Here is a 122,625-nt window from a genome sequence, read left to right as displayed (position 1 = left end):
TGTTACTGTGTTTTTTGCTTTGTGTTTTGAAAAACGAATTTCTCAATCAAGGTATTCACGAAGTATTTTCATTCAGGGCTTAAAAGTTTGCGAAAACTCTCTTTAAACAATTCACTCCCCCTCTAGTTTAAAGCCATATATTCTGACAATTGCTATCAGAGCTTGGTTCTTGAAAGTTATTCAAGTTGATCGAAAAATCTTTTTTCTATGGCTCGAAAACTATCTTTTGAGGAAGGTGCTTCAATATACAAACCACCTTTATTCTGTGGATTGAATTACTAATATTGGGAAGCCATAATGAAAATCTTTCTGGAATCTATTGATCAAGGAATTTGGGATAAAATTGAGAATGGTCCTTACATTCCAAAGCTTAAAAAGAATGGTTCTTTAATTGCAAAACATAGGTCTCAACGGACCAATGATGAATGTAAAATGGTCAGGCTTGATTGTACTGCTCAAAACATAATAGCTTCTGCACTAGATACTAATGAGTTTTTCAGGATATCAAAATGCAAAACTGCTAAAGATATGTGGGACACACTCAAGGCTGCTCATGGAAACAATGAACAAAAGGAGGCAATGTCAAAGAGTCAAGCAAGAAGGAAAAGAAGGCAAAACAAGAAGAGCCTCAACCTTTGCTTCATGGCCAGAAAGGAGGATGACTCAAGTAGTGTAAGTTCATCAAACTCCTCAAACTCTGAAAATTATGGTCAATTGCTTCAAGCCTTTCAAGAAACGCATGAAGAAGCCAACCGATTGGCCCTCTTGAACAATCGGTTAAAGGAAAAGAATAGATGGCTTGAAAACAAAGTAAAGACACTAGAAGAGGAATTAGAAAATTCAAAAACAGATTTTGAAAACCTTGAAATCATCTACAAAAAGTCCTCTTGCAAGTGTGATACTCTAGTTTGTGAAAATTGCGAAAATCTTGAAAACAAGATCCACTATCTTGTTAAAACTGTGGATAAGCTTTCTAAAGGCCAATCCAACTTTGAGAGTGTTCTAGCATCTCAAAACTGTGTTTTTGGAAAAGCAGGATTAGGTTTTAATCCACAAAACAAACAAGATAGATTTTCAAAATCATTTTCGAAAATGCCAGAAAAACAATCGATTGGACCATCAAAACAATCGATTGTTACATGCTTCTATTGCATGAAAAGAGGCCATTCTGTGAGGTTCTGTAAAATCAGAAGATATGTTGTTCCTAAGGGTTTTATGAAGTGGATTCCTAAGTGTAATAAAGATTTAATTGATGAATGTAAACCAAAAGGACCCACATTCATAAGGGGACCAAATCTTTGTACTTGAAAATCTTTTTTGTAGGAAATCTTGAAGGAGAGCAAGCAACTGTGGTACTTGGACAGTGGATGCTCAAAGCACATGACAGGAGATAAAACAAAGTTCCTGAGCATCTCCTTTAAGCAAGAAGGGCATGTGACATATGGAGAAAACAATAAAGGAAGGATTCTTGGGAGAGGATCCATAGGAGACAAAGACATCTTGGTCATCCATGATGTGCTCTATGTAGAAGGCCTAAAGCATAATCTGCTGAGCATTAGCCAACTATGTGACAAAGGATATCAAGTGATGTTCAAGTCAAACACATGTGAAATTTGTCTACCCAACACCAAAGAGGTAATGTTGGTAGGTAAGAGAGTTAATAATGTGTATCTTCTAGATATCTCTTCACCATGTTCAATTGGATGTCTTCTATCCAAGCAAGATGAATCTTGGCTTTGGCATAGAAGAATTGCTCATATTCACATGAATCACTTGAACAAGCTAATTTCAAGGGATCTTGTGATTGGGCTGCCAAAACTCAAGTTTAAGAGGGATCACATTTGTGAAGCATGCCAAAAAGGGAAACAAGTGAAAAGTTCTTTTAAAATTAAAAATGTTGTTTCATCTTTGAAACCTCTTGAACTTCTTCACATGGATCTCTTTGGACCCTCAAGAACTGAGTCTTGGTGGAAATTATTATGCTCTTGTTATTGTTGATGACTTTTCTAGGTACACTTAGACTCTTTTCTTGGAATCAAAGAGTGATGCCTTTTTTGCATTCAAGAAGCTAGCAAGAAGGTTGCAAAATACAAAGAACAACAACATAGGCTCTATTAGAAGTGATCATGGAGGAGAATTTCAAAATGAGAAGTTCAGCAAATTCTGTTAGAAGATGGGGATTCTACACAACTTTTCTGCTCCAAGAACACCACAACAGAATGGAGTGGTAGAGAGGAAGAATAGGTCTCTTGAAGAGCTAGCAAGGACAATGCTTAGTGAATCATCTCTTCCTAAGTACTTTTGGATAGATGCAGTGAACACCTCATGTTATGTGATGAATAGGGTGCTTATTAGGCCCATTTTGAAGAAAACTCCATATGAACTTTTCAATGGAAGGAAGCCTAACATCAACCATCTCAGAGTTTTTGGCTGCAGTTTTTTTGTTCTCAACAATGGAAAGGAAAACTTGGGAAAGTTTGATGAGAAAGCGGATCTTGGCATCTTCATAGGGTATTCTCTCACAAGTCATGCATATAGGATCTACAACAAAAGGTTGATGACTGTAGAAGAATCAGTTCACGTTGTCTTTGATGAGGTAGATCGCAGAAACAATCAAATCCCAAAGACCAGTGTTGAAGAAGATGAATAGAGCACCAGTTTGGAGAAGCTAGAAATTTGTGCAGAAAAACAACAGGTTGATTCGCAGAAACAACTGATTGAAATTCTGCAACAGAGTGAGCTGCCCAAGGAGTGGAGGATTCCTAGAGATCTGTCAGTGGATAATATCATAGGGCAGATAAAGGAAGGTGTTTCCACACGTAGCTCCATCTCAAACTTCTGCAGGCACACAGCTTTTGTCTCCCTAATTGAACCAAAGTCAATTGAGGAAGCTCTCAAGGATGAGAAGTGGGTTGAAGCTATGCATGAAGAGTTGAATCAGTTTGCAAGGAATGAGGTATGGTTTCTTGTCCCTAAAACTGATGAAATGAATATTATTGGTTCGAAATGGGTTTTCAGGAACAAGCTAGATGAAGATGGTGTGATCACAAGGAACAAAGCAAGGCTAGTTGCCAAGGGCTACAATCAAGAGAAGGGTATAGACTATGGTGAAACTTTTGCTCCTGTTGCTAGATTGGAGGCTGTGAGGCTGTTGCTGGCTTTTGCTTGTATGAGTGGTTTCAAACTCTTCCAAATGGATGTCAAGAGTGCCTTCTTGAATGGCTACATCAATGAGGAAGTTTATGTAGATCAACCACCGGGCTTTGAAGATCATAAGTATCCCAACCATGTCTTCAAGTTGAAGAAAGCTTTGTATGGACTGAATCAAGCTCCAAGACAGTGGTATGAGAGGCTTAGCAACTTTCTGCTATCTCATGGTTATGAAAGGGGAATGGTAGACAAGACTCTCTTCATCAAAAAGTCAAATGCAGAAATAATTCTTGTGCAAATCTATGTTGATGACATCATCTTTGGTGCTACACAAGATAGTTTGTGTGAAGAGTTTGTGGCTGCAATGAAAGGTGAGTTTGAAATGTCTATGATGGGAGAACTGTCTTTCTTTCTTGGATTGCAGGTTAAGCAAACAAAGGATGGAATCTTTCTATGTCAATCAAAGTATTGCAAAGAGATTCTCAAGAAATTTGAAATTGAGAGTTGCAAAGAAGCAAGCACTCCAATGTCATCAAGTTGTTACATGGATGCTGATGCTGCTGGAAAGAATGTAGATTAAACAAAATACAGAGGATTGATTGGCTCTTTGCTTTATCTAACAGCTAGTAGGTCGGACATCTTGTTTGCAGTGTGTCTATGTGCAAGATATCAAGCAAATCCTAAAAAGTCACACTTTAAAGCTGCAAAAACAATTCTGAAATATCACAAAGGAACATCATATGTGGGTTTATGGTATCCTTCTCACTCTCCAATTCATTTAATTGGTTATTCATATTCTGACTTTGCAAGTTGCAAGCTAGATAGAAAGAGCACAAGTGACACTTGCCACCTTCTTGGCTCAAGCCTAATCTCATGCCATAGCAAGAAGCAAGCATGTGTTGATATCTCTACTGATGAGGCTGAATATATTGCTGCTGAAAGTTGTTGTTCACAGATTATGTGGATCAAACAACAACTTGCAGACTTTGGATTACAAATCAGCAAGGTTCCTTTGATGTGTGATAACACAAGTGCCATGAATCTTACCAAAAATCAGATTCAACACTCAAGGACCAAACATATTGAGATAAGACATCATTTCATCAGGGATCATGTAAACAATGGGAACTATGAAGTGAAGTTTGTGGAGACCAAACTGCAGTTAGCTGACATCTTCACGAAACCATTACCAAAAGAGAGGTTTTTCTTCCTAAGAAATGAGCTAGGTATTCTTGATCTTAATAATCTCTCCTAAATCTGTTTTGATACATGCTAAAAGTCTATTTGTGAAGACAAATAAGGGGAGAATTAATTGGTTCTTGTATATCCTTATCTGAAACTGTATAAACTGTTAAAATCTCTTATTTAAAGTTGTTTTCTGTTGCTGCTGATAGAAACAACTGATTGTTTCGTGTAAACAACCGATTGTTTATAATGTTTTATGCTTTGAATGTATAAAAATCTAACCTGTTGCTGTAAGAAGCATTAGATAGTATAAATGCTATTTTTGCAGGTACTGCTTCAGATTCAATCAGATCAAACACAAGCACCAGGGATTTGCCTTCATCAAATAGGGAGAGATTATTGAACCAAGTGGTGTTCAAGCTTTGAAGAATCCAAACCCTTTGAAGGATGTTGAAGGCTTGGCTGTGCTTGTTGTTGCTGAGCTGTTTTAGTTAGGATCTGGGGTAGTTTGAGTATTGTAATACACTCCTTGATTGAATCCAAAGCATAGGCATTCTTAATCTTTTTGAAAGAAAAATGTTTTTCAAACTAAGTTAAAAACAACCGATTGCTTTGTCGAAACAACCGATTGTTTATACTTAGATGCTTTTAGAAAAGATTGAAAACTGTGTTTCAAATGGTTGAACTGTTAGAACCAAAACAACCGATTGATTCGAGGAAACAACCGATTGTTTGTTTTGGTACCATAACAGAAAAACTGTTTTATCTTTGACTGAGCTTTAAATGATTTAACTGCTTACGCTCCAGTCTTTAAATTCTTTGACCAATCCTTAAATGCAATTAAGAGTTTGTTAAGATTTTATAACAAACAACATCTTTGAATATATTCAGAAAAATAGATTTGAGTAATAAGATTTTGAACACAAGTTTTTCAGTTTTTCAAAGAGTTGAGATTGCTTAGTGTTTGTGATTGATCAAAGTGTGTGGAATAGGATTTTTGCTTGTATTGATTTCAGATTATCTTCAGTAACAAGTGTAATCCTTGTACTCTGTTGAACAAGTTTCGTTTGTGTGTTTGCTGAGATTTGTTGTGTGTTCTTGAGGGGATCAAGATCAACAATCTTAGTGTTGGTGTGTTGGCCAAGAGAAGTGTGTGTCTTGAGGGGATCAAGGTCACTTTCTTGGTTGTGGTGTAAGTGATCAAGGTGTGATTGCTTAGTGGATTTCCTCAGAGGTTTCTGAGAAGACTGGATGTAGCTCTGGGTTTGGAGTGAACGAGTATAAACATTTGTGTGCATTCTCTCTATCCCTAACTCTTTAAATTCAGTTGTGATATTTGTTAACTGGTATAAACAACCGATTGTTTCTGCGAAACAACCGATTGTTTTACTGTTACAGTGGTTTTTGCTTTGTGTTTTGGAAAACTAATTTCTCAATCAAGGTATTCGCGAAGTATTTTCATTCAGGGCTTAAAAGTTTGCGAAAACTCTCTTTAAACAATTCACCCCCCCCCCCTCTAGTTTAAAGCCATATATTCTAACATTTACATTTGCTTTAAGAATGTCTTAGGTATAGTTTAGAGGTTGTTTAGAATAGGCTTTTTGCTAGGTAACTCACTTCTTAACCCCTGACCATGTGATAAGAGCAAGAACAAGTTTTCTGAAATTGTTTTTCACATGCTTTGCAAAAATACCCTTACTGCATAAAAAATGAATCTGTTCTTTTCTAAATTAATAGATTCTTTTTTAAACTGATGCATTGACTAAGTCTTTTGAAAATCATGGTTTGTGCTTCAAGTATTTTAACTAAATCCTCATTCCATCAAAACAACTGTGTTTTACTTGTTAAGAATTTTCTGTTATCGTTTTGAAAAATAAATCTGTTAATCTGTAAATGAATAGATTCTTTTTAGTCTAGTGTTATGTTTACCTTAAAAGGTTTTTTTCGTTTTATCCTTGCACCAGAGTGTTTGACTATGTTTTCTTCACATAACAAATTCCCTAACTGCTTTTGAAAATAAATCTGTTCATTTTCTTTTCAATCTGTTCTTTTTATAACAGCTTTAACGGTTTTTCGAAAATATGTTATAAGTTGTTCTTCTATAAAAAGAGAGCTTGTTCCTACGTTCAAAGGTGAATCATACAATTCAGAAAACAAGTTTAACAACAGAGAATTAGCATGTGTTCTTGAAAGATTTTACAACTCAAAAGTGTGCTTGTTCTTGGTTGGCTCTAAGGCTTGGTTAGAGGTGCTACTACTGTGTGAGCAATCTGTTCTACTGGTCTAAGAAAGATTTCTGCATCCTCTATCAGGTGTATTCGTTTCATATTTCATTTCTTGTAAAAGTGTGGTTGTAAACTCTTCTTGATAGGGTTTCTTGAAGAGTTGTGTGTGCTGGAATAGTTTTTTTCAGCAAGGTTTGTCATGTTCTTGTAGGGTTCAAGAACTATGGTGTTTTGTAATTGTTTGAATTGTGTTTTAGTGAATTTCACCTTGGATTAGGTGAAGACTGGATGTAGCTCATTGGAGTGAACCAGTATAATGCTTTGTGTTCATTCTCTCATAATCCATTCACTCAATAACTGCTGAATAAACTAAACAGTCAAGAAATAAATTTGTTCAATTGTAATTGAATCTGTTCTTTCTTGGCACGTATATACTGTTCTTGTTTTTCTAAAGAACTTCTGCATAAATCCATATGTGGTGAAACATCAGTGAATTTCATGCTCTGTGAAAGATAATACAATCTGACAAGTGTTTTTAAATAACAAGTATTGGCTCTATATTTAAAGATTGTGATTAACTGCTGAAGCTCACTGTTTTAATTCTGCACAAATTAATTTGAACCTTTCCTGTGTATTGTGACAATATCTAATTCTGTGCGAAACTTTTAAAAGGTCAATTCACCCCCCCCCCTCTCCTCTTTGAACTTTGACACTATTGAACCGCTTTTTGCTGAGGGATCTTCTGTCAATAGACCACCTATGTTTAATGGAATGAATTATGCTTTTTGGAAAATTATAATGAAGATTTTCATGGAATCTATTGACGCGTTAATTTGGTAGGCTATGGTCCATGGACCCTATGTGCCAATGTAGGTTGTCAAGGATGAAGAAGTGGCAAAGCCAAGATCTGAATGGAATGAGATTGAAAGGAAGAAGGCTCAATATGATCTTGTGGCCAAGAACATCATAACCTCCTCATTAACAATGGATGGGTTCTTCAAGATATCCCAATGCAGTTTAGCTAAGGAGATATGGGAGGTCTTGGAAGTCACTCATGAGGGTACTGAAGATGTGAAGAGATCAAGAAAACATTCTTTCATCCAAGAATATGAATTGTTTAGAATGCAACCCGAGGAGAGCATTGCTGATGTGCAGAAAAGGTTCACTCATATTGTGAATCACCTTACTGGTTTGGGAAAGGAATTTGACAGAGAGGAACTCAACATAAAAGTGTTGAAGTGCCTCAACAGAAGCTGGCAACCCAAGGTGACTGTCATATCAGAAAGTTGTGATCTGTCAAAGTTGTCAACTGCTACACTCTTTGAGAAATTAATGGAGCATGAGCTGGAGCTCAAAAGACTCAAAGAGCAGGAAAACCCAAAGGACTTGCACTGAAAGCAAGTGAACAAAATGAGATCAATGAGGAAAAAGAACATGCTGAACATGATGAAACAATCAGCCTACTTACAAAGAGGTTCAGCAAATTCCTCTAACTACACTTGCTTTGGCTGTGGCAAAACAGGGCACATCAAAATGGATTGTCCAAACAATCAATCAAAGGACAAATCTGCCAGCAAGAAGGTTGAAAGGAGCAAGGGGAGAAGAGCTTACATTTCATTGGAAGAAAATGAAGTACCTTCAACCAGTAGCTCTTCAACTGAGAGTGAGGAAAACAATTTGTTCTTCATGGTGAAGGATGAATGGTCAATCTCTGATTCAGTAAGTGAATTCTCTATGGAATCTTATAACTATGATCAATTGCTTGTTGCTTTCAAAGAAACACATGATGAAGCAAATAGGCTAGCTGTAATATGCCGTAAGTTGCAAAAGGTAAATAATGTGTTTGGACCTAAAGTAAAAACCATTTAGGAAGAACTGCATAAGGCCAAAACAGATACGGTAAGCCTTGAACTAACATGCTTGCATGTCTCTATTAAAACCTGTGAAAACTGCAAAAAATTGGAAAAACAAGTAGAGTATTTGCTAAAAACCCTTTCCAATTTCACCAAGGGAAGAGAGAACCTTGAGTCTCTCCTTGGATCACAGAATGTTGTTTTCAACAAGAATGGTATTGCTTATAACCCTGGAAATGTAACCAATGACAAAAAGCTTTCAAGTTTTTTTGTTCCAGCAAAATCAGGTTTCTCAACTTTTAACAGTGGCAAAAAGGCATCTCATGTAACCTGTTTTTACTGCATGAAATCTGGTCATATATCTAGGTCATGCATTGGTAGAAAACATCTTGTTCCTAAGAACTTAGGAAAATGGTTACCAAAGGGAAGGTTTTAATATGTGCTGGACCCTATACTGAAAAGGGTACCATTTGTATCATCTTTGCTCTGTTTTGCAGAAAGGCAGCAAGAGAAATCAATGGTACTTGGACAGTGGTTGTTCCAAACATATGACTGGAGATCTTACAAAAGTCACTGTTGAACCAAGTGCTGTTCAAGTTTCGAAGAATCCAAACCCTTTGAAGGATGTTGAAGCCTTGGTTGTGATTGGTGTTGTTGTGCTTGTTTAGCTTAGTTCTGGGTAGTTTATATGTTGTAATCCACCCTTTGATTAAATCTAAACTATTAGCATTCTCAATCTTTGTGAAAGTAAAATGTTTTCAAACTAAGTTAAAACAACCGATTGTTTATACTTAGGTGTTTTGAGAAAAAGATTGAAAACTGTTTTTAAAATGGTTGAACTGTTAAGTACTAAAATAACCGATTGATTCGAGGAAACAACCGATTGTTTGTTTTGGGACCATAACAGAAAAACTATTTTCTGTTTGACTGAGCTTTAAGTGATTTAACTGCTTACGCTCCAGTCATTAAATGCTTTGACCAATCTTTTAATGCAATTTAAGAGTTTGTTAAGATTTGATAACAAACTACATCTTTGAATATATTAAGAAAAACATGTTTGAGAATTAAGAATCTTTGACAAGTTTTTCCTAAGAGTTTTGAGTTTTTCAAAGAACTGAGATTGCTAAGAGTTTGTGATTGATCAAAGTGTATGGAATAGGATTTTGCTTGTATTGATTTCAGATTATCTTCTGTAACAAGTGTAATCCTTGTACTCTGTTGAACAAGTATTTGTTTCTGTGTTTTGCTGAGATTGGTTGTGTGTTCTTGAGGGGATCAAGATCAGCAATCTTAGTGTTGGTGTGTTGACCAAGGAGAGTGTGTTTCTTGAGGTGTTCAAGGTCATTCTCTTGGTTGTTGTGTAAGTGATCAAGGTGTGATTACTTAGTGGATTTCCTCAGGGTTCTGGGACCTAAAGTAAAAACACTTGAGGAAGAACTGCATAAGGCCAAAACAGATATGGTAAGCCTTGAACTAACATGTTTGCATGTCTCTATTAAAACCTGTGAAAACTGTAAAAAATTGGAAAAACAAGTAGAGTATTTGCTAAAAACCCTTTCCAATTTCACCAAGGGAAGAGAGAACCTTGAGTCTCTCCTTGGATCACAAAATGTTGTTTTTCAACAAGAATGGTATTGGTTATAACCCTGGAAATGTAACCAATGACAAAAAGCTTTCAAGTTTTTTTGTTCCAGCAAAATCAGGTTTCTCAGCTTTTAGCAGTGGCAAAAAGGCATCTCATGTAACCTGTTTTTACTGCATGAAATTTGGTCATATCTCTAGGTCATGCATTGGTAGAAAGCATCTTGTTCCTAAGAACTTAGCAAAATGGTTACCAAAGGGAAGGTTTTAATCAGTGTTGGACCCTATACTGAAAAGGGTACCATTTGTATCATCTTTGCTCTGTTTTGCAGAAAGGAAGCAAGAGAAATCAATGGTACTTGGACAGTGGTTGTTCCAAACATATGACTGGAGATCTTACAAAAGTCACTATCTTGAAGCTCAAGGCAGAGGGACATGTAACCTATGGTGATAATAACCGAGGAAGAATTCTGCACAGAGGCACTGTTGGAACAGGGAATTCAACCACTATTGAGAATGTGCTTTATGTAGAAGGACTCAAGCATAGGCTTCTTAGTATCATTCAACTTTGTGATAAAGGATACAAGGTGAACTTCAAGTCAAAGGGCTGCACAATCTCATGGAAACTAACTCTTCAAATGAGTGTTTACTGTCTAGAAGTGATGAGTCTTGGCTTTGGCACAGGAGGTTAGCTCACACACACACTAATCACTTAAATAAATTGAAATCTAAAGATCTTGTTTTTGGTTTACCTAACATTAAATTTCAGGACAACAGGCTCTGTGATGGTTGTGTGAAAGGTAAACAAATCAGATCCTCTTTCAATTCAAAAGACATTGTTTCTACAAAAAATCCATTGGATGTATTGCATATGGACTTGTTTGGACCCTCTAGAGTTGCTAGCTTGGCTAGAAATTTGTATGTTTTAGTTGTTGTGGATGACTACTCTAGATTTACATGGACTTTGTTTCTTGCACATAAAATGATGCTTACAATGCCTTTAAGAAATTAGCAAAGGTTTTACAGAATGAAAATGGTTGCTGCATAAAATCAATTCGAAGTGATCATGGGGGAGAGTTTCAGAATGCTAGTTTTGAGAGGTTCTGTGAGAAACATGGGATATCACATAGCTTTTCAACCCCTAGGACACCCCAACAAAACGGTGTAGTTGAAAGGAAAAACAGATCATTAGAGGAACTAGCTAGAACCATGTTAAATGAATCTAAGCTTCCTAAGTATTTTTAGGCAGATGCAGTCCATATTGCAGCTTATGTGTTAAACAAAACCGTAATTAGACCCATTCTTAAGAAAACTTAATATGAATTGTATAAGGGCAAGAAACCTAGTGTGAGTCACCTTAGAGTGTTTGGGTGTAAATGCTTTGTATTGAATAATGACAAACAAAATTTAGGTAAGTTTGATGCTAAATCTGATGAAGGTGTGCACATTGGTTATGCTTTGAATGGTCATGCATATAGAGTCTTTAATAAAAGATTGCTCATAGTAGAAGAATCAATGCATGTTGTATTTGATGAAGCTGATCATAGCATATCTAAAAATGCTACAGATGACCTTGACTGTGATGAATTTAAATCTGTTTTAAATCAAAATGAATCGATTCATATTGATACTGCTGACTCACATGGTATCCAAGAGCCTACTGTGTCTGCAGGTTTGCCAAAAGAATGGAAAACCCCTAGAGACCTAACCCTTGATAATGTCATTGGGAACATTGAGAAATTGAGAAGGGAGTTTCAACTAGGAAATCCCTGAATAACTTCTGTGAAACAATGGCCTTTGTATCTCAAGTGGAACCCAAAAATCTGAATGAAGCCCTCAAGGACAGTAACTGGATTCTGGCCATGCAAGAGGAACTGAATCAATTTGCTCTGAATGAGGTCTGGACTCTTGTTCCTAGAATACTTGAAATGAATATCATTGGAACAAAATGGGTATTCAGAAACAAGATGGATGAGCATGGGGTGATTACCAGAAATAAGGCTAGAAGCTGTTAGATTACTACTTGCCTTCTCCTGCATCAAAGGGTTCGAGCTATTCCAAATGGATGTGAAGAGTGTCTTCTTGAATGGTTATATAAATGAAGAGGTATTTGTTTTACAGCCACCAGGTTTTGAAGACCATCAGCATCCAAGACACGTGTTCAAACTCAAAAAGGCTCTCTATGGGCTCAAGCAAGCTCTTAGGCAACGGTATGAGAAGCTAAGTGATTTCCTCACCTCACAATGCTATGACAAAGGCACATCAGATAAGACCTTGTTCATTAAGAAGAAAGGAGATGACACAATTCTAGTACAAGTATATGTGGATGACGTCATTTTTGGATCAAATAATGGAGAATTGTGTGAAACTTTTGTGGAAATCATGAAGAGTGAGTTTGAAATGTCAATGATGGGTGAGTTGACTATTTTCTAGGCTTGTAGGTCAAACAACTCAAGGAAAGGCATATTCTAGAATCAAGCCAAGTATTGCAAGGATCTGCTGAGAAAATTTGAAATGGACAAGTGCAAACCAATCAGCACACCCTTCTCAACTAGTTGTCACTTGGATCATGATGAAGCTGGAATTCCTGTTGATGAAACTAAATACAGAGGACTCATAGGATCTCTACTGTATTTCACTGCCAGCAGGCCTGACATAATGTTTGCAGTGTGCATGTGTGCTCGGTTTCAATCTACTCCTAAAGAATCACACTTCAATGCTGCCAAAAGGATTTTGAAATATTTGCAAGGAACTAAAGAAGTTGGCTCGTGGTATCCAGGTAACATTTCCTTATGTTTGACTGGCTATTCTGATTCAGACTTTGCAGGTTGCAGAATTTATAGGAAGAGCACCAGTGGTACCTGTCACTTGCTTGGATCAAGTTTGATCTCATGGCAATGCAAAAAACAGGCATGTGTTGCTCTCTCCACTGCTGAAGCAGAGTACATTGCAGCAGGGAGTTGTTGTGCTCAAACCATATGGCTAAGACAACAATTGAATGACTTTGGTATCTTACTTAACCATATACCTTTGTTGTGTGACAACACAAGTGCCATCAACATAACCAAAAATCCTGTCCTGCATTCAAGAACCAAACACATTGAAATTAGGCATCACTTTCTAAGGGAACACATATCAAATGGAACATGTGAGATTAAGTTCATTGGTACAGATTTACTGCTTGCAGATTTGTTTACAAAACCATTGGCTAAAGATAGGTTTAATTTTCTGCTCAATGAATTGGGAATTATAAATGTTAATTGTGCCTCGTAGTGAAAAATTAAATATGTTTATTCGCAATTAAATGTGTTTATTGTTGGTACTCAATGAATCTTTTGTTTTGCCTCCGCATGGAAGGCTAAACCTTTTTGATTGATTCTTTTGTAATTCCCCATTGAGTTCTGAGGTTTTGTTCAATAAAAGTTTCGATTTTTAATTCTCTATAACAGTTGTTTTTATTGTCTAATCTCCTGGAAAACTGGTTTTTGTGAGAGGTTGTACTTGAACGCATGATTGAGAGTCTTCCTTATCTTAAACTTTGGTTTCTTAGTTAGTTTGCATTGTTCTAATTAATTTCTTGGGCGCATGATTCAAGGGAGAGGAGGTAAGCATTGCCGTGGAGTATATGCATGGAACAAAGTGGGTATTGATTAAACTAGTAGACGCATGCTTTACTGGTGAGTTTCAGTTGAATCAAATCGGCGCATGTTCAATCTGGTTTAGCTCTGTTGGAGGATTGAGAAAAGATTAATCTTTAGAGAACCTGTGAAGAATTCAATGGTGGAAGAACTTGGGATCAACCGCTTTTTATTTGCTATTTTAATCTCTTTTATATTTTTTGCACAACTATCTGAAACCCCCTTTTCATCTTTATTGTTATTGCTAACTTTTATTGCTTGCAGATAGATTTTAAACCCTGATCAACTGATTTTAGTATTGGATTCGTTGGGAGACGACTTGGGGACATTTGTCCACAGTTATACTATCATCTCTCTAGTGTTAGACAAGTCTACGCTAGAATCATATTAATTTGACAGCAAAATGACAGTTATCAAATTTGGCGTCGTTGCCGGGGATTCCAATTTGATTTTGGTTATCAGGTTTTTCTGCATATTTAACCTTTGTTTTCTTCCTTTTAGTTTTTATTTATTTATTAAAACAATAAAAAAAATATAATAATAATAATAAAAAAATAAAAAAATAAAAAAATATAATATTTAGGATATCTCTTACCTTTATTTTATTTTGATTTGTTTTTATTTTCTTTCTATATATCTTTTATCTTTATTTTGTTTTGATTTGTTTTATTTTCTTTCTTTATATCTTTTATCTTTATTTTTTGTTTTGATTTGTTTTTATTTTATTCCTTTATATCTTTTATCTTTATCTTATTTTGCCTTTATTTTATATCTATTATGTTTTTAGTTATTTCTTTTATTTTGTTTTGTCATCTTTATTTATTTCTTTTTTTTTTGTTTACTGTTTTTATTTTCTATATTTTATTTATTTTAACATAATTTTTTTTTCTCTAACTTTTTTTTTTAAGCATTAAGTGTAGCATTTGCATTAGTTTTTGTTTTTATAGGATCTTGCATTTAGGGTAGACACTTCAGTTGCTACTCTTTGATTTTTTAATATTGAAAGCAATTCAGGGAAGACTCTGGCTAGGAAAGACTTGGTTTCTAAGTTTGTCCACTTGTGACTCACCTAAAAAAAGAGCTCTAAGGCATCTAATAGGTGTTGGTGTCCATAATATGCATCCCCTGTTTTCAATTCTAATATGGAACGGAAATTACCTGAAGAAATTTACAATTATGATATTCATTATGAGCCATGTTTGCAGCAACCTTCACAATTTTATGAGGAGCCTCTACATTGTGAACCATATTTACAACAACCTCGATATTTTAATCCATATTATCAGCCGTCATATAAGCAACCTCAACAGCAACCATATTATCAACAATACTATTTTGATGAAAGGCAAACACCTTTTCAACCATTTTTGCAAACTGATAATATTCCTCATAATCTTGAAGAGCCATCTTTAGAGGAGCTGGTGAGACAATTAATGATAAATACAATGAAATCTCAACAAAGCATAGATGCTAGTCTATTAAAATTAGAAGAGAAAGCTAGTTAATTGGCTAGACAAGTTGAAGATATTGCTAAGAACTTTGATGATACTTGTGCAACATGTGTTGAGATGAACAAATGCATATCGTCTGATGATATGATTTGCACTGCAGACGCTGATATTACTACACCAACATTGTCTAATGAGTCAGAGTGCATAGATGCAACCATACCAATTGTTTTTTATGTTGACCCAGTTGATTTGCAGGTTGTTAGGATCTCTGAACCATTACCAACTAATTTCCAACCTCCACTGATGGAGGAAAAATCATTGCTTAATCAAGAGGCATTAGACTCTATGACACCTGCTGATAAAAATCATTTTGTGCATCATATAAACACTGAGAATGAAAATGTGCTTGAGCTTCTAGGAGATTTTAACTTCTCCAATCCAGTTGAATGTACAAAGGATGAGATAGATGAGTTCTTAGAATGCACTAACCCTTGTGATGCATGTCTTGATACAGAAGTTGTTGATGTTGTTATACTTGCTGAATCTACTGAAAAAGATAGCGCACTAGCAGATGGCTCTAACAGGGTTTTGGAGGTAATACAAGAAGAGGAAGAGCAGACATTACCCATCTTTCAAGTAAACACGGCTAGTGGAGAAGAAGATGACATTATTCTTCCATCCTTAAAGCTTCAAAGAGTACAACCTCCACTATTTAAGGTGAAGCCCATATCACTCATTCCATCATCTCCACTGGCTACACTTTCTATCATAATTGGACGTTTGAAAGCAGCCTTTACCAGCCACCACCACCTCCTAACTTACATTTCATTCCATCTCCCACCCCAACTAGACCGTCTACCCTAGCTAGATTGTCTAGCCTTAGACCACCACCCTTAGACGATCCCCAAACAGTTAACCATATTAGATCGTCTATATTGAATAAATTTACATCTTCCATATATACTCTGGAAAATACCATCATCCATCCATGGAAGAAACTGTACCATTTCACACGTCCTCCAGACCTACCCCAGTTCCATCCACTATTTCAAGGCTTCTTCATCATAATATGTTTGTTACATACAACTATGCTCCAACAATCAAGTGATGACATGATCGTTCAAACACTGGTGAAATAAGATGTTGTGTTGTTGAAACTTGTTGGAAGAGACACAACAATTACACCACTCAAGCGTTGTGAGAACCCTTAAACATTGTGAGAGCATTCAAGCATTAAGTGGGTATTTGAACAAAGAAGAGACATAATTAATTCTACTATTTTGGAGTTGTCTCGTTCAAACAATATGAAACTACTCAAGCAAAAAAGTTTTCTTCAATTGTAAGAATCAAGATTACTTAACTAAAAGAAACTCGTTCAAGTGACAAATAGTTATATAATAGCAACATAATATGATATTAATTGTATAAATTTATATATTTAATTAATGTGTGATATGTATTAGATAGAATAATAGGTGAATCATTGATATATATATATATATATATATAATTTTATTTAAATTTTAAATCATAAATTCTTAACCAAATTATTATCTTTAAATTTAAATTTAAAACAAGTTTTAAATGAAATAATATTCTAAATTATCAATGAATTTTAATTAATTTTTATCTAATTTACAAATAAAAGCAATGGGTTTATTAAGATAGGAAAGATATTTTAAAAAGTAACATATTTATTGATATTTTTAATTTAGCTAAAGAATATTAAAATAATTATGAAATAAAAGTAGTGCTAATATAGTAAATAGTATTGTGTTTCTCATTCATTACCTTACGAGTAGTTTTCTTATTCTAATGAGATGAGATAGTCACTGCAAATCTTTTTATCTTTTTTTTTCTATTCATCTTTTATTTAAAAAAAAGTTACAAAAAATCTCACTATTAAGGAAAAAACGCAATTTTACCCAACATTTATAACTTGAAAATTGGATTCTATGAAACATATCTATTAATTAATGCATTCATCAATAAAAACACAACAGTTTTGAATCCAATAAAAATATATAATAAATGCATTCATCACACAAACACACACAAAAATGCATAAAAAATTAAATAAAATGAATGAATAAATAATAAACATGGTGATAGTTTCATAAAAAACATTAATTAGTAAACCTAGAAAAACCTTTATAAAAGGAGATTGAACCAAAACTAAACACATTATCATAAACCATGAAGTCTACACTATCCCTCACTCTCTCTTTCTTCCTTCTCTTCACTTCCAACTTTCTTCCATTAGCCTTCTGTAGGGTTCCTAAACAAGTTCTGGACTCAAATGGTTTACTCATTTCTCCTTCTGTTCAATACGATATTTCAGAACTCAATTGTCAAGGTCCACAAGGTGGTGGAGTAGAGTTAGATTTTGATGGGAACTCAAGATGCCCCAAGTTGTTGTTATACTGAATTATGATCAGTTTTTCCCTGGGGAGGGTCTGAGATTCAGCACAGAAGGAAGAAGCTCAGGTGCCATACTGACAGAGACACCATTAGAGATTAGATTTGATTATCATCCTTATTGTGCTTCATCCTCCAAGTGGGTGGTAGTTGGTGATGATTTTCCTACAAAATGGGTTGGTATTGGTGATGGTACAGACCATGCAGGGAAGGAAATCTTAAGTGGAACGTTTATGATTAAGAAATATGGTGAGGGCTATAAGTTTGTATTTTGCAGCAATAACACTAATCACAACACTTGTTTTAGTATTGGGAGAATTGATGATCATAAGCGAAGGCGTCTTGTTTTGATGGATGATTCTCATCTTAATACTCCCTTTAATTTTGCACTTATTAATATTGGCTGAAGAACCTTCACAAGGTTTAATAAAATGTTCCTACTAGATATATGTGAGTGTTGTGGTAAAACTATTTTAGAGTTATATTTTTATATATCTAAATTCGTTTATTAAGAAATGTACTTTTAAGTTTGATTCAATTTTCTAAAGTTTGGTTCGGTACGATAAGTTTTGAATGACTCTGATATATATTAAGAAGCATATTTTAAATTTAATTCAAATTAAAAAATTAGTTTTTAAAATTAAAAAATTATTTTCTAATAGTATATTGATTATGTAAACTCAAGTTTCTTACCATGAATAAATTTTGAATGTATAAAAATCTCTCTTAATTTTAAAAATTCATCATAAAAACCTAAAGAAAATTTTAACCAAGGGTTTGAGCTCTTTCATTTCTTTCGAAAGTGATGATATCTCTATTGTTTTTTATTATTTATGCATATCCTTTAATTATTAAATGGTTAATTAAAGGATGAAACACTACTTTGATATGATATTGGGTATTTTTTAATGATTTTTTTATCGAATATGTTTCTTATTATTTAGATAACTTTTTCATATGGATATGTATTTTTTTGTATTAAAAGTTTTTTAGGAATATTTCAATAAAGTTTAAGTTATTGACATGTAGAAGAAGTTGTTTTCATATACCATTGATCATATAATAAAAAAAGAATTTGTAAGTAAAATACTTGAGGATTTCTGTGTAGGTAACTTCATGTGATTTTATTCGCATATATAATTGTTTACATATAATATCATAATATAATTACCTAGATATAAATTCATATATTATTACATGTGGATGGATCTATATAGGTAACTACATATAAGGTTTCTAAAATAAAAGTGACGTTATATAGGTTCTTTTTTAAAATTACACATCAACTAGAGATAATGACATTTTATAGTATATAAGTGAGTGCAAACTTCACTTTATAAACTGATTTTATAAGGTTGAGTTAGATTTAAAGTGTATTTCTTAATAGTTCATTGAAGTTGTATAGAATATGCTAAAGTGGTCCTATGTAGGTCTAATACTCTTTGAAGGAAGATTGTGGTTCATGGAAGCATCTTCCATTAAAAAAATTTAAATGTGTTACTAAAGAATAAAGGAAAGTCACTAAATATTTTGAGAGATGAAATCTAGTTTGCCACAAATACTAAAACGCTAATGAAAACAAAAGAAAAATAATTCCACCTAAGTCTAGAGTAATGCCTCTTGGACTTTACAAATTCCTCCCCATATCCACTGCCCTTTGGACTATGTGCTTGGTCTCCCAAGGATCCAAATAAGTTATGACTCAAATAACCTATGACTATATCTTATAGTAGTGGACCATTTTCATATTCTACATTCCATAAGAGAGGATAGTCTTTTTCGTAATCACTTCTTCATTTTTCATCATTTTAGTCATTAATTTTATTAGTGAATTCTCCTATATGGTTCTCCATTAATAGTTTTATGTGGTCTACCACTATTTGAGAAGATTGTAGTGCTCCTCTTGTTTTCTTTGTTTCAAAGTTTTGCATTTTACTCCTATTGATTAAGACTACCATTAATACATGTGAATTGGTGATATGTATAGACTATATGCAAATGTATTTGATGATTCTAACCAATTGATAAAGACATATATATAGGGAAGGAATGAGAATTTTGAGTGAAAAGATATTTTGTCACAAGATTTAAGGGGTGAAAATTCAAGTCAAGAATGGTTGTTGTGCGATTAAATCATGTGTTTTATACTTAATTTTTTGTGTAAGTTCCTTTTGTGCCTTGATTTGATCATATGTCAAGTTAGGAAGCTTTTTGAACACGTATTGGGCATTTTGTGATTTCAAGTATGTTATGATAAAATATTTTGTTTTGTTGGAAAAACTTTTAAAAAAATGATCATGTTCTAAAACTTTATATCTCTCATTTAAAAATCAAATTGTTTCAAATCAATTGCATTATTTTTAAATTAATTTACTTGTTAAGAGGGCCTGAGACTCGAATAAGACATTGTTTTTTATTCATCTTATTGTTTGAAGTTTTTTTTATCATTACCTTGCCACAACAAGAACATTTGGAGTAATCACCCAAGTATGTAGTTGTTTTATTGTATTTTATTTTTCTCTAGGTGATTGTATTTTGTATTGATTTGTTTTCTAATAAAGTTGTGAAATTGGACAAGATTTCCAAGTTGTTCTTACAATATTTTTCATCTCAACTTTTAGGATTGACTTTTAGACTTATTTGTGAAATTAGCAAAGAAGGAAGGTACTAGGATGTTTTGATACATCTTGGAATTTAAATCCAGGTGGAATAACTACTTTTTTATATGTAAAACTAGTTTTGGTTGGAGATTTTGTATAAGAATTGAAACATCTCTAAAATGTTTCATTTTATTTAATTAATTTATTATTATTAAAAAAATATCAACTAATAAGATGTCATAAGAGACTCAAATCTTGTAAGACAATAATTTTTGGATCTTTTTTTATTGTTTGTAAAATGTAAAAGTAATAGTAAATAAAATTAACTAAAGTAATTGAAAAATACAATATGTATCCTTGGTGTTCTTCTTCCTCTCAATCTTCTTTACTCTATATATTGTTAATTGTTGTTAATATATTTAATTTTCTATTTTAAATTATTGGGCTTTGTTTGTTTGACCCAACTTTCCTTTTCTGTTTCAGCTAGGTCTTAATCTTTTTCTTATATATACACCATGTATTTTACTCTCTAATATACAAGTGAATAAAAGTTTCTTTTATATTTATTTTTCTCTACAATTAGGGTTCATTAAAACCTCTCTTTCTTCATTACGATTACGTGCGATTACGTACGCTACATTAAAGCATCACATCAGACAAGGAATATTCATCTTCATTTACTGTAATAATTGTCTTGTTATTTTGAATTTATTTTTCTCTCCACGTATAACGTGATTTATTGATATCTTCAATTGTTTTCTCTTATTCTAAATGGTGTCTTAATCATTTGACTTGCATGTATCAGATTTTGAGGTATTCTTGAGTTTTGTTTTCTTTGGTTAGGTGTAGGTGGTTGTGCTCTCCACAGTCGTTAGGATGTAATATTATGTATAAGGGTTGGATCACCTCTGAAGTGGTTCAAATTTATTTATTCTTTCCTACCGATAAAAAAAATGTTCTAAAACTTTATATCTCTCATTTAAAAATCAAATTGTTCGAAATCACTAGCATTATTTTTAAATTAGTTTACCTTTTAAGAGAGAATGAGACTCGGATAAAACATTTATTTTTGGATTCATCTTATTGTTTGAACTTTTTTTATCATTATCTTGTCACAACAAGAACATTTTGAGTAATCACCTAAGTATGTAGTTGTTTAATTGTATTTGATTTTTTTTTTATGGGTGATTACATTTTTGTAAATCATTCTATTTGCATTAAATTGTCAAATTGAAAAAATTAATTTGAATATTCAATTAACACAAAAATTGTTTAGAATTGAAAAACATTGCAGTAAGTAATTCACATATAAAAAAAACTACTCCAACTATTGAAGCATCATAACTCATTAAAATAAAAAATAAATCTATAATAGATTATAATAATTATAAAGAAAATATTTATATAAACTGTTCTCGAACTAGTTTGGGGACTGGGAGAACTATTGTCTTCAGATGTTACTCGGTCGGTCGTGTCTCACGTTCCTCCTTCTATCTTCCTCGCCGAACGGCTCCTCAGACTGGTGGGGTACCTGCAGATGGCACTCCAACGCTCAAGTCAGTGGGGTATCGTATTCGGCTGGTTAGAATACTGTAGATAATGACGTACCTTCTTCCTTGGAATGCGTGATATTTATATTACCTTGATGGACCCTTGCTGTTGGGCCGGATTAGGGGGTTGTTTAGCGATTAGGGTTGGATTAGGTCGTTTCCTAACCATGGGTTGACCTTTGCTAATCGGGTCAACCTTTGACTTGAGCATCTTATCTCGGTCGGCCACATATGACACGTGGTCGACCTTGTACCTTAAAGTAGGGTCTTGACGCATGGGTTGACCAGGTCCATAGACCGGTCGGTCATCCCAGTACAGTTGCCTCCCAAGCTCGAGAGATGGTACAGCCGAAGAGTCTGAGGAATGGGCCTCGGGCGGATTGTGTAATGATGGGTGAAGTGATGTTTTGGGGGCGCCTAAGCGATTGATGTGACGCACATTTATGCGGGGTTTTTCTGGGCGCCAAGTGATGCGAACCGTTGGATCAAGCGAATCCAACGGTTGAGGTTTTTGCGACGTTTGGAATTTCAAGGTCCTCCCGGGCTATAAATAGGGGCTGGGAACAGTAGTGTTTCACGCGTTATCTTTGTTTGAGCTCCGACACTTCGAATCAATTCGACCGATCTCAGTTGCCTTCTTCGTTCGTCCAAAGGTTAGTCATGTCTGCTCCTTCTGAGTCTCCCCCCCCCCCCCCCCGCTTCTTCTTCTTCTTCTTCTTCTTTTTCTTCTTCTTCTTCTTCTTCTTCTTCTTCTTCTTCTTCTACTTCTTCTTCTTCTTCTTTGGAGGATCGTGTGTACAGGGAGCGGTCATCTACTGAGCCTCCCTTTTTCTTTATGTATGGTTGTCTTTTTGCGGACCTGCATGTGTCCCTTCCCTTTGATGCCTTCACGGCCGGGGTCCTGAAGGAGCTGAATGTGGCTCCGACCCAGCTTCACCCCAACTCGTGGGCGTCTATGCAAGTGTTTCGCATCGTTTGACGGACGTTTGGGTTGCGTCCTCTCCCTTCTTGTTTTCTCCATTTCTATTCGTCATACCCGGCCAAGCTTGTTAGTTGGCAATCGCTGGTCAGCCGGGCGGGTAACGTGTTGTTCAAACCCTTCACGGCCTCTTATAAGAACTTTAAAGAGAAGTTCTTTAAAGTGTATGTGGAGCCGGCGGGGACACGTTACTTTTTTGACGAGGTCGGTCAGCCTTGTTTCCCGTTGTTTTGGTCGAAGAGTCCAATAAAGATAACGGATTGGCCGAGGCCGGCATATCCGAGCGAGCATGAGCGTCTTATTTTTTCTTTGTTCGATGTCCTTCCAAGGAAGCTCCCCGCTCGGCCACTCATGTCGCTGTACAATGCGACCGACCGTGAGGAGGCTTTTGAGGGTATGCCTTTCAACACTTGTCATCTTATTAGTTGCGTTTTGTTCTGACCGATCTTTTCTTTGTTTTGCTTGCAGAAATTGCAAAGAAGGAGATACCTCAAGCGGTCGGCATGCTGCATTCGTTCAAGAATAAGCTGAACGAGAAGAGGGGGCCGTTGGCGCCAAGCCCCGGACGGAAGAGGGCTCCCGGGGGGGACCTTCCAAGAAGCGTGGCCGCGAGGGCGGCAATATTGCTCGCACCGTGCGGGCAGTGGGACAGATGCCCACCTCCAGCTCGGTCGGCTAGACCATCTTCTCCGCCTACCGATGAATTCAACCGTCCTATTCCGACCGGGGTGGCGGTACCCTTGGCTTCTTCGGGCGGATCAACGCTTGCGTTGGTGGGGGGCGATCGGTCCTTCTCACGGGTCGCGCCTCGAGCACGAGCTTCAGGAGGCCGGGAAAAACATGAAGCAGGCCGTGGAGGCCAACACAACTTACGAAAAGAAGTTGTATGCGCAAGCGGCCGAACTGGAGCTGCACTAGAACAGTTTGGCCGAGCTGGAGAAGGCCAATGCCGACAAAGCCGCGGAGGTTATTCTCCTTCGCAAGGCATTGGAGGCGGCCGACCATCGGGCTACCCTGATGGAGGAGGAAGCTGCGGCCGAGCGCGAGGCGAAGAGGGCGGCCGAGGCTGAAGTTCTGAAGACCATGGAGGACACCATGGTTCTTATCGGTCAGAGTTTCGACCTTGCCGTCCGCCAGGCCGAAGTGCTCTACGGCGGCCCACCCCCTTCTGGTCGATTTGACCAAGACATGGAAGTTGTCGATGGCCGTTTGGTTCCTGCGGCGGCCGGCCCTCCTGCTGATGAAGCTGAAGCTGATCCCTCTAATGATGTATTGAATATTGTGGATTAGGCGGTTGGCTTTAATTTTGAACCCTTGGGGCCGGGGTGTGGCCCCCTCCTCTTTTGTTTTAATGGAATGTAGTTTTTTTCGTTTAATTGTTTTTATGCTTTTTCTGGACGAACGGGCCTTTACGAGCCGAGTGGGTTCGAATAATTTAATCTTAAACCGGGGTAAAATTAACTGAGTAAAAAGAACTAAGTAATCGGTCGGTAGATGAAATCAACTGAGTGACTCGTGATAATTAAAATCAACCAAGTGATTGTAACGGACTTCGATCAGTCGGTCGTTCTTTAGCGAATTCGATTTAGACGAATTTTATTGGATGTCTAGGTGAACCGGGGTTCTTGTCGAACGTTATGTGTGCATCGGGAGGGTATGCCGGTTATGGCTACGTCCTGGCCGAGCTAGATACGGGTTTCGGGAGGGTATGCCGGTTAAGGCTACATCCTGACCGAACCGTGTGGGTTACAGGAGGGTATGTCGGTTAAGGCTACATCCTGGTCGTGCCGTGTGGATTACGGGAGGGTATGCCGGTTAAGGCTACATCCTGGCCGAACCGTGTGTGTCATTCGTTATATACACCATGTATGAAACGCCTCGTTAAAACCTCTCCGACCGATGGATCGGTCGAGCGAGGAAAGAGTGCGTGTATTTTATTCATGCTTAGCTGAAATAAAACTTTAGGTGCGTGGCATTCCATGTCCTAGGTACAATTTTTCCCGATAGATGCTCTAAGTGATAAGCCCCCCCCCCCCCTCTCCTACTTCTCGGATTCGGAATGGTCCGTCCCAGTTTGATGAGAATTTGTCGTCCGACTTCCTAGCGTTGCTGCGCATTCTCCAGACGAGGTCGCCTTGGTGGATGTTTCTGGGCTGGACTTTCGAGTTGTACCTTCTTGACGCTCGGAGCTTGCATGCTGCCTCTCGTATCTTGCTTTTGTCTCGAAGCTCGTTCAAGAGGTCGAGGCCGACCGCCAGACTTTCCTTGTTGAGGGATACGTCGAAGAGTTGGCGTCGGATGGATGGCTCCCCGACCTCCACCGGTATCATGGCCTCGGTGCCGTATGTGAGGCTGTAGGGGGTTTCTTGTGTGGTGGATTGCGGGGTGCAACGGTATGCCCATAGGACCTCGGGCAGCTCCTCCGTCCATCTTCCCTTTGCAGTGCCGAGCCTCTTTCTTAGTTCGTTCAATAAGACCTTGTTGGCTGCTTCGGCTTGTCCGTTCGTTTGCGGGTGCTCGACGGAGCTTGTGAGGGATTTGATGCCGAGGTCGTTGTAGAAAGTCATGAGGCCTTGGTCGATGAACTGCCGGCCGTTGTCGGAGACTATCGAGTGTGGTATGCCGAATCTGCACACTATGTTCTTCCACACGAAATTTTGGACATTTCGAGCAGTGATGGTGGCTAGGGGTTCGGCCTCTATCCACTTGGTGAAGTAGTCTACCGCGACTAGCAAGTGCTTCGTTTGGCCTTTTCCTGGTGAGAACGGGCCGATGATGTTCATCCCCCACATGGCGAACAGCCAGGGTGATGTCATGCTATGCAGTTCTTCTGGTTTTTGATGGTGGAGGGGGCCAAACTCTTGGCATTTTTGGCATTTCTTGACATAGTCAGCGCTATCTCCATGAACGGTCTGCCAGTAGTATCCCGCACGGATGACTCTGGCCGCCATCGTTCGGGCCCCGGAGTGGCTCCCGCACGCTCCCTCGTGGATTTCTTGTAGCACGTATTGGGATTGTTCTTTGGTGAGACACTTTAGGAGTGGTGTTGAGTACCCCCTACGGTATAGGTCTTGGCCGATCATGGTGTATCGTGCGCACTTCCGTCTGATGCTTTTTTCTTCCGCCGGTTGGCATGTTCCGTGTTCTAAGTACTGGGTGATCGGGGTCATCCATGTGTGGGTCTCGGTGACCATCATGCATTTGGCGTCACCTACGCTCGGTTATGCTAGTCGCACTTGGACGACCGATCGGTGATGACTTTGTTTTTTAGAGGATGCCAGTCGTGAGAGTGCATCAGCACACTCGTTTACCTGTCGTGGTATGTGTTCGACCATGACCGCGTCGAACTTGGCTATGACGTTGCGAACCGTGTGATAGTATCGCTGGAGGAGGGGCTCCTTGACTTCAAATTCTCCTTTGATTTGGCCGACGACCAGTTGGGAGTCGCTCTTGCATGTGACCTCCCGGGCGCCTAGGTCGTTTGCTAAGTTGAGGCCGGCCAGTATGGCCTCGTACTCTGCTTGATTGTTCGTTGCTTTGAAGGAGAACTGGAGGGCTTGCTCGATCAATAAGTCCCCAGGCCCCTCGAGGACGACCCCGACGCCACAAGCCGTTTTGTTGGATGAGCCGTCCACATAGAGGACCCACTTGGCCGAGGTTTCTGGGTTTTTGGGGAGCTCGGCGGCAAAATCTGCCAAGCATTGGGATTTGATGGCACCCCTTGGTTCGTACCTGATGTCGAACTCTGAAAGTTTGACCGACCACCCTATCATCCGTCCTACAAGGTCGGGTTTAGATAAAATTTTGTATATAGGATAGTTGGTCCTTACCCTGATTTCATGGTTCTGGAAGTATGGGCGCATCCTCCTTGCGGTCAGCACCAGGGCTAGTGCCACTTTCTCTATCATTTGGTACCTGGTTTCGGCTGCGTGGAGCGTCCAGCTGACGAAGTATACCGGGTATTCTTCGTGGTCCACTTCTTGGACAAGGGCGGCGCTGACCGCTTCTTCTGATACGGCCAGGTAGACTACGATGGGTAGGTCCAGACGGGGCTTTTTGATGACGGTCGGCGACGACAGGAATGTTTTGAGCTGGCCGAAGATTTGTTCGCATTCCTCGTTCCAACTGCATTTCGAAGTTTTGTGGAGCATTGTGGCTATCGGCCTGATCCGCTCAGCGAGGCGGGGGACGAATCTAGAAAGTGTTGTTAGCCGGCCGAGTAGCTGCTGAATTTCTTTCAAGTTTTTCGAGCTTCTCATTTCCGTTATGGCCTTGCATTTGTCAGGGTTCGCTTCGATCCCTCTGTGGGTGAGCATGAAGCCAAGGAATTTGCCACCCTCTACGCCGAACGCACACTTCTCAAGGTTGAGGCGCATGTTGACCCTTCTCAGAGCGTCGAAAACTTCTTGTAGGTCTTTTATGTGTTGGCCGCACGAGTCGGATTTCACCACGATGTCGTCCACGTACACCTCCACGCTTCTGCCGATCATCCCTTTGAAAATCTTGTCCATGAGCCTCTGGTAGGTGGCTCCAGCGTTCTTTAGGCCGAACGACATTACCTTGTAGAAGTAGTTGGCGCCGTCCTTCGTAAAAGCCGTTTTGCCTCTATCGCTATGGTGCATGCTTATCTGGTTGTAGCCGGAGTAGGCGTCCAGAAAGCTCAGTATCTTGTGACCGGCCGCTCCATCCACCAGCCGGTCGATGTTGGGAAGGGGGTTTGAATCTTTGGGGCACGCTTTATTGAGGTCTTTATAATCTACACACATCCACCATTTTCCGCTTGACTTTTTGACCATCACCACGTTGGCCAGCCAAGTGGAATATCGTGCTTCGGCGATAAAGCCAGCTTTGAGGAGCTTCTCGGCCTCGCTTCTGGCCGCCAGCCGCTTGTCCTCTCCGTAGTTTCTTTTCTTTTGTGCTACCGGGCGCGCTTCTTTATACACTGAAAGGCGATGGGTGATGATGTCCGGATGGACGCCTGATACGTCGGCAGTTGTCCAGGCAAAGAGATCTACGTTTCTCTTGAGGGTTTGGTGAACGAAATCCGCATCAGCGGCAGCCATTGCCGTGCCGATGCTCGTATATCGGTCCTCCCCATCAAGTTCGACCCGGCGCAGCTCGTCCTTGGCTTTGAGTCTTGGCTCGACTTCTCTTGGATCCAGATCTGCCATGGTGATGGCTTTCTTTGGTTGTGGTGAGTACCGGTGGGGGCTTCTCCCACGGCCGGCAATCTTTCGTCTTGGTGAGCGGCTACTGTTGGACCTCTGTCGTGTAGGTTCAACTCGTAGGCTTTCAGCGTAGCATTCTCGGGCGACCTTTTGGTCTATGTGGATCGTTAAGATGTCGCCTGAGAGGGAAGGGAATTTCATTGTTAAGTGGGACGTGGAGACGATCGCTTCGAGCTTGTTGAGGGACGACCTGCCGAGGAGGATGTTGTAGGACGTGTTGGCATTTATGACCAAGTATCTGATCTTAAGGGTTTTGCTAGCCCCTTCAAGGCCGAACGTTGTGTATAGCTCTATGTAACCCTTCGTTCCTACGCGTTCCCCAGAAAAGCCGACCACGTGGTCGTTGTAGGGCATCATTTCCTCCTTCGGGATTCTCATGGCTTTGAAGGTCTTCCAGTATAATATGTCGACCGAACTTCCCTGGTCCACGAGGGTTTTCTTGATCGTGAAGTTGTCTATATCGACCGATATCACCATTGGGTCGTCCTGTGCTGGGTCTATCCCCTTGAAATCTTCGTCTATGAACGTGATCGGTGGCATCCTCGGCCGGGCGGAGACGAGGTTTACTTGGTGGACGGCCCGTAGATGTTTCTTGCGTGCGCTGTTGGAACTACCTCCGCCAGCGAACCCTCCGGCTATGGTGTTGATTACCTCTCGGCCCCTACGAGTGTCGGCTTGTGGGGGGTCGTCCCTTCGTCCCCGCCGGTCTCCGCGCCTATCGCCCTCTCGTGGCCCTGGGGTGGTTCGGTCTCTTCTCCTAGGCGTTTGCTCTTTGCATGGGGAGCGACGCGTTTCCCGGGTCCCACGCACAAAGCGTTTGAGGTGCTCGGCCTGGATGAGTTCTTCTATTTTGTCCTTCAGGGCTTGGCATTCTTCGGTGGAGTGGCTGGTATTCTTGTGGTACCGGCACCTTTTGCTGCGGTCGGCGTTTTCTGGGCTCATAGCCCTCCGGGGCGGTGGTATCAACTCGGCATTTAGGGCCTCTTGCAAAATTTTGCTCCTATCCGCGTTCAGAGGCGTGTAGCGGGAGAAGAGGGGCCCTCGGTTGTCCCTTTTTTGGTCTCGGTCAGTTCGTGACCTTCCTTGTTGCTCCCTGTCCTCCTTCTTTTCTCCGCTTGCCTCGGCCCGGGCGTTGTTCCTGAATTCACGAAGTTCCTCTAGCTGCATGAATTTCGCCGCTCGGCGTCTAAGGTCATCGAGGTTGGTAGCAGGCTGCATACACAGGCTATCGGCAAACGGACCGGGTCTAAGGGCGGTCAGCATGTGGTGCATCGCCACCTCGGGGCTGAGGTTGCGAATGCTCATAGCGGTCTTGCTGAACCGATCGATGAACGTTCTGAGGGACTCTCCCTTCTCTTGGCGAATGCCGACCAGCGCTATGGATGTTAGATGGTGGGGGCGGCTTGTTGCGAATTGGACATCGAATTTCGCTATCAGGGTCTCGAAACAATCTATCGAGTTTGCAGGGAGTTTGGTGAACCAGCTCAGAGCGCCTCCCTTTAGGGAGGTGGGGAAGACTCGGCAAAAGACCGCATCGTCCGTGGTGTACAGGCTCATATGTGTTGTGTATGCGTCCACGTGCTCATCGGGGTCGGTCGTTCCATCGTACCGATCCCTGTTGAAGCCTTTCCATTTGTCCGGCAGGGGGGTCCATGACGCGGTCAGTAAAGGGATGACGCTGATCTGGGCCCGTCATGGCGGTAGTGTTGGCTGTTTTGCTGGGGTGGGACTCCCCATCCATTTCCAGAGTGAAGTCGTTTTTCGTGTCTTTTTCGGCCTGGAGGCCGGCACCGGTGGCGTAGGACTTGCCGGCCTGGTTGGTCATGGTGAGGGACGGCACCCCCTCGACCAGCTTCTTCATTCGTTTGTTTTCTTCTTGGAGGCTTTTGATTTCCTCTTCTTTCTTCTTAGCGGCCTCCTCGTGTGCCTTCTTCATCTCTGCTAACTCCTTCTGGAGTGCCATCATCATTGCCGTTTGGTCTGCCTCGGTCATGCTTGCCATGCTACGGGTTGATACCATCTACTACTATGGTTTCTTCTGGCTCTCCTCGGCCCCACAGTGGGCGCCAATTGTTCTCGAACTAGTTTGGGGACTGGGAGAACTATTGTCTTCAGATGTTACTCGGTCGGTCGTGTCTCACGTTCCTCCTTCTATCTTCCTCGCCGAACGGCTCCTCAGACTGGTGGGGTACCTGCAGATGGCACTCCAACGCTCAAGTCAGTGGGGTATCGTATTCGGCTGGTTAGAATACTGTAGATAATGACGTACCTTCTTCCTTGGAATGCGTGATATTTATATTACCTTGATGGGCCCTTGCTGTTGTGCCGGATTAGGGGGTTGTTTAGCGATTAGGGTTGGATTAGGTCGTTTCCTAACCATGGGTTGACCTTTGCTAATCAGATCAACCTTTGACTTGAGCATCTTATCTCGGTCGGCTACATATAACACGTGGTCGACCTTGTACCTTAAAGTAGGGTCTTGACGCATGGGTTGACCGGGTCCATAGACCGGTCGGTCATCCCAGTACATAAACATAACAACCTACGTAAATATAAATAAAACAACAGAAATTTTTATAAATATTAAACATATACCAGAAAGTTATAAAAAAAATCAATATTAGTAACATAAATACAAACATAATATTTTCGTTTGTTATAATTCTTCACAGTAATGGAAAATAAAAAAATATTACTGTTAAAAGAAATTATAATAACGGATTATAATCTTTGCGGTAATTAAAATTCCTATATAAATTTATAATAAACTAAATCATGTATAAAAAAACTAATTTATAACATATTATAATAAACTAAAAACCAAAAAAAAAAATCGAATTACAATAAAAAGAAAATATCGATTGTGAATTCTATTTACACATAACAAAATCAATTTACCAAAAAGAAAAAAACAAAAATCAAGTGTGAACTCTATTCATATATATATATATATATATATAACAAAATCGATTTAAAGAAAAAATTACAAAATCAATTTTTGCAATCTTATTATGATACACATTTTCCACTACATAAACCCAAAAAAAACTGACCATCACATAAAATAACGACAAATACTAGAAACCAAATATAATTAATTGTTATGGTGACTAAATTAGAAACTATTTTAGAAACTAAAAAAACTTTTAGTTTTTAAATTAGTTTCTATTATTGTTAAATGGTTTCTAAATTGGTAACTAATTAGTTACCAAGGTTTTTGCAACCAAATTTAGAATCTAAATAATTAGTAGTTAAAATTTGGTAGTTAATTACGTACCAATTTAGAAACTATTTAACAATAATAAAAACTAATTTATAAACCAAATTTTTTTAGTTTCTAAAATGATTTCTAATTTAGTCACTATAGTAACTAATAATTTTTTATTTCTAAAATTAGTTTATATTTTATAATTTTCTTGTAATGAAAAAAAAAATTACTTCATGTGTACTATCTATCTTCACACTCATATAAAACCTCCAAAACATCTCATCTCATATTGGTCAATAGTATTTTCTAAATTATAAAAAAGTATATTATAAAAAAATATTACAAGAAATTAAAAGAAGAAAAACTAAACACATGAAACAAGGAGGTAACTTCAAAAGACAATTTTTCAATCTTTCTTATATAGTCATTAGGATCAACGTTCACTTTATATATAAATATATTTTATTAAAATAATTAAACTCTTTTGATAGATTTAAAGTTGTGCTGAAAGACTTTAAAAAAAACAAATCATGGTTACAGTGACAATTTCTAAAAAAATATATATATTTAAAGTTGTGTTTTTAAGTACAACTCTATTAAAAATAATTAAATAAAAAATATATAACGTGTTTTGAAGGATGATTTTAGGTTTGAAATTGCACAAAATGAAAATTTTGAAAACATAATTTCTTAATTTTAAAGTTGTACTTCAAAATATAATTTATCTATTTTTATAATTTTTTTAAAATTTATCTATTTCAATAAATCTTTACAAAATTACACCGTATTGATAAATTAACCCCTCTTTTACTCTACACACCGTTATTCCTTTTAAAAATTGTTTCCGCCAAGTGCCATCTAAATATATTTCTAATCTAATATCATACTATTTATAATAATTTAATAAATACGCATGATCGGTTAAACCATAGCATGCAAAAATTACTCACTACCTTTTATTTATTTTAGAAGCCAAATAATAAAAATAAATTAAAAATTTATAATTGAATTTATTAAACCTATTAAAAGTATTTAAACATAAAATTAAGAACATATTCTATGTTAATCAAATAAAATTTATAACTAAAAATATATAGTTATTTTTAAAATTATATAAACAAATTATTTACATATCACATAAGTTATACAAATATCGGTTTCATATCAAGTAATTTTTCTTTCTACCATATCAAATAATTTTATTATTAAATTTTAACCTTTGAATTTAGTTTTATTATGACTAATTTTTTTTTGAATAAACTAAAGGATTATACTAAAAATTAATTTATTGAAAATAATAAAATATCAAAATTAAATAACGACCATGCATTTATTGATATGCCATAAAACTTTTTTATAACAATTTCGAAGACCTTATAGCTATAAAACAATACAAAAAATAGGATATATATTCATATGTGTGTCACCATATGTAAAGCTATTTTTATATCAGCTATTGAAATTGTTTATTAAAAGAATGATTATGTTTTATCATCGATTTAAGTATTTCATCAAGAAAATTATATAAATGCAAAATTAATATTGATACTACACTACAAGAAAATCATGAAATAGAAACCAATTTGTAGAAACCAAAATAATTAGTTGCAATAGTAACTAAATTAGAGACCATTTTAGAAACTAAAAAGAAATTTGGTTTCTAAATTAGTTTCTATTATTGTTAAATAGTTTCTAAATTGGTATCTAATTAGCAACCAAGTTTTTGCTACCAAATTTAGAAACTAAATATTTGGTACTTAAAACCTTAGTTGCTAATTAGATACCAATTTAGAAACTATTTAACAATAATAAAAAATAATAAAAACTAATTTAGAAACCAAATTTTCATTTAGTTTCTAAAATGGTATCTATTTTAGTTACTATTGTAACTAATTATTTTGGTTTCTAAAAATTGGTTTCTATTTCAAGATTTTCTTGTACTGCTATACACGCTGCATTATTATAATAATTTTTTAACATATATAATAATATAATGTATATTAAAGAAAAAAAAATTATTAACCATTCATCAACAATCCAAGACAAACATACAACAACCAAAGATTTTGTTGGTTCTCTGCATAATTGATTCAATCCTGGGGCTGTTGACACAGAACACTAATTTCGGTGATTTTAGCTAACAATTTGAAACTGACTCCTTGCATGCTTCAATGGTGGATTTTGTTTGCACTTGATGTTGAAAACTGAATAATAAGACAAAATTTCTGCAACTTCTCTTGATCTTACGATGCGTGATGGGAAGGGAAGGCAAGCTCGCCATTCGCAAAGATACGATGGGATTAGCTCAGGTCAAAAACATAAGGGAAGGGAAGCTCGCCATTTGCAAAGGCAAGTCGGGGTCCGCGCAGGTCAGAAACACAAGTATGACTTCACCACCTTCTTCTTTTCTAATTTTCCAAATGGGTTTGGAGAGATGGATATGCACAAGGTCTTCCAAAGATGGGCAAGAGTAAAAGAAGTGTTTATTTCTCGAAAGCTGAACAAGTGGGGCAGGAGATTCGGTTTTGTCCGTTTTTTTGAGGTGAGACATGTGGGGAAATTAGAGAAGGAGTTGGATCAAATATATATAAGTAACATGAAGCTTCACGTGAACGTACCGAGGTATCGAAGACTTGAGTCAGAACCCAGAAGGGAACAGAGAAAGGGCGAAAAGACACCTTTTTTAGAGTCACAAGGAGGACCTAGGAGGTGGGGCCAGGCTGATGGCCCAGTAGGAAAAGGAAGGGCGATCAGGAAGGAGATCTGGGTGGAAAAAAGAGGGAAGAAATCTTACGCAGAGATAGTCAAAGGAGACAATCAGCAGAAGTGGAAGGATCCAGCTATTGCAACTCATAAACAGATTCTACCGTGGATGGAGAATAGTGTCATTGGCCAGTTCAGTGAAGATCTAGACTTTGAACAGCTGGAGGATGAGGTTCTGAAGGGGGGCATGAGCATGATAAACGTACGCTACTTGGGTGATAATCTAGCCATGCTGACGCCAAGAGAAGGGGAGAGTATGGAGAACTTGATAAATCTCAATAAGGATTGGTTTGAGAGTGTCTTTGACAGCATCAAGCCGTGGTCGGAGAATCACGTAGCGGGTCATAAAATTGTGTGGGTAAGGTGCTATGGGATACCCATCTCTCTCTGGACCAAGGATTGCTTCTCCAAAGTAGTAGGTGAAATGGCATCGTTAGTGTCAATTGATAAATCTACTCTCCTATGGGAAAACCTCGAGTATGCTAGATTACAAGTCCGGCTACTGATAAATCAGAATGCAAGGCTGGAGAAAAGTATGTGGATCAATGACCATCTTTTCAACATACGTGTAGAGGAGGAAATACCTTGAGAAAACAGAGGTCCGTGTAAATGCAGCTATGAAGGCTTTGCTTCCTCTGATAGCATCTCCTCGTCGGAGACCTATGTAGAGGAAACTGCGTGCTCTATCAATAGTTGTGAAGAGGAGGTCGGGAGGAGGGACCGAGAGGCACGGTGGTCGAAGGAGGAGGTGAACGGAGGAGAGGTGGGGGGAGAAGGAGAGAGAAAAGCAGAAACGACAAATTGTTTAGTATTGGAGGAAGATATGCTGCAGGGGGTACAATGTCAGAGTAAAAGTAATAAAGGTTTCACATATGAGGTAAGGGGGGCCCAGAGGTTGTCAGGAGAGGCTGCGGACCTGAAGTCTTTTAATCAAAAGGTTGTATCTTCCCAATACAGCCCTCTCAAACAGGATGACATGGCCAAGTTAGTGGTCGACGTGGAGTTTGGTTATGCTATGACTGAATCCTTCATGGGTTTGGGCCAAGTGGGTGCAAGGGTGGACCAGAATGGTCAAGGGCAGATTAAAATTTTAGCCCAAGAGGAAGAAGGAACTAGAGAGCGCATACATGCGGGATGTGGGTCAAATGTGAGGAGATAAATTCTAGTACAAACCAGCTCAACCCAAAGGCGGTACAGGAATTAGAGCAAAGTCACGAAGAAGGAAATATGTTGAAAGGTCTACAAGATGGTGGTGGAGCAGGGGATAGTGAGTGTCAGTCCCCACCACGTAGAAGTAGGATGAAAGGTTTGTGGGAAGTGGGGGAACCAAGTACACACCCACGACGATCAGCTAGAATAAGTGCAAGGTATAACCAGGTGAGAAATACTCCCCTTCCTTAAAGCTGGTACCTTCTCTGCTTCTGTCTCTGACGGGGAGATTGCTAAATGCAATTCTCGGTTTCGGGATCCAGAAATTAGGATGGAACCAGTAAAGTTGTGGGACTTAGGTAAGCATCTGGGAATTGCTTGTAGAGGGGTTGAGGAAGAGGCTGTTCAGGAAATGCAGTGTATGGAATTGAGAGACGAGGAGTTTATGCAGAGGTTCGAGGAGGGTGTAAAAAAAGGTTTTTTATGCTGATAGTTAATCTGAATATAAGAGGTTTGGGGGGAGGAACGAAGACCAGATATTTGAGACAATTAATTGCTTGGGAGGGAGCAGAATTTGTAACTTTACAAGAAACGAAAACAACAAATTTCACAGAAAGCAGATGTTTTGCCCTATGGGGGGATAATCGAATTGGATGGGTTCACAATGAAGGTGAAAATGGAGGAGGGAGCTTACTATCCATGTGGCACAAAGAAGCCTTCTGCTTTGAGAGCCATATGATGGGGAAGGGTTTTGTTGTTATTGTTGGCCAACACTTAAGTTCTAAAAGAAGATGTGTTATAGCAAACATCTATTCTGCTTGTACATTAAGAGATAAAAAGATACTTTGGGAGGAGCTCACCAATATCAAAGCGGCCTCTCAGGAGTCGGTTTGGTGTTTCTGTGGGGATTTTAATGCTGTAAGAAGTAGAAGGGAAAGAAAAGGTTCTAGTGGTAGAGGGGATCAATCTGGTAACCACACAAGCGAGATCAATGGTTTTAATAGGTTCATAGATTCCAATTTGTTATTGGATCTACCTATAGTTGGCAAGAAATACACGTGGTTTAAATCAAATGGTTCAGCTAAGAGCAGGCTTGATAGAATTCTTGTTTCTGAAGAATGGATGAATATTTGGCCAATGTGTAAGCAGTATGTCCAGCATAGGGAAGTTTCAGATCACTGTGCTTTGGTGGTGAAGTCCATGGAGAAGGATTGGGGTCCTAAACCGTTCCGAACCATTGATGCATGGCATATGGAGGGAGACTTTAATGGGATGGTGAAGGAAAAGTGGCAGTCTTATTCTGTACAGGGGAATGAAATCTTGAAAATCAAGGAAAAGTTGAAACTGCTAAAGGGGGATCTGAAAATCTGGAATAGGGATGTGTATGGTAATCTGCATACTGCAAAGAGGAACATTCTGAGAGAAATGGAGGCTCTTGACAATCAGGACTTTGAGGGAGATGCGGTAGGAAGCGTGAGCTTGGTAAGGATGGATCTAACAAGTCGGTTAAGGGATGTAGATAGAAAGATAGACTCACTGATCTGCCAAAAAGCAAGGTCAAATTGGTTCAAGTATGGGGACTCTTGTACCAAATTCTATCACTCATCTTTGAGATGGAGAAGACTTAGAAATGAAGTGAAGGGAGTAGAAGTTGGGGGTCAGTGGTGCGAGGAGCCATGCACGGTCCGAGTTGAAGCGAAGAATCTGTTTGAGAAGAGGTTCAAGGCTACAAGAGATTTTGGCGTAAGGCTTGATGGTGTACAGTTTAAGGCTCTATCCTCAGAAGAAAACCTGACCCTCATATCTACTTTTAGGGAGGAGGAAATCAAGGAAGCGATGTGGCAATGTGATGGGTCAAAGAGCCCTGGTCCTGATGGGTTCAACTTTAAATTTATCAAGGAAAGTTGGGCGTACATAAAAGATGAGCTTATTAAAGCCTTGGCCTTCTTTCATGAGTCTAGTACCATACCCAAGGGGTGCAATCCATCCTTCATAGCCCTGGTTCCAAAAGTTAAGGAACCCTCTAAGCTAGAGGAGTATAGACCTATCTCTCTAGTGGGGGCCATTTATAAAATTATATCGAAGGTGTTGGCTGGCAGAATAAAGAAAGTGTTAAACTCAGTCATCGATGAAAGGCAGTCTGCGTTCCTAAAAGGTAGAGGGATGTTAGATAGTGTGGTCATGGCTAATGAAGTGGTGGAGGACCTTAGAAGGAGCGGGAGGAGAGGTTTATGCTTGAAGGTTGACTTTGAAAAGGCCTATGACTCGGTGAGATGGGAGTTTCTATACGACATGCTACATAAATTGGGGTTTCATAATAAGTGGATTATGTGGATGCGAGGGTGTCTGGAATCGGCCACAATCTCAGTGCTAGTTAATGGAAGTCCGACAGAGGAATTCAAACCAACAAGAGGCTTGAGACAAGGTGACCCGCTTGCCCCCTTTCTCTTTTTAGTGGTAGCTGAAGGGCTAGCTGGGTTAGTAAGGCAAGCAAATATGATTAATATGCTGTCAGGAGTTAAGTTTGGTAGAGAGAAGATAGAACTAAGTATCCTGCAATTCGCAGATGATACTTTATTCTTATGTGAAGAATCACACAGTAATGTGGTAACCATGAAGGTGATCTTAAGGGGCTTTGAGTTAGCCTCAGGCTTAAAAATTAATTTTCATAAGTCCAAGATTGCAGGAGTGAATGTTGAAAGTAATGCCTTGCTAAGCTATGCAAAGACTCTAAATTGTGCTCAGATGGGAATACCGTTTAAATATCTGGGTGTAGAAGTGGGAGGAAACCCAAGGAAGACTAAATTCTGGGAGCCCGTACTAACAAAGTTAAAAGCTCGACTCAGTGTGTGGAAAGGAAGATTTCTATCCTTGGCAGGGAGAATTTGTCTAATTAAATCAGTCATCTCCGCGGTTCCTCTTTTTTACCTCTCCATCTTTAAAGCACCAAACTCCATCTACCAAAGTATAATCAGAATTCAGCGGAGGTTTCTATGGGGGTGGGGGAAGGAAAAGAGACCGATCTCATGGGTCAGCTGGGAAGACGTATGTAAAACAAAAGAGGAGGGAGGCTTGGGAATTAGAGATATCCAGAAGTTCAATTATGCTCTCCTAGCTAAATGGAGATGGCGTCTTGTGTCGGAAGAAAAAGGGATGTGGAAGGACCTCTTGATCTCAAAATATGGGCAGGATCAGGATAACCAACAAACTCCAATGAAACTGCAAACATGGTGGTGGAAAGACTTGCAGAAAGTATGTAAAGAAGGAGAAGGAGCAGGTTGGTTTCAGCAGCAGCTTAGATGGAGACTAGGAGGGGGCGAAAAAGTGAAATTTTGGGAGGATGTGTGGATTGGAAGCAGTAGTCTTAAATCTTTGTATCCCAGGTTGTTCTCACTATCGTTAAATCAAGGTCAAAGGGTGAATGAGGTTGGGGAGTGGGAAGATTCAGCTTGGCAGTGGAAAATAAGGTAGAGGAGGGCCAGATTTGAGTGGGAAGTTCCTTTGGAAGCTGATCTTACTCACCAAATATCCCAGGTAAGCTTGTCTAGGGAAAGGAAAGACGTTCAGATGTGGGGGGGTGAAGATACAAGAGTCTTCTCTGTCAATTCAGCGTATAGGTACCTAACCAAGCAGACCAGGAATTCTCAACAAGAGGTCTTTATATCTCTTTGGAAGACCAAAGCACTACCCAATGTCATAACCACAGCTTGGAGGGCCCTCCTAGGTAGACTTCCAACAAGAGTGAACCTGAGGAGGAGGGGGGTGTTGCTAAGCTCGACTTTATGTGTATTCTGTCATACTAAGGAGGAAACCTGCCAGCATATCTTCCTTGAATGCGAATTTGCCCAAAAGGTGTGGACCCTGTGCTTTAAATGGATAGGCGTACAGTTTGTACAACACAATGACCTGATGTTTCACTTTGAGAATTTCTCTCTGTCACAGTTGAACTGTAAACAAAATCTTCTGTGGAAAGGAGTATGGGCAACTATTGTGAGGTGTATTTGGGAACATAGAAATTCCAATGTGTTCAAACAAGGAGTTGTAGATGTGGAAGAGATATTCCAGATGGCTCAACTCAAGATGTGGCAATGGTTAAAACACAGGAGTCAATCCTTTAATTATTCCTTTTCAGACTGGATTCTAAATCCACTGATCTGCTGCAGAAGCTTTAAGTAACAAGATGGCGGTGGGAGAGTAATTGCGAAATCAGAGCTGGAAGGATGTATTATCTATATGAGGGTGAGGTTAATGCTGAAGTACTCCTAAGGGGTGAAAGGTGTGGTTTGTATGAGGCAAATTCCGCCATGATCGCCGAAGTTATACAAGGTCGATGAACCGGCGATCTCCACGCGGGCGTAGTCGGTGGTCGTCGAAGGTCTGCAAGGGTCAACATGAAACGCCGATCTCCATGTGTGCGGAGTCGGTGGTCATCGAAAAAGGCGATCTCCATGCGTGCGTAGTCGGTGGTCGCCGAAGGTATGCAAAGGCCAACATGATCGCCGGTTAATGAAGCGGCGTTCTGTCAACATGATCGTCGATCGAAGAAGCGGCGTTCTCCATATGTGTGTAGTCGAAGGGTGCTGAAGTTTTACAAGGACAACATGATCGCCGGTCGATCAACCGGCGATCTCCATCAACATGATCGTCGGTCGATCAACGGGCGATCTCCATGTGCGTGGTCGGTGGTCGCCGGAGGTATGCAAAGATCAACATGATCGCCGGTTGATGAAGCGGCGATCTCCTTAGGTCAACATGACTGCCGATCGATGAAGCGACGTCCACTATATGTGTAATCGGTGGTCGCCGGTGTTGGTTATTTTTTGCTGCTGAGGTGCCAAAGCTGGGTTCAGTAATTGTTGGTTTGAACCTTGGTTCTATCGTGAAAAGTGAGCTTGTACGTGGACCTGATTTCAATTCTTGTGTGCTACTTAAAGCTGTGAAATCTTAAGAGGTAAGTGTCGAAGCAGGGAAGTCTTGAAGGAGTGAATTGGAAAGGAGAGAATTGTATTGAAGTTTGGAGCTATACCAAACCAGCAGTGCAGCAGCTGGTCCTTGATGGTTTGAAGGTGGTGGTTTGGTGTGATGTCCGGGGTAGGATGAGACTATCTCATGAAATACGGGATGGTTCAAGGTGCCAAGGTATGAGAAGAGTCGACCCCGTATGGTGGTTGTGGAGAAGTGGGATTGTATTCCATGCTGTTGTGGTGAGAAAGTGGGCATATGTTTCTGCTCTTTAATACGTGTTGTGTCCCCCTTTTTTTTCACATAGAAGTTTATGCTTGGGTAGTTGTTTTATAGGGTCTTATGTGTTTTTTCTCTACCCTGCTTTTCTAAAGTTTTTGTAGGCTAGATTTGGTGGTTTGTATAAGGGTTGGGATACCCCTGAAGTATCCCCTTTAATTTATTTAATTCTTTGCTGATCAAAAAAAAAAAAAAAAAAATACAACAACCAAAGATATTTCACATGAGCTTATTGAAATACTTGTATTGAGTATGTCCTACTAAAGACTAACATTTGAGTCATTCCAATATTAAATTTACAAGCGAACTCAAGAATCATAGATCATGGTAAGTTCATTATAACCTAGGTTCGGACATCTATACATATCACGGTATGTAAAAACCCCCACCACCTGATATCTTAATTATGTAATTTAGATCATCAGTAAAGTAAGATTATATTTGTTACCACATAAGTATCAATACTTACAAAAATCATCAAACAATAGTTCACATATCCCATATATGTGATGACAAATCATGCAAATTTCATCAATCTTAGTAAGCATTGTCATACAATATAACTTATTTAAACAAAAACAAAAAATTAATTAAATATAAAATTCATTTAAATATACAATTCATTTCACTTTTAAAATAAATATTCATATACAATCCAATCCATTACCAAGATAAGAAGAAAAGAGAACAAAAAGAGAAAAGAAAAAAAAAGTTTTTTTTAGCTTGAGCAAAAATTTGACAAAAGAAAATTGATTTTCAATGTTGTTTTTGCTTGAGAGAAAATATTTTTTCTTCGGTGAAAACAAGTCTGAAAGAGGATGAGTTATATGGTTATTTTCATTTGAGCAAAAATAGCAAGAAATCAACCTAGTGCAAAACAACACATGTTTTTATCTAAGATTAATTTAACATATACGTTATTTAACCAACAACAAATTCCATTTAATCAAACTATACAGATCACATCTCAAATATTACAAACATGATCAACAACACAGAACTCCAGATAAAACTCAAATAATGTGACCACGTCACCTTTTCATCCAGATTATTTGTTCTAAGTTTTTACAAAAAACATTAATAGCTTTACTTACCTGTAATGTCTATCTTTAAAGTAAATTTCCAAATTCAAATAGTAAAACTAGTCAAGATCTTAGATTCTAGAACATAGACTATCCAAAAGTTTTAGTATATGCTTAACGAAGTTGAGAACATCACTTTTTTCAAGTGATTCCACCAGATTGATGACAACAATAAGAAATGGAAGAATATTTTTTTTTTATAGTAAGTACACATTTATTTTGTTTTAAAAACTAAAATAGTAAGTACAAACATTAATTTGTTTTAAGTACAAATGTAACATTCAAATGTAATAAATATTTTTTAATTAAATCTCATACTATTTATAATAAAAAACCAAACTATACTATTAAATTCCTCAAATATATAACGTTAAAAGTATTCAAATGTAACATTAAAAATATAATTTATGTCATTTATTACAATAATAACTATATAAAAGGATATATTTTAGAGTATGCATCTCATATTTCTATTTTATCTTTAATAATATAAAAATAGTTTATTTTTAGTACACATATCATATTGCTATCAATTATATTTTAATTTTTTTTTCAAATACTAGAAGTAGTGTCTAACATATTACAACTCATTTATAACCAAACACTACTTTTTATTTAACTATCATTATTAATATTATTTTTTTAACATTAAAAAAAATGTAAAGTGTGTCTTTCCCCCCTCAGTTCAAATAAAAATAATAACTAGGAAATAGAATTATTTCTAAAATCATATAAAAAAATATTTACACATTACATAAGTAAATACGTACATATAAATGTATTAGTGAAAATAAAATTACTTTTTTAAAACAACTAATTAAACCATCTTTATTCTATAATAATAAAATAACATTTTTATTTAAAATAATCACCACCTATATTTTTTAATGTTATTCTTAAAAATTATATACATAACTATTTTAATATAATAAAAAATTGAATATATATATATATATATATAATATGGATCTCATTTTTAAGTAAGCTGATATCATGCTGATACTTTTCTTCCCGAGAGTTACACATTTACTTCAGTAATTTAGTCACTTTAAAAACACATTTATTTCAATTTGAATTCAAAGAAGAAAAAAAACTAAATTCAATAAAAGTATTCATTAACATTGATGATCAAACAAAACTTAAGAAAGAAATAGAACAAAATCATATGATAATTAGGGTAAAAACCAATCATGAAAGCTTTGAGTAACAGCATGAGAGAAACAAAACGTTCACACATGCAACCCTAAGAAACCTCTATATATATGAAACAAGATCGAAGCAACAAGAACACAAACACAGAAACCATGAAGTCATCATCATCATCACTACCACTCACTCTCCCTTTCCTCCTCTTTGCCATCTCTACCACCTTTGCATCTGCCTTCATGGATCCTCCTGTGATGATCCTTGACCAGAACGGTGTCCCCGTTTCTGCATCTGCAGAATACTACGTGGCGCAACTCAACGGTGGTCCAACAGGTGGTGGATTGACAACAGGCCTAGGTACCAACATAACATGTCCTCTCATTGTTCTGCAAGTTTATTACGAGGCTGTCCGTGGGCAGAAAGTGAAGTTCACCACACGAGGAACAACAAAGTCCGATGATAAGATCAGGACAGGGACACCATTGGATATTGAGTTTGTGGATAAACCTTCGTGCGCTTCATCTTCCAAGTGGGTGGTTGTTTATGACAGCAAGTACCCTGGACAATGGCTGGGAATCGGTGATGCTGCAGACCTTCCAGGGAAGAAGATCGTAGATGGAGTTTTCAAGATTGAGAAATACTCGTTTCTTGAGGGTTACAAGTTCATGTTCTGTCCCACTGCCAGAAACGTTTGTTTGAACTTTGCCAGACTTGAAGATGCAAATGGAAGGCGTCTCATCTTGGTGAATGAGACAAGCTCTCCTTACATCTTAGAAGCTGGATTTGATAAAGCTACCACCTCATCAAAACCCTTGTTCTAGATGTATAATCAACATTTACTTGTGTTAGACATTAGAGTATGATATGGGAGTTGCTTAAACCACTTTTTTTTAATTAATAAAAATATGCTTTTTGTTATTTGGATCTATAGATTGGTTCTTTCAAAGTGGAAAAACCTGTTTATGTAAGTCTTTTTTTTCTTCTTAAAAACTAATACTTATACTAATTTTTTACTAATGAATAATTTCTCATTAAATATCATTAATTCTTTTTTATGTTTTTTAAAAATAGTAATCAATAGTCAGTGTAGTATTCAGTATTCAGCACTCGGTTGTCAGTGTACCTTTCTCATTGACCGGATTAGGAAACTTGGATAGTGTTTACATTACTTATTATTGACCGTTGATTAGCTCACTAACTCTATTCCAATACTCGAACTCCATGCTATAATGTCTCATCCAATCAACCAATAATTTGATTTAAATTGTACAACAATAATTTGATTTAAATTGTTATATTTATCATTATAATGGAACTAATTAATATCTCAAATATTTGAATTCAACTACTATAAATATAAAAAAAAGTAAGGAAACATAAACTAATTTAGAGATAAAAAAAATAATTAACTATTATATTAATTAAGTTAGATACTATTTTATAAATTAAAAAATTATTAATATATAATTATAATAAAAAAATTATAAAGTAGTTTATAAATTGGTATGTAATATTACTTATTAAATTTTAAATACTAATTATTTTATATTATAAAATAATTTTTAATTATATTATTGACAAATTTAAAATAGAATTAGTAGTTAAAATCTTTTATTTAATATTATATATCAATTTATAAATTATTTATAAATTTGTATTTACAATAGAAACTACTTTAGATATTAATATTTTTTAATTTATAAAATAATTTTTAATTTAATTAATATAATAATTAAGTATTTTTTTCTAAATTAATTGATATTTAATAAAAAATATTATTTAGTCAAAGAAAAATATTTTTTTTCTATCTTTAGATTCGTGCTGTTTAAGGTTTTGTATAAATCAATAATACGAAAATTATATTGTCTTTCAATTTTATTTTATTTACTGAAATAACCTTTATCTTAATTAATAAGTATATTACTTGTATTAAAATTAAAAGAATGGCTACTTTAGGAATAAAAGACGAAAAAAAATATCACAATGCGAATATTAATTAGTCAATTTAAATATTTTCTTAACCAATTTTTTTAATCAGAAAAAAAATCAATAAATTGGGAATACTAAAATACTCGAACCCTTTAAAAAAATTAATTTTAAAAAATAAAATGTAATCGATATAAAGTAATGCATAAGAAATATTATTTATTAATGCATTTATTAATTGAACTAACGTCTTAAAAATTTGAATTAAGGGAAACGTATTTATTAATGCATTTATTAATATAATTAGTAATGAATACGTTTTTTCAAAATTTATTAATAACAAAAATAAATTTTATCTACAGTATCATTTTTAAAAATTTAAATAAAATAAACTGAATCAGTTATTTTTACCGATATATATTATTAAATTAAAAGTGATACAATAAGCAATAACTCATCAATTTGTATTCTCAAACAAATTCATTAAGGCACCTACCAAACAATTTTAGTATATATTAGACAAATAAATAAAGTAAAAAATTAAGTATAAAGTTTTTAAATTTTGGTATTATTTATCTCCTTTATCATTAAAATACACTTACACAAAAATTATTAAATAAAAAATAATAATTAATTATTATATTAATTAAGTTAGATACTATTTTAATAAATTATTGATATGTATACTAATCTCTATTTTAATAAAAAAAATTAATTTTTAAATTAATATTCAATATTAATTACAAAATTTTTAACCAATTATTAAGCTTCCTCATTCTAGCCGCGGTTCTATTTTACTTGTTTCTCACTTGCTTGCACGAAGGCTAGTGATTAATTTATAATCTATACCTATATATAAAAGGGATTTTCCTCTTAACTGTTCTTAATTTTTTTTCCTATTTTATCCTTATATTAATATTTAATTTTATTATTATATTATGGTCATTGTGTCATTTCTTATTTTCCTCTTAACTGCTCTTAATTTGTTTTTCTATTTTATCTTTACTTAATAATTTATTGTATTAATTTATTTTGGTTATTTGGACATTTTATAATTTCAAAAATTAATAAAATATTTTTTTAATTTTAAAATTTATTTTATTTATTATTATTATTATTTGACTGGAGAGTGGAGATAATGGAGAGAGTGGAGAGATTGATTAGTTACTTTTATGTTTTAAAAATCTTCTTCCCTATTAAATAAAAAAATTAATTACTCTTTACCTTCTCATTTTAATGTTATTAAGAGAAATGGTAAAGAAATAAAAAATGCGGATACACAGGTTAGTAGGAGAGTGGAGATTTGATACGTTACTTTTCTAATTTAAACTGATATTTTTTTATTAAAATTGATTTAAGAAACAGATTTTATGATTCTCCACTACACATAATCCACATGTCCTACTTTCTACTTTCTCTCTCCTATATAAGTACCTACTCCCCACTTTCTCTCTCCACTACTCTTTAACTAATTATTTTTGAAAAATAAAAAAATACTAAAGAAATAAAAAATGCAGATACACATACACGTTGTTCTCGCTAGTATAAAATAATTAATATTACTAACTGACTAAAATTTTTGTAGATAATATTAATTTATAAATTTTTATTAATAATAGAAATTATTTAATATACTAGTACTTTTTAATTTAAAAAAATGACATCCAATTTAGTGATACAGATGATAGAAAAAAAAACTTAATTAATATAATATAGTAATTAATTATTATTATTTTATTAAAATTAATTTTTATTTAATTTTTTTAATGTGATTTTAATATGTATTTATTTTTTTTTATATTTTAAAATATCAAAATTAATATATTTTAAAAATTAAAGATAAGACCAAAATCTTTTTAAAAATCCAAATTCCAAAATAGTTAGATAAACATTTCCATAACAATACAATTAATGCCATAAATAGTTTCCATAAAACCGCTATAAAAGAAGATTGAACCAACAAAACACAAACACATTCCTGACATAACCATGGAGTCTGCACTATCATCACTGAGCCTCTGCTTCCTCCTCTTAGCCTTCACCACCAACTTCCCATCAGCCTTCTCAGGTGCTCCAGAAAAAGTGACAGACACACAAGGAAGACCCATTTCCGGTGCAGGAAAATACTACATCTCACAAGTTAATGGTGGTGCAACAGGTGGTGGTGGACTATTTCTTGCTCAAACTGGCAACTCAAAATGCCAAGTTACAATTCTACAAGATTACTACGACGGCCACCGCGGTCTGGCAGTGAAACTCGGCGCCCAAGGAGCAGGGTCAGGTGGCGTCTTCACAGGAACACCATTAGATGTTGCACTTGATTTGAAGCCTTCGTGTGCTTCGTCCTCTAAGTGGGTGGTGGTGGCTGATGGTTTCAGTCAGAAATGGGTAGGTATTGGTGGTGGCAGCGACCATCCAGGAGCGGCGATCGTAACTGGAACGTTGAAGATTGAGAAGTACAATGAGGGTTATAAGTTTGTGTTCTGTGTGAGCGCCACCACTTGTTCTGACATTGGGACACTTGATGATGGTGAGACCGGAAAACGTCTCGTCTTAACCAATAACGCTCCCTTCAAAATTGCATTTGTTAGTGCTACCTGATATCGCAAACTGTTCAAACACTAGCATTGAACTCAATTTATATAATCAGATTCAGTGGTGATTTAGGTATTATTATTAATAGAAACAATAACATTAATAATATTATTATCATGATTGCTTTTATTATTAATAATATTCACAATAATATTAATACTAAAAATATTAATATTATTATAATTATCTACAAATTTAAATACATAAATAATTACCTACTAGTTTAAATCTGTACGTAACACCTGTGAATTTAATTTTGTATATAAACGGATAGATTCATAGATAATATTTGTTGATGAATATTTGTAGATAATATTTGTAGGTAAAATTAAAAAATATTAATTTTAAACTTACTTTTTATAAATTGAAAATAATGATTTTTTAAAAAAAATTTAATATATTTAAATAATTAATTGCAAATCACATTAGTATGAAAATAAGGAGTGAAGGTTAAATTGTATGAAAATTTAATATGTATAATTATAATATATTTGATCTTTATCACATTATATTACTTTTTATTTTTATCACCTAAACAATTTGTTTTTTTATATAGTTTATTTGGTATTTTCTTAAAGTATGAAAAACTATCAAGGATGATTAAAATTAAGAATTTTTTAAATCAATTTTAATTAAATTGCATTCATATAATTTTATTTAAATATATCTCTGCCTCGTTGACAATAATGGAGCGATTCGCTTATTTAAAACTAGTATATTTTAATATTAATGTGTGGATCGACAAAATAAATAAAAATTAAATGGAGTGGATAGGGTGCATAGTCCATCATGCACTCAATTCTTTGTGGAATTATTCCAAACATTTATTTGAAATCAAAGTCCATAAATTGATATTCTTCAAATTTCAATTTCATTGATAGAATCGCAAATTAATTGGTAATTATTGGTTCTTTGTGACATAAAGTTGCTTGAAATTATTGCTTGAATGCACTATGCATGTAAAATTGAAATGTCAAATACTGAGACAAATTGCAACATTCAAATATCTCTATGTGCATTTGTAGTCAAAAGTAAGGGAAAAGCTGTGAAAAGATCTTTACCACCTCTCTTTCTTCTAATTTCATAACACTATTTTATAGGAAAAAATTTTCTTTAATACCCAAAAATGAAATACATACACTTGACAAACTATTATAATTAACTCAGTGAAATTTGACTTACCTAAAAAATCTACGGACATGTTTTCTTTAATAATGTTTGTTTTGAAATTAAAGGATATTAGTAACTACCAAAGTGAAATTATTGTGATAAATACATGTATTATGTACGTAGTAATTAATAAGGTACTAGATATAGATATTTGAGAGTCGCACGATCAGTTTCAGCTTTATCAATGGATCGATTAATCTCATGTCTCGACTCCATTAGGTCGACCAATGCCATGTTTCGGCTCCATCAGCAGGTCGACCGATATAATGTCTCGACTCCATCAATAGGTCAACCGACACCACAAATTCAATTACGCTTAAATCAACAATCAAGAGTTAGATACTACACTTCTAAACACGATCCAAACTCTCTAATCTAACCCAATAAGAAAGACCCACTAAAATAATATAAATAACACATATTTCAAGAACCATGTACGTCATCATACACTCAGATTATCGAGTGTCAAATACTAAAATTGACTTGAACGTCAGAGTGTCTTCTGCAGGTACCATCCGAGTTTGAGTTACAAGAAGACTGAAAGGTGAAACGAGTAAAGGAGAGGAAGGAGCTTCCAAGAGGAATTGAAGTGCAATCCGACTGGCCAACCAAAAGAGTAGAAAAACAATTTCAAAAATCTTTACGCCCAACCGGTCGAGAACAAATGTGTTTTTAATTAGTTTATCAAAAGTCATCAACAGCAAACAACCATCCATTGATCTGCAAAATATGCTCTGAATTTGCCCATAACAAGTTTAAGTCAGCCCAATAAACTTTCAATTTCCCATGTTCTTATTCTCTTGCAAAAATCAGATTCATGCATTTTTATCTTCTTTGACTTTAACCTTCTATAAATCATATAGTATAACCAAAGTCTATTTTAAGAAATTATGCTTTATTGTCCACAACTTGTCCTGCATTGCACATTTGAATAGTTCCTGCACCCAATAGCATCCTTCTGTTTGTACAAATAAAGGTGCAAAAAATTATAAGTATAACTTGACTGTTATTTTTTTGAAGAGATTAAATACTTAGTGTACCTACCTGATTGGAGATCGGGCATGACGTTAGTTCGAGATGAGTATCCAAATTCGTACCCGAGTCTTTATTCATTACAATTAAGAAAAAACGGTCTAATCAATGAAGCTTAAAAAAAAAATATTGTTCTAGGAATAAATAGCGGTTACAGAACCTGTCTACCTAAAACCCCATTTGATCCACTATAGATTCATTATCTCATACTCTTAAACTCATAAAAAGAAAAAAATATTATCTTTTTGCTCCTACCTCAAAAAAATTTTTGCAAGTGAATCTGCCCTTGTCCCTGAGAACCAACTAAAGGCTTGACCCCGAAAAACACGCAATCCTCACCGATCTCGGAACTTGTTTTGGGTAAGAACACTGAGTAATAGGGAGAATGATGATGACACAGTAATATATAAGTATAACCTACAATGAGTAATTAATTGTTTGTGCAGAGAGTGGCAGTATCCAAAGTACGTAGTTTTTGTTTGTGAAATAATCAGCGGGCCAGTAATTGAGTACAACTTATGGTCATGAAAGGAATACGACGTCCCACATAGACTAGTTTAATATAAAATTCATTCTTTATAAACAGCTAATCCACTAATGAATTTGCCGAGCTCAGTAGCGCTAGCTTGTAACTCATGTGAGGGCAAACGGTGATGGAACAAGGCACTATGTTTGTTTGGCCTGCCCACTCCTATGCCAGGAGTCTGATCTTTGATCCTAAACTGGAGGTTGAGGTGTGTGAAGCCGCCTGTTTTAAGCATATATAAGGCTGCCTCTGCAATTATGATGGAATTTGAGCAAAATGGCTTAAGATTAAGATTCCATTGATCCAGAATGGAGGGTGCTTACGCTGCCCGCCCTTATATGGAATTTGAGCAAAAAGGCTTAGGTTCCATTTCCATTGGTCTAAGATAGAATGGAAGTGGCCATTGGTTTAAGACAGAATGGAAGGGGTAAAATGGAATTTGAGCCTCGCTTAGGTTCTCCATTGTTCAGACTGGAGCCCTGAGGCTGGTTTACACAGCAATAACCTCCGGCTCTTGACAGTGGAGGGTTAACAGGCTGGCTACATATGAACCATCACTTTTTATTTTTTTTTAGGTGCTGCACCCAATGCCATCCTTCTGTTTGTACAAAGAAAGGTGCAAAGAATAAGTACAATTTAACTGATATTTTTTCAGAGATTAAATACTAAGTAATAGGGAGAATGATGATGACACACTAATATAAGTATAATCCTACATTAACAATAAAAAGTCTGCATAAGTAGTACCTTTTTCATGCTCACTGCTTGCATAACTATTCTACATTTATAAACTTGTTAATTGCTTTGCTACATACAATTCATTCGTCTTTGTAATCCTTAACTAGATCACAGTTTTATGCCTCATTGCTGCTATTATGGTTTTATCCAGAAGACTGGTACTTAATTCCCTTCATGAAAATTTCATCCATGGTTGGATATATATGCTTAATGGTTATTGGGAAACTAATAATATTTTTAATTAAAAAATAAATTAAATATAATGTTGGTGGTGTTAACCTATCACTTTCTTTTCTAATATTTTCATTTAAATAAGTATAAGCAAATTGCCACTCTTCAATTTTGATTAACACACTCAGAAAACATAGCCTTAAGGATCATTAATGTCTTTTATTAAATATATTTTGAAAGTCAAATATCAATCAGTTACTTCTAATATAGTCAAATAAATCCACGTATGAAATTTAAATTTAAAAAAAGATATTCTCAATTTACCAATTAATTAGTTCGTAATACAACATATCTACAGTATCACATTACAATTATCATCCTTTAAATGTTATTTTAATTCAATTTATTCTTTAAGGATAAAAAAAAACATTACATTTAACAAGTTGAATTTCACGATAGACAATTTATTAATAAAACTCAACCGATAAAACATCTTAAACTCAATGAAACATAACAGTAATAACACCACAAAAGTGGTTACTTATTAAAGGTAATAACAAAACAAAATAGGTGCAAATGAGGCAAAAATTACATGAAACTTTGACTAATAATAGTAATATTGTAAGTTATCAAAAGATACATTAAGACTCACTAATTACATGAATAAGGTGAAATCTACATCTACATTAATACAAGATGATATAATTTGGAAACACCTTTGAAAAGCTATGAATCAAAAGTAACAGACCTTATGTGGATCCTTGAACCAACAGATTTGAAAAAAAATATGCTTCATATGCAACCCTAAGAGAATCTTTATAAAAGGAGGTTGAACCAGCAACACAAACATAAACCTAAACCAGCAAAACATAAACATCATTTTACATAAACCTAAACCAGGAAAACATAAACATCATGAAGGTTGCAGTATCACTCACCCTTTCCTTCTTCCTCTTTGCCTTCACCACCAACCTCCCATTAGCCTTCTCAGATGTTTCTGCAAAAGTGGTAGACTCACAAGGAAGGCCCGTTTCTTCTGCTGCCAAATACTACATTTTGCCATTTTTTTCTGGTCCAACAGGTGGTGGAGTAGCAGTAGGTAAAGCTGGCAACTCAACATGCGATGCTACTGTTCTACAAACGACTGATGAGTCTGATCGAGGGCAGGCAGTGAAATTCAGCACACGAGGAACAAGCTCAGATGCCATCTTCACAGGCCAACCTTTAGATATTGCATTTGCAGATGAGCCTCTGTGTGCTTCATCCTCCAAGTGGGTGGTGGTTTCTGATGATTTCCCTGAGGCATGGGTGGGTATTGGTGGTGCTGAAGACCATCCAGGGAAGAAGATAATGAGTGGAACGTTTAAGATTGAGAAATTTGATGAGGGTTACAAGCTTGTGTTCTGTGCCACCACCACCACCACCACTTGTTATAACATTGGGAGGCATGATGATGTTAAAGGAAGGCGTCTCGTCTTAACCAATAAACCCTTTCAGGTTTCGTTTAATCATATATGATAGTTAATGCAGCTGAGGGATTCCACAAATTGTATTAAACCTTCATAATATAACAATAGAGTAAATTATAATATAATGGTGTATGAAACTATTATTAATAATACTAAAGGAAAATATTTATTTGACATCCAAAAAATAAACAATATACCCATTCTAATAATATAATAATATTTTTAATTAAAAATTATTAAAATATTAATTTATTGGGTTGTTAAATATATATTTTTCACTATTTTCAGATCATCACTCTAATATTAATCCGATAACATTTTTTATTGTTTTACTTTTTTAGCAATGTAGATGACACTACATTCATTTCACCAACAAATATATAATTATTTTATTTTAAAATTTTGTTTATATTAATTTTTATTAAGAAAATATAATATTTATTATTTAAAGGGATTGTAAAATGCGAGTGAGAGAAATCCATTTTTTTATGCTCCTGTACTATTTTTTAGCAATTAAACGGATACTCTTGCATTATATTACCAGATTTGTTATCACATGACAATGAATGTTAATCGGGAGATGTATAGGGATATTATGTATGTTTATGTAATATAAACTGAGTGATTTGATTTTGATTATAATATTTTTATTTTTATAATAAAGAAACACATAATAAAAAAATAATGATATCTTTTATATCAATCTCATTTACTTGATATTTAAAAAAAAATTATTTTATTATAATATAATATTTTATTTTAAAAAAATGTTGTAAAATATTTTTTTAAGTATTAAAGTGTTACAGTAAACTTTATTCAAACAAAAAAGTGTTGTTACTACTTAGTTCTTCATAGGGAAGAAAGGCAGATGTTATTTCAGATTGGAGGTTGTGTTAGTAATAATATCAAGGTGTTTCACCTTCTATTGCATGTTTCTGTCTTGGTTGGTGTTATGTTTGTTTCGGTGTAATGGAGTTGGTGCTACTAACATTACATGCATGTTAATATGGAGTCTTGTTGTCTTATGCAAGGCTAAAGAAGGCTTAGGAAAGAACTATATTTATGGTGAATAAAGACATTTAACATGTTATGGAGTGCCCCTTCTTGTTTTCTCATAGTTCTTTCTCATACCTTGTGTCTTATGGAGTAGATTAAACATGGGTATTTGATTTTGGAAAATGTTGCCAGGAACATATTATATGTAGAGTGTGGTAAAGTTTGTGTTTGGCAAAGACACTCATGTCATTAGATTGTTGGAAAGTGTTATTCTTTAGGCTTTGGAGCTGTGTTATAACAATTTATATTATGTGATTGATTTATTCCTTTGTATAAGGTATGATATCGATCTTGTTCCTTTTTGTATAAGAGTTGAGATACCTATATTTTATTTTTTCATTGTTGAAAAAAAAACTCATACTTAGTTATCATTGGATTACGCATCCACCTCTTATTCCTTGTATCACAAATATTCTTGATCATAAGATTGTTAGTAAAATCCCAAATGACAATCTTATTGTTTGCTTGAGGTATCACATCTAAATTTCGTGTTTAAACCTATGTCTAAACCCTTTACTAAAGCTTATCACTACAAAAAAAAAGTTTTATTATCGTGGGCCAAAAACGGAGGTTAAGTATGAAAAACCTACACAAAATGATGATTATCGCCGGCGTTAATAAGAATTTTGAAGCTAATATACTCGACCTAAAGATATATTGGCGGGTGTGGGCGACACATGGCGAGTGTTTTTTGCGTAGGTGAAGCGTGGGCTTAGCCTACAAGGAGTTTAGAAATTTATAAAAAATTGTGAGTTTAACTCACGCTAAGCCCACACAAAATTATATTAGCATGGGTCAAACCTTCAAAATGTCCAAGTAGTTATAAAAAATTGTGAGTTTGACCCACGCTAAGCCCACACAAAATTATATTAGCGTGGACCAAGCCTTCAAAATGTCCAAGTAGAGTCAGTTTAGCTACGAGGGGCACACAATAAGCGTAGGCTAAACCTTCATGTTGGCCACAAATTAGCGTAGGCTTAACCTTCAAAATATTCAAAATATTTTTTATATTTTTTATTTGAAAAAGTGTAGGCTTAGCCTACAAGCACACAAAGAATTTCAGTTTGAAATATATTTTTATTGAAATAAATCAATTTTAAAAAGAAAACTATTTTTTATTAAAATAAATCAATTTTAAATTACTCTACTTCTCTTTTTCTTATTGCATTTATCCTATTTTTTACCTATTTCATTTTTTTTTCAATATAATTATTCAAGATAAAATTATTTTAGGAAGCAATCTAATATGAAGAAATGTTTTTCTTACTAAAAAAATTTATTTATAACTTTTTCTTTATATTTTTTACTTGTCTTGAAAATTGAATATTGTTTTTAAAATGAGCAAGAAAAAATATATTTTTAATAGGAACAAGGAAAAGAACAAGAAAAATTATTTTCTAATACAAGGTCCACGATAATAAACTTGAAATTGTGTACAAAAATACAATGGTAGAAACGTGATATCTGTGGTTTTTTATTGAAGATATTTTGATTGAAATTGAACTAAAGTTACTTTAATTAACTAAGGTTGAGCTAGTAGATACCAAGACAAGTTTACCTTCACACTCTTCAAAATACCAAGAAAAACAGAAAACACGCTTTAAAAAATAGTAACTTGATGACAAACAGAAGTTGAGCTATATAAGGTTCCAAGAAACTTCTACTTTCTGATCATGTCAACCTAGAGAAGTTAAATCTTAAACAGTTTGAAACCTTTCTTGTTTTAACATAACAAGAAAGAGCCTAAAACTAAAGAGATAATCTACATAATAGATGACTACAAACATTCCCAAAGAACAAGGACACACACTCAAACAAACTATGCTTAACACCCTACTACTAAACCTAAAAAAAACAGTGCCTGGGCTCCAAAAAGAACATCAAAAGCACTTTAACTGCAACAAAAACAACATCAAAACAACACCAAACCAGCACCAAAACTGCTGTATAAACCAGCATTTATACAGCATAAAATCAGCTAAAAATAGTACCAAAACTGCAGCAGAAAACTAGCATTTGCACATCATAAAACCAGCACCAAAATTGCAGCAGAAAACCAACATTTATACAACATAAAACCAGCAAAAAATAGTACCAAAACTATGCTTCCACTACTAGAAAACTAAGGACCATCCTACTAAAATCCACTTAAAGGACTATCCTGCTAAAATCCAACCTCACAAAGCTAAGATATTCACAGTCCTCTATCAATGACCTACAAGGAACTTAGCATCAAAATCATTCGAGAACTTAGCATCCTCTTAAATCAACATGTAAGAAGAAAAATCATCCTAGGGTTACACAAATCAACATCATAATTGTAAGAAAAAGCAAGTATATGGGAAACCTACATCAAGAACCTAGGGTTCCTCATTAACGGTCGTCAAAGAAGAAGAAGGAATGGAGGAAGAAATGTGAAACTCACCGTTCACGGTCGCACGTTCACAGTCTAAGCACGGTCACCGTCACAGAGTTTTGTGGAGTGGAGAAAGAAGAAGAAGAAGAAGGAGTGGATGAAGAAATGTTCGCTCAACAATTTTGTGGGCTCTCTGGCTCATTCGAGTTCAACACCTTTCAACAACTAGAAGTTTTGAAATAAATTAATTATAATTTTATTATTTTTAATTTTAAAATCATAGCGTGGGTTGAACCTTCAAAACGTTTAAGTAGCGGGGACTTAGCTTCAAAAGCATAGCATGGGCTAAACCTTCAAAAATTTAAAAATTTATTATTATAATTTTTTTTTTAAGTTTGCATTCGTTTTGCGTGGGTTTGGTCGACGAAAAATGCGTCCATATTTGGCCCCCACAAATATGTGGAAACTAATTACTTTTTTTCTTGTAGTGTGAGGATTTTTCTTGTGTTTGACGGACACTATTTTTTTTTATTTTTTTTCTTCTTCATTTTGTGTAGGCTTAACCTATGCAAATAGTGTGACACACGCTTTCTATTGCAGCTAAATCTTATTATTCTTGTAGTGTATAGTGCCATATGATGAGTACTCAATTTACTTTATCTGTTCTAATTCTTTTTATAGGTTTTTTTCATTCAAATTTCAAGATGTTTGCGGTTGTCATATGTATGTTCTAGTACTTTAATTTTTTCTTAAGTTTCAAATATGATTTTTTTATTCATATTAGATTATCTATTTTGGAGTTGTTATAACTAAAATTAAATTTCCATTATAACTAAAATTAAATTTCCACTTAATTTGTGTCAGCTTTTAAGTCCACACTAAAATTTAGCATCAAGGGTACACTATTACAGAAGAATCCTTTAACAATGGTTAAAAAGATCATATAAAGACGATTATGGAATCGTCGACATTATGGGTGTCATTATATGTCATTCTAATAATTCATCTATCCTAAAGTATTATACATGGTTACCTTAAGGTATATCCAAATTCATCGTTATTTGTGTCCAAATTTCATTATTAACGACAATTCAGTGTAACAACCATCGTTATTTGTGCTCAGATTCATTTTTAACGACAATTATAGCGATAACCGTCGTTATTTCTCACCGAAAACTCAAAAAAATTACACAAATGTCACCACGCTTTCTGGTACGATGATTTTTTTAAATGTCATTATTCTTAGTTGTTTTTTAGCCTTTTCGTACTAGTGATAATAAATGTCATATGTTGTGCGATGCTGGATTGACAATAATATAGATTTCGCATCAGCTTTTAATTATTTGAGTTCCTCTATCACCCACTCTCTTTGTCATTTTTCTTGTAGCGTAGAGTTGGCTTAGTCAACTTTAAAATAAAAATATTAGCGTGGGTCAAGTCAACACTAAATAGATTTTAAAATAAAAAGACATTAGATTTGATGGAGATCAAGCTCAAGAGAACCTGGAGGCCACTCATCAAGCTCAAGAAGAGGTGGAGGCACAAATGGAGGACGCCCATGGAGGTCAAAGTCCACCTCAAAGGATTACAAGAAGCATGTTCAAAGCTTTGGGAGCTAGAGGACATTTATTTTCTCTTTTTGTAGTTTCTTTAGTTAAAGGTGCTTAGAGGGAAACTTTAGAAACCTCTTTTGTTATAGCATCTTTTAGGCTTTAGTTAGGAGCTTTAGGGGGGTGTATTAGTAGATAGGTGTAGGAGTAGAATAGGGGGTGCCAAAGTGAAGGAAAGGATCACACCTTCCTTGCTTTGCAAATAAGCGCCGGTTCTAGATTGTTTTGGGAGGGAATTTTGAATTGTTTTAGCTTTCATTTTCAGCACCTTAGGCTATAAATAGAGGTGCCTTCCTTGTAAAATTCAGATTTGAATTTATCTAAAGAAACTATACTCAAAATTGGAGTGAGCATTTGGAGAGCTTTTGAGCCTTCTACTCTAGTCTTATCTTGAAGGACCATGGTTTCCTCAAGTGGCGGCTTGCACACTCATCTAGGAGCATCCATACTTCTAGTGGCGTGATCATCCAACCATTCTTCCATCTTCATGAGCATTCTCTTCTCCTTCCTTTCTTCTTTTTCAATTGTTCATGTTGCCTTGTGTTCTTGATTTGTTTTTGGTTCGGCTATTCCATTTTCCAGCACCTATGTTCTGTTTTTGTTTTTAATTTCTATTATGTTCGGTTCATATGTTTTCTTGCCTAATTCTGTTCGGTCAATCCATTTTATAATTCCTTTGTTGATTCAATTTGACAATATTTGGTTCATCCAAATGAGTTTGGGATTTGGTACTTGTTATTGGTGAGTTCTTGACTTAGAACCATGATCCAACTCTAAGAAAAGTGCCTCTATATTTTCCAGCTCAAGGTGATTCCTAAAAATGTCAAGAATCTTGTTATATGTGGCTATTGGAATCACATCAAGATTGGGTCAAACTGACACAAAATTAAATAAATTTTAAAATAAAAAAACATTAGCATGGACTAAATTGACGTTAACTAAAACGAATATTAAAAATAAATAAAGTTATCATCAGTCTAACGTTTGTTAATTTTATTTGTTTATAATGTTTCTATTTATTTTACTCTCCGGCTAAACTGACGCTAACTTTTATGCTATGAATTTGTGCGCTTTCGTGACAACAAACATGAATCATAGATTTGTTTTAATCTAAAAGTCAAGATTTAAAGATGATAAATCTTCTCACCAACATTTTTTCTCTCTCACTTTCTATATAAATCTTCTCATACTTATTTCCTTTATTCATGCTAAAATCTCTTTTCATCAAAATTCATCTCCTTCATCCACAATCATCTCCTTCAGTCACACTTATCCATCACCTTCATCACTCTTCTTCTAATTCTTTCATTCACATTCATCTACTTTATTTCACAATTATTTCCTTCATCAACACTCATCATTCATTTACTAAAAAAAAAATCTTTTTTTTTTATATTTTATTTAATTTGTTAAAAATGAATAGTTTCATAAGAATTTTTTTTTAAATTACTTTCATTAACATCGGCTAAACCAATATAATTTAAAATTTATTTGACGCTAGCTTAAATAAATATAAATATTAAAAATAGTGTAAATACATTTAAAGGAGTAGAAAGTGTTTCTAATATATGTCCTTGAATCTTTTCTCGATTCACATTATATAAATTTTCCCTTGCTATATTTAATTATGTCATCGTGTAAAAAACCTAACATTTATTAAAAAATCACATTTCATTTTATTTTCAAATAAAAAATTTACTAATATTTATTAAATGTTGTAAAATATTTACATTAGTAATACTTTTACAATATTTCCTCTATTAAAAAAAATATTTTTATTAGCATTTTAATGGTTACTTTTTTTTATGAAAAAGAGAATATTACTAATCATTTTCATAATGTTGCTTTTTATTGAAAAATAATTTAGTAAAGTTTTTTAGTAACAATAATTTTTTATTATATTATTGAAAAAATAACAATAATTTTAAAATATCACCTTTCCCATTAACGAAAATGTCTAAAAAAATTTAATATCATTTTATAAATGTTATCATTAATAGATAAAAGTTTTATTGATAGTCATTAATTAATAATATAAAAAAATTATTACTTTGATAACTGAGAAATAAAGGAAAGGTTTCATATTACAACTGTTTAACACATTGCAAATTCAAAATTGCTCAATCTTTTTGTATGGACTCTGCAGCACAAACAAACAAATACTTTTGTTTCTTATTGTAATATGCTACATGGTTGTGAAACATATATAAAGTAAGACTAAATCATATTGTACATATTTTCCTATATTTTAATAACTTTTTAAATCTTACTACACATCAAGCATCAAGTGGTGATAGAGGAAGGAACATCTCATGAAGGTTGAATGATCAAAACTAAAATCATCTATGCCTTCAATATCTTATGCTAACCTTCTCTCTAATGGAGTTCAAGCATAACTTCTGTTTGTTATTCATTGACTAGGCAAGCTGAATGATGACTTGGATCGTTTTCGAGAAAAAGAATTAGTGAGCCTTTTGAACCTGCTAGGTTTAAAATTCTCTTCCTGCTTATATATCTGAACTTCTCCATCTTTCTCCATGATTTTGAACCCAAGTTTCAGAACCAGTTCTCCTCCTTTTGCCTTTCCTGATAAGCCAAAGCTTTTGTTCCACTGCCTCACACGCGTGCCTTGCTGCCTTTTCTCAATGGATTCTTGAACCAACTGGCTCAAATCCACACTGTTTCTTCCAAAACCAAGCTCTTCTGCATCAACTGCAACAAGGTATATCCAAAACGGTTTTGGCTCAAACCTAAGCTGCTTTCCACTACCATGGTTCCAATAAACGTGGCACCTTATGAAGAAGATCTCTTCAAAATCTGCAGCACCTTGATCAACCCTTGATGGCATTGTCTGCACACTCCCGTCTTTGGTCTCTTTCTTTCTAACACAAACAGAAAGCCTTAGTCCATTCATGGATGAAGGAAGGCCTTGAGCAGTCACCACTTTAACAGAAAACAAACAGCTTAGTTTATGCATTCCAATATGAGAAATTGCCCTCAAAGGCTTCCACTTCCAAATGCTTTTCTTGTCACTTGAATTTGCCGTGTCATCAAAGTTATTGGTATCTGGCTGAATGAGAGTTGCCTTGGCATCTTCAGGCTTTGGCCTTGATCTCAATGGAGACAAGGACATGCCGCGAGACCTATTTTTGTTGCTTTGTTTGTGTTTAACTTTAGCTGTGTCATTGTGATCTTCAACAGATGAGAGAAAAGGAGGTGAAGCTTTTGGTGGTAGAGCTAATGAAGCTGCTGTTCTGGTTCTGTTTGAGGTGTGTGATTGGTAAAGGGTTTCACTAAGGGCCTCTAGTTCTTGTAGGATCTGAAAAATGGAGTTTTTCTCGGTAGAGTTACCTTCTGCCATCATTAGTATGAAGAAGTTGTTGCTACCAAAAAGGAAGAGAAAAAGAGACAGTTTTGGGACTAGTAAGAAGAAAATGTGATGCTCACATCAGAAAGGTTGGTTAGTTAACATAGGTGTAAGGACTGTGCATTGGTGGTGGAAACAGTGAAGGTGCTGGATCTTTCTGAACCAAGAATGTGATGGTAGATTTGTGGTGGATAGAACATGAACGATATTGCATCTCTTGGTGACCAAGACAAGTTTCAAAATTAATTGGCAAAGGGTCCAATCGAATTTAATGTTGAATATGTTATCAAGAGAATTTTAGTTGACATGTCTAAGTCCAAATATTAAATTTTAGTATTTTTTTATCAGCAAAGTCACACATGCTAACACTGCATAGGTATTTTTATTTGATTAGTTTGTTGAGCATTTATTTTTTGTTGTTGGAAGCTCTAGTTCTTCTGGATGATCATTACTTTCTAATTTTTTTTTGAAGGACAATATTTTCTTGAGAGACAATTCATGAAGTTGCATCAGATAATGTTGACTTTAGGGATATTTTTTTTAATCTCTCTTTTTCTGAACATTCAAAGTATTGTAGATCTCACATCGACTAGAAATAAGAACATTTCATAATATATAAGTGATGCAAATCTCAACTTATAAGTCGATTTTATAAGATTGAGTTAAACTTAAAGTTCACTTCTTAATATGGTATCATAGTTAGAGTTTATTCTAGCGAAAGTTTGTTGAGTTTATCAGGTCACCCGATACTTATCAAGTTACCTGTTATTGGGTCTCTATCGAACCACCCGTAAATATTCTCACACACAAGTTGTAGGGTCTCGACGTGAGGATGGTGTATTAGAGATCCCACATCGACTAGATATAAGGACATTTCATGGAAGGAGATTCTTTATTCTAAATACGGAGGTTAGAAGCTTGAAAGATGGTAGGTTTTATAATAAGGATTCTCTTTGGTGGAGAAATCTGAAAGAGATTTGAAGGATGGAGGAGTGGGGAAGGAATTTTGAGGAGTGTGTTGAGTGGGATGTCGGAAATGGGAAGAAAGTCTTGTTCTGGGACGATGTATATGGGCGGGCAATGAAGAGTTGAAGAGCAGGTCCTCGAGATTGTTTTCTTTGAGTATTAGCAAGGACACCTTTGTAGACTCCTTTGGGAAATGGGCTAATGGTTCTTGGAGGTGGGACCTTGTTTGGAGAAGGGGCTTGTTTGACAAAGAGAAGTCTCAAGAACTTCAGCTTTTTCAGGAGCTACAAGGCTTGTGTCTCGTCTTGGAGGAAGATTGTTGGGTGTGGAAGGACGACGTGTCCAATGTACTCAGTCAGTTCGGCTTAAAATATTTTAAGGGTTTCATGTGAAAATGAATGTTCGTCTTTGTTTGATTCTTTTTGGAAGATCAAGGTTTTGCCTTCAACTCACTTTACAGTTTGGAGAAGCTTTGAGGGTGTTTGAAAATACGATTTCCTCGAAGGCTAACTTGGTTAGACAAGGGATTGTAGTTGATAGTATTTCATGTTGTAGGTGTGGGGAGGAAGAGAAGATAACAAGACACTTGTTTTTTGACTTTTCTTGACTTGTTTGGACCCAGTCTTATGCTTGGCTTGGGGTATTGTCAGTATATCATATTGACTTTATTTCACATTTCTTGCATTTTAAATTATGCAATGTCCCGACCTATGTAAATGTCGTTTGAGAAAGTGTTTGAGTTGCAATTATTAGTGAGATTTGGAGGCATAGGGACAAACACATCTTTAAAGGATGAGTGATTGATCATTCTAAAAAATTTTCTTTGGTTCAACTAAAGGTTTGGTCCTGGATTACATCTAAATTTTCTTATGCTTGTTTTTTTTTCTGATTGGTGTATTGATCTGGTGACTTGTTTATTTTTTATCAAGAACTTTTGTTATCAAGATTACTTAACTAAAAGAAGCTCGTTCAAGTGACAAATAGTTATATAACAACAATGTAATATGATATTAATTGTATAAATTTATATATTTAATTAATGTGCGATATGTATTAGATAGAATAATAGGTGAATCATATATATATATATATATAAAATTTTATTTAAATCATAAATTCTTAACAAATTATTCTCTTTAAATTTAAATTTAAAACAAATTTTAAATGAAATAATATTCTAAATTATCAATGAATTTTAATTAATTTTTATCTAATTTACAAATAAAAGCAATGGGTTTATTAAGATAGGAAAGATATTTTAACAAGTAACATATTTATTGATATTTTTAATTTAGCTAAAGAATATTAAAATAATTATGAAATAAAAGTAGTGCTAATATAGTAAATAGTACTGTGTTTCTCATTCGTTACCTTACGAGTAGTTTTCTTATTTTAATGAGATAGTCACTGCAAATCTTTTTATCTTTTTTTTCTATTCATCTTTTATTTAAAAAAAAGTTTAAAAAATCTCACTATTAAGGAAAAAAGCGTAATTTTACCCAACATTTATAACTTGAAAATTGGATTCTATGAAACATATCTATTAATTAATGCATTCATGAATAAAAACACAACAGTTTTGAATCCAATAAAAATATATAATAAATGCATTCATCACACAAACACACACAAAAACGCGTAAAAAAAATTAAATAAAATGAATGAATAAATAATAAGCATGGTGATAGTTTCATAAAAAACATTAATGAGTAAACCTAGAAAAACCTTTATAAAAGGAGATTCAACCAAAACTAAACACATTATCATAAACCATGAAGTCTACACTATTCCTCACTCTCTCTTTCTTTCTTCTCTTCACTTCCAACTTTCTTCCATTAGTCTTATGTAGGGTTCCTGAACAAGTTGTGGACTCAAATGGTTTACCCATTTCTCCTTTTGTTCAATACGATCTTTCACAACTTAATTTTCAAGGTCCACAAGGTGGTGGAGTAGAGTTAGATTTTGATGGGAACTCAAGATGCCAAGTTGTTGTTATACAAAATTATGATCAGTTTTTCCGTGGGGAGGGTCTGAGATTCAGCACAGAAGGAAGAAGCTCAGGTGCCATACTGACAGAGACACCATTAGAGATTAGATTTGATTATCATCCTTATTGTGCTTCATCCTCCAAGTGGGTGGTAGTTGGTGATGATTTTCCTGCAAAATGGGTTGGTATTGGTGATGGTGCAGACCATGCAGGGAAGGAGATCTTAAGTGGAACGTTTATGATTAAGAAATATGGTGAGGGTTATAAGTTTGCATTTTGCAGCAACAACACTAACCACAACACTTGTTTTAGTATTGGGAGAATTGATGATCATAAGGGAAGGCGTCTTGTTTTGATGGATGATTCTCACCTTAATACTCCCTTTAATTTTGTACTTATTAATATTGGCTAAAGAACCTTCACAAGGTTTAATAAAATGTTCTACTAGATATATGTGAGTGTTGTGGTAAAACTATTTTAGAGTTATATTTTTATATATATAAATTCATTTCTTAAGAAATCTACTTTTAAGTTTGATTCAATTTTCTAAAGTTTGGTTCAGTACGATAAGTTTTGAATGACTCTAATATATATTAAGAAGTATATTTTAAATTTAGTTCAAATTAAAAAATTATTTTCTAATAGTATATTGATTATGTAAACTCAAGTTTCTTACCATGAATAAATTTTGAATGTATAAAAATCTCTCTTAATTTTAAAAATTCATCATAAAAACCTAAAGAAAATTTTAACCACGGGTTTGAGCTTTGATATGATATTGGGTATTCTTTAATTATTTTTCACATATTCCTTTAGTGACTAGGGTAAATTTCACCAGTACAACAGTCAACTTCTTTTGTATTATTATGATTTTTATTATACTTATTATTAATAACAATACTAATAATACTAATAATATTAATAATACTAATAATATTAATAATACTAATAATACTAATAATATTAATAATACTAAAAATATTTTATAATACTAATAATATTAATAATAATATGTATAAATTATATTAATAGTAATAAATATAAATTATATTAATAATATGTATAAATTATATTAATAATAATATGTATAAATTATATTAATAATAATAAGTATAAATTATATTAATAATAATAAGTATAAATTATATTAATAATAATAAGTATAAATTATATTAATAATAATATGTATAAGTTATATTAATAATGATAATAATAAGTATAAATTATATTAATAATAATATGTATAAATTATATTTATAATAATATGTATAAATTATATTTATAATAATATGTATAAATTGTATTAATAATAATATGTATAAATTGTATTAATGATAATAAGTATAATAAAAATGGTAATATGACCAAAGAACTTGTTTGGTCTAGTGGTTGATGTTTCCTTGGTCTCTGAAGGGTCTTGGGTTTGATTTTGGGCCTTACATACGGATTTTGGCTGTATGTAATTCCAATTTTTCTTGTAGTGAAAGTTTTTTAGGAATAGATTTGAAGGATGGAGGAGTGGGGAAGGAATTTTGAGGAGTGTGTTGAGTGGGATGTCGGAAATGGGAAGAAAGTCTTGTTCTGGGACGATGTATATGGGCGGGCAATGAAGAGTTGAAGAGTAGGTCCTCGAGATTGTTTTCTTTGAGTATTAGCAAGGACACCTTTGTGGACTCCTTTGGGAAATGGGCTAATGGTTCTTGGAGGTGGGACCTTGTTTGGAGAAGGGGCTTGTTTGATAAAGAGAAGTCTCAAGAACTTTAGCTTTTTCAGGAGCTACAAGGCTTGTGTCTCGTCTTGGAGGAAGATTGTTGGGTGTGGAAGGACAACGTGTCCACTGGGTACTCAGTTAGTTCGGCTTACAATATTTTAAGGGTTTCCTGTGAAAATGAATGTTCGTCTTTGTTTGATTCTTTTTGGAAGATCAAGGTTTTGCCTTCAACTCACTTTACAGTTTGGAGAAGCTTTGAGGGTGTTTGAAAATACGATTTCCTCTAAGGCTAACTTGGTTAGACAAGGGGTTGTAGTTGATAGTATTTCATGTTGTAGGTGTGGGGAGGAAGAAAAGATAACAAGACACTTGTTTGGACCCAGTCTTATGCTTGGCTTGGGGTATTGTCAGTATATCATATTGACTTTATTTCACATTTCTTGCATTTCAAATTATGCAATGTCCCGACCTATGTAAATGTCGTTTGAGAAAGTGTTTGAGTTGCAATTATTAGTGAGATTTGGAGGCATAGGGACAAACACATCTTTAAAGGATGAGTGATTGATCATTCTGAAAATTTTTCTTTGGTTCAACTAAAGGTTTGGTCCTGGATTACATCTAAATTTTCTTATGCTGGTTTTTTTTCTGATTGGTGTATTGATCTGGTGACTTCTTTGTTTTTTATCAAGAGCTTTTGTTAGTTTGACTATGTTGGTTTTGTGGTGTTTCTCTTTTAGTTGCCCTGATGATTTGAGTTGGCAGCTTTTGGTATGCTTGTAGGGTCTCTTTCTTGAAAAGAGAATTGTTAAAATATTATTTTGTATTTTGTTACTATTTTCCTTTTATTCTGTCAATGTTGTTATTGTACTTTAGTTTTTCTTTTTTTGGTCTTTTTTAGTCTTTGGGTTGCATATATACTTTTGCTTTTTGTAACATCACCATATTTTACTTTCATTAAATTCTGATTAATGAAATTCTTTCACTCATCTCTTCTCTTTCAAAGCTTCTTCTTCCCTTTCTCCCTAAACTTCTTTGCAATCACGTTGTCTTTGAACTTTCAACATTAGGGTTCGCAAGCGATTACTTTTGAAGTGTTTGTAAAAGGGTTGGATCACCCCTGAAATGTTTCCATATTAGAATCAAACCAGTTGTCTTCCCACAACTTGACTTTTTCATCAGACCCAACCGCCCATTCCATATTAGAATCAAACCAATTGGTGCCCTGCCCATCCTGACAAGCTTTGTTTAAATCGCACCACCATCTAGAAGCATGCTTTGAAATTCTATATTCAGATAAATTTCTCCAAGAACCATATTTAGAAGCAAGAATATCTTTCCATAAACCATTCTCAAGAGACCCAAGTCTTTATTTCCATTTGCTAAGTAAAGCTTTGTTGAAAATGTCTATCTGCATGCCTAACCCACCTTTTGCTTTAGGTTTACATAAATTATCCCATTTAATCCAAACAATTTTTCTTCCCTCAGTATCCTAATCCCACAAGAACTTACGTTGTAACTTGGTAAACTTTTTGCATATAGATGATGGAACTTTGAAGAAAGAGAGATAATACAGGGGGATTGCATTCAACACATAACGAATTAAGCACACACGACTAGCAAATGATAGATTTTTACCTTTCCACATAGATAGCCTCTTCTTAACCTTTGTAAGCATCGGGTCGCAAAAAGAAACCTTCGTAGAATTTTCCCCAAAGGAATATTCATTAATGCTGCAATGGAGAACCGCAGAGAAAAATTCTAACACATTTATAACCACTCCTACAACTCCAATTTTGCTCTTAAAGAAGTTTATTCTAAACCTAGAGCAAATTTTAAAACATCTAAGAATCATTTGAATAGCACTAATATTTTGGATATTAAATTTACACATCATCAAAGTTTCATCAGCGAACGGAAGTAATTTCACTTGCACAATTTTTGCACCGACTTTCAATTCAGAAAATTACATGATACTTTTATTTTTAATTTAAATTATAATATGCTTAATATATTTCTAATGCTCCTATTTTTAGTTACTGCAAAATAGTGTTATTCCTTCTCACTTCCCCAATGGTATTGTTTCATCGAACTTTTATAATGTTACTGTAGTTTATAATTGTGGTGTGGTACAGTGAAAGTCCAAAATTATTCCATCTTTTCTCAAAAATTTACATCTCAACAAAAAGTTATTTCTGTTTCTAGTACCAGATTCTCATCATATATTCCAACATCAATTATATAAGTCAGGTCAGAAATCTTATACATACTACATGCACAAAATTTTCTCACAATCAAGCAGAGAAGAGACAAAAGCGTGTTATCAATTGTTATCAATGGTGTGTGGATATAACATTTCTTAAGTACCAGGTTTTGATTGGTTCTACAAAAACCAACCAACTAACTATGACCGTGAGTAACGATTTGACACAATTATTTATCTATAAACTTCAAGAACTAACAAGAATATTCTCCTAAATTTTTATGGAGCCCCCACATGAAACATGATTGCAAGATTGTGCAGTTGTATATTTCATAACCTGCTAAAACTACCTGCATAATTAACAGCACAGTGGATATGCTTATTCCTTCATAAACAAATCAACATCTGGATTTCTCATGGTTTTCAGCCACATGTCAGCCACTATACTTGATGAAATGCTCCACAGAAGGCCTTGCTCATTTACCAATGCATTCTTGCCTTTCTTCTTTGCCTTTCCCAACCCATACTCAATCAACCAGTGCATTGCAGTTAGTCTTTGCTTCTCACTGTCCCATCCATTGCTATTCTGTGTAGCACTCCTCACCTTCAACCCTCCCACATGCATGCTTGTTACCTTGAACCTTTTCTCTTCATCATCTTGGTGGTAATCACTCCCCCTTGTGTCTTCACTGGATGCATGAATGAGCACCATCACAGGACCTCCAACTGCTTCAAATCGTCTTATTGGATCCCTTAGTTGGACAACAAATATGAGTGTGATATTTGATGGCTCACCATCAGAACCTCTACTACTGTTAGTGTAGCTTTGGTCTCTGATCCAATCCTCAAGTGAAACAGCAGAACCTAATAGATCCTTGTCTTTGTTTCCTTCCATTGTCCAGAGTGGTGAAACATCACAGGGAGCTTCTTTCTCTGTCATACCAGCTTGGATTTTCAACCCTTCAACCACCATGAACTCAATCTTCTGCATTGTGAAGGCTAGAATTTCCTCTGCTGTAAGTGGAGTTTCATCCACATTCCAGAGTCCTGTTGAAATCCGCTCTTGTCTTCCTGAACTCATTGCATTTGACATGCCCTTGAGGGCAGAAATTATACGTGCGGCACTTGAACTGGCTCCTTCTTTGTTTCTTCCTTGTATGATGCCTGAAGCAATGCCTTCGAAAGCAATCAGTTCTGCAGTTTTACCTATCAGTTCATCCAAGGGCATCTTGGAGAAAATTTGAGAGCTAAGTTCATCAAGACCAAGGCCAGCCAATTTCTGAAACAACTCTAACCCATTTAGGGACTGGTTTGATGCTAACACATAAGGCTTTGACATCTGCATTGCTAGCTTTGGAGTCTCATTTCTAGCTACAACTTTATCCGAAGGATTCATAGATGTTAAGTAGCCTCCATCCCTTGTTTGAACTACACACCCCAACCCCTTGCCAAGATCTGGGAGATACACTTCAGATTCTACCTCTGTAACTTCTAATGTAGATGTTTGAGATTGGTTGGTTTCGAAACCTCTGGTCTTTTCATCCTCAAGCATATGAAGAAATTCCTTTGTCACAGTTTCTTCATCAGAATCCAATCTTAGTGACTCAGTTTCATCACCTTTTCTGAAATTATTGTTATCTTCTCCCATCATGGACTCAAGATCCTTTATCTGCTTGGCAATTGAATCAAGCTCAGTTAGTCTACTCTGGCGCAACTGATCAAGCACTATTTCCTTGACAACTTCACTCGTACCTGTTTTCACTTTAATGGATTTCTCAGATCCTTCTCCTCCATATTTTTTCTTCTCTTGAACCTCAACCCCTTTATCAACAACCTCAAAATCTGGCAGATCAAAATCTTCCACCTCTTTGCCAGTATCAGGTTTCTGTATAGAGGGAGGGGCGTCACGAAATATGTGTGGATCATCAAGATTGAAATCATCTATACCTTGAATATCTTCTGCTAACCTTCTCTGTGAAGGAGTCCAAGCATCACTTCTGCTTGTTATTCTTGGACTAGGCAAGCTGAATGATGACTTAGATTGTTTGCGAGCAAAAGAGGTTAGATTTTTGAACCTGCTAGACTTAAAATTCTCTTCCTGGTTATATATCTGAACTCCTCCATCTTTCTCCATGATTTGGAACCCAAGTTTCAGAACCAGTTCTCCTCCTTTTGCCTTCCCTGATAAGCCAAAGCTAGTGTCCCACTGCCTGACACGCGTCCCCTGCTGGCTTTTCTCAATGGATTCTTGAATCAACTGGCTCAAGTCCACACAGTTTTTTCCAAAAACAAGCTCTTTGGCATCAACTGCAACAAGGTATATCCAAAATGGCCTTGGCTCAAACTTAAGCTGCTTTCCACTACCATGGTTGCAATAAACATGGCACCTTATGAAAAGGGTCTCTTCAAAATCTGCAGCACCTTGATCAACCCTTGAAGGCATTGCCTGAACACTCCCGTCTTTGGTCTCTTTCTTTCTAACACAAACAGAAAGCCTTAGTCCATTCATGGATGAAGGAAGGCCTTGAGCAGTGACAACTTCCACAGAAAACAAACAGCTTAGTTTATGCATTCCAATATGGGAAATGGCCCTCATAGGCTTCCAGCTCCAAATTCCTTTCTTGTCACCTGAATTTTCCGTGTCATTCAACTTTTTGGCGTCTGGCTGAGTAAGAGTTGCCTTGGCATCTTCAGGCTTTGGCCTTGATCGCCATATAGACAAGGACATGCGGCGAGACCAAGTTTTGTTGCTTTGTCTGTTGTCAATTTTAGCAGTGTCATTGTCATCTTCAGCAGAAGAGACAAGAGGAGGTGAGGCTCTTGGTAGAGCTAATGAAGCTGTTCTTCTAGTTGTGTTTGAGGTGTGTGATTGGTAAAGGCTTTCACTAAGGGCCTCTAGTTCTTCTAGGAGCTGAACGTTGGAGTTTCTCTTGGTAGAGTTATCATCTGCCATCATTAGTGAATGAAGAAGTTGTTGCTTCGAAAAAGGTACTGATGATAATTATGTCACAGTTGAAGAGAGAAATTTTTGGGACAAGGAAGAAGAAAAGGTGATGCTCACATGGTTTGATGTTTGGTTAGTTAACTTAGATGGAAGTAGCATGCATTGGTGGTGGAAAGAGAGAAGGTGCTGGACCTTTCTAAACCAAGAAAGTGATGAAGTAATTTGTGGTGGATAGAACATGAACGATGGCATTGGCATTTGCATTGCCTTGGTAACTAAGACAAGTTTGAAAATTAATAGTCAAAGGGTCCCATTGAATTTAATACAGCACCAGAATATGTTATGAGGGACATCTTAGTAGATATGTCAAAGTCCAAATATGCAAATTTAGTAGTTATTTATCAGTAGGTATTTTTTATTTGAGCATACTTATTGGCATTTATTTTTTCTTGGAAGTTCTTAGTTCTGTTCTTGATGATCACTGCTATCTAAGAACTTTTTCTGGAAAAATATTTGCACTGTAAACTTTATATGTGGTCCATGGCATTTTAACAGGTTCTGTCAATTATTTTCCTCTTACATATTGATGATTATGACTTACAATTTACTCAAGAGTTGTCTAGTATAGTTTCTTTGTCTGTGACGATTTTGACAGTCCATGAAGCTCTTGTTGCATCAGGTACTGCTGCCTCTAGGGATTTATTACCTTTGTTTTTTTTGTCCTTGTCTTCTGAACTTTCTCAAATATAACACTACTTCAAAAAATACTGTGTTTGGCCTTCATCTGACAAGCGTAAGAATTTCTCAAAAATGTAGGGCTAATCCTCAATTAGCCGTTTGTCATGTTATTATATTATAGCTTATAAAAAAACTGTTATATATATATTTATTTAATATATCTTAATCAAATAATACATCAATTTTATGAGACTTATTACATTAGTTTTATCACATATGTAGATGTCAATAATATAGAAATTCCATTCCATTTTATATTGATTTTATAATCAATATAATAAGTCTCTATTTGTTTTATTTATTGATTTTTGTAGAACTTATTATATGGTTTTTATCTGGAATCGATGTATATGTTTCTTTTTACTTAGATTAAAATTTTAACCGATGTAATATGTAATAGATTAAAAATATAATATCAATAAAAATGAATTTTAATTTTAATATTCATCTCAAATATATATGTTCAATAAAGCAAAAATTTTATAAAAATCAAATGCAAATTCTCTCAATTTAAACTTCCTAATTTATCTTAATCTAAATAGTATTTTTAAATATTGAAACTTAAAAAAAAATAGTCTTAAAAACTAACATATTTAAAATAAATTACAAATATTTAAACATATGCATTATCATCAAAATTATTAGCTATTAATATAACATAAATAATAAGAGTAACAAAAATATAAAATACTTATCCGAAATTGAAGCAACCCAAGTGCAAATTAGTGGAAACAACAAAAAATAAGGAATCAACCCAACTCGTCCTAGACAACAAAGCACCTCTGCAACCAGTAGCGGCAAAACCAAACCCAACAACACAATCCAATACCAAAGATCTCTACGATCCAAAAAGGCAAACACATAATCTAAAAAATGAGGTAATGGAGAGAGTAATTAGCACTGACAAAATAAAAAATGCAAGATCCCCTTCCGTCTAAAAAACCAAATCCAACAAACAAAAAAATACAACGCAACAATATAGACTATAGCATGGCATGGTGAGAGAGAACACCAGAAGAAGAATACCAAACCCCAACCAACGACGACGAAACTCTCAGACTACCCACCACGACCAACGTCACCGGTGTTCCAAAGAACCCAACCCCAAAAATGAAAATGAAAAATGCTACAATTGTAAACTGTACACGCCACAACAAGGCAGAAGAAACAGTGAATGTCTCCCATCACCCACTACTCGGCCAACATCGCCGGAGATCCAAAGAACCAAACCAAAAATGGAAATACAAAGAACCGTGGGTATGTGGCGTAGTGAGGGAGAAGAGAAAGCAAACGAAACGCGCGAGAGGAAAGTGAACATCAAAACAAGAAACCTAAAATTTTAAAACAACTCATATAACATCAGTAACCTCACGCAACCGATGTTATATGTGCTTATTACATCGGTTGTGAGTACAACTGATGTAATATCTATAGTAGAAATTGCAAAAAAAAAATCATAGTTTAATGTGTAACGATGTGATGTTGAACATATTACATCAATTATGAGTACAACTGATATAATATTCATGTCAAAAATTGTAAAAATATCACATACTTTACCTCGATTCTCATTTAATCGATTTAATAACTTGTTTTAAGTGTATTTTGCACTAGTGTATTTACCTTAATCATGGAAGGATTATGTTATTAATGGTGATTGACGCAATGAAGTTGTGGACCTTTCTGAACCAAGAAAGTCTGAAGCAGTATATTTGAAGTGGATATAGCATGGACGGTGGCCTTGGTTACCAAGACCAATCTGAAAATTAATAGACAAATTGGTCCCAGCAAATTTAATGCTGGTTTTCCCTTGACAAATGCATGCTAAATTGTTCATTTCATAACCTTTGTACTAATGGGAAATTTTCTACTGGTGTGTATAATTGCTTGGCTAAGCTTCAACCATGCAATATAGTAAACAATTCAAATCATTTATGTTATACAGGAGCATATGTGTACACTAGTTTATGTGTTTGTTTAGAATCAATTAAAACAAGTTGAACCTCTATCTCAAATGCTCTAAGCCTTTACCTGTATATCATCTTTTCTGTTCATGTAACATGAAGAAACAATCACTATCACATGTTTCACTGAAGTGTTTTTTCTGGAGTAATTTAGCTTTGGCAATTTTATGCTTTATGTACACTACTTTGTTTCATCAATTAAAGAAGTTTTTCAGTCATAATGGTACTATTTCATCAACTCCACATTGTAGTTTTCCTACCAAACAATTCAATTGTTTTCTCCATCTTTTTTTTTCATGGAAATGGGACCAAATGCTTGAGTATTGTTTGTGTTGCCAATTTCCATCAAATGATTTTAGATATGTACCTAATCAACTTTTGTAATTTAAAAATTATTCTTCATTCTATAATTGAAATCTGAAACTAAATAATATATTTCGAAAAAAAAGAAATTTATAATATTTTTTTTGTTTTGGAAATAAAAATATGTAATAAAGCAATTCCATAATAAAAAATATATATTCTAAAAAAAATCTAAAAAATATATTTCAGGAAAGAGATTTTTGGAAAATTGTAAAAAATATTTTGATCAAAATATTTGAAGTTAAAGTAGAAAAAGGTTCTTTCTTCACTTTTCACAAATTCTTGTCCACCGTAAGATAATCCATTGGAGACCACATTAATTTCTTTTTCATTTTTTATGAGACCAAAATAATTAGTTGTAATAATAACTAAATTAAAGATCATTTTAAAAATTATAAAAAATAGATAAATAGTTTTTAAATTAGTATTTAATTAACAATTCAGATTTTAACTACCAATTAAAAATATTTTATTTTTTTTAGTTTTTAAATTGGTATCATGATTTTCTTTCAGTGAGATAACATTATTAGTTTTCATTAATTATAATTTTATTTTTCATGGTAATTTCATTAATTTAACAAGACATAGATTATTTTTTTATAGTATAATACAAAAAAAATAAGCATAAAAACATTATAATTTCTTCAGTCTTTTAATAGAGAAAATGTTTTACACCTACTCATATATATTCTCTTTGTTTCTTTTTAACGGTCAACATTAATTATTTTTTTATTAATTGTACCTTTACTTTTCATCAGATATTTAATTAGTTTACAAATGTATTGTAATATAGAAATGAAGAAAGATAAAATAGAAAATCTTATAATTATTTTATTAACATCAAGAAAATTTATTATATTTATAAGTTTCTCTGAAGACGTTAAAGAAATGGAGGAATCGTTGAGTTCTTTTTATTATTATTATTAAAAGCATAATAATCTAAATATCACAATTCAATTGTGATTTATATCGAAAATATCACATTTTAACTAGTGATATAATTAAATTATATTATATAATTAAAATGTAAAAGCTATCTTATTAAATCAGTTTTGTGATATTTAATTAACCTTAAATTTTAATTTCTAAGAATCTGGTACATCTGATGGTCATCAACAATAATTTGTTCTAATACTCATTAGATTAAGATTAAGAAAGAGTGGAAGAGAATCTGGGCTTTTTTTTCATTTTTTATATAATTAATTCATGAACAAAAGGGCCAGAAGAAAGGCCTAAGACTGGTGTTTAAAAAAGGACTGTTTCTTCCTGCACCTCCATATCTTCTTCTGGCACCTCCATACACAACATGAAAATACATTTTTATCCTTCTTGTGCCACCCCCATAGAATAACTTCCGGATTATATAATCCGGAAACGCATTTGGAAAAAGACTTCCGGATTACATAATCCGGAAGTTAAAAAAGACTTCCGGATTATGTAATCCGTAAAGTAATCATGCATCTGAAAAAATACTTCTGGATTATATAATCCGGAAGCTAATTACAAATTTGAAAAATGACTTCCGGATTATGTAATCCGGAATATTATAAAAGGGTAGTTTTGGAAATATGAAAATTTATGGAGGTGAGAGAAGAAGGTATGGAGGTGAAGGAAGAAGCAGCCTTAAAAAAGTTCAAAAAGAAAAACTTCATTATCCATTACCTAAAATAAAAGACTAAGCAAAGGCCATTTCTTTTTGCCTAGGTACCCCCAATAAGATGCTGAAAAGACCAAAATGTCTTTAATGACATATATTTTTATCTTTTTTTCTCTTCTTCTCTACTCCTTCTCCGCTCATAGACGACTAATGGTGTCATTGTCACGTCTACTTCCTTCGCTTGTAGTGTTCCAAACCACTGTCAAGAACTACTTTGGTCACTCATTGTTGCGTCAATGTTATCAAGTTAGTTTTTTAAAACTACAATTCATTTATTGTTGTTGTTTAATTTCACTCTAGATTGATTATTTTGAGAATTTTCTAACAGCACAATCCAAAATCTATTTCTTATAATTTGAATATATTTTGGATTGTACAGTTTGAAAGTCATTTCTAGATCTAAAATTGTGTTTTAAATTATATAATTTGGAATATATTTATCAAAATTTGAAGACAATATGAATTGTGCAATCCGTAATGCAATTATACATTTAAAAATGCCTTAATTGTTACTTTACCTGTAATGTCAACTTCCTTAAAATAATTTTAAAAAATATCAAATTTCTATTGATTAGATAACTTAGACGATGAATCACATGATGACATATCAGAAAAACTAAATATGATTCACATAACATGCACTATATTTAATGGTATTCTACCGAAGTCATATCTCACTAATTTGTATGTATAAGGTAAAGCATGAGTATATCTCAATGACATTCACTATCAATACCAACATGTCTAACATGATCAAACTCTTCAGCAGTGTTCATTAAAACATATTTAGAGACAAACCCTTGCAATCTTTTATACAAACTAAAATTTAAAGTGTGTGATGACTATTTTACGGCAAGTGTACCGTGTCAAAATTAATAATTTTTCCCTAAGGACGGATATCGAACCCATAAGAAACAGTTGAATTATTAAGTATAAGATTCAACGAATAGAAAACCATAAATAAAAATTTGTAGGATGTTTGTTGTGTAAGATTGCAAGAATTGTAAATAAAGCAAAGTAAAGAGTTGTTGATTTAATTGGGAAAATTGGCATTGGGGTTCATCATTCTCACTCTTTTATATTTTGAAAAACATAATAACATTCTATCATTTGATTGATATTGATGTCCATATAAAATTCATTCATATTAATTTTTTGCATATAAAATTACTAAGATAGTCTCATAAATATTGATTCCTCGCATATTTATAAAAACTCATTGTCCTTACGATTAGATGTTGATACCAATTAACATTTCAAATTTCTACCTAGGATTCAAATATGTTAAGTATTATCATTTAGGTCGGAAACTTAGAGGTACTTTTCAGTCAAATCTAAGGATCAAAATCATGATAAACAAGCATTACAAATAAAATGACAATACCAATCATCAATGAAGAACATAATATTATATTTAGATATCACCTTAATACATCAGAGTTTGAACAGATCAACTAATTCATGTATCAACCAATTCATGATTATGACTCCACATATTGCCTTCAAAACCTGCCATCCTCCATTGCAATTTGGTTTACCCTACAACTTAAAAGAACAATCATATTTTCTTTTACTAGGTACAATGACTAGTAAATCGTTTTTGTATCTCCTATATTTTCCACCTCTTTCACAATCTAACAACACACATGTATTTTTTCTGAATTTTCCATTTGATATATCATATTGCAAAACGAAAATTACAAAACCAAGTCGAAATAGTACTCTACACACCCATTCAAGTAAGTCATTTCACATACCAAATACATTACAACATAAGCATATGTCACGTGTCACATTTACACAAATAATATAAAATTTTACTTACCTCATCTATTGTAAAAGGTTGAATGCAGTCTCCTCCAACCAATTCATCTTCTATTTGTTATAATATATGGCCTTTAAACAAGAGGGGGGATGGGGGGTGAATTGTTTAAAAAAGATTTTCAAAAACTTGTGAAGGTTTAATGAAATTGAGTGAAGAAATCCAGAAAAGGAACCAAGTTAGCCAAGAATACAATCTATTTTAAAGTGAAGCACAGAAAAACAATCGATTGTTTCTTCGATTCAATCGGTTGTTTATATCAGCAGAATTTAAAACAACTTAAAAACAGAATTTAAAAGAGATCATAGCAAGAGAAATGCACACAAGTAGTTTATACTGGTTCACTCTTAAGCCAAAAGCTACATCCAATCCCCAAAAACTTCTGGGTTTCTACTAAGCAATCAAAACCAAATTACAAACACCACACACCAAAGTAGTGACCTTGAACCCCTCAAGAAACACACTACCTTTGGCAAATCACACCAAGAGTGTTGATCTTGAACACCTCAAGAACACACAACACTCTCTTGCAACACAATTACAGAAATACAGTAATCAAGGAAGAAGAGAATAGAATACACCTAGGTATTACAAATCTTAAAGTTCAGAATTACACCCCAATCCTATTCCACACACTTGAAAATCCAAAGCTTGATGTGAATCTTGAAAACTTGAAATTGATTTTTTGCACTATGATTTCTCAAAACTGTTTCTTACATTCCAGGAGCGTATAACTAACTTTTTATACTCCAAAGAATAATTAAAAACATTTAAAACAGGAGCGCATTCAGTTAGAAATCATTTAAGAGAGATTCACAAATCAAAACAGAATTTTGTTAGGACTTTCAAATAAACAATCGGTTGAAAACACGAAACAACCGATTGATTTGGTTTGACAACTAAGTCAACCAAGTCAAATAGCTTTCAACCTTTTTCAAAACCTCCTAAGAACAAAACAACTGGTTGATTCGATAAAACAACAGGTTGTTTTTCCCTTAGTTGAAAAACATTCCATTTTAAAAAGGTTTTCAAATCAAATCAATTCTGGATTCAAACAAGGAGTGGACTACAAATGATTCTACCGCAGACCCCACACAAACATACAGCAGCAACACCAGTCTTCCATCAAACACCTTGGATTTGAATTCTTCAAAGCTCTTGATCACTCTTGATCAACACTATTAACACAAAGTGTTAGGCTTATCCATGTGAAACAACTTATCCACTTCATTTGACATTTTGCTCCAAAAATTGAGATTCCATTTCTATATTTAACACTCACCACAAAAGCAATCATAAGAGTATTCACAAAACAATGTAATAATGTGCTGATATTACGCAACATAAGTGTGGACATACAAAAATTTTAAGAAAATTGCACAACTTAGACTTTTATGTTGTGTAATATATAAGTAAAATTTATATTTCAGCTTACAAAATCTAAAATACATTTGTTCTTCTGGATTGTATTACGGAACGTACAACCCAAAAATTAAATTTTTGTTCTGGATTGTGCAATCTCGAAGTTAAATTTGACTTCTAAATTACACAATCCATAATTCAATATAGTATTCTAGATTGTGCAATCCAAAAAAAATTGACTTTTAGATTTTGCAATCCAAAAAAAATGACTCTTAGATTGTGCAACCCAAAAAGTATTTTCACTTCCAAATTGGACAATCTAAAACTTATAAATAATTATATATATATATATATATATATAATACAAATGGAACCATTTGCCACGTGTCACTACCACAAAATTCTTGAAAAAAAATTGAAATTTTTTTTTTACCACAAAGAGAATACTTTACATGTGTCACTCTCACACGGCACATTATCGTGGCTTTCTATATGCATGACACGTGGCACCCCTCTCACTCTCTTCATTCCCTTTCACGTTCTCTCCACTCTCTCAGGTTCTCTCCTCTTCATTCCCTCTCTCATGTTCTCTTCTTTTTTCACTAATTTGGCAACTGCACCATCTACTCTCATCTCTGACCAACTGTGCAGATCTCCTCTTTTCGGTTTTTGACTTGGCGCGATGTTTGAACTTTGAAATAGGTTTCTGAGCGCGATTTTTGAACTTTCAAATGAGTTTCTGAATCTATATATGCTCATTCATTTTCGTCTTAAGAACATGTTAGTTTTCATCCTTTCTTTTCCTTTTTCTTCCTTTTTGGGTTTTTTAATTTGGGGATTTCGTATTTTGATGTTTATGCATATTGTCTTCCTCTCTTTTACGGTGTTTTTACTTTATTGTTCTTGATATTGTTGTTTCTATGTTTGTTACGTTTTTCGCACCATAAAAATATATTTTTCCAGTTTTCTTATGAAAGATCCTTGCTTTTGATGTTTCTGTCGATTCTCTTCGTCTCTTTTTTGTTTTCTTTGCTTCAGTGTTCTTCATATTCTTGGTTCTCTGTTTTTTAGTTTTTTCACACCATAAAAGTTATTTTTTTTTTGGGTTTTCTTAGGAAACTTCATTGCTTTTGATGTTTCTGCCTATTGGTTTCATCTCTTTTAAGGTTTTTTACTTCATTGTTCTTGATATTAATGTTTCTCTATTTGTTACGTTTCTTGCACCATAAAAATGATTTTTTTATTCAATTTTCTTATGAAAGATCCTTGTTTTTTATGTTTCTGCCGATTCTCTTCATCTCTTTTTCGTTTTCTTTGCTTTAGTGTTCTTCATATTCTTGGTTCTCTATTTGTTATGTTTTTCGCACCATAAAAATTAGTTTTTTTGGGTTTTCTTAGGAAAGTTCCTTGCTTTTGATGTTTCTGTCGATTGTCTTCATCTCTTTTACAGTTTTTTTGCTTCATTGTTCTTAATATTCAAGTTTCTTTGTTTGTTACTTTTTTCGCACCATAAAAATGATTTTTTTTAGTTTTCTTATGAAAGATCCTTGCTTTTGTTGTTTCTACTCCGATTCTCTTCATCTGTTTTTCGATTTCTTCATCTGTTTTTCGATTTCTTTGCTTCAGTGTTATTCATATTCTTGGTTCTTTGTTGGTTACATTTTTTGCACCATAAAAATGATTTCTTTTGGGTTTTGTTATGAAAGTTCTTTGCTTTTAATGTTTCTGCAGATTCTCTTCATCACTTTTATTGTTTCTTTGCTTCAGTGTTCTTTATATTGGTGCTTATCTGTTTGTTACGTTGTTTTTTTCGATAAAAATGATTTTTTCTAGGTTTTATATGAACGTTCATTGCTTTTGATGTTTATGTCGATTCTCGACATATCTTTTACGGTTTCTTTGCTTCAGTGTTGCTTCTCTTCATTTCTTCATATCGTTCATTTTTTTAAATTTCTTTTTGGTTCTCTGTTTTTTGGGTTCATCTTGCTTCTCTATTTGTTACATTTTTCGCACCATAAAAATGATGGTTTTTGGGTTTTGTTAGGAAAGTTCCTTACTTTTCAAATTCTCTTCATATCTTTTATGGTTTCTGCTTCTGTTCGTATCTTCATATCGTTCATTTTTTTAAATATTTTTGGTTATCTGATTTTTGGGTTCATCTGGCTTTATCTTTTCACAATTTTATGTTCATCTCTTTCACAACTAATTTGGACTTCTGATCCAACTTTCGAAGTGTTTTTTTTCTAAATATGTTTATGTTTAGGTGCAGAAAAAAACATTCCCAAAAGAGTGTTGGCACTGTCACTGACTCACATAGAAAAACTTACCCACAATATATTTTCAGGAAACTAAGAGGCTTATTCTGACAATGAAAACTGCCATTGAAGAAAGAAAGAAAAGATCATCATGTAAAGAGGACATTTAATGTTATTCTTAAATAAAAAAACATTACTAAAATTCCTAAATTATTCAAAATCTTAAATAAATACATATTCTAAATAATTTAATGTCATTCTTAAATTATGTTATTTTCTACTTAAATACTAATCTAATATAAATAATATTTTCAAAATTTTCAAAATCCTATATAAATATAAAATATAAATTATATAATGTCCTAATTAAATAAAAATATTAAATAAATTAAATTTATAAATTATTTAAAATCCTAAATAAACATAAATCCAAAATTATTTCATGTCCTACTTAAATCAAAATCTAAAATAAATAAAAAAATTTCAATTGTTCTAAATCCGAAATAAACACAAATGCTAACTTATGCTAACTTATTTTATGTTATACTTAAATAAAATATAAAAAAATAATCTGTCAGATTCAATATCTTAAATTATTTGTTTTTCTTACTTAAATACAAATCTAAAATAAATAAAATAAATAAGAATTTCAAAATACTAGATAAATATATATTCACTAAATTTTAAAAATTCCTAAATTTTACTAGATAAATAAAATTCCTAAATAAATATATATTCTAAATAATTTAATTTTATTCTTAAATAAAATCTCAAATAAATAATTTTTTTCTAATTTTTTCAAAATCCAAAATAAATATATAAGTCCAAAAATATTAATGTCATTCTTAAATATAAATTGAAAATTAATAAAATTCTTAAATTATTTAATATCATTCCTAAATAAAAATATAAATTTATTAAATTTCTACGTCTTTCAAAATTCTAAACATATACAAATTCCAAATTACTTTATTTGCTACAAAAATTATATTTGTAAAATTTTCAAAATCCTAAATATATACAAAATCTAAATGATTAAATATTTTACTTAAATACAAATTTGAAATAAATTATACAAAAACCTAATTAAATACAAATCCTAAATTATTTAATGTCATACTTAAATAAAAAACTACAATAAAAAAATCCTAAATTAATTAAAATTTTAAATTATTGAATGTTGTAATTAAATCAAAAATTTCAATAAATAAAATACCTAAACTATTTAAAATAATAATTAAATACAAATCTTAAATTATTCAATGTCATACTTAAATAAAAATTTACAATAAATAAATTTTTTAAATTATTCAAAATTTTAAACAAATTCAAATCATAAATTACTTAATGTCCTACTTAAATAAAATATCTGAAATAAATAAATTTCTTAAATTTTTAAAATAATAATAAATACTAATTCTAAATTATTTAATATTGTACATAAATGCAAATTTGAAATATTTTTTTTCTAGAATATCCAAAATTCTAAATAAACATAAATTCTAACTTATTTTATGTCATACATAAATAAAAATCTCAAATACCTCAAATTTCAATGTTTTTAAAAATATGAAGTATATATAAAATCTGAAATTCTTTTATTTCTTGCTTAAATAAAAATCCTAAATAAATAAAAATCTAAAAATTTGTAATATCATTTTTTTTTAAAAAAAAATCGAAAATCAATAAAATTCTAAAAATCAATATTTAATGTCATACGTAAATAAAATTGTTAAAAAATTGTTAAAATATTTAATGTTCTACTTAAATAAAAATCTCAAATAAATAAATAAAAAACACTTTGAGCAGGTTGGAAGGATTTTGGTTATTCTTGAATAATTTAGGTATTTACATGTATTATTTATGTCTATGCATTCTTTATATTAATTTTAGTATGTTTTTTTATTTATTCATATATGCTGATATTTATTTCATATATATTAATATTTGCTCTGTAAATTTTTTTATTTATTTTCTTATTTAAATTTAAATTTTTATATAATTAAATATATAAGTAGTACAAGTATTTATTTTCTTATTTAAATTTAATTTTTTATATAATTAAATATTTTTGTTTATTTGTCCTGTGGAGGCACGATTTAGAGTATTAGTATCATCTGAATTTGTAGCATGGATTGTAAGTTATGCTGGTAATAATATCATAATTGTTATGACTGCATAGAAATTGTTGTATTAGTATCATGAAGAGTTGTAGGCAATTGTTCCAAATGTTGTAATTTTAATCTCAATACGCCTCTTCTATATTTATATTATGAAAATTTATAAAAATTGAAAGATTTATCATAGATCTTTCTTAATGCAATTGTGTTTGATTCTCATTAAAATAAATTAATATGAAATTGATAACTGACATACGGATAAATACAAAATCTTAAATTATTTTATTTTTTACTTAAATAAAAATCTAAATTAAATAAAATTTATGAGTTTTTCAAATCCAAAATAAAAATAAGTCCCAAAAAATTTAATGTGATTCTTAAATAAAAATCCAAATTAATTAAATTTCTATGTTTTTCAAAACTTCTAAATAAATACAAATTCTAAATTATTTAATTTCCAAAATAAATAATAATCTAAAATATTTAAAATTTCAAAATCCTAAATAGATACAAAATCTAAATGATTGAATATTTTACTTAAATAAATATCTATAATAAATTAAATTCCTAAATTATTTAAAATCTTAAATAAATACAAAGTCTAAATTATTTAAAATCATACTTAAATAAAAAAAATTGCAATAAAAAACTTATAAATTATTAAAAATTCTAAAAAAATACAAATCCTAAATTATTAAATTTCATACTTAAATAAAAAATTCAATAAATAAAATATGTAAATTATTTAAAATTAAGTAAATACAAATCTTAAATTATTGAATGTCTTACTTAAATAAGAATTTAAAATAAATAAAATTCTTAAATTATTCAAAATTTTAAACAAATACAAATCCTAATTTTTTTTAATGTACTACTTATATAAAATATCTGAAATAAATAAATTTCTTAAATTATTCAAAATAATAATAAATATTAATTCTAAATTATTTAATTTCTTACTTAAATGAAAATGCACAAAATAAATCAACAAAAGTTGGAATCCAAACGAAAAATTTATGTATGTTAAATGACTTCAAAGAAGGTAATAATATTGTTTTTTAAACTGAGTTTAACATACCAAATAATGAAATTTGAAGTGATTCGGGATTAATAATTTTTTTTATACAACTGTTTATTGTTACTTATTTCTTCAAAATTTGTGTCAATTAGTTGATATTTGAATAATTTAATTATTTATGTTTATGTATTGTTTATATTAATTTTAGTATGTTCAATTTTGTTATTTGTTTGCATATGTTAATATTTATTTTTTATATTAATATTTCTTTTGTAATTTTTTTATTTACATTTACATTTAGTAATTTATATATATATATGTAATTATATAAATTATATTTTTATACAAAAATAGTGAAAAAATTTATGTATGTTAAATGACTTTAAAGAAGTTGATAAAATTGTTTTTGAAATAGAGGTTAACATACAAAATAATGAAATTTGAGTTATTCACCTTTTAGAATGAATCATCTTTTTACATTATTGTTTAACGTTTCTTACTTTCCACAAAAAGTTGTGTCACTCTGTTGATACTTGAATAATTTATTTATTTACGTGTATTATTTATGTTTATGCATTGTTTAAATTAATTTTAGTATATTTAGTTTTTATTTATTTCCATTTGATATTTATTTCTTATATATTAATATTTATTTTTTAATTTTTGTATATATTTTCTTATTTACATTTACATTTATTTATATATAATTATATTAATTATATTTTTATACAGAATAATAATAAATCAACAAAACTTATAGCGGGATTAAATAATTTTTGTATGTTAAATGACTTCAAAGAAAGTGATAAGATTAATTTTGAAACAGAGGTTAACATACTAAATAATGAAATTTGAGTGATTCAGAATGAATCATCTTTTTTACATAACTGTCTATTGTTACCTACTTTCCTCAAAATTTGGGTCAATTTGTTAATATTTGAACAATTTAATTATTTGTGTTTATGCATTATTTATATTAATTTTAGTATGTTTAGTTTTGTTATTTGTTTATTTATTATATATTAATATTTGTTTGTAATTTTTTTATTTACATTTACATTTAGTAATTTGTATATATATAATTATATAAATTATATTTTTATACAAAATAGTGAAAGAAAACATGACAAATAAATCAAAGAGCGGAATGAAAGAATTTGTATATGTTAAATGACTTCAAAGAAGATGATCAAATTGTTTTTGAAAGGGAGGTTAACATTCAAAGTTATGAAATTTGAGTTATTCACCTTTTAGAATGAATTAATTTTTTACATAATTGTTTACAGTTTCTTACTTTCCTCAAAATTTGTCTCATGTTGATACTTGAACAATTTCTTTATTTTACACGTATTATTTATATTTATGCATTGTTTATATTAATTTTAGTATGTTTAGTTTTTTTATTTATTTGCGCTGATGTATATTTCTTATATAATAATATTTGTTCTGTAAAAATTTTATTTATTGATATATATGTATATAATTATATAAATTATATTTTTATACAAAATAGGGGAAGTAAACCTGCCAAATAAATCAACAAAACTTGAAACGGATGGAAGAATTTATGTATGTTAAATGACTTCAAAAAAAGTGATAATATTCTTTTTGAAGCAAGATTAATCATTTTTTTATATAAATGTTTATTGTTACTTACTTTCCTTAAAATTTGTGTAAGTGATACTTCAACAATTTATTTATTTACGTATATTATTTATGTCTATGTATTGTTTATTAATTTTAGTATGTTTTATTTTTATTATTTATTCATATATGTTCATGTTTATTTCTTATACATAAATATTTATTTTATATTAACTATTTTTGTCAATTAATTACCTTTTTTCTAATTAGTTGCTACTTATTATATTTTTTTTCAATAACTTTATGTAATAGTTATTGAATTAAAATAGTTAATTAGTTGTTTATTTTTAAATAATATAATGAACTTTAAAGTAAAAATAAAACATACAGATATTACTGTATGACTATATATATATTAATATTTTATTTTATATTTATAATAGTTTAAATCTTACGTAAATTATTTTCTTTATCTAATTTTTACTTTTACTTTTATTTTTTTATTATATTTAATATATAATTTTATTTTTTATTTATTTTAAATATATTTACAGGAATATTGTTGAATTCCGTAATTTATTTAATTTATTAATATTATAATAAATGTAATATGATAATTTTTGTTATTATTATTTTTTCTTTTCTTATAAGATATTACAAAATCTGAAATTATTTTATTTCCTACTTAAATAAAAATATAATAAAAATAATATTTATAATATTTTCAAAATCCTAAATAAATAAAAATCCAAACATTTGTAATATCATTTTTAAATAAAAATCGAAAATCAATCAAATTCTTAAATTATTTAAAGTTCTTAATATATCCATATCCTAAATTATTTAATATCATTCTTGATAAAAAAAATCTAAAATTAATAAAATTTCTAAATTTTCCAAAATCCTAAACAAACACAAATTCTAAATTATTTTATTTCCTACTTAAACAATAATCTAAAATAAAAAAACAATTAAATCTTAAATAAATACAAAATCTAAATTATTTAATGTCTCCTTAAATAAAAATTCAAAATAAATTAATTTTCAAAATTATTTAAAATCCTAAATAAATACATATTGTGAATTATTTAATGTAATATGTAAATAAAAATTTGATATAGATGAAATTCATAAATTATTCAAAATCTTAAATAAATACAAATCTAAATTATTTAATGTTTTTGTAATGAATAAAATTTCTAAATTATTCAAACTTCTAAATAAATACAAATTCTAAATTGTTGAATGTTCTACTTAAATAAAAAATCTGAAATAAATAAAATTATTAAATTATTCAAAAAGTTGCTAAACAAATAAGTCCTGAATATTTAATATCTTACGTAATTGAAATTGTTAAATTATTCAAAATCTTAAATAAATACAAATTTAAATAAATAAAATCTTAAATACATAAATAAAAAAACTTGGAACGGAATGGAAGAATTTTGGTTATTCTTGAACTATTTATTTATGTTTATGCATTGTTTATATTAATTTTAGTATGTTTAGTTTTTTTAATTATTTATATATGGTAATGTTTATATCTTATGTATTACTATTGTAATTGTATTTATTTATTTTCTTATTTATATGTAAATTTATATATATATATATATATATAATATTTTTATATAAAATAGTGAAAGAAAACGCGATAATAAATCAACAAAACTTAGAGGGGATTGAAGAATTTATATATGTTAAATAATTTCAAAGAAGATGATAAAATTGTTTTTGAAGCAAATGTTAACAAATCAAATAATGAAATTCGAGTGATTCGGGATGAATCATTTTTTTACATAACTTTTTATTGTTACTTACTTTCCTCAAAATCTATGTGAGTTTGTTGATATTAATTTTAATATGTTTAGTTTTTTTATTTGTTCAGATATGTTGATATTTATTTCTTATATATTAATATTTGTTTTGTAATTTTTTTTATTTACATTTATATTTAGTAATTTGTTTTGTAACTTATAATTTGTACACTACTTACATTTAAAATCTTATTATGAATTCTTTATGTACTATATTTAATTTCAATTCCTCACTTTTTAATTTTTTATTCTTTATGAACAATTTGTAAACTATAATAAAAAAATAAAACAAAATTTAAAATGTCAAATACCATAAAAAAAACTGTCTAATAAATTTGAAAATAGATGAAGAAATGACATTTTATTTTTTTGAAAAAAATTACCTCAAGCATAATAATATAATAATATAATCAATGTAACATCATTAACCTTCAAAATGAATACAAATAATTTCAAATTTATTTAACATAAAATAACAATAATAACTAAATAAGTATGAGTGAGAAATTTTTGGAAACACCAAATACACTATTTCAAGAAAATAAATAAATAAAATATTATTATATAAGAAATAAACATTAGTATATACGAAAAAATATATAAACTAAACATACTAATATGAACAATGAACAAAGATAAATAATACACATAAAAAAATAAATTGTTCAAGTATTAACAAAGTGATACAAATTTTGAGAAAAAGTAAGTAATAATAAATAGTTATGTAAAAAAATAATTTATTCTAATAAACAGTTGTGCATAATATATTTAATTTATTAATATTGTAATAAATGAAATATTATAATTTTTGTTATTGTTTATTAATTTATTTATAAATAATAATTATTTCTATATTATTATTATTAACTATCATTAATCACTATTTATTTATTTTTATTATTTATAAATAAATATCAAGAACAATGGAGCAAACAAACTGATAAAGAGATGAAAAGATTTGACATAAATGATAAAAGTAAGGAACCCAACAAAATAAATTGATGTTGCGAAAAAAACTTAACAAACAGATGAAAAGAATAGTAGAAAAAATAAAAGCACACAATGTAGAAAATAAATGATAAAGAATAATTTGTTCTTCAAAAAAATGTAAAGAAGAAATGAGAAGGAATGAATATATGTTCATCAGAACCTATATAAACTCAAAACCCCATGGTGCAGTTGCTAAATTTGTGAAACATAAGCATAACAGAGGAGAGAAATGTAAGAGAGAGTTTTGGAGGAGGGTTAAGGTTTAGGAAACGGAGAATGAGGAGGGTGAGAGGAATGGACGTTTATAGGAAAGCTAAGTGACTTCATGTAGTTATGCCATTTGTCAGCGTTTCATTGGTTCCTTCCTTCAGATTTTGTACATTTGTTAAAAAATAATTGAATTTTTTTAGTGAAATTTCTTTATTATTTATTAATTATTTATTATGTAATATTTCTTTTTATTAGGTGTATTTTTTTATAAAATACCCGTGCTGCACGGGTACAGGACTAGTATATATATATATATATATATATATATATATATATATATATATTTCAAATTATGTAATTCAATAATTCTTCGAATTGCATAAAAGTTAAATTCAAAATCATTAATCAGAGAAAAAAAAATCAACAAAACAGAAACTTAAATTCCCTCTCTACATTATTTTCACTTCACTAGCAAGTCAATGCACTCTATTCTTCTAGCAACACCACCAAGTACACCACAACCACGAAGTGTGTAAAAACACCTCAAAGAAGTCACGAGAAGAAAATATCAAAACAAAAAATGCCCTCCAGTCCAGTACTATATGATACCAAAAGGGTAAATTTGGAATATAAAAATTTATAGGGGTGCATATGAAAATTTTGGGGGTGAAAAACAAATAACCTAACCAAACTAGTGTTATATTTTAGAAGGAAAAAAATAGGCAATTACTTCCTACACCCAATCAATTGCTTCCTGCACCCGATGAACTTTTTAAAATCCCATTATGCCCTTGTATTTGTTAAACACTCTGGATATAAACATCCGTAAGCAATTAACATTTGCAGTTGAAGCTTCCGGACCCTTATGTCCGTAGTAGAGAAATGCATTATGGATATCATTATCCGGAATTGGGTTTTGTATTTCGGTTGTACATATCTGGACTTGGGTTTTGAATTCTGGATGTACATATCCATAATAGTTAACTGTGTTCTGGATATGGGCATGCGGAAGTATATTTTTTGACTTATGGATTTCTATATCTGGAAGCTAAGTGATATTTTTTTTCAGCATTCTTAATGGATACAACTGCCTTAGAGGAGAAATGTGAACAAAAGAATGGCAAGACGACGCTGCCCGCTACGTTCAGTGCGAAAACGAAGGTGGCGGTGGTAGTGGCAGTAGTCGTGGCGGCTGCTGTATAAAAACGAAGGAGTGTTGTGATTGGGTGCACATCTCTTCCTTAATCTAATTTCAATTTCATTAAGAACATTTTCGTATTTTCACAAATTTCATTAAGGGTATTTTAATATTTTCGCAAACAAATGTCAATTCAAATTGATTGGATGTTGGAGATTAAAAAAAATAAATAATAATAACGGACCAAGGCCCAACAAACCAAATTAATGACTCCCTCTATGAATGATTTCATGTTATAATATTCAGAATTTTTTTCTATCCGTTTTTAACTATTAATATTTGAAATTATTAACAAAATTATTCATAAATCGGTAGGAAAACATTTTGGTAGAGAATCTAATTTATATGATAAAGGATTAAATTTATCTATTTTTGTGAAGTTACGATAATGTTGAATATTAGATATTATACTTATATTTTAATTAATTTATCTTTTTAAATTTCAGATAAATAATTCTGGTTTTTTAATTTTCAAATATTTATCATTGTAATACTGGGATTTTATAAGATCTCAGTATTAATTCTATTTAATATTTTATTTAAATTATTAAAAAATAAATTTTAAATATGATAATGTCATAAAATATTAATTATATTTATCATTATATTTTTAATTTTTCATAATTTTGAGAAACCTGACCTATTATTTTACAAAGATAGACAAAATTAAAAGTAAAAACCTGACATCAATAGTTCATATTATTATTTAGATAAATATGATGGGTAATATATTATTTGGGTAATTTTCTTTTAATAATGCTATTTTAAAAAAAATCAAAATAACTCATTCCAACTTCATCCTTATCCAATTTATGTACTTAATTAGGGATGATAAGTAAACTTATCTAATTCTGCTATGAAGTTTACAAATATTTAAATCATCATATAAATAAGTAAAATTTATTCTATTTTCTTTTTCTGTTAAAACCAATATTGAAAATAGTGATTTTTAAAGGGTACATTTTTGTGGGTAAAAATATTTGGTTTTAGGATAAAAAAACTTGTTTCAAAATTTGAGATTATAGATCAAACTACCGAGAATTGCTTTACAATTCTTTTTCTAACATTCTTTCACAACCCATCTGAGTTACAAATTCTCTACATTTCTCTACCAATAACATTTGAAATATGTTTACACATTTATTATTTTTTTCACTAAAAATCGAGTTATTTTAAAAATAGTTTTATTACTATACTTTATTATTTTTAATCTAATTATTTTAATGAGACTAATATTGAGTTGTTAAATTAAGCGGAAAAAACCACCTCTGTCAGAAAAAATCTCTTGAAAATATTAAAACAATTTAGTCACATGTTTTTGTCTTGTAAGTCTCTTTCACAATGCTATGTCCATTCTTAACGTTCTTTTACACTGTTGCTGAAACATGAGGTGCACCCTTTTATTAAATGAGATGTTGGTGAGAGACATTTATATAACACGTATCCGTGAAGTATCTAATTTAAAAAGTTATGACAATTCTAGTACATTTCTAACACAATTTTAAAAAGAAAAAATACATTAATTTTTTAAAAACTCAAATTTATTGTATAAATTTTTATTATAATTATAAAAATAAGAAACAAATCTTTTTGAACCAGTCATAAAAAAACATCTCCAAAAAATAATCAAGAACATATTTGTACACATAGATCTTTATTATCAATTTATATAATTCATAATCATATAATATATAGATTTGTGTCTCCATATTCTACATTTTAAAAATTATACGTATCTTCGTATCCGTGTCCATCTCGTATCAGTCAATTCCCATATCTATCTTTTTTTAGTTTCTTTGCGATCAAAATTCAACTCCGCATACCTAACCATGTACCACGTTATCTTCTTTTAAGAAGAAACACGTGGTGCAATAGCAGCATCTTTGTTTGTATATAACCAATCCACGACAACGGAAGCAGAACATCTGCAACAGCACCATCATCCACTACAAAAACCATGAAACCGACCGCAGTTCTTGCCCTCTCCTTCCTCCTCCCTCTCCTTGCTTTCCTCACCAACCTTCCCTTGGCTTTCTCAAATGGTGAGCAAGTTCTGGACTTAAGTGGGAGACCCATTTATGCAGGTCTCTCATACACCATCATACCAGCAACCCGTGGCCAGCTGGTGGCGGATTGAAACTTGCCCAAACTGGGGACTCACCCTGCACTCTAACTATATAGCTAATTCAATCTTATAAAACCAGCTCATGAATGAAGTTGAAGTTTGCACTCACTATTTATCTCCAGGAGAGATAGGATCTCACATACCACAAGTTATTTTTGAGTTCCTCGCATCTTTTATATTGTTTAGTCACTGATGAACAGTAAAATTAATTATCAAACTGTCTTAAAAGTTTACTTTTCTCACTATTATTATGGAGTCACTAAATTGTAGTGAGAAATTTTCTTGAAAAAACTATGTTTTTATTTTTATATCAAGTTCGGAGAGATATCTTAAATCTCTTAAATGATGTGTTTGGATATTGAAATCTATATAATATGAATTATTGAAGTATTCAATTTTAAAAATAATTATTAGATCTCTCAAAATTTAACAAAGTTCCAATTATAAAAATGATAAATAGAATTATTTTTTAAAAACTTAATTTTATTATAATTATAAAAATAAGAAAAAAAAATTATGAATCAGTCATAGTAATATTTTTCTAACAAAAAAACTCAACTATACTTACTCAAATAAATATCTTGAGAAAATTTGTTTAATCTTCTATATTTTAAAGATTAAACGTGATTAAGAGTTTACGTGTGTATGTCTTACTGATTTAAATCTTTGGAAACATGAGTGTAGGTACCGAACTGGAAATCGAGTTCGTGAGGAAGCCAGAGTGTTCAGAATCCTCAAAGTGGTTGGTGTTTGTGGACGAAGCAATCCAGAAGACATGTGTGGGAGTTGGTGGTGCTGAAGGCCATCCTGGGCAACAAACTTTTGGTGGGAAATTTCGTATTGAGAATTACCAGTTTGGGTACAAGCTTGTCTTTTGCATGACTGAAACACCAACTTGTTCGAATATTGGGACCTTTAATGCACATAACGACGAGGACGGAAGACGGTTGAATCTCACTGAGCATGAAGCCTTCGATTTAGTGTTTGTGAAGGCTTCTAAATTTGATGAGGTTATTAAGTCCGTAGCTTCAATCAAGTATAAGAGAGAATCTTGTCCAGAGACTCAATATGAATAAAAGACAATGACTATGCTTTCTTCCATGAGATCTTTCTCTCAACTCCATAATCTGACCCAATGAGAAAAGGCCTATAATAACCATATAAGTAGACACAAAATCCAAGAATCATGTACATTATATACAATGCTCAGAATACCGAGTGCCGAATACTCAATTCTGACTTGAGCGTCGGAGTGCCTTTTGCGGGTACCATCCGAGTCTAGACTTATGGAGAGTGAGAAGATCGCTTTGAGAGGAAGGAAAGACTTGACCGACCAAATAAGTCGATCCCCACGACCGGTACCCTGAACTCGGTCCGCCGACACCCTTTTACTGATTCCATAATCGAGGTTCCACTACCGGATAAGTGGAAAAACTTCAACATGGATCATTATGATAACACGATCAATCCAGACGAGCACAAGGATGCGTACACCTCCATTGCCTAAAAAATGAGACAATGGAGAGAGTAATTAGCAGCGACAAAACAAAAAATGCAAGCTCCCCTTCAGTCTAAAAAACCAAACCCAACAAACGCAAAAATACAACGCGGCAATATAGACTATAGCGTGGCATGGTGAGAGAAAACATCGGAAAAAGAAGACCAAACCCCAACCAATAACGACGAAACTCTCAGATTGCCCACCACGATCAATGTCACCGATGTTCCAAAGAACCCAACCCCAAAAATGAAAATGAAAAATGCTACAACTATAAACTGTACACGACACAACAAGGCAGAAGAAGTGGTGAATGTCTCACACCACTCACTACCAGGCCAACGACGTCGGAGATCCAAACAACCAAACCAAAAATGAAAATACAAAGAACCGCGAGTATGCGGCGCAATGAGGGATAAGAGAAAGCAAACGAGCGCACAAGAGAAAAGTGAACGTCAAAACGCGGAACCTAAAATTTTAAAACAACATATATAACATCGATTCTAGTTTTCTCTTGCAATCGATGTTATATGGGTTGTGAGTATAACCGGTGTAATATCTATGGTAGAAATTGCAAAAATGTCATGGTTTAATGTGTAATGATGTGATTTTAAACATATTACATCGGTTATCAGTACAACCGATGTAATATCTACGTCAAAAATTACAAAAATATCACTGCGTGATGCTTTACATCAGTTTTCATTTAACCAATTTAATAGTTTATTGTAATAATTATATTTTGTACCAGTGTATTTAAGGTGAAAAGACTATGTTATTAATGGTGATTGATGGTGATTGATGCAATGAAATTGTGGACCTTCCAGAACCAAGAAAGTCTGAAGCAGTAAATTTGAAGTGGATATAACATGGACGGTGGTCTTGGTTACCAAGACCAATCTGAAAATTGATAGACAAATTGGTCCCAGCAAATTCAATGCTGGTTTTCCCTTGACAGATGCATGCTAAATTGTTCACTTGATAACCTTTGTACTGATGGGAAATTTTCTACTGGTGTGTATAATTGCTTGGCTAAGCTTCAACCATGCAAGCTAGTAAACAATTCAAATAATTTATGTTATACAAGTTCAAGAGCATATGTGTACACTAGTTTATGTGTTTGTTTAGAATCAATTAAAACAAGTTGAACCTCCCTTTCAAATGCTCTTAGCCTTTACCTGTAGATCATATTTTTTGTTCATGTAACAAGAAGGAACAATCACTATCACATGTTTCACTGAAGTGTTTTTTCTGGAGTAATTTAGCTTTAGCAATTTGATGCATTTTGTACACTACTTTGTTTCATCAATTAAATAAGTTTTCAGTCATAATGTTACTACTTCATCAACTCAACATTGTAGTTTTCCTACCAAACAATTCAATTGTTTTCTCCATCTTTGTTTTTCATGGAAATGGGACCAAATGGTTGAGTGTTGTTTGTGTTGAAAATTTGAATCAAATGATTTTAGATATGTACCTAATCAACTTTTGTTGTTTTCAAATTATTCTTCATTCTATAATTGAAATCTGAAACTAAAAAATATATTTCGAAAAAAGAATTTTATAATAGATTTTTGTGTTTTGGAAATAAAATTATGTAATAAAGCAATTCCATAATAAAAATATATATTCTAAAAAAATTCTAAAAAATAACATCTAGAAATATATTTGAGAAAAGAGATTTTGGAAAATTGTAAAAAAATATTTTGATCAAAAAATTTGAAGTTAAAGTAGAAAAAGGTTCTTTCTTCACTTCCTATCATTTGAAGCCATTGAGTTTCACAAATTCTTGGCCAGGTAAGATAATCCTTGCGAGGGCCACATTAATTGCTCTTTCATCAATTAGAAGACAACATTAATTACTTTTCATTCATTATAATTTTATTTTTCATGGTAAAAAATATGTATTTCATTAATTTAACAAGACATAAATTATTTTTGATAGTATAATGCAAAAAATAAGCATAAAAACATTAATTTCTTTAGTCTTTTAATAAATGTTTTACAACTGCCATATATATTCTCTCTTTCTTTTAACGGTTTAATGAAAAGAAACGTTGTTTTTATTTAATTTTCGTTTTTAAAATTCAAAGTCAACATTAATTATTCTTTTTTTAATTATACCTTTACTTTTAATCAGATATTTAATTACTTTACTGCATTGTAATATAGAAATAGTTGGAAATCCCATTAATAATATATAACATTTCATAATAATATATAACTAGATACAAATTTCGTTTCATAAGTTAATTTTTTAATGTTGAGTTAGACTTAAAGTTAATTTTTTAATAAGTTATAAGAGTCATTTAGAGTTTATCTTAGTGAAAGTTTATTGAACTTATCATAGCATTATAATCAAATAATCCATAATATATAGTCTCATGCACTATAAATCGATTTTGTAAGATTGAGTTAGGTTTAAATTTCAATTCTTAATAGAAATAAAAATAAAATAGAAAATCTTATAACTATTTTATCAACATCAAGAAAATTTATTATATTTCAAAATTTATGTAAAGACGCTTAAAGAAATGGAGGAATCATTATTTTTTTATTATTATTAAAAGCATAATAATCTAAATATTACAATCCAATTGTGGTTTATATTAAAAAATTTACATTAACAAGAGATATAATTAAAATGTAAAAACTATGTTATTAAATCAGTTTTGTGATATTTAATTAACCTTAAATTTTACTCTCTAGGAATCTGGTACATCTGATGGTCATCAACAATAGTTCTAATACTCATATAAGATTAAGAAAGAGTAGAAGAGAATCTGGGCTTGTTTTTCTTTTTCATTTTTTATATAATTAATTCAAGAACGAAAGGGCCAGAAGAAAGGCCCAAGACTAGTGTTTAAGACAGTCCAAAAAGAAAAACTTCATTATCCATTGACTAAAATTAAAGACTAACTATAGATAGTTTCTTTTTTCACTCCTATAATTTTTAAGTGCAGCCTGATAGGATAGTGGAAAGACCAAAATGCCCTTAATGATATATATACTTTTACCCTTCATTTTTCTCTTCTTCTCTTTTCCTTCTCCCCTCGTAGACGACCAATAGTGTCATTGTCACTTCTCCTTTCTTCGCTTGTAGTGTTCTAAAGCCACTATTAGGAACTGCTTTGATCACCCTTGCCATGTTGTGCTAGTGTTATTAAGTTAGTTTTTTAAAACTACAATTCATTATTGTTATTATTGATGTTTAATTTTCTTCTGGATTAGTTGTCCTAAGATATTTCAAATTGCACAGTCCAAAAATTTATTTCTCAAAATTTGAATACATTTTATATTATACAATTTGAAAGTTATTTTCATATCTAAAATTGTATTCTGGATTGTACAATTTGAAATATATTTGTTAAAAATTGAATACATTCTAAATTATGTAATTCAGGATGCAAATCCGAATTTAGAAATGTCTTAAAAGTGTCAAATTCCTACTAATTATATAATTTAGATGATGAATCATGTGATGACATATAAAAAAGTTAAGTATAATTCATATAACATGCACTACATTCAATAGTATGCTACCGATGTCATATATCGTTAATTTGCATGCACGGGATACACCATGAGCACGTCTTAGTATACCACCACGACGTTCACTATTAATATCATCATGCCTAATATGATTAAACTCTTTAGCAATGTGCATTAAAACATATTTAGAGACAAAATCTTACAATCTTTTATACAAACTAAAATTAAAATTTTGTTGCACAACGTGAGACTCTTCTAAAATAATGTCTTAATTTTATTATGTTGTAGTCTTATAAATATATTTACTATGTTCCAAAAGGTACACAAGTCTCTCATATTATTTTTAAGCAGTCGCTTCAAGATCTAATGAGTAGATTCAGATCTGTAAATTAAAACACACAAAAATGTGATTGACAAATTTTACAAGTTTATTAATATAAGTAATGAATCCATACAAAAATATATTTGATGTTGTATTCTCCAAATACGTAACTTTATTTTTCCATGCCTTTATATAGAATGACTCATACATCATTCACATATTCCAACAGTAATAGTTATGACGAACAAACAACTTCAAAATGTTTAACACATCCCAAGAATGCATCAGAATCTCCCATGCTTTCATAACAACCCAAAATTGCATAAATTAAGCTAACATTTTACATTTTACCTTAATATTCTTATTAATATGGGACAACAAAGAAGGTTGGAATCTTCAAGAAACACAATGGTAAAATTGCATTTATTAATGTAAGATCTTCGTCACTAACAATTACTTGAGGGGAGACATTTGATCTCAAAAATAAAAGTCGTGGCGAATGCATTAAAAAAGATCTCAACCCTGTGGACATGACACCAACGATCTCAAGTAAAGACAACATATATCAGTTGATTTTGTATATGTTATCCATCAATAATACAATGCTAAATGCATTAAAAAAATTCACTAAATCAAGGTATGTCCAAAACAACATCTGTAACAACTTGTGAGGACTCATTAAACCTACTTCGGTGAATATAATTGTCATGTTCTAGCAACATCATAAACTGTTACATTTCAACTTTAAATACTCTTTGTGATCTCCTATATGCATACCTAGAATTGTACAATTGCTTTATTATGGTGACATTGTCCTTATTGTTCTCCTTTAAAGTAAGTAAAATGTTTGTGAACTTCACTAAACTCTTAGTCATGTCAACGACCATGAAATCATCAAGTTTTAATATGCCAATGTAAGGGTGACCAACTAATGTATCAACCAATTCATGATTATGACTCTCACATATTTCTTTCAAAACATGAACTCTTCCATTGTGAATTGGTTTAACCTACCATTTAAAAGGACAATCACATTTATTGTACTATTAATATTCAGAATTTTTTTCATCCGTTTTTAACTATTAATATTTGAAATTATTAACAAAATTAATCATAAATGGGTGGGAAAACATTTTGGTAGAGAATCTAATTTATATGATAAAGGATTAGATTGATCTATTTTTGTGAAGTTACGATAATGTTGAATATTAGATATTAGACTTATATTTTAATTAATTTATCTTTTTAAATTTCAGATAAATAATTCTGGTTTTTTAATTTTCAAATATTTATCATTTTAATACTGGGATTTTATAAGATCTCAGTATTAATTATATTTAATAATTTATTTAAATTATTAAAAAATAAATTTTAAATATGATAATGTCATAAATTATTAATTATATTTATCATTATATTTTTAATTTTTTTTAAAAAATGAAAAATTAAGTTAGACTTCAAATTTTGAGAAACCTGACCTATTATTTTACAAAGATAGACGAAAATAAAAGGAAAAACCTGACATCAATAGTAAATCATATTATTAATTAGATAAATATGATGATGAATATATTATTTGGGTAATTTTCTTTTAATATTGTATTTAAAAAAATCAAAATAACTCATTTAAACTTCATCCTTATCCAATTTCTGTACTTGCACGTGATCTAATAATAACCTACTAAGCACGTGGCAAAAGACATCTTCTATACTCTCTCTTAATTTTTTAATTTTTATATAATAAATGAATTTGAATTAATTTGATTTGATTAACATTAAAGAATAAAAAGTATTAAAAAAAACTGATCATAATTATCTTCCAAAGGTAGTACAAATATAATTAGGGATGATAAGTAAACTTATCTAATTTTTTTTTTATAAAGTTTTCGTGTTAGGCATCACTATGTAACTTGACATCTCAGCTAAGCTGACACCTCAAGTAACAACAATCATCTGCCATCACATAAAAAAAAATATTATTAAAAAAAATAAAAAAATAAAGAAAATACAAAAATATGGGGGGACTAGACCAAAACTCATATGTTAACACAAACGATACATAGGTAGATTATACCTATTCATAAAGAATTCTAAGAACAAACTAGCTGAGAGTCTATTATACCAATGAAATGATTCTCTATGAATAAATCCTAAATTAGCCAATTTATCAGCACACGCATTCCCTTCACGAAAAATATGAGTTACCCTAAACCTGATTGTCCCACAAAAATTAAGACAAGTATTCCATCGATTCTGAAGCATCCACGGAACATTAGTCCTAGCAGTAAACGCAGCACAAACCAAGGCAGAATCACATTCAAGCCAAACATTAGTAAGTCCCATTTTTTGAGCTTCTTCCATAGCATGTATAACTCCATAAAACTCAGCAACCAAAGCAGTTTGAACTTCAAGAAACGCTGAAAAAGCACCAATAAATTCTCCCATACTCCCACGAAAAATACCTCCACAAGTAGCAAGACCAGGATACCCCCTAGCAGCCCCATCAGTATTAATTTTGACCCAGCCTGGTGAAGGAAATTCCCATCTAATAGGAAGAGGACGAAGAACTTTACCACTACGAGTCTTAATACCGAAAAACTTAATCACGTTGAAGCCCAACATATCATTCTTCATTGAAGCGTTAGACGAATTTCCCACTAGACAAGTTAAATCTTTAATTATCGAAATAGCCTTAGAAACCCCAATCTTATCCTGAAATCTAGCATAATTCCTCATACGCCATATCATCCATATAGAAAAGGTTATCATCGCAAGCTTAATCAATTTAACCAAAGGACTACCAGCACTCTTAATAAAAGAAAGTAGATAATCCTTATTAGAGAAATGAGAAGTAAGAAAAAAATTTCGTACCCAACTCCAAATATGCAATGCGTTAGAACATTCAAAAAATAGATGTTGAATAGATTCCTCCTGCTTTTCACAAAGCGAACACATAGAACATATATGCAAACCCTTATTCTGAATATGTTGATTTGTAGGAAGTCGCCCATGAAAATTTTTCCAGAGTACTAGAGTTTTGGAAGGCGGAATAGATGAAGACCAAATGAATTTACCCCAACCACCTGGAACTCCTGGTTCCAAGAAAAAAGTCCTAGCCGATTTAAGAGTGAAACTACCAGACTCATTTAGAATCCAATTAGGAATATCCTGTTCCTCTCTAATCATGATATGATTAAAAAAAAAAGGCATCTGCTGTAAAGAGAAGGGAATATTCCAATCACAACCTGTCCAAAATTGAGAGACTGTATCCGGAATGCTAACACCATCAGATAACCATGCAATATTTGCTAAAGAAATAGTAGAGCACCATTTATCATTCCAGAAATTAATAAAAGAACCTGTACCAACAGTCCAAGAAGTATAGTCAAGTATGGTAGAATAAAATTGCTTAATTCCAGGCCAGAGAGAGGAAGATCTATAAACCGTTCTAAATTCATACTTTGATTTAAGAACCCTGGCTTTCAAGAGTAAAGACCAAGGTTTGTCGCTATAAGCAAAGTTCCAAGCAAGCTTAAGAAGATATGCATTATTTTCATGATGAAGATTAATAATATTCAAGCCTCCATCCTCAAGAGGTGAACAAATTTTCCCCCAATTAACGGTAGCAATACCTTTTTTTAGAATATCACCAGTCCAAATAAAATTTCGACACCACTGCTCAACTTTCTTAATAAGTGAAACATGCCACTTATACATATTAAAACTATAAGCTAGAGATCCAGTAATCACTGTATTGACCAACTGAATTCGACCCATCATGCTAAGAGATTTACCTTTCCAAGATGCTAGCTTTAATTTAACTTTATCAGCCAAAGGTTGAAGAAACTGACATTTTGGAGCACCAACAAAGATAGGCACTCCTAAATAATTGAAAGGCAAACAACCATGAATACATGAAAGAATATTTTGAATTTTGGTGACAAATCTTGGAGAATTATCCATGGTGAAGAAACTACTTTTAGAGTTATTAATATATTGACCAGAAAAATCACCATATGTTTTAAGAAAAGAACTCAAATTTCTAAGAGACTTAATATCCCCCCTACAAAAAATAAATATGTCATCAGCATACAAAATATGAGAGGGAGTGAGATAACCTTGCGGACTGGCCATATTTAAAATCTTCTTATCATTCACAAGCTTAGAGAGACCTCTACTAAGAACTTCCTCTGCTAGACAGAAAAGTAAAGGAGACAATGGATCACCTTGTCTTACCCCTCGACTGCAATGAAAAAAACCCACCAAACTACCACTTATTCTTATAGAAAGCATAGCTGAACGGAGAATTGTACTAATCCAACCAACAAATGAGGAGTGAAAACCAAAGCGTTTTAAAACTAATAATAAGAACTTCCAACTCAGAGTATCAAAAGCTTTATGAATATCAACTTTGTAAGCTACATTACCTCCTCTAACCTTTTTAGAAAGCATGTTAATAGCTTCAGAAGCAATACCAATGCAATCGTGAATCTGTCTACCCTGCACAAATCCATATTGATTAGGAGAAATGATTCTAGCAGCCACAAGTGCAAGCCTATCCGCCAGTATCTTGAAAATAATCTTAAACTTGAAATTAGCAACAACAATTGGCCTGTAATCTTTAATGGAATCAGCACCCTGAACCTTTGGAATAAGAGATACCACATTACTGTTCATTCCAGGGAGAACCCAGTTTTGTTTAAAAAACTGTTGAACAGCATTGCAAACATCTGTCCCAATTTCCCAACAAGAATGATAGAAAACACCACCAAAACCATCTTGACCAGGAGCACTATTACCGTTAAGATTAAAAACAACATTTTTAATTTCAGAAAAATCTGGACATTTAATCAACATCATATTCTCCTCAGAGGAAACCATCGCAGGAATATAAGTACCAATAAAATCTTCCATAATATCAGTATCCAAAACAGTAGAAATAGACTCAGCATAAAGATTTTTATAAAAGTCCAAAATATGATCCTCAATGATTTTAGGGTCCTCCGTAACCTCATTATCAATCCGTAGACGATGAATCCCACTAGAATTATTTCTCTTTTTGACCACCGCATGGAAAAAAGCAGTATTTCGATCTCCATCCTTGAACCATAACATCCTAGCCCTTTCTTTCCAAAACAAATATTGACAGTGAAGAGCATGATCAAGCTCCTCCTTAGCAATCTTTTCTTGACAGAGAAGTCCATCACTATCAGACAAACTAGCAGTCTCTAAGCTTTTTTGAATACCAAGAAGGATGCCCTGCTTAAGAAGAACTCCATTATGAACATTACCAAAAGAATTTTTATTCCAGTCTCGGAGCTCAAGTTTCAACCTTTTTAACTTATGTTGCAAGATAAACATAGGACAACCAACAACCTGATTAGCCCAAGAATCATGAATAAGCTTTAGACACGAAGTGTCCTGAAGCCACATCGAAAAGAAACGAAAATTGCTAACCTTCCGCAAAGAATCACTAGCAAGACTAGCAAGAATAGGGGAATGATTAGAACAATTTTTAACAAGAACCTGATAAGTATTATCTAATTCTGCTATGAAGTTTACAAATATTTAAATCATCATATAAATAAGTAAAATTTATTCTATTTTCTTTTTTCTGTTAAAACCAATATTGAAAATAGTGATTTTCAAACAGTACATTCTGTGGGTAAAAATATTTGGTTTTAGGATAAAAAAATTGTTTCACAATTTGAGATTATAGATCAAACTACCAAGAATTGCTTCGCAATTCTTTTTCTAACATTCTTTCACAACCCATCTGAGCTACAAATTCTCTGCATTTCTCTACCAATAACATTTGAAATATGTTTACACATTAATTTATTATTTTTTTTCACTAAAAATCGAGTTATTTTAAAAATATAGTTTTATTACTATACTTTATTATTTTTAATCTAATTATTTTAATGAGACTAACATTCAGTTGTTAAATTAAGCGGAAAAAACCACCTCTGTCAGAAAAAAGATCTCTTGAAAATATTAAAACAATTTAGTCACATGTTTCAAATGTCTTGTAAGTCTCTTTCACTACTCCATGTTTTTCCTATCTTCGTATACACCTTTGATGCCATGTCCATTCTTAACGTCGTTTTACACTGTTGCTGAAACATGTTTCAATTCTCGGATCTTTATTTTTTTATTCATGATATATTGACACTCTCTGAAAATAACTCATATTTGACGCTGTAGACGTAACAATGACGTTTGTGCGCAAATGAATAGCACTAGCTATATTATATTGGTTGGTTCTTAGTAATAACCGATGTAATATATGAACCAAATTCATAGTTTCGCCTTTGATCCCTGCAGCGAAGGCCTTCCGACAGTTGAATCATCAAATGGCAGCGTTTTAAGAGTCATGTGGATCTGTTTCGATGCCGACCAGTTTCGCGTCATCGTCCACGACAGCGACCGCACGCGGTCCGTACTGTTAGCGGCGGAGTTGTTCCTGGTGCGTCGTCACGTCGAACGTGGCAATGATGATCTCGCTTGACGAACTAGGAGGGATTGCGACCCATGAGAACAACAACTTTCAACTCGGCCTAGTAACAGAGGAACTCGTCGAGGAGGCGACGGAGCCAGAATATGGAAAGGAGCGTCATCGGAGGAGTCCTCGGTGGTGGTGGACAAGAGTTAAGAGAAGCAGTCTCCGACGTGCTTCTGAAATCATTATTGTTACAAAATTGTCGAATATTTTACCAAAAATGGTGCACTCTTTTTTCATATTTACCTAAATGGGCAAAAGCAGAAAAAATTACAAGAATGGACAATTCTTGGTCAAAGTTGTCAATGGTGTAGGCAACATCAATTAAATTTATTAATCAACCTACTTTTTATTTTTTAATTAAAGTTTCTAATTGGATTGACAACTTCAATTTAAATAAAATTGGACATGGGATTGACAATTTCTTTCAATTAAAGTTGCCAATTCGGTTGGCAAATTCAGTTGATTTTTTTTTTCAAAAGAAATGACAATTAATATTTTTGAAAATAAAAATATATAGTTAAAAAATTAATTTTAATTATAATATTAAAATTTAATTTTGTTTTATTTAAGAAAATGATATATAAAATTGAAGAATTAAAATTACTTTTTTTTATAATAATTTTAAATAAATTGGGTTAAAAATGAGTTGTGTGATAAATTAAAAATATTTACTATTTTTTAAATATTGTTAAAGTTAAAAATATACTTATAAAAATGTGATATGATTTATGTATAAATTTTTAGATTATATAATATATGAAAGTATAAATTATATAATATGTAAAAAGTAATAATATACATGTATTTATGTAAAATAAATGTATTAAAAAATAAATGAAAATATTGAATAAAAGTCATTAAAAGAAGATGATATTAAATATTTGATGAGAACAACATTACAAAGGATGATTCTACTGTCTAAATGGACAATTTTCTCTGTTATGACCTTCATTCAGTAAGAATATTTTTTTGGCTTGTTTTGAATTGGTTGATCCATTTCATTATGCAAACTAGTTGTAATTGGACGTCCCAAGTTTTTAAATCGCATGTGGGGGTCAGGTATGAAATTTGACCCGGTATAAGTAGACCAATAATCCTTGTTTTGAACGAGATGAAATTCAACTTGATATGCATTTCTAATCGTGTGGAGGTTATAAATCGGATCAATGAATGTGGTCATTTGTAAATGACAAGAGGAACAAACGACAATAACGTGACGACAAGACAGTCGAAGAGCTTGGAAGTTGATGGGTTGATACCAAAAGATGGGTTGTTCTTCTTGGAGATTTGAAAAGGGTGGCGGAAGCAATGGATGTGATGGATCAAGGAGGGCTCATATAGAGCTATGGGTTCCTTGTAGGTGCATGAAAAGTATGGAGAGTGATTGATTGGGCCATATCACTTGGAGAAAGGTGGAGGTGAAGATCAAAGTGTCTAACCTAGAGAGACTAGACAAGGGAGTAGAAACTTGCAATATTTGGCAGCATTTTACTCATAAAATTGATCTTATTAAAACATGAGCCAAGCACCCCATTATATAGGTTCAAGTGCCTTGGAGAACAAGGAGCAAGGGTAGGAAGGGGAATACACAAAAGAGCGGCTGCTAGGGTTTTGACTAAAGTCGATGTCCCACCCTAGGAGCAAAGTTCTAGAAGCTAAGTTAACTTCTTACCCTAAAAGGCTTTACTCAAGCTACAATGATAAACACCCCCGCCCCCCATTATGCTAAATGAACCATATTCTATTGAAATTACAAATAAAGAAACTAGCTCTCATGGCTTGGGTTTTACTTCTTGTGGTCCTCTTTGAACATATAAAGAAACATTTCTTTGCCATCAGTAGCAGAGTCCCAATCTTCTTGAATCCTCTTTGCCATGAACTTAGTTGTTGGGCTTGAACTAGGGTCCAAGCTTGGGCCTCTTCCATAAAAAATGGTCACAATCACAACATCAATAATTTAATCTAATTGTATATGATTGAGGTCGTCGACCATGTTGGGGGTGGCTAATTCTTAGACATCAAATTCAAAATTTTCTACATTAAACCTTTCCACAAAACACATAGTCGAATCTTGTTGATTTTTTCTAAATAAGGTTGTGATATCTTCTGGATAATAATGACCTATACGTAACATGGTGTCTATTTTGAAGGCTTGCTCAACAAACCATGTTTTTGTTTTTTCGAAAGTTGCCTTAACCTTAGCGAAAATCGGTAAGGAACGAGCTCCCGAACATGATTTCAATTTTTTAAAAACAACAAAAGTATTTTTAATTTTAACATTATTTAAAAAGTACTAAATATTTTACATATATTTGCACAACCTATTTTTAATCCAACTTAATTTTGGATAACTTTGTTTCTTGTGAAAAAAAAAATAGTTTTAATTTAAAAATTATTATTATATAAATTTTTTAATTTTAAAAAATATTAATTATTGAAAGAAAAAATCAACTGAACTTGCCAATCGAATTGACAACTTTAATTGAGAGAAATTGTCAATTCAATGTCCAATTTTATTTAAACTGAAGTTGCTAATCCGGTTGAAAACTTTAATTAAAAACTAAAAAGTGAAAATTAATAAATTTAATTGATGTTGCCTACACCATTGACAATTTTGACAAAAAAATATCCATTTTTATAATTTTTTTTATGTTTTTGCCCATTTAAGTAAATATGAAAAAAAACTACACTATTTTAATAAAACATCCCAAAATTGCTCTTGCCACGTCATATTCTTTTTGCCACAGATGTGTGGGTAGAGGTGTGAACAAAACGTTTTTATATATTTTTTGCCACGTTGATAGCATCAAATATTTGTAGAGGGTATGTAGAAAACGTTTTTGTTATTTTTTCTTTTCTCTGTCATCAAAATTCAATTCCACATAGCTAACCATGCACAACATTATCTTTTCTTAAGAAGAAACACGTGGTGCAATAGCAGCATCTTTGTCTCTATATAACCAATCCACCACAACGGAAGCAGAACATCTGCAACAGCACCATCATCCACTAAATCAACCATGAAAGCCACCGCAGTTCTTGCCCTCTCCTTCCTCCTCCCTCTCCTTGCTTTCCTCACCAACCTTCCCTCGGCTTTCGCAGATGGTGAGCAAGTTCTGGACATAAATGGGAAACCCATTAGCCCAGGTCTCACATACTACATCATACCAACAATGCGTGGCCCTGGTGGTGGTGGATTGAAACTTGGCCAAACTGGGAACTCACAATGCGCTCTAACTGTCTTGCAAGATCCCTTTGCAAACTTCCGCGGCATTCCTGTGAAATTCACCATACCTGGAGACAGCTCTGGAATCATCTTCACTGGTACTCATCAACACCTTATCAATTTAAGATTACACGTGTTTAAGTGTGAGTGTGTTGCATAGGTTACTGATTTAAATTTTTGGAAACATGAGTGTAGGTACCGAACTGGAAATCGAGTTCGTGGAGAAGCCAGAGTGTTCAGAATCCTCAAAGTGGTTGGTGTTTCTGGACGAAGCAATCCAGAAGGCATGTGTGGGAGTTGGTGGTGCCGAAGGCCATCCCGGGCAACAAACTTATGCTGGCAAATTTCATATTCAGAAATATTATCAGTTTTCGTACAAGCTTGTGTTCTGCATCACTGGGACACCAACTTGTCTGGATATTGGGAGGTTTAATGCACACAACGGTGAGGAGGGAAAACGGTTGAGTCTCACTGAGCATGAAGGCTTCAATTTAGGGTTCGTGGAGGCTTTTGAAGCTGATAAGGTTATTAAGTCCGTAGCTTGAATCAAGTGTAAGAGAGAATCTTGTCCAGAGACTGAATATGAATAAGAGACAATGACTATGCCTTCTTGTGTCAGATATTTCTTTCAAACTTGCCCATGGGAGAAGAAGAAGAAAAAGGAAATAAAAATATATAAAGAACTGAAATTTATCCACCATTGATTTAAAATGGAAGCAATCTAACGGTTTCAAAGCAATTCCCCTCACCCTATCCTTCACCTTAATAAGGTTGTAGTCCTCGAGTGATACAGTCATGGAGCAGGATGAGTAAGAACGTAAAGAAAACTAGGAAAGATAGAGCTGGGAAAGATATGACAGTAACAGAACCAATAACATACGCCCTCTCTCCTCTCTCCTAGTCTAGGGTGATATATAATATCCTTTGAAAAGTCATTTGTGGTACTAGAACTAAAAAGACATAACATAAAATCCTAAAAAAAAAAATCCAATCCCCACAAAAGACAAAAGAAAAACATTCTTCTACATGTACTCATTTAATCAAATTGGCCTATATATCCTATCCTTCTAATAGGTATTGTGGTTGAGTCGAGTATCATCGTGACCCTCATATCATAAACAAATATATTCATCACTCAATAATTTAATTGTATTTTATCTGTTGATGGGTACATCATGTCTCTCCAAGTCGATCGAAATCACAAAAACCATCACGCTTAAGCATGATTAATAAGGCTAATCAACAATTAAACACTAGATAATGTATTTCTAAATATGACTCAACTTTATAATATGGCTCAGTGAGAAAAGGCCCATAATAACCATATAAATAGAGACAAAATCCAACACTACAAGAAAATCATGAAATAGAAACCAATTTTTAGAGACCAAAATAATTAGTTGCAATAGTAACTAAATTAGAGACCATTTTAGAAACTAAAAAGAAATTTGGTTTCTAAATTAGTTTCTATTATTTTCTATTATTTTCTATTATTGTTAAATAGTTTCTAAATTGGTATCTAATTAGCAACCAAGGTTTTAGAGACTAAATTTAGAAACTAAATAATTGGTATCTAAAACCTTAGTTGCTAATTAGATACCAATTTAGAAACTATTTAACAATAATAGAAAATAATAGAAACTAATTTAGAAACCAATTTTTTTGTTAGTTTCTAAAATGGTCTCTATTTTAGTTCATATTGTAACTAATTATTTTGGTCTCTAAAAATTGGTTTCTATTTCATGATTTTCTTGTAGTGCAAGAATCAGGTCTATCATATACTGTGCTCAGAATACCGAGTGTTGAATACTCAATTCTAACTTGAGCGTCGAAGTACCTTTTGCAGGTACTATCCGAGTTTGGACTTGTGGAGACCGAGAGGTAGAGCTAAAAGAGGAGAGTGAGAAGATCGCTTTGAGAGGAAGGAGGAAAGACTTGACCGACTGATCGAGTAGATAGAAGAGCAGCTTGAATCGTTCTCAGCCCCAACCCCATTCGAAAACAATTGACGTCCATCGTGAGACCGAGAGAAATAACGTAAAGAGAAAAGTAGATGGTATCAACCCGAAGCATGGCTAGTAAAAGAATGTCCGAAGCTGAGCAGATGACATTGTTCATGTCTCTACAGAGAGAGATGGTTGAAATGAAGAGAAGGAATGAAGAGATCACTCGGAAGAATGAGGAGGAAATCCTGGCTCTCCGAAAGGAGAACGAAGAGATGAAAATGAAGTTCGTTGAGGGGGGACCGTCTATTGGACTGACCAATCTTGTCGGAAGGTCCTTCACCACCCCCACCGACCCCAAGACTGTAGAGGAGTCGAAGGATAAAAGTCACACCCAAGAGGTCGACGACGAGTCCTATCCGAATAAGTCGATTTCACGACCGGTACCCTGGACTCGGTCCGTCAACACCCTTTTACCGATTCCATAATCGGGGTTCCACTACCAGATAAGTGGAAAGACTTCAATAGGGATCGTTATGATGACACGATCGATCTGGATGAGCACATGGATGCGTACACCTCCATTGCCTAAAAAATGAGGCAATGGAAAGAGTAATCAGCAACGACAAAACAAAAAATTCAAGCTCCCCTTCAGTCTAAAAAACCAAACCCAACAAATGAAAAAAATACAACGTGGCATGGTGAGAGAGAACACTAGAAGAAGAAAACCAAACCCCAACCAACAACAACAAAACTCTGGGACTGCCCACCACGATCAACGTCACCAGTGTTCCAAAGAACCCAACCCCAAAAATGAAAATGAAAAGTGCTACAATTGTAAATTGTACACGACACAACAAAGCAGAAGAAGCGGTTAATGTCTTGCACCACCCACTACTCGGCCAACGTCACCGAAGATCCAAAGAACCAAATCAAAAATGAAAATATAAAGAATCGTGAGTATGCGGCGCAATGAGGAAGAAGAGAACGCAAACAAGCGCGCAAGAGAAAAGTGAACGTTAAAACACAAAACCTAAAATTTTAAAACAACACATATAACATCGATTCCGATTTTCTCATGCAACCGATGTTATATGTGCTTATTACATCGGTTGTAAGTACAAATGATATAATATCTATGGTAGAAATTGAAAAAAAATATCTGTTTAATGTGTAAGGATGTAATTTTGAACCTATTACATCACAACCGATATAATATCTACAACAGAAATTACAAAAGTATTACTACCTGATGCTTTCTTTATATCAATTTTTATTTAACCGATCGATTTAATAATTTATTGTAGTATTACTACGTGATGCTTTCTTTACATCAATTTTTATTTAACCGATCGATTTAATAATTTATTGTGATAATTGTATTTTTGCACTTGTATTTAAGGTGGAAGGACTATGTTATTAATGATGATTGATGCAATGATGTTGTAGACCTTTCTGAACCAAGAAATTCTGAAGCAGTATAATTGAAGTGGATATAGCATGGACGGTGGCCTTGGTTACCAAGAAAAATCTGAAAATTAATAGACAAATTGGTCCCAAAAAATTTAATGCTGGTTTTCCCTTGACAGATGCATGGTAAATTGTTCACTCCATAACTTCATAGCAATTTATAATAAAAATATATATTCTAAAAAAATCTAAAAAATAAAATTTAGAAATATATTTCAGAAAAGAGATTTTGGAAAATTATAAAAAATATTTTGATCATTTGGGATTAGTATGTCTAAATTTGTTGAAGTTATTGCTGGAAAATAGGTCACATCATGTTTGCATAGGCTAGCACCCAAAAGAATAAAACTTTGAAGTTAAGGTAGAAAAAGGTTATTTCTTCACTTCCTATTATTTGAAGCCATTGAGTTTCACAAATTCTGCCAGGTAAGATATTCCCTTGGGAGGGCCACATTAATTGCTCTTTCATCAATTAGAAAATAACATTAATTACTTTTCATTAATTAAAAATTTATTTTTCATGGTAAAAATTATGTAATTTAATTAATTTAACAAGACATAGATTATTTTTTTATCGTATAATACAAAAAATAAGCATAAAAACATTAATTTCTTCGGTCTTTTAGAGAAAATGTTTTACACCTACTCATATATATTCTCTTTGTTTCTTTATCACGGTCAACATTAACTATTCTTTTATTAATTGTACCTTTACTTTTCATCAGATATTTAATTAGTTTACAAATTTATTGTAATATAGAAATGAAGAAAGACAAAAATAGAAAATCTTATAATTTTTTATTAACATCAAGAAAAATTATTATATTTATAAGTTTCTCTGAAGACGTTAAAGAAATGGAGGAATCGTTAAAGTATAATAATCTAAATATTACAATTCAATAAATTGTGATTTATATCGAAAATATCACATTTTAACTAGTGATATAATTAAAGTATATTATATAATTAAAATGTAAAAGCTATCTTATTAAATCAGTTTTGTGATATTTAATTAACCTTAAATTTTAATTTCTAAGAATCTGTTACATCTGGTGTTCATCGACAAGTGTAATAACCGATATAATATAAAATCCAAATTCAGAGTTTTGCTTTCGATCCCCACGGCAAAGGGCTTTCTGGCAGTCGAATCATCAAATGGCAGTGTTCTGAGAGTCGTGTGGATCTGTTGAGACGCCGACCAGTTACGCACCATCGTCCACGACAACGATCGCACGCAGTCCTTGCTGTTAGCGACAGAGTTGTTCTCGGTGCGTCGTCACATCGAGTGCGACAATGACGATCTCGCTTGGCAATCTGAGGGGTCGCGACCCATGAGAACAACAACTTTCAACTCGGTCTGGCAGTAGAGGAACTCGTCGAGGAGGTGACGGAGCCAGGATATGGAGAGGAGTGTCACCGGAGGAGTCTTCGGTGGTGGTGGACTAGAGTTCAGAGAAGCTGTCTCAGACGTGCTTCTGAAATCATTATTGTTTTTGCCACGTCATATTTTTTGTCATGTTGATAGCATCAAATGTGTGTAGAAGGTGTGAACAAAACGTTTTTGTATATTTTTTGCCACTAATACGATTATAATTTCTGAAATGTGATGAAGAAGAATTCAGCGGCACCAAGAGAATGAAAGTGTGCCGTGGTGAGAAAGAAAAGCGTAAAGCAAAATGTGAAGAATACGGGGAGAGAGAGCAAGAAAAAGAATCAGATATAGTATATTATTGTTTCTGTGTGTAAAAGGTACAAATAAAAGGTAATATAAAAGAGGCATGGGCTAACAGAATAAGGTCCAGAGAAAAGCGTTACACAAAGAAAAAATAGGGCCCAAGAAGAAGCCCAATAATATCACTAACACCCTCCCTCAAGCTGGGAATATATATCCTTCATTCCCAGCTTGGACTAAAGGTTCTTGAAAACAGCAGGTGCCAGGGGTTTAGTAAGAATATCTGCAGTTTGCAAGGCACAAGATATAGGAAGCAATTTGAGGAGACCGGTATTAAGTTTTTCTCTGACAATATGACAATCGATCTCTATGTGTTTGGTTCTCTCGTGGAAAACCTGGTTGGATGCGATTTGAATGGCTGATTGATTATCGCAGTAGAGGGTGGCTGGTGAAGTGAAGGTGAGACCAAGGTCTTGAAGCATGTAGGTTAACCACTGAAGCTCACAAGTAGTAGCTTCTAGGGCTCTATATTCTGCTTCAGAGGAGCTCTTAGAAATTGTTTGTTGCTTCTTTGATTTCCAGGAGATTAGAGACTCTCCCAAAAAAACAAAAAAACCAGTTATAGATTTTCGAGTATCAGGACAAGTGGCCCAATCTGAGTCACTATAAGCTTTTAAATGGATAGGACTACTATTAGAAAGAAAAATACCAAAACTAGGGTTGCTTTTGAGATACCTTAATATTCTGAAAGCAGCTTGTTGATGAAACTTGGTGGGTGCAGAGACAGATTGGCTAAGATTGTTGACACTGAAGGCAATGTCAGGTCTAGTGTTTGTAAGGTAGATTAAGCGCCCAATAAGTCTGCAGTATGCTGAGGTTTCGTCTTCATTGAGAGGAATACCTTCAATTGATGAGAGGCGGGAAGAATGCGTCATAGGTGTAGGCATAGGTACACAATCTTGCATTCCCGTTTCATGAAGAAGATCTATAGTGTATTTTCGTTGACCAAGATGACTTCCAGAACTGTTGCGGGCTACCTCGAGGCCTAAAAAGTAGGTGAGATCACCCAAATTCTTGATCTTAAAGGTCTGGTCCAGCATGTTGGTTATGTTAAGAATCTCAGCACGATCATTCCCAATAAGCACAATATCATCCACATAAACAAGAATAATAGTAATGTTAGTGTCATGACGTTTTAAAAATAAAGAATGATCAGCTGAAGATAAAATGTAGTTTTGTGAAATTAAAAAAGTTGACAGCTTTTCATACCATTGTCTTCCAGCTTGCTTAAGGCCATAAAGAGACCGCTGAAGTTTACAAACACTATTGTTAGGAAGAAGAAGCCCAGGGGGAGGCTGCATGTAAACCTCTTCATGCAAGTCTCCATGTAGGAATGCATTATTAACATCCAATTGTGTAAGAGACCAGTTATATGCAGCAGCAAGAGCAAGAAGGAGACGAAGAGTAGTTAATTTTGCAACTGGTGCAAATGTATCCAAGAAATCAAGACCTTCCAATTGGGTGTAACCTTTGGCAACCAAGCGTGCCTTGTAACGGTCTACAGTCCCATCTGATTTATATTTAATTTTATAAATCCATCTACAACCAATAGTCTTCTTACCAGGTGGAAGGGAAGTAATTTGCCATGTTTGATTGACGTCAAGATCATCTAATTCAGCATGCATTGCTAACTGCTAGAAGGTTTGTTGAGAGGCTTCATTATAGTTGCGTGGCTCCATATGAGATGAAATAGAAAGAATAATATGCTTAAAACCAGGTGATAAAGCATGGTATGAAACATAATTTCGAAGAGGATAGTTAGAACTTACATTGTGTATAGCTGGCAAATCAGTTTGAAAATCTTCTAAATAAGCTGGAGGTCTCCTTAATCTTGTTGAACGCCGAGGGGGAGTATCAACAACATTTTCAACATTTGTGGTGGTAGTAGTTTCAACAGTATAAGGTGTAGTAGAAAAAGAGAGATCACATTTTGAATCATAATTGGGAGGTAGAGGTAAAGACAGATTATTTGGATTCTGTTGAACATCAGTAGTCAATTGATATGGAAAATTAGTTTCATGAAAAATAACATGTCTTGAAATCTCAATTTTGTGATTTTTAAGATTGAGAAAAATATAGCCTTTGGTGTGGTGCTGGAAACCAAGGAAAACACCATGAACAGAACGTGCATCTAATTTCTTTCTATGTGAAGTGAGAGTGTTAGAGTAGCATAAACATCCAAAGACACGTAAATTTGAAAGATCACAAAGATTACCATTTAGTTTTTCATAAGGGGAAAAATTCTGTAAAAGGGAGTAGGAGTACAGATAATTAAGAAAGTTGCATGCTGCACAACAAAGTTCCAAAACAAATGAGGTAGATGAGCTTGAAAAACTAATGCACGAGTCACATTTAAAAGATGTTGATGCTTGCGTTCAACAATGTCATTTTGTTCAGGGGGTTTCAACACAGGTGGTTTGGTGAATTATACCTTTAGTAGAAAAAAAAATCTTTCATAGCAAATTCAGCACCATTATCAGTTCTAATAGTTTGAATAGTAGTTTTAAAGTGGTTTTCAATATAAGCAACAAAACTGACAATATGATTACGAACTTCAGATTTATTGCGTAAAAAAATGGTCCACGTAAAGCGAGAGAAATCATCCACAATAGTTAAAAAATACCGGAAACCTTGCATAGAAATAACAGAACAAGGACCCCAAATATCAATGTAAATCAACTCAAAAGATTTTGAAGAACAGGAATTGCTTAAAGTAAAAGGAAGCTTTTTCTGTTTAGCAAGATGACAAGTATCACAAACATCAAGCTTCTTATCAGAAATATAAGGGTATTTAGTGCTCAAAACCATCAATCTTTCATTTGAAACATGTCCCATTCTATGATGCCACAAATGTATGTCCTTAACAGTACAATGTAAAGCAGGAATAATATGAGGTGCAACAATATTTCTAAAAGTAGAATGTTCAAAAACATACAATCCAGCTCTAGCATCAACTAAACCAATCCTCTCTTTGGTTTGAGTGTCCTGTATCACACAGTTTATGGATGAAAAAATTAAATTGCAGTTGAGATTAGAACACAATTTAGAGGTGGAAATCAAATTAAAAGCAAATTGGGGAATGTACAGGACATCAGTAAGGTAGAATTTGAGATTAAAAACAATCGTACCAGAAATTTTAGCAAAAATATTTTGGCCATTTGGTAAACTAATTTGAACAGGATTTATACTTTTATATGTATTAAAAGTAGATAAAGAGGTGCAAACATGATCTGTTGCCCCTAAATCTAAAATCCAGTAATTTCCAGTTTTCTTTATACTATTGGAAGCATAAATGTTACCCGTGGGAGATTGGTCCGTTGCTTTGTTTGTGAGATCAGCAGTGAAGGATCCCACCTGGTTCACATGAGTTGGATTTGCTGGATTGATGCAGGAATGTTGCTTGAACAGTTCGGACAACACTTGATATTGTTGTCCAGTGAGATGAAAATCTCTATTTTCCTGTTTCTTTTGAGAATGCTCAGAAACAACTTCATCAGTAGTAACAATAGTATTAATTTGACCAGTTTTACCATTGTAGAATTTGTACCCAGGAGGGTATCCATGCTTTTTGTAACAAGCGTCAACCGCATGACCATTTCTACCACAGTGAGTACACATTTTTCTGTTATTTTTATAAGTCCTATTATCTTGTCCAGGAAAACCAACTTTACGGAAACACACATTCTCAGTGTGGCCAGTTTTTCCACAAAAAGCACAAACACCAGGAGCATTATTACGACTGGAACTAACACTATTAATATTGGTTACAGAGAAGTTGTTAGCCAGTTGACGTTCTTGCTGAGCCACCAAAGAAAAAATCTTGGGAATAGATGGTATGGATTCCATTAAAAGGACATGGGACTTGATGTTATGGTACTTGTTCATTTAACCCACGCAAGAATTGCATAACTTGATCCTCACATTTTCTTTGACTAATAATCGAAGCAACATAACAAGTACATTTAGTTTGACAAATACACACAAGATTGGGTCTAAAATTGTCTAGCTCATCCCAAATGATTCTAAGTTTAGTAAAATATTCTGTAACAGACAAATCTCCTTGATTTAAAGATACTACTTCAGATTGCAAGTCAGAAATTCTAGATAGATCTCCCTGCGAATATCTAGTTTTTAAATCGGTCCAGACATCAATGGCCATATCCATCCATATAATACTCTGTCTAATAGGTGTAGAGACAGAATGCACTAACCAAGAGACAACCATGTTGTTACACCTTTGCCAAGCCGAATACGTTGGATCGTTCTTGGCTGGGCAGGGATGTGAACCAAGAATGAATTCCACTTTGTTCTTTGCACTCAGCGTCGTCACCACTGATCTACTCCAAGAATGATAGTTTGAAGAGTCGAGCACCGGTGAAACTAAGGGGGCAACGGGATTTTCATTTGGATGTAGATAAAGGAAATTATTCACCAATTGGCTCGGTTGCGTCGAATCTCCTTCCGCCATACCTGAAGAGAAAACCAAAAAAAAGGAAAATTAGGACAAGAAAACAAGAAAACAATTAAGAGAAAGAAATTTCAGAGTGCACAACAGAGCTCTTCAAAAAGAAGAGCTCTGATACCATAATACGATTATAATTTCTGAAATGTGATGAAGAAGAATTCAACGGCACCAAGAGAATGAAAGTGTACAGTGGTGAAAAAGAAAAGCGTAAAGCAAAACGTGAAGAATACGGGGAGAGAGAGCAAGAAAAAGAATATGATATTGTATATTATTGTTTCTGTGTGTAAAAGATACAAAGAAAAGATAATATAAAAGAGGCATGGACTAATAGAATAAGACCCAGTAAAAAACGTTACACAAAGAAAAAATAGGACCAAAGAAGAAGTCCAATAATATGACTAACAGCCACGTTGATAGCATCAGATGTGGGTAAAGGATGTGAAAAAAACGTTTTTGTTATTTTTTCTTTTATCTGTCATCAAAATTCAATTCCACATAGCTAACCATGCACAACGTTATCTTTTCTTAAGAACAAACACGTGGTGCAATAGCAGCATCTTTGTTTCTATATAACCATGAAACCCAACGGAAGCAGAACATCTGCAACAGCACCATCATCCACTAAATCAACCATGAAACCCAACGCAGTTCTTGCCCTCTCCTTCCTCCTCCCTCTCCTTGCTTTCCTCACCAACCTTCCCTTAGCTTTCTCAGATGTTGAGCAAGTTGTGGACATAAGTGGGAACCCCATTAGCCCAGGTCTCACATACTACATCATACCATCAATCCGTGGCCCTCGTGCTGGTGGATTGAAACTTGGTCAATCTGGGAACTCACCCTGCGCTCTAACTGTCTTGCAACATCCCTTTGCAAACTTCCGCGGCATTCCTGTGAAATTCACCATACCTGGAGACAGCTCTGGAATCATCTTCACTGGTACTCATCAACACCTTATCAATTTAAGATTACACGTGTTTAAGTGTGAGTGTGTTGCATAGGTTACTGATTTAATTTTTTGGAAACATGAGTGTAGGTACCGAACTGGAAATCGAGTTCGTGGAGAAGCCAGAGTGTTCAGAATCCTCCAAGTGGTTGGTGTTTATGGACGAAGCAATCCAGAAGGCATGTGTGGGAGTTGGTGGTGCCGAAGGCCATCCCGGGCAACAAACTTATGCTGGCAAATTTCATATTGAGAAATATCATCCGTTTGCGTACAAGTTTGTGTTCTGCATCACTGGGACACCAACTTGTCTTGATATTGGGAGGTTTTATGCACACAACGGTGAGGAGGGAAAACGGTTGAGTCTCACTGAGCATGAAGCCTTCGATTTAAGGTTCATGGAGCTTTTTGAAGCTGATAAGGTTATTAAGTCCGTAGCTTGAATCAAGTGTAAGAGAGAATCTTGTCCAGAGACTGAATATGAATAAGAGACAATGACTATGCTTTCTTGTGTCAGATATTTCTTTCAAACTTGCCCATGGGAAAAGAAGAAGAAGAAGGAAATAAAAATATATAAAGAACTGAAATTTATCCACCATTGATTTAAAATGGAAGCAATCTAACGGTTTCAAAGCTATTTCCCTCACGATATCCTTCACCTTAATAAGATTGTAGTCCTTGTGTGATACAGTGATGGAGCGGGGATGAGGAAGAACGTAAAGAAAACTAGGAAATAAAGAGCTTGGGAAAGAGATATGACAGAAACAAAAAAAAAACAACTTTTAGGATAAAAAGTAACAGAACCAATAACATACTCTGTCTCCTAGTCTAGTGTGACATATAATACCTTTAAAAAGTCATTTGTCCTAATAAAACTGAAAAAGACATAACATAAAATCCTAGGAATCTAATCCCACAAAAGACAAAAGAAAGAGATTCTTCAAATGTAGTCATTTAATCAAGTTGGCCTAGATATCCTTCTAACGGGGGTTGTGAGTCTAGTATCATAAACAAATATATTCATCACACAATGATTTAATTGTATTTTATCTTTTGATGTACGGTAGGGTACTACAACGAATATTATGTCTCGATAAGTCGACCTCATCACATTTAAGCATAATTAATGAGGTTAATCAACAGTTAAATATTAGGTAATATATCCTTAAACATGATTTTACTTTATAATCTGATCTAATGAGAAAATGCTCATAATAACCATATAAATAGACACAAAATCCAAGAATCAGGTACATCATATACCGTGCTCAGAATACCGAGTGTCGAATACTCAATTCTAACTTGAGCGTCGGAGTACCTTTTGCAAGTACTATCCGAGTCTGGACTTGTGAAGACAGAGAGGTAGAGTTAAAAGAGGAGACTAAGAAGATCGCTTTGAGAGGAAGGAGAAAAGACTTGATCGACCAACCAACCGAACAGATAAAAGAGCAACTTGAATCGTTCTCAGCCTCAATCCCATTCGAAAACAATTGACGCAATTCCATAATAAAAAATACATATTTAAAAAAAATCTAAAAAATATATTTCAGAAAAGAGATTTTGGAAAATTGTAAAAAATATTTTGATCAAAATATTTGAAGTTAAAGTGGAAAAAGGTTCTTTCTTCACTTTTCACAAATTCTTGGCCAGGTAAGATAATCCCTTGGGAGGGCCACATTAATTGCTCTTTCATCAATTAGAAGATAACATTAATTAGTTTTCATTAATTATAATTTTATTTTTCATGGTAAAAATTATGTAATTTCATTAATTTAACAAGACATAGATTATTTTTTATAGTATAATACAAAAAAATAAGCATAAAAACATTAATTTCTTCGGTCTTTTAATAGAGAAAATGTTTTACACCTACTCATATATATTCTCTTTGTTTCTTTTTCACGGTCAACATTAATTATTCTTTTATTAATTGTACCTTTACTTTTCATCAGATATTTAATTAGTTTACAAATGTATTGTAATATAGAAATGAAGAAAGAAAAAATAGAAAATCTTATAATTATTTTATTAACATCAAGAAAATTTATTATATTTATAAGTTTCTCTGAAGACGCTTAAAGAAATGGAGGAATCGTTGAGCTCTTTTTTTTATTATTATTAAAAGCATAATAATCAAAATATTATTTATTTCGAAAATATCACATTTTAACTAGTGATATAATTAAATTATATTATATATTTAAAATGTAAAAGCTATCTTATTAAATCATTTTTGTGATATTTAATTAACCTTATATTTTACTTTCTAAGAATCTGGTACATCTGATGGTGATCAACAATAATTTGTTCTAATACTCATTAGATTAAGATTAAGAAAGACTGAAAGAGAATCTGGGCTTTTTTTTCATTTTTTATATAATTAACTCAAGAACAAAAGGATCAGAAGAAGAGCCAGAAGAAAGGCCAAGACTGGAGTTTAAGAAAGTTCAAAAAGAAAAGAATGTTTTTTCGTGCACCTCCATACTTTCTTGTGTCACCCCATATATTTTTTGTATTTCAAAAATATCCTGCTTTAATATTTCAGATTATGTAATCCAAAAATCTTTTGTAATTAGCTTCCAGATTATGTAATTTGAAAGCTTTTTTTTCAAATGCTTGATTAGCTTCTGGATTATATAATCTGAAAGTCTTTTTTGGATTGAGATTAGCTTCTGGATTGTGTAATCCAGAAGTATTTTTTCAAATGTGTGATTAGCTTTCGGATTACATAATACATAAGATTATCTCAAATCCATAAAAAACTTCTGAATTTCATAAATCTAAACAAAACTTCCAGATTCAAAAACATCTTCCAGATTATGTATGGGGGTGGCACAAAAGGATAAAAAAATATTTTTACATTTGGTATGGGGTGACTCAAGAAGGTATGGAGGTGCATGAAAAAGTAGTCAAAACAAAAACTTCATTATCCATTACCTAAAATAAAAGACTAACCATAGGCCACATTACCTTTTGCCTTCCTATAATTTTCAAGTACACCCCGATAAGATGCTAAAAAGACCAAAATGTCCTTAATGACATATATTTTTACCTTTTCTTTTTCTCTTCTTCTCTGCTTCTTCTCCCCTCATAGACGACTAATGGTGTCATGGTCATGTCTACTTTCTTCGCTTGTAGTGTTCCAAATTCATTGTCAATAACTACCTTGGCCACCCATTGTTGCGCTAGTGTTATCAGGTTAGTTCTTTAAAACTACAATTCAGTGTTGTTATTTAATTTCATTCCAGAATGTCTCTTTTGAGAATTTTTTAATTGCATAATCCAAAATTTTGGATTGTACAGTTTGAAAGTCATTTTTTGATCTAAAATTATGTTCTAGATTGTATAATTTGGAATGTATTTGTCAAAATTTAAATACAATCTCAATTGTGAAATCCAGAATGCAATTATGGATTTGGGAATGCTTTAATTGTCACTTCACCTGCAATTTCAACTTCCTTAAAACAATTATAAAAAATGTCCAATTTCTACTGATTAGATAACCTGGACGATGAATCGCATGATGACCTATAAAAAAAGTTAAATCTGATCCACATAACATGCACTATATTCAATAGTATGCTACCGATGTCATATTTCACTAATTCGTATGCATAAGGTAAACCATGAGTACATCTCAATGACATTCACTATCAATACCAACACGTCTAACATGATCAAACTCTTCAACAATGTTCATCAAAACATATTTAGAGACAAACCCTTGCAATCTTTAATACAAACTAAAATTTAAAGTGTGATGATTATTTTACGGCAAGTGTATCGTGTTAGGAGTAATAATTTGTCCCTAAGGACAGATATCGAACACATAAGGAACACTTGAATTATCAAGTATAAGATTCACTAAATAGAAAACAATAAGTAAAAGTTTGTAGGATGTTTGTTGTGTATGATTGCAAGAATTGTAAATAAAGCAAAGTAAAAAGTTGTTTATTCAATTGGGAAAATTGGCATTGGGGTTCATCCTTCTCACTCTTTTGTATTTTGAAAAGCATAATAATATTCTATCATTTGATTGATATTGATGTCCATATAAAATTCATTCATATCGTTTTCTCGCATATAAAATTATTAAAATAGTCTCCTAAATATCGATTATTCGCCTATTTATAAAAACTCCTTATTCTTACGATTAGATGTTGATAGCAATTAACATTTTAAATTTCTTTCTAGCATTCAAATATGTTAAGTATTATCATTTAGGTCAGAAACTTAGAGGTACTTTTCAGTCAAATTTAAGAATCAAAATCATGATAAACTAGCATTACAAATAAAATGACAATACCAATTACCAATCAAGAACATAATATTATATTTAAATGTCAACTCGATACATAAGAATTTGAACAAACCAACCAGTTCATGAATCAACCAATTCATGATTATGACTCCCACATATTGTCTTCAAAACCTGCCCTCCTCCATTGCAAATTTGTTTACCTTGCAATTTAAAAGAACAATCATATTTTCTTATACTAGGTACAATGACTAGTAAATTGTTTTTGTATCTCCTATACTTCCACCTCTTTCACTAACAACACACATGTATTTTTTTTCTTAATTTTCCATTTGATATTTCATACTGCAAAATGATAATTACAAAACCAAGTCGAAATGGTACTTTACACACCAATTCAAATAAGTCATTTCACATACCAAATATATTACAACATAAGCATATGTCATGTATCATATTTACACAAATGATATAAAATTTTACTTACTCATTTATTGTAAAAGGTTGAATGCAATCTCCTCTAACCAATGCATCTTCTATTACAACAAATTGTCAAGCTTATCCATGTGAAACAACTTATCCACTTTATCTGACATTTTAACACTCACCATAAAAGTAATCGTAAGAGTACTCACAAAACAATGTAATAATGTGCTTATATTACACAACATAAGTATGGACATACAAAAACTTTAAGAAATTGAACAACTGAGACTTCTATATTGTGTAATCAAAAAGTAAAATTTATATTTCAGATTATAAAATCTATAATATATTTGTTCTTCTAGATTGTATTGCAAAACGTATAACTCAAAGATTAAATTTTTATTCTGGATTGTGCAATTGTGAAGCCAAATTTAACTTATAAATTACACAATCCATAATTCAATATAGTATTCAGATTGTGCAATACATAAACAAAATTTGACTCTTAAATTATACAATCCAAAAAAATATTTTCACTTTCGAATTGGACAATAAATATATATATATATATATATAAATATATTCTCCAGATGTAATTCAAGAAATCTTCGGATTGAGAAGTTAAATTCAAAATCATTAACTAGAGAGAAAAAAAATCAGCAAAACAAAAGAGAAACTTACATTCCCTCTCAATATTATCTTCACTTCCCTAGTAACTCAATGCACTCTACACTTCCCAATAACACCACCAAGTATACCACAACCATGAAGTATGTGAAAACATCAAAGAAGTCATAACAAGAAAATACCAAAACAAAAAATGCCCTCCACTAATATATATATATATATATATA

At 33.0% G+C, this 122,625-nt stretch overlaps 10 protein-coding genes and 1 pseudogene across 10 annotated transcripts; 9 read left to right on the top strand and 2 right to left on the bottom strand.

Moving 5' to 3' along the window:
• Window positions 1-17,485: 17,485 nt before the first annotated feature.
• LOC137838867 (subtilisin inhibitor CLSI-II-like) lies at window positions 17,486-17,908 on the top strand. Its single transcript, XM_068648080.1, has one exon. The coding sequence runs from the start codon at window positions 17,486-17,488 to the stop codon at window positions 17,906-17,908; it is 423 nt and encodes a 140-aa protein (XP_068504181.1).
• Window positions 17,909-33,314: 15,406 nt separating this feature from the next.
• LOC137838866 (uncharacterized) lies at window positions 33,315-34,418 on the top strand. Its single transcript, XM_068648079.1, has one exon. The coding sequence runs from the start codon at window positions 33,315-33,317 to the stop codon at window positions 34,416-34,418; it is 1,104 nt and encodes a 367-aa protein (XP_068504180.1).
• An 8,187-nt stretch (window positions 34,419-42,605) lies between these two features.
• On the top strand, window positions 42,606-43,268 carry LOC137838865 (kunitz-type trypsin inhibitor-like 2 protein). Its single transcript, XM_068648078.1, has one exon. The coding sequence runs from the start codon at window positions 42,606-42,608 to the stop codon at window positions 43,266-43,268; it is 663 nt and encodes a 220-aa protein (XP_068504179.1).
• A 3,090-nt stretch (window positions 43,269-46,358) lies between these two features.
• On the top strand, window positions 46,359-47,085 carry LOC137836522 (kunitz-type trypsin inhibitor-like 2 protein). Its single transcript, XM_068645193.1, has one exon. It carries the CDS (start codon window positions 46,363-46,365, stop codon window positions 46,972-46,974), a length of 612 nt encoding a protein of 203 aa, XP_068501294.1. The 5' UTR covers window positions 46,359-46,362; the 3' UTR covers window positions 46,975-47,085.
• Window positions 47,086-51,520: 4,435 nt separating this feature from the next.
• Window positions 51,521-52,123, top strand: LOC137838864 (kunitz-type trypsin inhibitor-like 1 protein). Its single transcript, XM_068648077.1, has one exon. It carries the CDS (start codon window positions 51,521-51,523, stop codon window positions 52,121-52,123), a length of 603 nt encoding a protein of 200 aa, XP_068504178.1.
• Window positions 52,124-59,506: 7,383 nt separating this feature from the next.
• On the bottom strand, window positions 59,507-60,457 carry LOC137838863 (protein PLASTID MOVEMENT IMPAIRED 1-like). Its single transcript, XM_068648076.1, has one exon. The coding sequence runs from the start codon at window positions 60,455-60,457 to the stop codon at window positions 59,507-59,509; it is 951 nt and encodes a 316-aa protein (XP_068504177.1).
• A 2,622-nt stretch (window positions 60,458-63,079) lies between these two features.
• On the top strand, window positions 63,080-63,867 carry LOC137836521 (subtilisin inhibitor CLSI-II-like). The gene has a single exon (XM_068645192.1). The coding sequence runs from the start codon at window positions 63,202-63,204 to the stop codon at window positions 63,826-63,828; it is 627 nt and encodes a 208-aa protein (XP_068501293.1). The 5' UTR covers window positions 63,080-63,201; the 3' UTR covers window positions 63,829-63,867.
• A 3,540-nt stretch (window positions 63,868-67,407) lies between these two features.
• Window positions 67,408-70,633, bottom strand: LOC137837760 (protein PLASTID MOVEMENT IMPAIRED 1-like). The gene has a single exon (XM_068646870.1). The coding sequence runs from the start codon at window positions 70,281-70,283 to the stop codon at window positions 67,707-67,709; it is 2,577 nt and encodes an 858-aa protein (XP_068502971.1). The 5' UTR covers window positions 70,284-70,633; the 3' UTR covers window positions 67,408-67,706.
• A 20,693-nt stretch (window positions 70,634-91,326) lies between these two features.
• On the top strand, window positions 91,327-92,570 carry LOC137838862 (kunitz-type trypsin inhibitor-like 1 protein; annotated as a pseudogene).
• Window positions 92,571-106,275: 13,705 nt separating this feature from the next.
• On the top strand, window positions 106,276-107,155 carry LOC137837758 (kunitz-type trypsin inhibitor-like 2 protein). Its single transcript, XM_068646869.1, has 2 exons — window positions 106,276-106,635; window positions 106,733-107,155. The coding sequence occupies exons 1-2, from the start codon at window positions 106,332-106,334 to the stop codon at window positions 107,080-107,082; spliced, it is 654 nt and encodes a 217-aa protein (XP_068502970.1). The 5' UTR covers window positions 106,276-106,331; the 3' UTR covers window positions 107,083-107,155.
• Window positions 107,156-116,739: 9,584 nt separating this feature from the next.
• Window positions 116,740-117,603, top strand: LOC137837757 (kunitz-type trypsin inhibitor-like 2 protein). The gene is made up of 2 exons (XM_068646868.1): window positions 116,740-117,083; window positions 117,181-117,603. Exons 1-2 carry the CDS (start codon window positions 116,780-116,782, stop codon window positions 117,528-117,530), a joined length of 654 nt encoding a protein of 217 aa, XP_068502969.1. The 5' UTR covers window positions 116,740-116,779; the 3' UTR covers window positions 117,531-117,603.
• Window positions 117,604-122,625: the final 5,022 nt, after the last annotated feature.

This window comes from Phaseolus vulgaris, chromosome 4 (genome assembly GCF_000499845.2).
Source record: "Phaseolus vulgaris cultivar G19833 chromosome 4, P. vulgaris v2.0, whole genome shotgun sequence".
NCBI lineage: Eukaryota > Viridiplantae > Streptophyta > Magnoliopsida > Fabales > Fabaceae > Phaseolus > Phaseolus vulgaris.
The sequence above is the reverse complement of the archived record's forward strand: the minus strand, read 5'-3'. Positions and strand labels throughout refer to the sequence as shown.

Bases quoted from the DNA above. Each gene is read 5' to 3' on its own strand.
- LOC137838867 (XM_068648080.1), top strand. From the start codon at position 17,486: ATGCCCCAAGTTGTTGTTATACTGAATTATGATCAGTTTTTCCCTGGG.
- LOC137838866 (XM_068648079.1), top strand. From the start codon at position 33,315: ATGCGTGATGGGAAGGGAAGGCAAGCTCGCCATTCGCAAAGATACGAT.
- LOC137838865 (XM_068648078.1), top strand. From the start codon at position 42,606: ATGAAGTCATCATCATCATCACTACCACTCACTCTCCCTTTCCTCCTC.
- LOC137836522 (XM_068645193.1), top strand. From the start codon at position 46,363: ATGGAGTCTGCACTATCATCACTGAGCCTCTGCTTCCTCCTCTTAGCC.
- LOC137838864 (XM_068648077.1), top strand. From the start codon at position 51,521: ATGAAGGTTGCAGTATCACTCACCCTTTCCTTCTTCCTCTTTGCCTTC.
- LOC137838863 (XM_068648076.1), bottom strand. From the start codon at position 60,457: ATGGCAGAAGGTAACTCTACCGAGAAAAACTCCATTTTTCAGATCCTA.
- LOC137836521 (XM_068645192.1), top strand. From the start codon at position 63,202: ATGAAGTCTACACTATTCCTCACTCTCTCTTTCTTTCTTCTCTTCACT.
- LOC137837760 (XM_068646870.1), bottom strand. From the start codon at position 70,283: ATGATGGCAGATGATAACTCTACCAAGAGAAACTCCAACGTTCAGCTC.
- LOC137837758 (XM_068646869.1), top strand. From the start codon at position 106,332: ATGAAAGCCACCGCAGTTCTTGCCCTCTCCTTCCTCCTCCCTCTCCTT. The intron at 106,636-106,732 runs GTACTCATCAAC...ACATGAGTGTAG, and splicing joins CTCTGGAATCATCTTCACTG to GTACCGAACTGGAAATCGAG.
- LOC137837757 (XM_068646868.1), top strand. From the start codon at position 116,780: ATGAAACCCAACGCAGTTCTTGCCCTCTCCTTCCTCCTCCCTCTCCTT. The intron at 117,084-117,180 runs GTACTCATCAAC...ACATGAGTGTAG, and splicing joins CTCTGGAATCATCTTCACTG to GTACCGAACTGGAAATCGAG.